The sequence below is a fragment of the Corvus cornix genome, chromosome 1, assembly GCF_000738735.6.
Source record: "Corvus cornix cornix isolate S_Up_H32 chromosome 1, ASM73873v5, whole genome shotgun sequence".
Lineage (NCBI taxonomy): Eukaryota > Metazoa > Chordata > Aves > Passeriformes > Corvidae > Corvus > Corvus cornix.
The window spans coordinates 94,704,344-94,848,522 of NC_046332.1; the positions used below are offsets into that span (position 1 = coordinate 94,704,344).

General features: G+C 38.3%; 1 protein-coding gene and 1 long non-coding RNA gene across 6 annotated transcripts; one reads left to right on the plus strand and one right to left on the minus strand.

The window, feature by feature from the left end:
* Positions 1-6,891: 6,891 nt before the first annotated feature.
* Positions 6,892-26,000, minus strand: MXRA5 (matrix remodeling associated 5). The gene is made up of 7 exons (XM_039550113.1): positions 25,791-26,000; positions 23,356-23,571; positions 20,941-21,070; positions 20,231-20,621; positions 12,670-17,640; positions 11,131-12,031; positions 6,892-9,595 (listed from the first exon to the last, which is right to left on the minus strand). Exons 1-7 carry the CDS (start codon positions 25,973-25,975, stop codon positions 7,684-7,686), a joined length of 8,706 nt encoding a protein of 2,901 aa, XP_039406047.1. The 5' UTR covers positions 25,976-26,000; the 3' UTR covers positions 6,892-7,683.
* Positions 26,001-34,607: 8,607 nt separating this feature from the next.
* LOC104686129 lies at positions 34,608-114,667 on the plus strand. Of its 5 annotated transcripts, none has more exons than XR_002044444.3 (5): positions 34,608-35,759; positions 107,121-107,178; positions 109,860-109,990; positions 113,669-113,719; positions 114,190-114,667. It is a non-coding gene; the product is annotated as an uncharacterized LOC104686129 (long non-coding RNA). The 5 variants fall into 5 exon arrangements; XR_002044447.3 differs by lacking the exon at positions 34,608-35,759 and adding an exon at positions 65,180-65,348; XR_002044445.3 differs by lacking the exon at positions 34,608-35,759 and adding an exon at positions 97,532-106,167.
* The last annotated feature ends 29,512 nt before the right edge of the window (positions 114,668-144,179 follow it).

The following is a 144,179-nucleotide window of genomic DNA, read 5'->3' on the forward strand; positions in this document are numbered from 1 at the left end:
GATGTGGGTCACTGCCTCTCCAGCTACAGTGGTCCGCCGGCCAGCATCATTACATGCAGTTATGAAGGTACACTTACATATGCTTCAGGAAAACATTCACAAGGCTATACAAAATCATGCATATTGAAAAGTTTAGGTATAAGACAAACATCCTTTTATATTCTAAGAGGGTTTTTTTCCCCAGTTACTCACAGGTCAAAGACAGATGAAATGTCAGGGTAAGCTTAACAGTTAACTGCGGTTGGAAAAGGTGATCCTGCTGCTCCTTGCTTCATTCCAGATTGCTGCATATTCATTTTCTTGCTCATGGACCTTTCACTAGTAACTTGGATGAACTAGTTCAGCTTACTAACCAGGGAGGAAACTATACACTCCATGTGTCTCCCACCCCTCCTGATTAGTTTTTTCAGCAAATTAATAAATTGAACTGGCTGAAGAGAGAGTACACATTAATAAAAGAGCTGGCATAAATAGATCATGGGGAAATTTACTGCTGAAACAGGGAAAAGACAGTGTGGGTTTGGGGTTGGGGTTTTTTTGGCAGCACGCTAGTAGATCAGCTAACCCCACCTTGACTAGCTGCATTGTAAGCTATCTTCCTATCCACACACACCACCTCCCCCCATATTGTGTTACAGATGTGAGATGAATAAATTTTAATTATATCAGTGTTGCAGCTTACAATATGAAGAATGTAGTATAAGATGCCTATTATAGTTTTTTTTATAACTACGTATATTTGTTTATGTACACTTGCTGTAATAACAGCACAGTAATATTGTCATTAGGACTGCCTAGTAACACTTTTTATTCAGATTTTAAGCAAGATATTAGTAGAATTTTTAAAAACAACTGAACAGGATAGTAATACCTTTTCTGCACACTGTAAAAAAAACTTTGACAGAATGTTAGTTTTCTAAAAGTACACAATTAGATGTTAACCTCTGTTTTTATACAAGAAAAGCCCTTTGTATCACTTATTCAAGTCCCAATTGCCATACTTTTCCTTTGCTTTTTCAAAATACTCAGATTTTTAATTTCCTTATCAGTTCCCAGGCTCACTTTACTTAAAATGATGATTCAGTTAAGAAACTGTTAAGAATTTCTTTGTATAGATGATTCAGAATCCAATAAGTTTCCTATTGATTTCAGCAAGATGTTTGGTCTGCTAGCTTTACAGGAGTAGCATGCATTTGTCATCCCTGATTACCACTTATTTTTTTCCCAGGTTAGTATACAGGGTTTTATTAAAATGTTGCTCATTTTCCTTGTTATTGTATTATTCCAGAGAAGCTCATAAAAACCCAGAGCAGTTCTTACTAGGCAAATACAGCAGCTTAATCCATTGACCCTTTGTGGTAGAAGCAAGGAAAAAAAATCTAGTTTTGAGTCAGAGCCTGAATTATATTTTAACTAACACTGGGAATGAAGGTAACAGTGAAACCCATACATGGGTTGTTAATTCAGGGGTTATGGAACATACATGTGATATCAGGTGTGCTTTGAATGATACAGAGCACCACAGGAGGTACTTGGGTGTGACAGCACCACTTATTATTTTAGTTTTATAATCTGGTTATCCATCTCATGACATTCTACCCCTCACTTGTCAAGTCACACTGCTTGGCTGCCACCTCCAATCCCTGGAAGCTGTGAGACATCATATATTTATGCCTCTCAACCACTCAGTGATCTGGCACATCAGATGTGGCCAGTCTGTGAATTCTTTGATATAATGGCCAGCTGTGCTTGATGAATGGCGTCATGGAGAAGGGAAGAAGCAGCAGTACTGCTGCCAACATGCATTTCCCTTTGTGGAGGTCCCACATTCAAAGAAGTGCTTAGTAGGTGGTACACAGCTGCAGTTCAGTGTCTTAACATCCACAGTCCAACGCGATAGCATCTTTCCTGTTGCATGACCCCAGGTGTCAGAGGCATCACTCTCACCATATATGAAGAGTAGCAGTGGGTCTTGCATGTGGGAGAGAAAGAAACATGAGAGGTCTACCTCCCAGGCAAAGAAAACATTGCTTATTCAAAAGAGTAAGCAGAGGCTCAGAACTTCCCATGCACTAAAGACTCCTGAAAAATAGGAGTGTCCTCAATTACCACTACACTGTCTCTTTATTGCTTGTACTCTCTTTCTCTCACTATTACATCACCTATGAAACTCAAATTTCCTTCCAAAGAAAAAGGTGGGATTGATCACAGAATGGGTGAACATCTTGGGTGGCTCTTGAGCCAGGCTCAACTGATTTATGGCAGGTAAGATTCTAACTCAGATAATTATGAAAGTTACTAGCATTTCTGCTAACTGTTCCATGCTGGTGTTACTGGACTGAAACAGCAAGAAAAGGTTTTCAGGAAAAAGCAGTATCTTTTTTAGGCCAACAGAAATAGCTGCAAAAAGTATACACACCTTTGGGGCAAACAAACCAATTTCTAACTTTATACATCAATAAATTGCAACAGATCTAAGAAGCCGCTCATTTCTCCTGCAGGATGATAATCCTCCACAATCTACTTCATGTGCTTCCCCACTGTGTGCAGTGGCTTCTGTCTTATCATCTTTTTGAGGACACATGACTGAGGGGTGATTAATGGAGTGTTAAATATTCTCTGTGAGGATTTACGCTGCATTTTATCATTCAAAACCTGCTGTGGTCAATTTGCAAACGATAAAAGAGAGGAAATGATTTTAAAAGCTATACATATGCTTGTACAGCTTTTAGGATGTTTTTGTGGTAGATGGCTGCATTGAAAGATTGCAAACTCTTTTTTGAAAACATACAGATAAATAAAACCCAGGCTGGGTAGAAGAAATACATAAAGTCATTGCAGTTCTTTGCTTCTGCTCTGGGCAACTCTGTGAATGATGTGGTGTGAGATGCCTTTGTAAACCAAACTCCCTGAATGAGAAAAAGATTCTATGACATAGCTGCTTCTAGAAATCTCTTCACAAGATTTCCACTATAAAGATGTGGACCTGTTCATCATGTTCCCATACCTGTTATGTACTAAATGGTTAATGACTCCATAGATAATCATGAGGATTATGTAGATAAAAATCATAAGCCCAGACTAAAGTCAGCAAACAAATCTTTCTGTTACAAGTGCATCTAATTATTACGAAAATCTAGGAAAGATAGGAGTGTAATGAAACCCTAAATAAATGTAATAAAACCCCAAGTAAATGTAAAGAAACTCCAAGATTTCTCAGTTTCTTGGACAAGGATGTTGATTACCTGTTACAGTTATCAGACTAAACTTTTTTTAACTGTCTCCAAAGATGGGAATTTCAAAATGTTCTCAAGAAAAATAATACATTGTTCAACAGTTCTTGCAGTTACAGTGTTTTCTTAGTATCTAGCCTAGAGCTTGCTTGGAGTAAGTTTCTCGTACTAACCTCAGTGAGCCTGAAAAACATCTCTATTTCTATAAGGACTACACATTTTCTTAATTGTTGTATTTAGTATTTGGCCTTTTTTTCTAAGGCAGAACAAGCTCATCTTATTTCAACTAGAATTATAGGTTATCTTTCCTAACTTACTTCCTTGGACTCTTTCCAATTTGTATTTGAGCCGGACTGCAAAAAGAGTATGTTCATTATGTTCATTCACACGGCCCTCTTGAACAGACCACAAAGTGATAAGGTTTTGTTTGGAATGTCATGTAGTTAACTTGTGCAACCCCTACACCTTCTTCACTGTTTACTGTATGTGTATTCATTGTCCTTTTGAATACAATTCTCACATTTGTATTTATTGATGTGGGGGTGTTATTATTTTTTATTTCCAATCATTTCACCCATCTAGAAAGATAACTCAGAATTGCAGTTTGGTCCTATGTACTTTAATATTTTTCAATTGCATAATATTCACATATTTTTGAAGTGTCTTCTCGATACCTGATAGCCATTAATGAATGTGGGAAGGCACCAGACCTAAGCTGGATTCAGCTGACATGTTCTCCTAACAGAAGCAGTTACTCATGACTTCTCTGTAACATTTATCTTCCCAATTTATAACAGATAAATCACACTTCTTTAGTTTGGTCATGAGGACATCCCATATGGCCATGTAAAAAGAAAAATCTGCAAAAGTAGGATATACTATACCAATTCTCTCTTCCCATACTCTGGACTAACTACTTGTGTGAGAAGGTTACTAGACTGTTGTTATATTATTTGTTACAGAAACATGCAGAGCAGCTGCTTCCTATCACTGTGTTATTTTGCAGATGCTCTTATATTGATTGTTTAGCAATGAGTTAAACAAAGTACCTCTCTTAATACCAGTTTTGCTGATCCATGTTTTCTCAACTACAGCTTTGGTATTTTTTCCAGTCTTCTTGTACCACAATTGGACTTCATGAGCTTTTGAAGATAATCACTAAAACATGCAAGTGAACTCAATAGTGTTTAGGAATTTTATCAGATCTAGACATGAATACCCTGTTAAATCCCCTGTTTATTGCTTTTCTGGTCTATATTCCTACATCCGTTTTTGTTACAAGTTCCTAACTGTGTTCTGAATATGGTCACAGTGAACCTCTTTTTGTGAAGGCCCTTGCAAAAAATACATATACAACTGCAGTAATTTTCAATCTGCATGGACATCTTGTTATTCTGCTTCTCCAAAAAGGACATAAACAAATCTTTCTTCTCAACTTACAAAACAACAGCAAGGAATGGCATGTTTTCCTTTCCATGGAAACTATCCAGAACCTGCTTTGATTGATCAAGTAAAAATTTTGAAACCTTCTCAAACCATGAGCAAGCACTTCATTTCCTAGCATTTCCCCAAATCAGAAAAGAACAAACTCCATTGCCTTTGAATGCATGGCTCCTCTTGGTCTGAAAAATGAATGAAGACTTCTAAAGAAGAAAAATGAGTGAAGTGTTGCATCATTCAAGTAATGTGAATTTTTCATTGATTTATTTAACACAACTTGCAGATAATTACCTGCAAATAATGGGAGAAATTATGATTTAAGTTCAGTGTCCTACAACTGTCTTCACTTGATGGATGATTCAGCACATGGAGTGACATGTAGATTCAGTCTCAAGAATGTAAGTCCTGGAACAGACTTAGTTTCCCTGTGAACTTCCTCATTTCTACAAAAGGAACTCAAGATAGATATCCTGGACAACTGCTATATCAGCAGAGAGAGAATGACAGACATGACATATGGCCAAACACTGCTTGAATGTAAAAAGCGTTCATTTGATACTTTTTAACTTGTAGTTACATTTATTTTGGAAGAAAAATATATTTTATAGGTCTCTCATTGGAAGTATATTTTCATAAAAGGGGAAAAGGCAAACATAATGGAAATTATAACACAATAAAAAAAATTTAAGTCCGCTTTTAAAGAAATTTTGCAAGCATGCAAGTTTTGACTTAAGAAAATGTCTAGAGCCAAATCTTTCATTTCTTAGCCTCCTAAACTTCCATTGGCAGCTGTGAAAATTCTGGACTGAGGAATAAAACATGATCAGATGGTTTCTTTGATCCTAAAAGATCAAATGTTTTAATTTGGGTTTGGATTCTGTTTTCTTCCCTTAACATAAAAGAAATCTACTTAATGGAAATATACAGAAGTAATTAATCACTCAAGAATATCTCTGAATTCACATAACTGTTAAGTGAAGGCTGGACAAATGATTAAAAGTGCTTGACTCCTACTACACTGCCAAATGCTGACTTCAGACTCTTTTACAAGATGTATTATTATTAAATTTTGTATGACTATTTTCCAAATTGGAAAACTACTATAAAATTAAAAGTAAAGGATCTAAAGACATATCTGATATGTTCAAGGAAAATAGCCAGAATAGAAAATACCTCATGGGCAAGCTAGCTAAAAATCTTAAATGCCTCTTTTCTTTCTTCATTAACTACTCTAACAAGCAGCTACATCCCTGCCAGGTATTTAGGTACATGCTTCCCCATGAGCACTGATTTGGTGGTTTAGGGCCCAAGGGTTTAAACCATAAAAAAGAAACTAAGACATAATTAAGTGCTATTTAATTAGGCAACATATCCACAACTTTAATAAAGTTGTGTACAAACCACAGATTTTTAGACTGCACTGATGTTTTAAAAAATAAGTTTTTTAAAATATTCTATCACATAAATTGTACCCCTTGTATGTTCAGCAATGCCCTTCTCATTTAATTTTATATTCTTGTTGTAATCAAATACCTTTTACTTTAAGTAGCTCAGTTCTGTTTACCACTAGGATAAGTATACATTTTGCAATAGCTTTCTATTTTCCAAACAGGATAAACTTGTGGGGTGAGGAAATCTTTGCTTCCAGCTTTTGCAAAATGTAAATACTAGCAAAACACTTTACTTTCTGACATGTTTTGATCAACAGAGAAAACAAAAATAAAGCTTCTATTCTAACCATATTCTAAAACATGAGTGTAAGTTTTATGAACAAGCAGAACTTTAAGAATTCAGGAATATGTAAGAATCCATATGTCTAAAGCTAAGTTAACATTTGAAAAATTCTGATTGGTATAGTTTGTTGAAAAATGGGCATATACATATACATATACACCTTGTAGCAAATATTTCTATAGCACAAGAGATAAATCTTCATAAAATTATGCACATTGTCTGATAATCCTTGACTCCAGAAAAAGTACTGACATTGTAAATATATGCTGAAATATACATAAGTTTCTATTAATAAATCACTTTTGAAAAGATAAACAATTATACTGATTTGTCTTCCCTAAAACATCTATAAATGAATCAAATAGAAGTTGATTCAAATACAAGTACGTATAACACTACATTACTCTGATTTTTTTACCTAACTCCATACTTCCACTGTTTAGAGTTCCTTATTTTCTAAAAAAAAAGAAAGAAAACCAGTGAATACATTCTTTGGAAAATATTTTTTATTATAAAATGTACAGTATATTGACCTTAATATTATAAAACACTGTAATGTATCAGAGTCTTGTAAAGACCAATAATTTATAAGATGAGACCAAATTCATTGTTAATTTTTCTAGTCTCATAGTCAGAATAAAAAATATATATAAAATATAGAATGAATTAATTGATCATAGCGTCCTTAGTAGCTGGCAAATGTATGTTCATATGTTAAGGCAGCTAATCTCTGCATGTATTTTTATTAAAATAGATCACTCTTATTTGCTAATTTAGTCTTTGATTTTGAAGAGCTGATAGAAGCATGAACAGAAAGGTTAGTAATCATATTCTATAAGCCTAGATTATGTAAAGGCGCTGCAGGGTATAATGAAAATTATGTTTTACTAAAGTACTTCTATCACTGCAGCTCACTTATTAACAGTTAATACTTCTTTGGTACTTTTAAGGTGCTTGTTAGAACAAGAAATAGCTTTGAACTATTGACAAGAATAGAGTACTTTAGGTCTCAGATGCTATTGGATAGCATGAAAAACCACCTTACACTGTCTTAACAATTTGAAGACCTTTTTCAACACGTTGGTCTTCTCACTTCCAGTATGTCTAATGCCTCCTTCTATTGCAGGGACTTACTACCATTTTGAGTACAAAAGAAATGCAGATTACTTTCTTTTTTTCCTCTCCTTAGCCATTGTTGCAAGCAGTACTTCCCTCATTGCACTCATTTGGCAGTGACTTGAACACCAGTATCCAGCCAAAGGCACTTGTTTTAATGTTAGAATATGTGTATGTAGGTTGTTTTCGAATCACTGCCTAGAATATTTTTAGCAGTGCATTTATAGAAGCCTGCATCCCTTTGAGTGGACTGCTGGATGACTAATGACCCCTGAGGATGGAGGAATTTGTTTCCATACAGACGAGATTGAGCTCCTGTTGTCAGATGTGATTTATCTGGAAGCTCCCATGTTATTTCTGCTTTAGGAATCCCAATGGCCATGCAGTTCAGTTTAACTGAATTTCCAGGTCTGGCATAAATAACGGGTGCTGGCTCACTGGTGATCCTGGGAGGATAGGCGATCACAATGACAGGCACAGTCATAACAGAAGTGCCATACTCTGTTGACACTTTGCACAGGTAAGTGCCCCTGTCAAACACAGAAGCCTCACGCACCGTCAATGAGCCATTCTCCATCAGGGAAAAGCGACCCACAGCCTGGGGGGCATCCATAACCATCCCATTGGGCAGTGTCCAGGAGATCTGTGCCCGCTGGTTTGCCTGGGTGATGCAATGAAGCTGCAGAGTTTCTCCATTGATGATGCTCACCAGGTTGTTGTACTGGTTGCTAATTTCTGGCCTGAGTCCCACCTTCAGAAAGACTACTCGTTCCACATAGCCTCCCAGGTTTCTGGCTGTACAGCGGTAAGTCCCAGCATCCCCAGCAGACAGGCCGCTGATGTGTAAGATCCCATCCCTCTTATGGTAAAATCTGTGCAGGTGACTGCCACTCAGCACTTCAGAGCCGTTGGGAAGGATCCAGCTTGTGCTGGGTTTGGGGTTCCCCTGGACTGAGCAGTTCAGATTGATGCTGTGCCCAGCAATGGCAGTGATCCTTTCACTGACAGGGTCTCTGAAGGAGGGTTTCTCCACATGGTCTGTGATGAGGAGCTGCACAAGCAGTCTGGCTTCCCCTCCTTCATTCCGTCCGATGCACACGAGCTGCACGGCATCTGTTTGCCTCACCCCTCTGATGTCCAGCGTACCATTGCGATGCACAGTGATCCTGTTCCCATAGTAGGGAGCCGGTAAGATTACTCCTTCTGGAAAAGCCCATAAGACACGTGGAGCAGGGATCCCCTCAGCTTTGCAGTCAATAAGTTTCCGGCTGTCTCTGATGGCTGTCTCCCTCACAGATGTTATTGCACTGAGATGACCATTGATTCTGGGAGGCTGAACATCAACATGGATCCAAACGATCTTCCGATCTTCTCCAGCACTGTTCCGTGCTACACAAGTATAGTTACCACTGTCAGACCTTTGGGCCTTTTGGATGAGGAGGGTGCCATCCCTGTATATCTGGTATTTATCAGATAGAGCAGGAATAGGCCTGTTGGTCGGGGAAAGCCAGGTCACTTTGGGAGTGGGTTCTCCTTTGGCTTCACATGCTGCTGTGACAACATCGCCATAAGGTACATTAATAGTGATGTATGTTTTGTTCCTGATGGTTGCAGGCTCTGCCACCACTTTGACCCGCACTTTCATTTCATCCTTCCCAATCTGATTTTCAGCATAGCAGGTGTAGTCCCCTTCCTCTCTCAGTCCAACATCATTGAAATACAGGGTTCCATTGTCAAAGACCACATATCGCTTCGTCCGGCTACCGCTGTCATCCGACTGCATGAAGGTATTGATCATGCTGCCATCGGGGAGACCCCATGAGATCTCCGGATTTGGCAGACCTGTGGCTACACAGTCGACTTTCAGGTCCCCTCCATACTTGACCTTGTGGTTATTCTCATTCTTATGTTCTATTTTTGCTGGTTTCATCATCACATTCACTTTGAGGACCACGTAATCATCACCTATCTTATTGCGGGCCACACACAAATAGTCTCCTGCATCTTTGTCTGTAACTGAATTAACAACCAAAGTCCCATTGCTGAATACTTTGATTCTAGTCTCCAAAGTACTGAAAGGAAAGAAAAAAGAACCTAACATGAGCTACAAAATCACATTTTGGTTATTAATTATTGAGCAAAATCTGGAGGATGGGCGGGAATAACAACTCATCAATGTTAAAAAAAAAGGAGAGGAACACTGCTATTGTTAGATAATTAAATGGTCAGAAATGTTCAGGATATTCACCACCAAACAGCAAATGGAAAAAAATAGTTCTACTCACTTGTAACCAAGCAATTCTGTTGTGGTTAATGACTTTAATGCTGTTTTTGACACTAAACATTCACTAAATACCAAATTATGGTGGTTTTGACTCTCTTCTGACTACATGTACAGTATCCTATAACATTCAAAGATGATCTCTGAATGATATAATCCATATGGCTATTTGGACCATAATGGGGTCTGGTACCTGGGTCTTCAGTTAAAAACAAGTAACGATGAAGAACTTCCTCTGGCCTCGGGTATAACATATTAAGCCTTTACAAAAGTCACAAAGAAGCAAAATGTTGCTATGCTTTGAAACAAAAAAAAAAATTCCAATGTGCTTAAAAACCTATTACTCCTTTCCACTTCACTATGGAATTGGTGTATTGTGGTCAAAACCAACTTCCTCAGTAGCCACAGGTTTCTCCCCAAAGGAGATCTCCAGTATTTGAAAAGCAGCCCACATAAAGATCATGAAGGAAAATTAAAAAGAAACACAGATTTTTTTTCCTACTGCTATGAGGCATAAAATGAATTCTGGATTTTGTGCTATCTACAGGTTACCTAAATACACTTTTTGTCAATAAAAAAAAAATATTACTATGTTCAGCTGTGAAGAAAGTTGTTCCAAATTATGCATTTTAATTACAGTGCATTTCTCATCTGTTTATAGTGCTCAAAGGTGAGCTATGAATAATTTATAGCACAGAAATTTGTTTTCAGCCAAGTCTTAGGACAGTTATTGTAGGTTTGTAGAAGTGATATTTTACTTGATATTGCAAACATTGGAGAATGCATTGTTTCAGGCATTTATATGCAACCAGGTGTGCAGACCTTACTGTGTGGTAACATTTGTTTACACATGATGTTAAAATGATAGTGCTTATTTAAGTAATTATAACTTGATTTATTTGCTCAGTATTTACTGCGTGTAATGATTTACCTAAGAGATAAAATTCAATGATCCTTTTCCTTCTGGGGAAAAGCAGGCACCTGTGCAATATTATTCAGACTAAGCACATTGGAACAAGCAGTACACAAGCTGTATATCTGAACTTTTGCCACTGGACTTTACTACATTTACGAGTGGCTGTAAAAGACAAACAGTGGCAGCTTATCCTAGAAACTTGAAGCTAACTTCAATACAGCTTTCAGTAAAATTATGCTAAGATATGACTTGACTATCTTTCTGATATAATTTCAAATTCCTTCTTAAGGATTGGGTGGCTTAGTCAAAACCTGCAGAAGTCAGGAATGAAACTTGTACATATATGAGTGGGTGTTTCTCTAAGTTAATCTAAATGCAATTTAGCTGCATCAACCCAAACAGAAATTTACCTGTGTAGGGAATCAATCATCCTTTTGGAAGGCAACCTCCATAATATCCGAGGCCAAGGGTCACCAGAAGCACTACAGTCCAAATGCAGGATTCCGCCATATGTTACATCTGTTCTCTGAGGAGAGCTCCCAGTGATCTTAGCATTAGATGCATGCTTCTTCACATGGAGTTGTACTGTTCTCCTGGCAGCCCCCACCATGTTAGCAGCAATGCACTCGTAGGTCCCACTGTCCTTGGGGGAGACGTTGCGAATGTAAAGAGTCCCATTGGGAAAAACAAATAAATTCCCATTGACAAACTGAGAAGGTCGGATCTGCGTGCCATCAAAGACCACCCAGCGGATGTTGGGAGAAGGTGCTGCTTTAGCAGTGCAGTGGATGTTAATACTGCTACCAAGGGGCAAGGAAATATTCTCTTGCTTGTCCTGCTGGATGATGGGCGGTAAGGCTGCAATGTGCAGCCTCACGGCAATGCTGTCAGCTCCTGCAGCGTTGCTTGCTACACATTTGTAAACTCCTCGGTCTGAAAAAGTTGCTTGCTTGATAGACAAGGTTCGATTTTCATGAAGCATTATCCTGCTTTCTGTGGTGGTGACTGTCTGCAAAATCTTCCTATCTGGGAAAATCCATGAAATTAGTGGGCTTGGAGTCCCACTAGCCTGACATTCCATTGCTATGGTCTCTCCAAAGTAGACCGTGACATCTCGATAACGGGAAAGTAAAATTTTGGGCTGGTGGGCTACAACTGTGAGCACAACAATCATTTTATCTATGCCATGCAGGTTCTGAGCTGTGCATAAATACTGTCCACGATCCTGAAGCTGAGCACTTCGGATAAGGAGAGTACCATTTTTCCAGACTTCAAACCTTTGTAACTTGCTGCTGGTTGTCATTAGCGCTCCTGTGAAGGTGAGAGGAAAGAAAGAAAGAGAAAGTCAAAGGGTTAAAAATGTACATTATTGCAATAAAGAAGTCTTAAGTGAGATTTTAAATTTACTCAACACCAATTACAACTTCAGCGGGCCCACATGAAATCTTCTGACACTCTCCATAGCTCAAATTAGTCTTTGTTTCTATTGCAGAACTAACCAATAGTTTGCAAACATAGTGTGGAAATTTTTAAACGCCTTATGTTTTAGGATTTCTCTTAAATCTTTATGTAACTTTTCTGTTCCTTTTGTACATGGACATGATACACACACCAGTATTTAAGACTGCAATGTTAACAAACCCATAGTCACAAGTATTGCCATAATAAATCCTAACTGCTGTGAATAAGCAGAGTTGGCTGCTTTTCACAGCCAAAAATTACTCTTCAAAAATGAACTCATTAAATGGTAGAGTTTTTCTTTTACTACAAGAAACACTGCAAATGTATTATTACTTCTAATGATTAGTTGCAATTAATCATTTTATCTACAATGATTGTAAGTGACAGAAAGTATTTTCCAGTATTTTGAACTACTCCTGTGATCATGTTGCATTTCTGTGCAATACCCCTACAAACCATGTGGAAGAACACGTTTTCCTTTATCTTACCTGTAGAGATTTTTGTCCAAGTAATAAAAGGCTTGGGTTCCCCAACTGCATCACAAGGGATAAAAGCATCCATTTCCGCAAGGACGGATATGCTCTGAGATGCTTTTGTGATAATTTTAGGTCTTTCTCCCTGTACCCTGAAATTAGTGGAAGACTGAATTACAGTCAAATTGTGTGGCATGCTTCCCACGTAAGGCACAGATGGAAATTTTTGATGACGATGATGGACATTTTTAAAAGGATGAACTGTAGTGGTTATTTGTGGTCTTGTGCGCTGAGAAAGAAAGGCTGGGGGGCTGATCTTTAAAAACACTGGTGGTAATGTGGTAGTTGTGGCATGTGGCATTGGAGGCACCGGAATAGCTGTAGCTTTTTGCACTGTAATCCCAGTAGGTAAGACCTGAGCAACCTTCTTCTCCTTTGTGTCTTTTGGGACTAGTTGACTAGGGACGTCTGGTTTAGGATGCATATTTAAGTGAGGGAATATCCTTGTTCTGTTGAAAAGGAAGGGTATTCTGGAACTGGGGTAGTAGGGGATCCCTTGACTTGGTAGTCTTCCTGCTGTGCCTCTGTTATCTGGAACATAGTTATTTCCAAAAAATCTTGAATTAATATTGTATCTGTTCTGACCCTGATTACTGAACTTGCTTTCAGTCAATGGATTTATTTTGTGAAATGGAGAGGCTTGTGTTGGGGTAGTTGTTTCTCTCTGGGAGGCAAAAGTTTTTCTGTCCTGGATAGTATGTGCTGCATACGCTGTTATCTCTGGTTTGTTTGTGTAGTGAAGAGGCTGATGTGTTATAAAATAGCGAAGTGGGCCCTGTGTTACAGGAAGCTTCACTGTGCCTCTTACTGGAACATGCCTTGGAGGCACAACAGGTAGTCTTTGGTTTATGCTTGGTATCATTCCAGCAGGTGGATGGGGAAGATTTGGATTTAGAAGTAAACTGTTGTTTGACTTGCTACTGTACAACTCATTGAATTGCTGCTCTTTTGACTGTATGCTGATCCTGTTTTGGTCAGAGGAAGGAGTAGGGTGAACATTCTGTCTTGAGCTTATCACTATTTTCTCACCATCAGCTCCAACTTGTTTTGCTTCTGGGAACCTTTCTTGATTGAAGACATTACTTTCCTCGGTGGTATAATGAAGAGAAGAATGTGAAGTGCTTGACATGGAAGTGGGAAGAGTGACAAGTTTTATAAATGGAATAAAAGCAGTGGATGTAATAGGAGGCTTTTTAGTTGTCTGCAGATGATGAAACACATGTGGCATAGATTCCTTTCTATCCAAGGAAGATGGCTCTGTCCCAGCCTGAGAAGTAACAGATTTCTTTGTCTGTCTAACTGGAAAAGCCTGAGCTTCTGCAGTGCTGGAAGATGAGGATAAAGTAATTATTTCATGTTGCTGAGGTGGCTCAGTTTTTGCTGGTGTTTCTATAGATACTGTGGGCTTCCATGGTTCCTTTGAAGCTGAGAGGTCCTTAAAAACTTCAACTGTGACAACAGGAACACTTAAGTCAGGCACAGTGGGATATACCAGCTGGAATGTTCCAGCAGTTGTTTCATTAACCACAACTTCTAAGTCAAATAGGTTAGGCTCCTCCTGAGATTTTGGTTTTGCTGATAGTATTGAGCTGTTCCTATATGCAGGAGAAGTTGTTGTGCTGGATTGTTCCACTTTATGATCCACAGTTTTAGGGTCTGCTTTCACGTCCTTCTCTGCAGATGCACTGTCTAATGAGTGGTATGCTGGCACTTCACTTTGCTCTGGTTTCAGAGGTACACTTGACTCTTTTGTGGGAAGTGCATCTTGTACAGCATATGATGATAAAATCATGATAGGTGCAGTCACTGGAAGTGCCAAGGTTTCAGGGCTAGTAGGGTGCGTCACATGTTTAGCTTTAGGTAGAGCAGTGGTAGGCCTAAAAGAAGGAGTTGTGACCACATCTCTGATTTTTGTAATTTTCTCTACGACACCTGAATCAGGAATTAATGAAGGAGTGGATTCCATACGCTCCTCTTTCCTAGCCTGTATTTTGATGGTTTTAAGATCAGGACTTTCACGAGTTGCAGAAGTAGTTTTGGTAACAGCTTCAAATTCAGGTGTCCTTGGAATAATAGACATTGCCTCTGTGGTTAAAGCAACACGGGGAAAAGGCTTTGGTCTTTGTCGGATTCTGTTTGGCCTTCTCCTTCTGCCATAAGGTCTTTTTCTACCATGCTGAGTAATAAGTGAAGGCATGGTCTTTCTATATGGAGATGTTTTGGTGGCCGCAGTGGTCAATCTACTGATGGAAGAAGCCATTTCTAACCCCTCTGCTTTATGAAGAGCATTAGTGCCATGCAAAATGAATATGGGACCCGGTTTTGGAATGGCCAAGTTTCTATGTGCCTCTGTCTGAGAATTGTCTGCATAACTGCTGGACACACTTTCTGGAGTCACTGTTTTCCTGTGGATCTCAAGTTCTTCATTGCTCTGAACCGTGATGGGTGTGACAGCTGGAAAGCCGCTACTTAAGTCTGGTGTTTTTGCATGACTTGTGGATATTTTTTTGTGCTGGTATCTCGTATCATTGCTCTTTTCTCTAACAAATGAAGAAGTGGATGAAGAAACAGTAGTAGTGCCTACAAAATCTGTTGGGATGATCTCATCATGACAAGGTGCTGTAGTTACGGTGTTAACACTCATTGGGCCCACTTCATTTAACTTCAAGCTTGTCTGCAAGGTGCTATGAAGATCCACAGTCTGAGATTCAGCAAGGAGAGTAGCATCAAGTGGTAGCTCAGCAAAAGCAGAACTTTCTTCAGATATAGCAGATACAGTTTTATCTACATTTTCCACTGTGAATGAACTGCTCTGAACATTAGGAAACTTTGTCACAACTTCTTTGGCTAGAGGTTCTTCAGTGAAGGCAACTGAATCATCCGTCCTGACATCAAGATGCTGCTCCCCTTGGGGATGCAGAGTTGCAGAGACAGGAGTCAAATATGGACCTGATAAAGCTATTTCTACAGTGTCTGTACTTGCAGGTGTTTCTAAAGCCCTGTGGTTGGAAAATGGTTCAGTTTCTGACCCTATTAATACAGACTGCACTGAAAACACTTCCGTGTTCTGTGAAACAGTGACCAAGAATTGCTCATCTTCACCCACAGGTGATGCATCAGCAGAGGAGTCCAGCACATCAGCTCCTGTCTCTGAAGGCGGAGGGCTGGCTAAGGGATAAGGGGCGGGAGTAGTTTCCTGCATGACTGATGGCAGTGAAGTTGTTACAGAGGCGGTTGTAGCTGTTGTTGTTCTAGGAAGATTCTTCCCCCGGACCTTTGCCAAAATGTCAGCCCAATGCTGTGGATTAATCTGTTTGCTTGCCACGTTAATTCTCCTTCGAGATTCAAATACTCTCCGGCCTTCTGCAACATTGCTGTCTTGGGTTCTATCGGTACTTTTCCAGATTTTCATTTTCCTTCTGCCCTTCTTTCCCTTTTTAATTTGAGCCTCTGGCACCCGGTCACTTTTTTGTTTAAAAGGTATTTCCCAGTCTTTTAGGTGATTCTTTCTTCGTGGGAACTCCTCCACCCCTCCTGCCCCTGATCCCTCTTCATCATCTATGACCCGCCCTCTTGTTTTTGACAAACCTTTTGAGCCTGGGCGCTTCTTTAGTTTTATTCGTTTAAATGATCTGTCAGACACCATTTTATTTACTGTGACTCTTACAGCAAACTGATCTGATCCTTGCTGATTGACAGCCACACATCTGTAATGGCCACTATCAGTGACATGGCTCCTTGGAATAAGCAAAGTACCATTGGGCAGCATATAGCCTTTTGAAGAGTTTGATAAATCATTGAGTACCTGACTGTTTGGAAGAATCCAGCTCAACTGTGCATCTGGAATGGCAACTGCATTGCACGGCAAAGCTATTGGATCTCCAACATTTTTTTCAACTCTTGCTACATCTGAATCAGCTACCTGAATAGCTGCAGGCTGCACGACGAGTCTGTAAGACATTATGTCCACATCATCTCTCACTTGGGCAACACAGTGGTACACACCTCCATCAGTGTAACTCACTGCTTTGATTATTAGTTGGCCACTACTGAGAATGGAAAACCTACTGTCTTTCTGATTAAAAGGTGCCTGCAGTTTAGTTCCATCTGGAAAAAGCCACTGAATGGAGGGGCTCTCAGAAGCTTTCACACTGCAGCTCAGCTGACACTCTGACCCTTCCACCACACTCTGTGCTGTCCTTGTGCTCTGATTTTGCTCTATCATTACCCAGTTTCTCTGCTGCCTGGTGGTTTTGGTATGAATTGTCTGAGAAAACACAGTAAAAAAAGATAGCACCACTTTTTTCCCTGTACTCTGGCGCCTGTTTAATTGGATATTTATAAGAGGTTGCATTACCCAGGAAGGCTCAGCCAATATTTGAGCTTTTACACCTGTGTAGTAAAGAGCATCATAATCTGAGCCTTGCCTGTACTGATAGATTATTTTAGGCTCTTTTTTGAGCATAAGTTCCCTCTCTAATTTGACAGGTACTTCACTGTAGTAAGCTATAAGCTTCCACAGTTTTTCGTAGCTTTCTCGATTCATTGGACATTCAAAATCCAGTGCAATTGTAGCATTTATATCTATCTCCTGAGTCTGGATTTGATTCCACTGAATTTTGGTAGAACCTGTTGGTTTTTTGATTTCACAGTTCAGGTGGACTATGTTGCCATGCTCATCAGTCATATTTAGAGCAATGTTCCATGGCGAGGACTGAAGTTCTTCCAGAGGGAGTTCATAACTGTCACCATCATCCTCCTCTTGAGTGCTGCTATTTTGCCTCAGTGAGGACTGAATGACAGGTTTCCTACAGGAAATATCTTTCAAGTTTTGAATATCTTCTTTCTGCAGTTGTTTTGGGCTGCTGCACTTAGCACACAGCTGTCCCCCTTCATAGGCTTTGTCCTTTTTGCATTTTAAAACACCTGCAAAAAAAAACAAAAAGAAGGAAGAAAGAAAATGAAAAAAAAGGATAAGCTGAAAAACTCTGTTCTAAAGTTAGACAATTCTCAGAATTGTGAAATAAACTTCATGAGGATTGCCATTATGTCACATGACATATAAGTCAAGACTTTTAGAATGGCACCTCTTTGTTTTACAGATGAATGGACACCTGATTCTCAATCTGACCATGATTTCTTCTGACTTTAATGAGAGGATTGAATACTCCATCCTTCTGAAACTTAGATTCACTGCCTCTAAACAAAATGCCTAGAAACTGAAGTGTGCAAAGCAACATTTAAATCAGCAACAAACTATTCTGTGTCAAAAAGTCTGCATTTGTACAGTGACAGCCTAACTTGTGGATCTAATGTGAAGAGAAGTGGGACCTTTCAGCTTTCAAAAATATAGCATTTACCTGAGAACTGCTGGACTTCCTCATTAAATAATCCAGGAAGCTTTCTATTTTTCTCTATTAATTAAGAACAGTATTGGCAGTACACAAAAACTTTTACTGTAGCTACCAAAATGGGCTGACTAGTTCTTGCACTTACAAGCCATTTATCAGCAGGAAAAATTCCAAAAAAGAAAAGTGCCACTTCTTCCCTGACCTCTGAAACAACTGTAAACTTTGTAATGAAACAACAAAAGCTAGAAGAGGAGGGCTAGACTAGAAAACTATAGCCTTGACTCCTCTCTCCTTCAATGCCAGAAAGACTGTTGTCTGCAAAGTAATAGCCATACTTTTATTACATTTTTCTCCTCACTAGAATGTCAAATGTCACCTTAGGTATTTAGTTTGGAGACATAGAGCAAATAAATTTTTACAGTTATTCTAGCCATAAGTATCATCCTGAAGAATAAGGGATCTTTGAATGAATGAACAGTATACCGGTGGGTTATAAGGCAAAATGTCAGGAGAAAGGGAAATGAATGGCAAATTTTCATACCATTATTTTAATTGAAAATATATGCTTTGCTAGTCTGACAAATCAATTTTCTTGAAAATTTGTTACAAATGGAATATTTATATATATCTATATCTCTATATCTATCTGTATATCTATATCTATATATGCAGTTTATTACTTGCAGATTCAAACAGGACATTTCAAAGATAAGGAAAAACTGGCCCACAATCAACTTGGCAGTGGCTACACTGATCTGAAGAAATTTAGTAACTCTTTCTGGACAGAATTCCCAAAGAAGTTAATGTTATATACAGATACAAAATCTGCCATATTCGAAAATGGCATGGATAAATTCTTCCTCCTTCCAAAAATCACTACTGTTTTAGTGTAAAGAGGTAACCTAACTGAATAAAAACGCTAGCAAAGCCAACACTGCACAAAGGAATGTTCAGCTAATATCTCATTATTATAACTTACAGTAAAACTTAAGTACACCCATTACACATACACACACAATTTGGATCAAGAACAGAATGTAAGAATATTAAAATGTAAGCTAGTGGAATACAGTATTTGAGTTAGATGCCTCAAGTATCTGTTCAGTCAGGAAGATTTGTATTACTCACACAAGCATCGCACATTCTTAAAAAGTACTGCCCTATAGTGAAGTGCAAAACTGCAATGAGTTACGTGTTCTAAGACGACAAGATCCACCATTGTTCACCATATGTGCTCGAAAATCATGATATAAACCTTGTGACACCATCACTCATTTGAAACATCTTCAGTTACAATTAAATGCCAATTTCCTCTTAATATTTTAGCAATAGCTCTGGTGTGACACCAGTTCCTCTGCTGAACTGAGATGCCCAAACTGAAAACTGAAACTCAAACCCTTCTTCATTTAGTGTATTCCTGAGACAGAGGCATTATAAAACTCTATTTTTTGCTTCTGCACACGATCAGAAACATTCCAGCCTAAGCAATGTGATACTTTTCTCACCTCTAAGCCTGAATGAAGATAGACTAGCTATTTTATGAAAAAGTTACACGTTTCGAAAAGAAATACGTTGCAAGTACTGGAAAATACTTAAAACAGATTTGCTCCATCATCAAAGGAAGTTGTTGTCAATGAAGAAATGTGGCTAGACATGAAGGATGCATACTACAGCCTTAATGTTAATAGAATCAAAGTTAGAGGACTTAACCAGGAATTTGGTAACCTGATTTCCTTCCTTCCTTAGACAAACATGTTCAAATCCAATCTTACCACCTTCCATGAGAGCATATAGTCAGTAGCTTTGTTGGTTGAGGACAATTGGCAGCCCTTAGTCAAAGGTGTACTGCTGTGCAAGCAAATGGAATAAAAGGTTATAACCTATCTCTTTCCAATTACAAACATCACTACCACTTCTGTCATCCCAAATGTAATGGCTAATTTCTTTGCTGTTAAATACATATTTTTATCTAATGAAACAAAACTGCTTTCTTTTTACACTGCTTTTTAAATACACACATTTATTGAACAGTAACAGAACTTAATACTGCACATAGAGATCATGTTGGCAATAATACTCAGGAAATAACAAAACCAACAACATGCAGAACAGGAAAAAAATTCAACATTATGAGTTCAATAAACACTGGTAGCTTATGCTCCTACCTCCAGAAGCTTCATTCCATTCAAGAAGCCACTTCAAACTACAGTCACAGGCCCATGGATTTCCATGAAGGTAAAGATTTTCCAGCAGTGGCATGCCTTGAAACATCTCTGCAGGCAAGGTCCTAAGAACATTTTCAGATAGGTAGAGATGCCTTACTGTTGACAGTTTGAAATAATCAAGGACCATAAATGTTGAAAAGGTGTTGGGGTGAAGCTGCTGGAGCAAATTTCCTTCTAAGTGGACCAGTCTTAGAGAAGTTAAACCATTAAAAGCATTTGGATGAATAAACTCAATTCTGTTGTGATCCATGTGCAGTCTCATTAAGCTTGAAAGTCCTTGGAGAGTTTGGCCAGTTATGGCTTTCAATTTATTGTAACTAATTTTGAAAACCTAAAAAAAATTTAAAAAAAAGAACCAGAGATTAATTTTTTTATCTAAATCCAAGCAGAATAGCAATCAAGCAAATGTTTTCCTCCCACTTTCAAATCTTTTGCACCACTGAAAAACCATACGTTGGTCAAAGAGGTAGAATAAAACTGAGTGTTAGTTGGGATTATCAAGTTAGACAGAGGCATAGTTAATAGATATCCAATGTATTTTGGGGGAAAATGGTATCTTAATCCTAAAAAGCCACTAGAAAGAACACTTAATTTTGTTTTCCGTTATTCATGGAAGCTAGTTTTGAAATTTAGGAAAACCTAAGCTGTACCTGTAGAGACACAAGATCTTTCAAAGCACCATTAGGAATATTCTGAATGTCATTTCCATGTATCATAAGCAATTCCAATTTTGTAAGTCCCGCAAAGGAGTTTTCGTATATAGACTGTATACTGTTAAACCTGGGGAAAAAAAAATCACACATGCAGTTACATTTTATACACTGACTGTCACAGACTGCAAATGTAAAAATAGTATAACCCAACTTCCAGGAAAAATTGGAGGGACCTTAATGCATTGTCAAAAGGCCAGAAGTTACTGAAAGATTTTTACAAGGCCCAAGCATACTTAGCTCATGTTTACATTAATATTTCTTTTAACTCACTTTGTGGCACTTTAGCCATAAATTAGGAGTAACAGTAATAAATAGGCGTTTAAGTTCTAATAGTTGTCAGTGTATTTTTCCATCCAGCTCAGTTTATGAAATGGAAGTAAGTTAATGGCCTCTGGCCAAACCATGATTCTATGGAGCCTGGCAAACTAGAGAGGCTGCAGTGTTGCCAAAGCAGCATCTAACAATAAATAAATAGAGATTGGGAAAGTAAACATTAAAAATGGTATCTCCCAAAGAGCACAAGAAGCAGTAAGTCACATCCTGCTTCACTTACTGTTACAACATGTATTGGCTACATTAACTAAATACATAAGGCCTAGGAATTGACCTTCCAATTACATAATTTGAGCCTTGAAACTCCTCTTAGATAAGGAATACAGAAAATCTACTCTTTGAAAATATTCAGTTTTGCTTTGGACAAGCGAATCAGACTTTATTTGCCAACCTGGAAGAGTTGCAGCTGGCGGCCTAGCTCTACATTTGTGTTTTTCATATGTATACAGAAAATTAAATGTATTATCTAATCTGGGCACAAAGTCTTACAACTAAGCATAGAATTTCAAAGGTTTTTCCAATTTCTTAGTATTTTCTAGAAAGCAGGGGAAGACACAGCATGAAATTAAAATACTTTGAATACGAAGAAAATACTTTTGGATCCTCACAATGTTATCTATCTAAAGATTCTTAATTTGCTAAAAATTTAGACTATTGTATTAACATTTTTAGTTCTTCTGCAGATCCACTATGCTTATAGCAGACATCTTATTAAAATTCCTTATTTCAAAATCAGTCCTTCAAAAAAAATATGAACTTGTCTAAATAAAAATTTTTCCTAAGTTACTTCCAGTTAGAAAAATAATCTTCACCTCCTAAATGCACAGCACTTAAAATAGCAATATAAAAGAATAAAAGTGCTCTTTCAAAGTGAAAGAAGCACAACAACAGACAGTTAAGACTGCTTCTCCCTGGGAAAGGACCCAAGTCAGAAAATGTCATTTGTAGTGATGAAATACAGAGAGGAAAGGGCTTTTATGCTAACAGTATATCAAACAATGCACTTTACTAAAAAAAAAACCCCAAACACCTTAATAACTTAGATGTCTACATACCATTTACAAAAACAATTTAGGGATTGGAGTATATATTTCGTTAATATACCTTTACTGAGCACAAGAGCATTTTGAGACTAAATTTAGGCTTTAGGCAGATAATATGCTGGTGGACAGAAATTTTAATTATGGAGAAGCAAAAAAACCCCAAAAACCAAGGGCCCTACTGCCAGTCATTGCACGATCAGTTGCAGCTTACAGGCCTTGAAGTTGTGAGGATAATTTCATCACAGGTAGTGGGGCAGCCCTGACACCAAGCAGAAGAGGACTGAGACTCTTGCACCATTCTATATCACACAATGACCCAACATGGTGCTTTTTCAATATGAAGCCTACCAACAGTCCCTGCCTTCTTGTCTCAAAATCTGACAGAAGTGAGTTGGCAATTCCCTGGACAGCAAAGTGAGTTGGAGCCTGAGCAATCCCTTCCCAAAACATGCTTATATTGCACTTAGTTGCTTGAAAAAAACTGCAACAAAACTACAACTCCACAGGCAATGGATCAGATTTCTTTCTACTGTATTCATTTAAGATATGCTATATCACATTGTTCTCCAAAATACTACTGGATTACCTCATAGAATTTTACTCCTGCTGTATTTTTTTTTAACATCAGGTATAGAATTCCATATTCTGTAGAAATCCCATAAAAGGTTAAATTCAAGATCTTTTTTTATACACTGTAAAAGACTAAATGTTCTATTTGCCAAAAAAGAACTCACACCATGGTATAAATGTTTATTTGAAAAGAGTACTAACTTTTGTTTGAAACATAAAGGCCAACCTAATTTCTCCATGCCAGCAACTGTAGTGTTTGAAACACAGCACCGACAAGTAAGTACCCATCTCTGCAATTCTACTTAAGAACTACACCCAGAGATCCCGCTTTGCCACATGTGTGTGAAGCACTCCAGGCTTCGGCACTAAGAACATAAAACTGTTTGCTCCAGGCTGCCATACAAACCCGAAGTTGATTCTTTCCACATGCTTAGCGATCCGTGCCGGCACAGCTGCCAGGGAGCGGAAGGTGCAGTGGACCTCGGTGGGAAGGTAGCAGGCGCAGGGCTGGGGGCAGCCCAGGGCGCCCAGCGGCAGCCCCAATCCCAGCATCAGGACCACGGACAGCGCTCCAGCCACCACCCGCTCCCCCATCTTGTCGCCTCCCCTTGCCTGGCTCCTCCTGCATTGTTCCGGGGCGGGGAGGAAGAAAAGAGAGAAGAAATGATGATTTTTAAAAACTTTTATATACCCTTTATACATTTTAAACCCTTTATATACCTAGTAATGACCTGCATTGTCCAGAAAGTCTATAGACAATCAAAACCAAATTCAGTTGGAAAGCCATTTTCCTTATTCCATGTTATTTTCTAATTCAGTGTTAATTTTTCCCCTATTACTCACTTCTACTTAATACCTAATCTAAAAAAGTTATGCTGTCTCCTTATGCTAAAAAATTTTATAGGCTTATTCTGTACACCAAGAATAGTACTCATCTCAATGAAAAACTAGAAAACTTTTCGGGACATATCTAGCTCAAGCAAACTGCCATGGCTCCCTCTACAGTCAATGAAAGAAAAAAAAAACCCAAGCCATAATGACTTGAAGATTAATAATATCAGTTATCTACCTCATCAGATAACTAGAAATAGTACAACTGAGCTTCATTAGGTCCCTAGTTAGCAAACCTACTACCTCGCCTACTTGCCTAATTTTCAGACAGGCTACTAACTTTCATTAGGGTAAAATGTGGCTCAATGAATCTCATTCATAATAGAAACGGGAAATAATTGAGATAGAAAGTAGTAGAAAGAATTGGTTCACCACAGATCTAGACTCTGTCACCCTTTGCCATGGGTCGCTCTGTGATGTTGGATATACTCTTACATTGCAATCTTAACCAAAAAGGTATGGCTGATCAGAACTGATAAAACTGGACAATTTGTTTAAAAGCATAAGCACAGACCTCACAGGAAAAGTTTATAATATATCTACCAATACTCAAGTTCAGATTTTTGGAACTGTGTGTCAAATTCTGCATGGCTAGAACCATGGAGAGTCATTTAAAGAAACACAGTGTGCTAAGAACAGACAAGAAAGCACAACTGTTATTGACCTTGAGCACTAGTAATTTCTGAAAATAAAATCATTTATGTAATGTCTTATTACAGATTAAGCACCCTAACTTTAGACAAATGAGTTTAAAACATTCCTATTCTTATTCTACCACCAGAAGAATTTGAAAGCTTTTCAAATTAAAGCCATACAAGAATATGGGCTGCTATTAGTAACAGAAATTTAATATTCCTGCTTTTGTACAACACTGCGACAATGACAGAAAGTTATTCACTTCTACCAGCTATTATTACGTCCATTAGTAATTTCCTTTTAGTATAAAAGTCAGATTTTATACTGTGCAACAAGATGCACATTTTTTCCCTAAGATTATCATGTGCAAACCATTACAGTTCAAAGGAGAGGCTCATTGGGATGAAGAGTTTTCCCAAATACCCGTGGTCAAGTTAATGAGATGCTTAGCATTCTTTATGAGACATATAGCTTGTAATTTGTTTAAGAATTTTCAGGTGCTGTTTTCCTTATGTTCTCCTCAACGAAAATTCTTTCTAAAAAACAGCCTACCCATTTCAATGTGTTTTGTGACAGGTCCCTTTCAGGACGTGCTCATTGAGGCAAAGAGGAGACTGCAACGACTTGTGAGGGGCTGGGGAAGGGCCGGCCAGAGGGACTTACCGTGCTCTGCCCGGGTAGGACGGAGCGGCAGCCGAGCCGAGCCCTTCCCACGGCCCAGCCGCAGCCGCTCCTGCGGGAGCCGCCGGGAGGCGCCGGAGCAGCTCCCGCCGCCCCGCCCCGCCGCACGGGGGCGCTCTCGGCGGCTCCCCCGCCATTGGCTGCTCCCCCCGCCCCCGCGCAGCGTGCCGGCCAATGGGCTGCGGCCCCGCCCCGCGAGGCGGGGCGTGAGCGGGGCCCCGCGTGGCGGCGCTGCCCGCACGGCGCCTGGCGGGGCCGGAGGTCGCCCCGCGGGGAGGTTGGCGGGAGGGGCGGTCGCTCCTGCGCGGCCCCGGCCCGGGCTGTGCGCCAGCCGCGGCTGTGGCGTAGGTGGCTGCGAGGGAGCCGTAGTCCCCCTCGGCTCCGTGCTTCTTTCTGCCGTACCGGAGGACAGATGCTTCCCATTAGGGAAGAATGTCCCCGCCGGGCCGGGCGACGGGAGCGCTCGGGCTGAGGGCGGGCGCCGGCCGCGGGACGCCCGACGGCCGCCAGCCAGGCAGCCGCGCAGCCCACCCACCTCCCCGCCCCCGCACAGTCCTGCGGGGGAACCCCAAAACCCGAGCCGCCCCGCACCCGACTGCGCTCTGGCAGCGGCGTTAGCGCGCTGCTCGTTACCTGCGGCCGGGCGCGGCGCTCTCAGCAGGCGCTGCCCGCCGCTCCCGATGCTCCGCGGGGCTGCGGGCGGCCGGCGGCGCGGGGCCGGCGGTCACCTGGACCCCGGCCTCCCCTCCGGCACCGGCTCGCCGATGCTCATCGCTGCCTGCAGTGGCCCGTCTCGACGCCGACTTAGGACTCCTCATCGCCCGTCATCCTGCGGGATCCGCCGCCGCGGCTGGGTCCCCCCGAACAAGCATAAGCGATGCGCGACAGCCGGGCAGGCACCGCCGGGTGCTGGTTTGTATTGACTGCTACTGCCTCCGAGCGCTCCCCTTCTCCGGGTGCCCCACGATCCCGCCGAACGTCGGGGCGCCGCAAGCCCTCAGTCCCGGCGGCAGTCCAGCGCGTCGCTCCGGGCGCTGCGGGACCTCCGTGGGCCAGCGGGCGGGCGGGCGATGCGGGCGGCTCCGCGCCGCCGGACGGGCTGCCTGGGCGTGCAGCTCCTCCCGCGGCGGCAGCGTCCCGCCGCCCGCCGCCGCATGGGGCCGAGGGATGCGGGTGCCGGGGCGCCGTGCTCCGCCCGCCTCCCCGCGCCGGGCGCTGTGCAGAGGGAGGGCGCGGCGCAGCGGCTCCTCTTGCGGGGTGGGCGGCCCCTCCGGGGAGGGGGCGGCTGCGGGCGGGCCCGCGCCAGGGGCGGGGGGTGGGTAAAATAGGCTCCGGAGCCGGCGGACAGGGGTCGCGGCAGTTGCGGTTTCGCATGGGTTCGGGACCTGAAGCTCACGGAAAGTTTGTCTCTGGGACCTAGGCACATCCAGCACTGTCGAAGCGCTCAGATGTGCGCTCACACGCACATACACACACACGCAGGAGTTCAGCGCATAATCCCTAAAGTGGACCGACCAGTTGGGGTTCCTTTCTCTTCCCATAGTGATATGGCGCTTAGAGACATGGTTTAGTGGTGGGCTTGGCAGTGCAGGGTTAATGGTTGGACTCGATGATCTTGAGATCTTTTCCAACGTTAAAGATTCTATAGTTCTTTGAAATAGGTGTCTCGTCACAGCACAAAGAACCAAAGTGACATCAATCCTTATACTTCATACTGGCACAATTCTGCTGCAGAGACCTGTATCCTGTCTGTATGTGAGAATTTGATTTTTGCCATCATACTCAAGGAGAGGCACTCCAATAAATGCATGTGAACAGAAAATCTCAAAGAGCTGGAATTGAGAGGAAATTACAACAGTAGAGGAAAAGACAGGAGCCAGTAATTAACCAGACTGAATGTAGAGTCGGTCATTAACTGCCTTTTACCTTTAAAATCTACCAGAGAAACAAGCTTTAGTTTAAAATCATTCAATCATTGACATCCCTTTTCTCAATTTCCCTCTGGTATTATCAGTTTTTTCAGTTCACAAAAGTTAAGCCTATCTCCACTCCAGCGAAAAATGCATCATTCAGAAGACCATGCACTACTGCCTAGTTAGTTCCACTGTATGGTTTTTGGATATGCACAATTTTCTGTTCTCTAGATGGCCATTGTGGCAGTTTCGCTCATCTGTTCTAAAAAAACCAAAGAAATCAGTCTTTCAAGACACAGAAGAATTGCAGAAATGAGCATAGATGCATCTTGAGTTGTAAGAATGCCTCTGAGTTTTGGTATGGAGATTTACCATCTCCAAGGTAAGTAAATGTAGTGAATGGCATTATGTTCAAGGCTGTAAAGATGTGGCAAGTGGATCATCACCAAATTAATAGGAATAATCAGAATCCTAATTAATGAACCATGTTTGACTTTGAAACCTGTGAGAGGTGTGATTATCAAAATGGTTGGTGGGGAAATGTCTTCAGCTGTTAGCAATAAGATGTTGTCAGAATCTGGACAAGTCATATGTTCCAAATGCATTAACAAAGTTTCACTTTCAAAAGAAAAGCTAATTATCCAGGCTTTTAGCTGCAGAACCTTTTTTGTGTTGTGGTGGGCAGCTTAGCTCCACACAGCCTCTCCCTCGCTTACCCAGTTTGATATGGGGGGAGGGAATCAGAAGGGGAAAAGTTTGAAAAATTGTGGGTTGAGATAAAGACAGTTTGATAGGTGAAGTGCAAGCAAAGCAAAACAAGGAATTCATTCACTACTTCCCATGGGCAGGCAGGTGTTCTGCCACCTTCAGGAAAGCCTAAAAGTGACTTTTAAGTCACTTAAAATGCTTAAAAGTGACTTGTGAAGGCAAGTGCTGTAACTCCAAACATCCCCCCCTTCCACCCTCCTACCACAGCTTTATATGCTGAGCATGACATCATATGGTGGATATCCCTTGGATCAGTTGGGGACTGATCCAAGGAGCAGTCCCAGCTGTGTCCCCTACCAGCTCCTTGTGCATTCCCAGCCTGCTCTCTTGATGGGACAGTGTGAGAAGCAGAAAACACCTAAACACCACACGAACCTTGATCAGCAGTAAGATAAAACATCCTTGTATTTTCCACACTTCTTTGGTCACAAAGCTAAAACACAGCACCATATAAGCTACACTTAAATAAATGCAAGTATAAGATATTGCAGACATTTAGAAATAACACTACTAACATGATGTTCACTATCTTCAGCATAATTTTTTTTTCAGCCAAGTAAATGCCAATACTGACCCATATTGTTGTATCAACTCTGTATTAACAGTAAATACATCAACAGTTCACAAGTTAAAACCACACTACTTTGACAACAAAGCACACCCAGATCTAATATATATGTTTACTTTATTGCAAAGTTTTACAATTTCTTTAATTGAAATTATGGGAAAGAAAACTATTAAGGACAGGATTTTTTAAACTGATGTGTAGTACTTACAGTTAGGGAGTTAGCAATAAAAGATTGTGATATGAAACTTGTAGATGCTACATGTGCTTGGACAGCCCCATGGTCCCATTATTTTTTCAGTTTTTTACTTTGAGGTTTCAGCTATATTTCAAGAAGAGGCACTTACTAGTGTCTAGATAAGACAGCTGCTGCATCAGCATAATTTCTCTGATGCTAGGTTGTCTGGCATCTGGTGCGGTAAATGGTTGGAAAACATCTTTACAAACTGTTTGAAGTTTTTACACAGTGGATAGGGACAGGCAGAGCAAAAAAAATGGTGAAGGAAATCATCCGTGTCACTGATATTTGCCATTTCAGCTGTGGTACCTGCTGTTTACACAGAATTTACAAAGTGGTAGGAAAATATTTCAAAGGAACAAGGGAAACCAAGTAGAAATACTTGAACTGTAGGGAGCAGCAAGTGAGTCTCTGATACAGCCATTTCTGAAAGTTAGTCTGAAGATAAAAGACTATTCACATGAACAAGAACCTGTTGTAGGTGGCAGCAAATGACAGGCTTTTTGACAGGACTGGGAGGCAGCTAAGGGTAAGTCAAGCATGACAGTTTCAGAAACTGTAATATTAGAGAGAACTGTCTTTCTTATTTTCACTGTATTTCACTAATTGTGGAATGCCTTCACTTTGTTCAGATTGGCAGTGTTTGAGGGAAAATTCCATCATTACCAGTGTCCTTATGGTTGGTTAGCTCACAGGCTGAGAAGTTACCTTCTACCTTCAGTAAGAGCCAACATCAAAGCAGGGTTTTGGCAAACTATCGCAGCATGACTGCTCTCTCAGAAATGCAGGTTTGGGTTTTCTAGGAGCCAGTTACCTGTTTCTCTCTTTGCAGCTGCACTGCCAGTATGTTGCTGCCCATTGCAAGGGCTCTTCTCTATACCCTTCTTCAGACAACTTATCTCCTCCTAGCCTTCAGATTTTCCTGTTTGGGGTTGTTTTTCCATGGTTTAGCTGCTCTTAATGGCTTTAAGCTGGAAGAGAGTAGATTTAGATTGGATATTAGGAAGAAATTCTTCACTGTGAGTGTGATGAGGCCCTGGAACAGGTTGCACAGAGGAGTTGTTGACACTCCATCCCTGGAAGTGTTCAAGGCACAACAACCCCATGCAGCACTACAGGCTGGGAGCAGAGTGGCTGGAAAGCTGCCCAATGAAAAAGGACCTGGGAGTGCTGGTCACCAGCCAGCTGAACATGAGCCAGCAAGTGCCCAGGCTGATGGCATCCCGGTCTGTATCAAAAATAATATGGCCAGCAGGAGTAGGGCAGTGATTGCCCCTCTGTACTCAGCACTGGTGAGGTCGCACTGCAGGTGCTGTGTCCAGTTCTGGCCCCTCACTTCAAGAAAGACATTGAGGTGCTGGTTGTTTAGAGAAGGGCAATAAAGCTGGTGAAGGGGCTGGAGGGTAAGTCATGTGATGGATGGAGTGTTTAGCCTGTAGAAAAGGAGGCTCAAGGGAAACTTTATTACTCTCTACAGTTACCTGGAAGGAGGTTACAGCAAGGTGACAGTTGCCCTCTTCTCCAAGGCAACCAGTGACAGGACAAGAGGAAATGGCCTCAAGCTGTGCTATGGTAGTGTCTTGGGGTGACTTTATGATGTGTATCCTATATCGCTACCCCATGCCCAGAAATTAATTTGTGTACCTTTCTATGCCTTTAAACTGAGCCTGAGAGGGGGAAGGAAAAACTGAGCAAAACTTTTTCAAAGCAGTTTGCAGCTTGTTCAAGGTCACACAGAGATAGAGACTTTTTTTCAGCTGTGGCAGGAGAGCAGGAGGGAAGGGAAGCGCCCTGCTTGCTTTTGTTTCCAGCCAGCTTTCGGCAGTTTTTTCCTCAGCTCTTTTTTCCTTCAGAGAGATGAACTTTTCGTTTTCCTAGGACTTTGTTTTTTTTCCCTTTTCTCTCTGCTGGACGGTTTCAACATCAGAATACATTGGGAGAACTTTCCACCGAGGCCTTGGCCCTGGAGGTGGGCCCACCACCCCGTCCCAGCTCCAAGGAGGGGGAGAGAGAGATCGACAGAAGGACTCTGAAATTTTCCCAGGTTTCTCTCAGCAGGGCAAGGGGTTTTATTATTTAGCATTATTATCCTTTTCCCGTGCATTTGTTAAATAAATAGTTTTTGTCTCTTTCACTTTCCTTCGAGGAAAATTTATTTTTCCCGAACCTAGTGGGGGAGGGGTGGTTGTGCCTTCTCTCAGAGGATATATTTTTAAATTTGACCAAACCAGCACAGGTAGGTTCAGATTGGACATCCTGAAGAGTTGATGAGGGTGGTTAAGTGTTGGAACAGGCTGCCCAGGGAGGTGATAGAGTCACAATCCCTGGAAGTCTTCAAGAAATGACTGGACATGGCACTTAGTGCTATGGTTTAGTTGGCATGGTGCTGTTTGGTCAAAGGTTGGACTTGATGATCTTTGAGGTCTTTCTCAGCTTTGATGATTCTATTGTATGATTTTAAGGCCAGGTCTTATGGGGCTCTGAGTAAAGTGGTCTGGTAGAAGGATGATCTTTAAGGTCCATTCCAACTCAACCTGTTGAGTTGTCTATGATTATTCTTCTTGCCCCAGCTTCTGCTTCCTGGCATATCAAAGTGTACTGCTTTATCCCATGGTTCTTGCTGAAAGAATACCTATATGTGGAATTAAGCTTCCTGGCTTCTTTCCTCCCCTATTATCTCTGTCCAGTGTCATCCTTCTCATAGTGATGAGTTGGGATTCTCTCTCAGTTTCTCTTGTCAAGCAGCCTCATACAGGAAGGAGGGAGAACCATGAGGTTCTGTTTGCGAAACAGGACAAACTTTTTTAAAGTTGAAACTGAATTATTCTATTTGCTATGGGTCAACAAAGAGAGGAATAGACTGTCACAGTCCTACTGATGAATAAACCTGATGGACAGGTTGACTTCCCTGACAGCTGTCTCCAAAAGAGCAGAAAGAGGAAGCCCAGAAGACTGAAAAATCCCATGAGTGACACACATGTGAAAAAGCAGCAGTTTTTAAATGCCTTCTGTTGGAGCTGGTAATAAATTAACTATTTACTTTTACCACTTGGCAGCAAATGTGGAATAAATTTTTGCAGATGATTTAGGACCTTGTTTAACTTCCAGCAGAAAAATGAAGAGTTCTAGAAAAGTTGATGGACTGCATTCAACTTTATGATGCAGAAAAACAAACTGTTAACTTACAGAAATAACAACCATGTGCTGTCATGACTTGCTCACTACTTGTCTTCAGGCACTGAGTATTTGTATTGGGAGAGCATGCTGGGTCTACTGCCAGTGTCAGTATTTCCTTTATTTACTTTTGATCTTTCATGTGTTTGAGCTATAATGCCTGACCAGTTATATCACAAAGTAATTGGAGTAAATGCTGATTAACAAGAAATGAAGAAAAAATGAGGGTCAGCAGTGTGGGAAGGAAAGCAGCGATAGGCCAAGACTCACTGAGGTATGCAGAAAATACAGGCAACAGGGAAGGCAGAGAGTCAGTAATAGATGGTGTTAGGGGTCTGCTACAGCCTTGGTGGGCCCTCAGCTGCCATCAGCAAAACAGAACTGTTTCTTGTGCCAGTGCAAACAAAAATGTCACACGGCTGTCCTTGCTTCCAGTGCCTTTGGGCATGTCTGGTGGGTGGCTGGAGCCCACTGTCTGTGTCTGCAGGGAAGCTCCAGACGGGGATTGTATAGCTGTGTTAGCTTGATCCCATGTCTGCCTTTCTGCAGAGTTTGTTTGCTTGAGCACAGCACTAGGCTAACACTTCTGCCCATCACATATCTCTGGATTGACTTGCATCCGGAGACGTTTGAGCACAGGACAGACAAGTGTTGTATACACTGCCACAGCTACACATGGCTCTTCAGTTTCCCCCAAACCAGTGTAGCCCATTTGTACCTGGCTTATCTGAGGGGTGACTTGGATGAAAACCCATGGGTCAAGTTCATTCCTCTTGTTACCTCAAGAGATGCAGTGCTGCTTTACCTTTGTGTTCTAAATGACAAAGGAAAAGGGCAGGAAATGGTGTAGCCTCTTAAAGTATTAACAAATGAAGGAATAAAGAGGTACTGTGAATAAAAGGATGAATGAAGGAATCTACTGCGATCTGTAGTAAGAGATACCACTAAAAGAAATAGGTTTAGTTTCCTCTGACTGTATGCCAGTATCTCATTATTCCTCTCATTTTATTTCTGTTTTCCCAGTGAAATGTTGTGAAGAGGAGCTTCTATCTTCTAGATATTTCTATCAGACTGTTAATAACCTGGGAGTAATAACATGGAAACTGTTGTTGGGCATTTTCTATGCCACTTTCACATCTTTGAAATGAAGCGTAACAGTGCCAAATTTTCTTCTTTATGTTGTCAGCTAAAGAATTGCCACGGAAAGAAAAATACTTCCCTCTTTTCAAAAAAAAAAAAAAAAAAGCTGAAATAAAAGAGGTGATGAGAACTTTATTTCATTTGCTTTCTTTCCTCAGCGAAGAATTCAACTTTAATAGAAGTATTAAAAAAAAGAAAAAGAATAATCTGTAGCAGTGGGCAGTAAACATTCTCCACATGAGTCTCCTTCACTTTACTGTGGTTTGCACTATATTATTTGGCATTGAAAATTATGAAAAGTTCCTCCACTTCCTCAGTTTTAACCTTCTCAGCCAGTGTTGTTCATTTTATATTGAAGAACAACATTTCAAGTTGAAGAACAAATTCTGTCCTTCTAAGAATGCTGCCAAACTGCTGCTCAGCTGTTCAAGTCCCTTCTGCCAATGAAACTTAAACCCAAATACTTGGCTCTTCCTTTTAAGCTCCAAGACTTGCTGACACTTTTCTTGGTGCACACTTGAAACACTGCAATGTGTAGTCATTTCTCATTGCCTCACTAGGAACCCTATGACTATTAGGCCAATGAACTTAGTCTCCTAATAACACAGGCTATCCTGATGTACACCTATTCCCAGAAGCTTAACAAGGTCCTCAGCAGCACTAATCAGGGATGATGTTTTCCCTCTTTGACCAGACAGCTATTCCAGCTCCACTTTTTATCCATCTCTGCTTTTGGAAACATTTTCTTGCCTGAAACAAGTGCTTCTCCTACCCTTTTTGGTATTCTCACACTGTATATCTGTATCAAAAACTGACAGAGAAACACTTCAGAGTCGTTGGATTTTACACGGCTGAAGGCAAACCTTGAATCCTGAAGTGGATGCCCAGGTGACTTGACACTGGAGTAGCCATAGTGAAACAGGCTTTGTACAGTTAGTACCAGGCAACTAACAGCACTCTAGGAGTGTTAGCATGCCACAAACCCTGGAGAAATCACGAGATACGTTCTGCTCCATCTTTTAAATATTCCTATAGGCCACAGATACCTTAATGCCCTCTATAAGAACTGAACTGCAGGCAGCAAAAATAATACATCATTTTAGAGGTTAGATGATTTTAGCAATGAACAGCTTTTTTTTATTTACTTATGTGTAGATTTGCAGAATGAACAGTTGTAATTGTTTTGTGTCTGAGTTGTGTAAAAAGCATAACAGCATGTGATCAAAGAGAAAATATGTTTCCCTAATGCTCAGCATGTCTGGACAGATAAGTGCAGATTTAGCTTATGTTTTGCTGTATGTTATTCAGTTTCATGATGTTTGTAGTAGTGCAGCATTAGACAGATCTGCCTGATATGAATGGTTAAATTATATCCAGTGACCAGAGTATTAGAAACCAGTATTTTTCGTGTGGCTGCTCTGATAAGTAGACATAGAAAAAATCTAGGCTTTCTGCTACAGTATAGCCCAAATGACACTTAGAGGCCATATCTAGGAGAGGAGTTAACACATTTGGAGAGTTGAGTTGAAAGTACTAGGCTAGTCTTTTCAGAAATATGTTCTGAAAAATGAAATATAAGTATGGTTTTTTCCTACTGAAAAGGTAGATACATTTAAAAATATTTCTTGCTTATTATTACCACTTTCTTTTTATTTCCTTAAAAAAAATTATGCCTTCACTGTATCTACAGTACAGAAGTTTTTAACATTTATTTACACAGAATTACGTTTGGAACTTCCAAGACCAATGGTGCTACCATTGAATCCAGATGCAGGGACTTGGCCTTGCTTTTGTAATTGTTTCTGTTATAAATCTAAACCCCTATTTCAAAGTTCGGAATCTTGTTATAAAAAATGCTTCCAGAATACAATTTGGCATCTAAGATATCAGTCAAGAAACACTTATTGCTAGTTTGGTTTCAGTGTGGCTTTTGGAACTCACAGATGTGTCTTGAGAGTTTTATCCATGCTTTCAGATATTGTAAAGGTTTTAAATACCTTTGACTAGCAAATGGAAATCATCACAGTGTTTTGGAATGATAGAATCATTTTTAGCTAAAAATGCCATTAAAACTCTAAGTGATCATGAGTTTTTTTCTAAATAGTAGTGTAGTTACTTCATAGCAGGCTTGAACTAAGGGTAAATTGCAGCCTCACAATGCTCCAGTGAACATGTTTTCACCTAAAGAAAGGGAGAATTATCCAGCTTCCTCAAGCATAGCAGCTACACTGTGAACAGTTAATGAGATAAGCTGCTGATTCCAGTTATAGAGTGGAAATTGGCTTCTGTCTTTTTCGGCTCATTACAGATAAACTGAGCCAACCGAAGCAGGCTTCTCTTGTGTCAGCTTGTTTGAAGACTGCATGAAGAATAACTTCTCTGCACTTGGGCAATGTGAAAATTTTGTCAAAAAATTGCCCAAGATCTTTTATGGATTGTAGAACCTAAACGACCCAGAGGCATGGAACTGGCTCTTTGCCAAGGGTATGGAATTAGCCCTACAGGCAGTGAGGCCTGTTTTAATCAGAATCCTGCCTCTTTACAGTGGTAGTTAAGTAAGGTGGTGAAGCCCACTTGGCCTGCTGAATTGCTTCCTCTTGGCACGCACTAAGTTGCACCTGGAGCAAAGAAGGAGCTTTCTGGTATCACTGCATTTTATAACCTCTAGCTACTGAAACAATAATATAAAAATGCTTTTAAGTCACCTTAAGAGTGTGGCTGACCAATAAACCCTTAAAATGAGAGAAGGCTCAGAGAAGATGGGCAAGGACAATGGGACTGTGAAGTTCAGTGAAGAATGCAAGGTAAGACTGACCTCAAATGTTGCGAAGAAGCTGACTTTATCTCGGCACAAAAGAGGACTGAAGAGTGACCTTTGGTTTAGATAACCAACTATCAGCAGTTGAGTGTATCGAGCTCTGAGTTCCTTAAAAGAACGTGAATGACTTCCTGAGTTAGGCAGGCCAGCATGGGGGGAGTGAATACATAGCTCAGCCCAACAGAAAGTATAAAAACTAGACAACTAATATAAGAATTTTGAAGAGGTGAATGGGCTTGACCTGTGGGCCCAATGAGTTTTAACTGTGAAGTAAAACTACTCCACATCTTGTGACTATCAAGTATAGAAGTCAGTTATTAAGAGCCCTCACTGCCAAACAGGCTGGTTGTATTTTAAGATTTTCATAAGAACTGCTTCTTTCTAATGAGTTTCTTCTTTAAGGAAGAACTAATAAAGAATTGATGGATTTTGACCTGATACCAGAGTTTCTTTCTTGGAGCAGGGGTGCCTAGCAGTAGTGCTCTCCAATTTGTTTGACTGAAAGAAGTTCCATGCTGCCTCCCAGGGATCAAATAGTTTCTGGCGTGTTAAAATATATGAAGAGAAGTTAGATGTGTTATGGTGTCTCCATAATGGAAAATAATATGGCCAAGGCTTTAAAGTCATATTTAGATATTCAGATAAAAGTTAAACCTATTTTTTTAAGGTTCATTTCTACTTTGAACTAAGGAAATCATTGGACCAGCCTTTTTTGAAAACCAGATACACAACATTCAGATTGGAAGCTTCACACCATCAATGTTTGGATTTTCTTTCATAAGTGGTATTTTAGGTGTTTGCTTGTCTTTGATTCTAACAGAAATGCAATTTCTATGATGTAGATATTAAACAATCTGCTCCAAGTTGGAAAAAAGCCTGAAGCTGTCTGAATGAGGTTGGTTTGTGAATTAATGAACACATTATTGTACTTTTTTCTGTTCAGAGTTTTTCACAGAATTACAGAACATTCTGGGTTGGAAGGGACCTGCAAGGATGATCAAATCTAACTCTCAAGTGAATGCCCCATGTGGGGATTGAACCCACAACCTCAGTGTGGCTAGCACCATGCTCTAAACAACTGAGTCAATTAACATTTTCCTATTCTGAAATCATGGCAATTTTCTCACGGAGGTTCTGAAAGCTGGGGAAGAATTCTGGACAACCAGCAATAGATTTATTGTTCACAAATAGCCTTCACAGAAGTAATTTAGATACCTCTGTAGTTTAATGAAGCACAGGATGAAAACTAATAATGTAATTGTTACGAACAATTGAAAAAACTTTTAAAAACTGTTGTCAAACATCTTTATAAAGCTTCTGGCATTTCCGTTTCACAGATGTCCAATGCCCAAGGTACATGCCAGTGGCAGTACAAAGAATTGGACATGGCCTCTTGCATGCTTAGTTGAACCTCCATTAGGCTATCTTGCAAGTCACCTTAATACAGCAGGTATTTTTAAAAAGTACAGTGAAGACAAGGAAATACTGTAAGAAGGTAGTGTAGTACAGGGTTCCTGAAACTAAGAATCTTACTAAAACATGACCAAAATTCCAAGTCTGTAGAATTTTTTCTGGCAAAACACTGGATTAAGCAGTTTCATGACAGAGACAGCAAAAAGTCAAAGAGAATAATATTTAAGGATAAACAGAGTATAAAACCTGAGTACATTCTATTATGATTTTAAACTCATCCGATTGGGAAGAGAGCAGAGAAATGGAGGAGAAAGGTGTGTACAAGGGCAGGACACCAATTGTCCATATGATTTTGCATTGTAGCATGAAAACATCGTTCCAACCGACTGGAAATTTTTTAAGGGAATATTGCTTCCATGGAACGTTTTGATTTGCTGAAACTGCAGGAATGAAGATATATTTGATGGATTAAAATTGCCCTTCCTGGCTCCTTAGCAGAGTCTCTCCTTCAAGCTACAGGGTCATCATCAGACTACCTGGAGGGATATTTATGAGCCAAGAAGATGGAAGCCTTGAGAGGCCTTATCTGCCCAACCTTCTTGTCTTTTTGCAGCTTACTTGATAATATGTCAGGGTTTTTGTTTCTGAGTCTTCTGAGTGCAATTAAGGCTCCAAAACTCGCCAGGCCTGTGGCAGTCCTATGGCATATATATGCAATATAAAGCCTTTAGTTACTATAAATTGATACTGGTAAAGTTATGAAAAATCTGTACTTTTTCTTGGACTTGTAAATCCGTTTCCTTGCCATGTCAAGTACCATTTTTTCATTCAAGAGATATGGTTCAGAACTGAAAAGTCAGACTGTAATGTTTAGAACACTTAAACTATTGTTGTGATATAGAAAAGATCAATCATTCCCTACTTCCAGGTCCTCATCCTATGAGGAAACTATCTGCACCCACTACTGCAGCTGACAGTCCTGAGAACAAAAGCTGAAATCAAAACCAAACCCAAAGTAATTAAGAGCACCATAAAATATTTTAGTTTGAATAGTCCTCATTGTGGATTCTTTAATCTTAAAACTTCTTTCCACCAACACTGCATTTTAGAAGTCAAACCTGATTAGCATCATGGTTTGCTCTTATTTATTACTCAGAGTATAAGAAGCTTGAGTGTTTTCACAACTTTTTTTTTTTTTTTAACTCTTACAGATCTCTGAATGTTTGCTGGTGAAATCTTGTCCCCATTAATGTCAACAAAAATTCAATTATGGCTTCAATACATCCAGGATCACCTCACTTTAATAGGGATTTGTGTTGCTATGGCAGAATAGACCCCAATTTCTGGTTTTGTCATGTTTTTCATCTTAAAAAAAAAAAAAAAGGAGTATGGTTCAGGTATAATTGGCATGATTAAGCTTGTCAGAAAACCCATGTTTGTGGACTATCTGTTCAAGGATCTTCTTCTTATGGATCTCTTCTATTGCTTAATGCAGTGTTCTCATATGTGTAATGTACTCAGTGATTAAATTCAGCATTTAATACAGGTATGTATAATGTGAGTGATCAGATGTATCCAGTCCAGCCTGCCCCTTTTCTCTTTTTCTCTCTAGTTAGGTACAGATTCCTGTTATCTGAGAGGAAACTGGGCAATGGGGAAGTGTAGGGGGTGGAAGGAAGCTGCATTCAAACACATGCAGATTAAAAAGACTGATGACGGGTGCAGCTGTGATTTTTTAACACTTAATGCTCTTTTTCAAGGGGATGGCAGCATAGGAAAGGTGAACAGTCCATGCATTTAATGGAAACCAAATATAAACCGAGTATCATGAATTGTGAACTTTAAAGATGTCGCTGGGTATTTATTGAACATTGCTGAAACATGAGGAATAACTGAATCAAATTTTGACATACATCAGGTAGTTACTTTCTCACGGTTTTCTGTTGGATGATATCACACTGGTATTTTGCATTCTCTCTTCCATGGTACCCACTTCTGACAGCACTTGGAGTATGATGCAGAACCTGTACATTTCTTTTCCAATCTAGACTCACCTTCCCTGTGATATATACATGCAAGCACCCAGCTTTGACTGCTCTGCAGTGTACTGCTGACAACAGTACAAGAGGTGACAACAACCACTTCTGTTTCCTCTGCATACTCAGCACCATAAGGTGGTCAATCAAAGTCTTGTTCCTGTGTTGCAAGTACATTGGATCTGGGAACAGTGGGCCATGCAACAGTGCGTTACACTGATAGATCACCCTTCCTGTGCTCTGAGCCCTCGCTCCATTGAAGCATCACCTGGGCATGTGTTTTGAAGTGGATGGGTCCCAAGTCTTGGCATAGTTACCCTTAATCTTAAAACTTCTTTGTGTTTAACCCTATAGACAAAGTTCTGGGATTCCATTGCAATTGGATACTAGTTGTGGCAAGAAGACATATTATAAGCATTAGATACTCCATTTTGAGTTAAAAAAACGAGGCAGCTCTCTGCCATGTTTTAGATCATAGCTGGCCTTAAAAATTACACAGAACTGCAAGGAAAATAAAGCAAAACCCAATTATCTCAGGATAAGGGAAAGGAAGAAAGGAATGTAATGGAATAGCTGGGGGAACAGCTTAAAATCCAATTTCAGTAAGAAATATTTTTCATCCAAGTATCTAGAGGGAATACACCAGAAATAAACTACTTTATAAAGCAACCAGCCATCTTAGTGATTTATCGTGTCATTCCTTGATCATCAGACAGAGAATTAAATTATCTAGATGGGATGCAGAGGGTTGTGGAATTACACATTGCTTTCTTCCAAGGTATATGAACTCCATGTGTTATGACTTTCTTGAGAACTGCATTGTGGTTAGTCCACTTTCTGGACTTCTTTAGTTTTCTTATGAGGAAAAACTAATCTTACAAAGAGAAAGCAGTTCCCTAGTATATGGTCTGGATTTTATTAGGTACACATTACACAGTTTCCTGATATTGCTCTTCTGTATAACTTTTGCACCAATTGATAAGCAATAGTGTGACACAGCATCACAAAATGCCCTCAGAACAACTTTATAGATGGCACTTACAGACACTTATAATTTAAATGCAGTGAGTAAATAAGAAAGCACATGTTAATAAGGATCTGGTCCTGTATCCACTCAAATTAGTGGCATAATTATCAGACGCTTAGGTAAGTCAGATTCATAACTATGAACCCGCCAATTTTTTTTTCAATAGAAATGCATTTCATATGAAGGAAATTAACTAAGCAATTTAGTTTTTACTGCAAATGGAAGGTAGAACATATATCACAATAATGTTGGAAATAGACATCTAATATAAGTAACATTAAAGGACGGAGTAAGACTTGCCTTGCCTTCACTACCTTATCCTGTTCTGTCCTGTCCTATCCTACAGGAACCTTTCCTTCTTCATGTACAGACTTTGAAGCGTACTCTGCTTTTCAGTTTGACCAATGCTGCCAGTTACATGTCTTTTCTATTTGATAGAGAACACCACAGGGATTATCTGCATAACTAGATGTCAAAAGCAAAATGTGAAAATAAAAGGAAAATAAGAAAGAATCAATTTTTTTTAATTTGCTGTCTTTTTGAGCACACAGTCATGACTTTTCTGCCAAATGTCCTCCTTCTATGAGAATTAGACTGAAAGTCCAGAATGGGTGCACCTGTATCAAACACTAAACCTTGTTTATTCCAGGATATAGTTTTTCAGAAGACTGGAAAATGGGAATGTTTGAAATATATTAATCTGTTTGCCTAAGAATGTTAGAAACAGGCAGCATACAATGCTGTGTGGTTTTTAATGAGAAGCAGATGCTGGTGGCATCACCTCTCTGGGACCTGGGTCTGTGGCAACGGGGGCTCCCCTGAGGCTTGTGGTCTTAGCCTGGTGTGCAAATTTTTATTGCCCAAACACAAACCTGGCTAGGTAGCTATTTTGAATAGGGGATCTGACAATCAAAGCAAGTTGGTTACAGCCAAGTTTTGCTGTGAAGGGTGTGTTCTCCTTTTTCCCCCTCCTTCATTGAAATGCACATACAGGATATGTTCATGAGCAGCTGGAGGCAGTTATGTATCGGTTTCGCCCATGGCCTGGGACAGCCAGATAGAGCAACCTGGAATTAAAAGCCTGTGCACGTTAGCTCATGCCCAGCACTATGCTAACACAGTTGTTTTCCAAATTTATACAACCACGTTAAAGACTGCACCATCTGGGCACACGTCTCCCAGGGAGGCAGGCTTGTGTCTTCATGACATAAATCATCTTGATGCTGTGAGGGTCACCTCTAGCAAGATTACTTCGCTAGACTGAGACACTCAACTTTGCTCTGTTTTATGGGCATTAGAGGCAGATTTATAAGTGCTGTTTTCCCCATTGCTTTTTCAATTTTTACTTATGGTTCTTTCTAAGCTGTGACAACAATTGCTTTGGGACAGTTTTTATCAAACAGAAGGATATGTTTCAAAGATAGTCTATAGCTTTTCAACCCAGCTAGAATGAAAGGGGCCATGGGCCCCACACAATAGAGCAGTTTGAGGTACTTTGGCATGCTGATTGTACAAATATTATCATTTAATTAAATGAAGTTAATGTTCATGTCCTGTGGAAGATATTGTACCATTTAAAATGATTCAAATATATACAAACTTGGAATTTTTCCACTCTTTATTTGCAGTATCTTAGAGTAATCCTGTCACTTGCCCTGAAGATTATTATATTTATAAAAACAAATGACTGCAGTGTAATTTGCAAACAGAATGATAACTTTATTATAATTTTGTTATAAACTTCTGAAATTAATAGATTTTCTATAATAGAAACTATGACACAAAATTTTCCATCTTTTCACAACTCAGTAAATCTCTTTTTGGACTAGCCAGGACCAGCTAGTACAAATAAGCCTACTGAAAATGCTGTTAGGTTTATTTGCATCATATGCTGTTCACTTACAAATTTATTAATTTTGTGATTCTATTACAAATACTGAACTGAAGGGTTCTTTTTTTTCTTATACAACTGCTGAAATGGATGACTCAATATAAAATTTGTAAAGTGTCATCTCCAGATAGTGATTGAAAAGGGACAGGATAAAGGCTAAATATCAGTATAAATAAATTTTCTGTCTGAGACATCACAGCAATATTGTGTGTCACTCACAGTTCTGTCCCATTTTTTATATGTGGACTGTTTCTGCAGTTTCTGAAACTGTTTCAGCACCTGAAACCTGAAATGGCTCTCATGGAAGACAGGGCAAAGGGACGGGCAGTAAATAAAATATAAACATTTGATAAGAAACAAAATCATTACCAAAAGGATGCTGTAAGAATTATGATACAGTAGTCAAGTTGAATCTTCTGCCCATGTATAATCTCAAATATTTTTACACATGAAAGTTTATAATAGCTGTTAAATTTTTTATGGTTCTGCCTGGTTTACACATTCATTCTGAATTTGTAGAAAACAGTTAGCTGAGACATTAATAACTGGGGGAAGATTTTTTTCAGACCTCAGGATAAAATTGTTTCTGCTGTTTCCATTCCATAAGCCAGGGAAGCTGATTATCTTTGCTTTCATAACACACTTTCTCTTTTTTTCTTCTTTATCCCTCTGTGTAAAGATATCTACATATATATGTATATGTTTTGAGCAAAAGTGTATCTATTCTACATATTTTGTAAAATACATGATTTTCAACAAAACACACTAAAAATATATCATGTGAACCAAGACTGAAAAACATGGAATATAAATATTTTCACAAAGGGTAGACTGAGTAGGAGTATGAAGACAATATCACTCATATATTTTTTCCCTAGGGCAACTGTAACTACCAACTCTGCATTTTCTTTAAAATTACTTTCGCAACCCAGCAATATTTACTTAAATTATATAACTTGTCAAATGAATCATCCCAGCATGATCTCTATCTCAAGTTGTTTCCCAGCATTCATAGTTGGAACTTGATTTTCATTTTGCACTCTTGATCTAATTAAGATTATAATTTTCTTATGTGTTTGTGAAACACACAGGCAGTTGTAGACACACAATTTAGGCAAAAAAAATGCCCACAATGGCAGCACTGCTTAGAATTTAAAGGACTTGACAGCTATATTCCCAAAAGTTATTTCCAGCAGATGGTAGTTTAATTTATGTCCTTGTCCTCTTTTCTTTTATCTGTTGTTTTGTACTTTTATCTGAATTAGAACATTTGCCATTTATTTGTCTGTTTATCTCTCTGTCTGTCTTCTGTTTTTATTTGTTGTTGTAGAAGGATAGAAGGTGTTAGATATCCCACATTAGAGTTGGCCTGAACCCAAAATTCAGAAGTTTTTATTTCTAAACCATCTCAAGGCATTGAAGAAGAGACAGTTCTTTTCTCCTGAATAAAGTAATATATATAGTAGGAAAGATTGTTCCAGAATGTGGAATGGGATATCTGTCATCCAAGGCTTTTGAGACTAAATCAACAAAGCTATTTTTCTAAATAATGGTTTAAGTGTATTTGGCTCATATTTGTACTGTGGATTGGATGAAATTCTCTTCCAAGTACTTCTCTAGCTTTATTTTCTCCATTCTTTACTTCTGGAAGAGTGTCCCTTCTATTCTGTCTGAGAAAGTTTGAAGAGGATCAGAGGCCCTGGAGCACCTCTCCTATCAAGACAGGATGAGAGATTTGGGTTGTTCAGCCTGGAGAAGAGAAGGCTCCAGGGTGACCTTATAGCAACCTTCCAGGACCTAAAGGAGGCTCATAAGAAAGCTGGAGAGGGACTTTTCACAAGGCTTTAAAACAAAAGAGTAGAATTGGCTTAGATATTAGAGAGAAATTCTTTTCTGTGAGGATAGTGAGATCCTGGAACAGGTTGCCTAGAACAGCTGTAGATTTCCCGTCTCTGGAAATGCTCAAGGGCAGGTTGGATGGGGCTCTGAGCAACCTGATGTAGTGGAAGGTGCCCTTTCCTATAGCAGGGGGAGTTGGAAATAATGATCTTTAAGGCCACTTCCAACCAAAGCCACTGTATGCTTCTATGATTCCTGTATCTGGTTATCTCTATTCAGAAAGAAGAGGGAAAATGGTGTTTCTTCCTCTTATATGAATTAGTTGTTCCTTATAACATACCTTACCCACTAGTCTAAGGCACAATCCAAACAGGCTAATCTGGAAATAAAACAGAAAATGAAATATTCCTAATCATTAATTCAGTCTTGAAAATAAGTATGATCCAATCAGGCTAAATAAAACAAAATAAAACAGCAAACAACTGAAATTATTCTCCAATGACTCACTGAGAAGCAGAACTAAGCAAACCAGCCTCCTCTTACCAGCCGCTCTCCCTACCTCTCCTGTTGCTTAAAACACAATGCTTCACTTCCTCATGTGAATCCAGCAGACACCCCCACAATACTTTCAACTTAGTACCATAACCCCTAAGCACATTTTATTGCTCTCTAGCTGAGCAAGAGGTAGTGTGCCAAGTCAGTAGTTTAGGGATGTATGTTCCTGACTGGCCTACCAGCCACTACCTCTTTACTGTTCCTTCCCTTTTCTCTGAAGGGGAACACAGATGGGGAACACAGACAGGGAACACTAATCTTACTGTCTTATTTTCATAGCAAATATAAGAACATACTATAGCTTGGATGATTCACCTCCCTCTAACATATTCTTTAATAGCCTAGAATTCAATAGGTTACTGGATAAGGGGACAGGGGAAATAAAGGGAAAGACAGGGCACATTCAAATGGACATGCAGATAGGAATTATTTAGATCTTAATTTCTCAGAGAACCAGCTGGAAATCAGTTAAGGTCATTTCCATTTAGCTGGATAAGAAAAGCTGCTAAAAATCATTTAGCATTTTTCAAGAGAAAAAGAAAGTATTTTCTTTTTTAATTTTTTCATTTGGAAAGATCATTCTTCTCATTTTACGATTGAAAAAGCAAACATTCAGAATAAGTCCAGTCTCTTAATTTATTGTTACTGTTCAAAAGTTTCCTTGGTGTACATAAAATTTGTGATCCTTTGTAACATGGCCAAGTATGAAAACAAAGGGAGAGAAAGTCCATGGGTAACCAAGCTTAAGCATAGTAGGAAAAATCTCTTTAAGGGCTTTAGTATTATATAGAACATTTGCTCAGTAAAAATAACCCAAACCAGAAATGTTTCTGGATGTATTTCTTTCATGCAAAGTAACAGTCTATAAACACCAAACAAATAAGATTTGAAAAAAAAAAACAAACAACCCCAAATGAAACAACATCCAGTGTAGCTCTCCCTCCAGCTACAGCAGTTTTTTTAGTGCTCAAGCTTTACTAGGTTCAGTTGAACCTGATGGCAACAGTATCTGGTGATGCAGCTCTAGTTATGGTCTCTAAGAACCCTCTAGCATTAGCATTGAAAAGCCATGTCAACCTCTTGGTTCAAAAGTTTCTCAGTGTGTGCCATTGCTAAAGCAGAACTTATTTTTAGAGGATCTCAGCCATGGGGAACTGTAGGATCTGTGCACAACATCATCCTACATTAAATATTACTGAAGTCCAGCATCCTATTCAGTGGCTAAACTGGAAATATGGGGAATATTCAAAGTCTCAGGGTAAGAATTATCTCTCCTTTTTCCATTCTCTGGAAACTGTAGTTTTAAATAGCTTTATTTATTGGTTAATGTTAGGAAATCATTACAACTAAGTTCATGCCCACTTACTTTTACTAGCAACCTTTTGGGAATATTTGTGTGTAGGAGCATTTAAGATCAAAATTGTCATTTCATGTATTGAAAAATGTGGGGCTTTTTGGTAGAATCCAATGATTGCATGATTTGCTCTAACTTTGCCAAACAGTACAAAGTAGCACATGAGAGTCCTCATATGGACAATTATTTGTCTGTCTTATGAGAAATTCAGTGCTTTCTTGTCTATGGTGCTCCTTTTAGCCATATTTTCTTTTTGGACCGTTTTTGTTACGGCTGCTTTTTTCTTCAGCTGGAATTAGAGTCAAATTGAATTTACATATTTCCAGGGCATTTCATAGGTTGCTATAGAATTTTAAAAACCATAGACATTAAATATAGCTTTGCTCCCCTCAAGGAAAGATGTTGCCAATCAATTCACATCTGACATTCTTGAAAACAGCACAACAGATGACAGCAAGAATGTAGAGAACAAAGAGCCATATTTTCTCTGTGATTAGCTGTGCAGTATTTTATGTCTTTTCCAGCAGTGCTGGTTTATTGTTGATTCCACTATCCATGCTTTTATGCACAATTTTAATGAACTGTAGGACAGATAGAAACCACCTCACATTACTGAGTAATGTCATGCCTTTAACTGGAACAGAGATCATGACCTCCTGATCAAAACAGAAGAAAGAAAAGTATTCATCATTCAGATGTCTATTAGGGGTTTGCCTCTGCCTCCTCAGACTAGCTGAACACCACAGTAATTTTAAGACCAGTAGAGGGTACTAGTGTATGTACACAGAACTCAGTAAGTAACAGCAAAGATGGCTGCATGAGAAATTTGGACTAAACCTGTAGAGAGTGCACTAATGTTAAAGCAATAAGACTTAGTAAGGTATCTTTAGCCAGGCTGCTTTATTTTCTTAGCTACTGAAACGTCCTTTCAGCATCCACAGAATATATTCTGATTTAAAGTTATGTTGTCGTAACCATTTCTTTAGAACACCAACACTGATATCAAATAAAAGGTCTTAATTCCACTGCATCTGTGTTTTTGAAATGGATTTTCAGAAAAAAAGTAAGTTTTGGAAACACATATATCTTTAATATCTGTACAGTACTTTGCGGTTTCTTTCCTTTCTAAAATAAAGGGTGTATCTACAAAAGCAGTGTCATGCAATCAGAAATATTGTCTTCAGGAATCAATAACCTAGGTAAGAAGTCAGATGAACATAGTTATATTACTTTTTTCAGCTACATAGTATAGTTTATATCTGGACTGTGCACAGTCTCTCATATTCATATCAGACACCTAAATAAAGCTTTGCTGATTTTTAGAATTGCTGAGCCATCATCCCTTACTGACAACAATTGGAGCTGTTATATAAATATTTATTTATATCTCCCCTTTGACCTTGTCCCCGGATCCTTGCCCAATAATCCCAGGCACTGGAGCTTATTCAGCAGTCTACCTTCTGAGCACATTTGAACAGCTGCTATTCATTAGAAATACAAGAAAACCTAAAAAAATCAGAACCTCAAACTTCAATCTGAGACGGATATCATTCCTTCTTTTCTCTCCAAATGAATGGTTTCCTTAAAATATACGTCTGGACCAGACCCAGGACTTGTAATAAGTTTCCTATGCACAGAGATATTATGGCCTTAAGATCCAATATCCTTTGCCCTAAAGGGTGAGAAAAGGGAGCTTTATCCTGTTTGTACAAGGGTATATGCAGAATTCAATCCATTTGCTGTAAGGGCTGGAATGAACTTAAAGTGTTTCCGCGGAATAATGTACTTATTAAAAAGTTCCTGTACATAATTTTGTGAAGTCTTTTGCATATAGTAACTTTGCTTTTCATCTTTGGAGCTCTGCATCGTTGGATGCTAGGTGATTGGCCCAGACACTATTTATGCATAGGTTTAACCAATTTGTTTCTCTTTAAAACAAGAGAATGTATTCTTTAAGAGTTCAGAAAACTATCAGTTGATAGAAGGATAAAGAAGGGGGAAAGGATGCATATTAGAATTTTAAAACAATCTCAAACATCCAACTAATAATTGTAATATTAATATGAATTAGAACCATTTCTGTGGAAGACATGATTTTATTCTTACTGTGTATAGTCATGGTAGCTTTGCAACTGGAAGGTGAAAATCACTGATTCCTGATCAGCTTAGAAAATCTCAATGGAGCTATGATCAGGGCACAGTTCATTCATCAAACCATAAATGTCTTGTGCCACCTCAGGTTCCTTAGGGTACCTCAGATACTCAGAAGGGCCCAGCATATATGACATAGGAGACATGAGAAACCTGTATCCTTTTGGAAATGCGCCTGGAGCCAGGGTGAAGGATACTTTATGGATACTTTAAGGATACTTGGATGCCTCTAGACCTCCCTGTTTAGGCACCTTAATAGGTTAAGTAATTTATAAATTAGTTAATATTTTTAATGCTTTCATTAATTAGTTAATAATTAGTTAGTAGTAGTTAATATTTAAGTAATTTATAAATTAGTTAATATTCATCAAGGCCCTCCATGTTTGCTATGTCTAAACTTTGAATGACAAAACCAAATATAATTTGAAGACTAATGCCAGAGAACTGGTTTCCAATAATCTAAGTCATAGTATCTTTAAAGTGACACTTTAAAGTCACTTTAAAGTGACTGACAATTCAGAGCAGTAAGACAAATAAATCAAACTCAGTCCTGTTTTTGTCAGCATGTGTTGCAAAGCTGTGAGAGACCCCTACACTATGTCCAATATTATAATATTCCAATGACATACTAAAACCTGGAAAATCTTTCTGCAATAACAGTTCCTGAGAAGAAGTAGAGATTTTTTATGGAAGATAAGAAGGAAAGAGGGATAGGAAAAGTGTATGAAAAAAGGTAATGAGAAGACATATTTGAAATGGGTTATGACAAATGGCAAGCAGCCATCTATTGGCTTCTTTTTACATCTTGGAAAAAGTATAGCAAATGCAAGCCAGTTCCTATAATTTTTTAGCTCTGCCAGAGAGCATTTTTTCCATGCTTTGCAAGCTTTCCCTTTTCTATTTGCAACTGCTTACCATCTGGGAATTTGTGGTTGTGAACAGTTAATATTTAAAAACACACTTGTATTTCACTTGAAATTAAGATTTTCGGTAAAGTGACTGGATTCCACTTTTGGGTGGAATGTGGTGAGATAAATATGTGCAATGCTTGGGGATGGAATGCTGGCTCTGCACTTGGAGAGAAAGTTGGGAGTTTTGTCCAACTCCAGAGTTTTGATTTTATAGCCAGTGATTAAGTTATAAATAATATAATTTTAAAAAATCTTTTAACACCGCTGTAACTTCTTTCTTTTTTAATTAATTTTAATTTCATGCTTTTACAGTGTGTCTTATGGGATTAGTGACAGGATACTGACTATATTTCCTCTAAAGCTATTGGTTAGCACATTGCTATGATACTTGTAATGTAGAGGCACTGTTGAGTTGCTCTAAAGAGTTGGCATGGGTAGAGGCAGCACAGGCAAATTTCTATGATACTTAGCCTTATACTGAGGTTTTATGGTAACACAGAGTTCTGGGGTCAGAACTAGACTTGCAGTTCCAAAGCTAGATAATTGATATATATCTTGGGGACATTTACTGAATGCTCTAGTTGCAGCAGTGTCTTATCTTTATACATGTTGTAAGTCACTATTTCAAATCCTAGACCTCTTTCATCACTTTAGATGAGAGAAACAGGTAGTTTTAGAGGACTATCTGCTGTCTTTGTACCACTTCATTTTCATCCCAGTACCTCAATTAGAATAAAGTGGATCTCTGTTCTGGCAGATTTAGCAAAACAGTTAAAGACTGACAGAGCAGGGGAATGAACCCACCTTCAGGTCATTGGTCTGGAATAATATTCAGGCAGTGTCTGAGAACTCTCCAGGATTTAAATGCCTCTGTTTGTCTTCTGCTCCTTGTTCTTTCTCCTATTGATCTTGTTGTCAAGACGGTTTTGGGCCTTTTTTTATCTGTACTTTTGGCATGTCTTCAGGTCTGCCTGCCCATCTCTTCTTTTCCACTGTCTGTTTCACTAATCTCCATTGCTGGCTCATCTTCAAACATTTTGTGTTTGCTTCTGTTTTTGTGTTGCTGTACACCTTTGTAAAAAAATCTCATTACCATGTAGAATTACAGAACTCTAATTTACTCTGCCATTCTTCAGTCAAGCATTTCTTCTTGGCAAGATGATATCTGAGGTCCTTCATGCCTCACTGCCTTTAGACTCCATTATAGAAAGTATCTTGTCCTCTCCTCTGTTTCTACAAAGAACACTAATTTATCATTTAAAGAATCTGTCCAGATCTGGGGAGATCTCCCCACTTTTTTTTATTTTCTTACCATCACTCTGTGTTACATTTCCTGCTAATGACACTGAAGCTTTAGTCTTCTTTTAATCTCACTTTTTCTTCTGTTTTAGCAACAACTTTTTGCCTCTTTCCCTCCAGCTTTCTCTCTTCGTTATTCTTTCTCATCTGTTACAACCCCTTCCACTTTATAATCTTCACCATCCTTACAAATACAAATACAAAAATTACATCTTCCTCTTTCAATTCCATTCTTTCCACTGCTGATTTATCTATCAGCAATCTTTAAGGTTTTTCATCCTCAATTGTTCACTGACTAGAAACTTTGGGATATTTTCATACTCCTTAAATTATGCTTATATTGGAGTTTAGTCATGAAAGTGTCAGGCAGGGACTAATACTGCTCACTTTGAAGAGTAGTCCAAGCTGCAATGGGACATGGTATCATCTGCCTTAAATTCCTCTTCCAGATTCTGTTTGCTTTTCATCCCATGATTCTAGAAAGTGGAAACTCAGGACAGGGGTTTGACTTTGGTGTCTTCTTGCTCTGTCACTGTCTTTCTTTTTCCCTCTCTTCCTTTCTCTGTGTTTCCTGAATGTTGACCAAGATCCAATGGGATGTTTGGAGAGCAGCTAACAGCACTTGCTTAAAAACAAGTCAGGAGTTACTTTTTCAAGTACCCTGAGGCCAGCAAAGACCTAAAGTTCAGGTCATCTGCATCACAGGCAAATAAACTCACAGGATCATGGCATCAGAGACACAAGGGTTGCAAGGGACCTCCATAGGACATCAAGTGTAATCTCTCATGTGGAGCACGACAAATGGCAGCAACAGATAAAGTCAGCCATGCTATTGTCTGGTGGAGTCTCCAAGATCTCCGAGGATGAATTTTTCTTTATATATGTGTGAATGATCTTGACAGATCTTTTCTGGACCCTGCTCTGTTTCTTTACACCCCTCCTGAACTGGGGAGAGCCCAAACTTTGGCAGATTGTGCCAAACATAGCCCCACTGGCACTGTATAAAGGACAATTATAAGTTCCCATGATATTCTGGCCTTGACTTCCTGATGTTTCAGTTTTCCTTATTTGTGGTGAGAGTTCACTGTTGTCCCATTTTCAACCTTGCGTTCATTAAAACCCCCCCGTATTTTCCAGCTGGATCTGGACTCACACGTGATCTTTCTGCCCCAGGTACAAAACTTGCTGCTTCCTATGTTGAACTTCATGGGGTTTCAATTGGCCCAGGCCTCAAGTTTGTCAATATCCTTGGACTGAAGCTCTGTGTTTGGCACGTCAGCTACACCTCATTGTTAAGCACCACACACAGGTTTCCTGAAGGTGCACGGAGCCAGTGTACCAACAGTCTTCCTTTCCAGCCCCCTTCCTTGGCCCTCATGCTGTCAGACACCTCACCTCAAAAGACAAATTCACTATCTGAAGTCACAGCAGCTGGGGGTCCATCTGATCCTTACTTCAACTGTTTTTTCCTGTTGAGTAGCTCTAGATGTATCCCCATGGATCATTGAGATTGTGCTTTGAAGAAGAGGTATATTAGAGCCTCAGTCACATTTTGAAGTAAAATTTAAATTTCACCTAGATTTAGACATTTCAAATTGTATGCCTGGGCTGGTGTCTGTAGGAAATCCTTACAGCCCAGAGTGACAGGCTTCTATAAGGCAAAATAATCCTAGATGGTATCACTTATCTGCTGTTTTGTGTCTTGTTTCTATGCTTTTTTTCTTGTACTTGTGGGATGCATTTAGCTTATGTACTAATAATGGAGATTGAGGTAGAATTACAGCAAGAATTTTCAGTAAGAACTCTACCACACAGCAGATAACTATATACAGATCTTTTTCCCCTCCCTTTTAATTTCTCATCTTATTTTTAGATTTTCCTAATTGGTCTGCTGGCAAGTCAGCTGTTAGACTGGGGAGGCACAGGGCTAGTAAAACTGAGCTAAACATAGTTGTTACTGCATCATAGTACTTTGAACTAATATGCAAAATAGAAAATGGGAAACCAAATAAGAATCCATTAACCGTAAGAAAATATTCAGCTGTTAGCTATTGCCCTTGTCATTGAACATATGAACTTAAACCAAAAATAAAAGTATTGAAAAATTGCATGGATATTCTTTACAAACCTAACAATCAACATGATGAAGAAAGGACATAAAACCTTGAGACAGAAGAGAAAAACAAGATAAGGTCATCATATGTTCCATGCAGTGTTTTCTACAGAAACCACCACTTTGTAATTCCCATCTTTTATTGGTGTTTTAAGTTCAGTTATGTCCACAAAAGCCTGGAACAGTGCCTAAAAATGAACCATGACCTGAAAGTAGTTGAGGCAATAGCGAATTTTGTAGCAGCCCTGAGACTCAGATTAATAGTGGAGAAATATCTGTCTTCCTAAGTTTTCTGGGAGACAGATGCCTGTCAGCAGTGATTGCACACAGAGAAGGAAAACTTGTCTGACCTAATTTTCCACCCCACACACCTGTTGCGATAGAAATCCTATTTTGCATGTCAGGATTTCTAAAGGAGTTGTCTGCCAGCATCCTGCTTTCTCTATCCCACAACAAATTATCCCCTGGCTGAATTTTCACTTTACTCATTTTGCCAAAATATACCAAAAGCTAGTTTTGTAATGTTTCAGTAAAGTCCCTTTGGAATCATATGAAATTGTTGAGGGTTTCTGAATACAAGGTTATGATTTAGCCAATTAAAAGGATGGAAGCTATTTAGGAAGCCTGGATCAAGGTCTGGGTTTAAATCCTGGACACCCTTAAAACTGAAATTGCACTGGCAGGACAGAGACTTCCTTTCAGTCGGCTCTGAATTAACTTCAGAGCAGGGAGCAGGGCTGCAAAGAATGGAAATGTCCTCTTTGGATCTTTAGCCAGTCTTTAGCCAGCAGCTGAAAGCACCCAGGCTCAACCCACAGGCAGATGTAAATTAGTGTAAGTACTTATGGAAATATAAATTAAGAAAGAAACATAACATTCAGTCTGTATTTCTTGGGTGAGGAAATCCTACAGCTCAGTAACTTTTGCCAGGGAGAAACCAAATTTATGAATGTGGCTTCTTCAAAATTCACCGAAGATCCATGTGTGTTACTGTGACATTGGAAAGAGGCATGCGAGTAACTTTGTGTGGGTGCAGAAAGCTCTTCCAAAAGGAGGAGATGCTCAAATGGCAGAGCTGTCCTTACCTTCCGTCCTGCATGGGGAGTGTGTTGAGGCTGATAAAGGCAAAACACATGTTAATGAGAGACAGAAGAATGGGAGTGGGGTGTGTGGGATGTGTTTTCTTGCCCCTAAGCCAGAACACATTCTCCAGGCTGCCTCTGCCTTGTGAGTAGATTGGTTTCGCTGCTATAAAGGTTATGTGAAGAAAGGAGGTTGTCTTCTGCACTGTGCCAGCTACCAGATCAGCCCTGGTCAGGAGCCAGCTCCATACATCCCAGCATGCCCAGAGGAAGATATTGCAGCTTTCCACTCTTTTCTCACTTCTTTTGCCCACTTCACCTTTGAAATGGGGAAATTTCAAGCTTACTTACCCTCATCAAGAAATTTCTTACCCAGAAGATTGTTAGCTCTAATGACTGTTTTCTTTGTATTTGCAGTCACCAGATGTGAAACATGTTTTGATCTGTTTTCTCATTATGAAAATGCTTTCATTTATGATGCCCAGCAGGGCGACAACTGATTAACTTCAAGTTTGTAGGTGGAATTAGTTTTTTTTCTTTTTGAAAATGATTACCAAGACCAGCAAAACAGGAAAGAGGTTCTTTTGAGTCTGTTCCCAAATATTGCAGGTCACATTTGAAAAATGCCTAGAACCTTTTCCTGCCTTTTCATATACTTGACACTTGAAAAACTATTTTTCCAGAATTATTACAAGTTACAATGTGGAAGCCTTTTTTCCCCTTTGTTATTTACCATTAGATTGCTCCTTAAAAAAATGCATTACTCTTTCTCAAGTTCATATTTAAGGATCAGAATGCACAGCTGTGTTTGTCATTAATTCTAACCAGACAAGAATTTATTGAAACTCTATCAGAATAAATTACCAAAAAATAATTTCATTGGGTTAGGCAGCACAAAAAAGACATTTTTCTTTGTCTTATGATCGAGTGCAATGGGTGGGGAACTGGCTGATGGACAGCACATAGAGGGTGGCGGTAAATTGTTCCATTTCAAACTGTCAATGTGTCACAAGTGATCAATATTGGGTCCAATGCCTTCCTAAGTGATCTGAAAGATTGGATCAAATGTACCCTGAGAAAGTTTGCCAATGATACCAAACTGAATGGGGAAGTTGACTTTTTGGAAGGGAGAGCCTCCCTGCAGAAAGACCTGGATAGGCTGGAGGAATGGGCTAACAAGAACCTTATGAAGTTCAGCAAGGACAAGTTCAATGTTTTGCACCTGGGAAAACATAATCCATAAGTACAGCACAGGATGGGATCTACCAAGCTGGGAAGAAGATCTGTGGAAAGGCTCTTAGTGGAAAAGAACCTCGATATGAGTGAAGAACATGCTGCTGTGGCAAAGCAAGCCAACAGGACGCTGGGTTGCATCAAGGGCTTCACCAGCAGAGATACAGGAGCCATTATCCCACTGTACTCAGCACTTGTTGGGCCACGCTTGGAATACTGAGTTCAGTTTTGGCCCCTCCTATACAAAAGCGATGTATGGACAGGTTGGAGAGTGTCCAGAGAAGGGCCACAAAGATGATCAAAGGATTGAAAAGCCTGCCATGTGAGCAAAGGCTGAGAGAACTAGGTTTGTTCGGCCCTGAGAAAAGAAGGCTTAGGGGAGACCTTATCACCATTAGTATTTAACACGTAGCTGTGAAGATAGAGGCTTTCTTTTATATGGAAAAGATCAAAGATAATGGTAAGTTACTCCTGGGGAGATTCTGATTAGACTGAAAAAGAACATTTTTCACAAAGAGAGCAATCAGCCACTGGAATAATCTCCCCAAGGAAGCAGTAGACTCTCCAGCACTGCGCATTTTTAAGATTCAGGTGGACAGGGTGCTGAGCCTTCTTGTCAGGATTGTACTTTTGCCAACAAAGTTTGCATCAGATGATCCTTGAGGTCCCCTCCAACCTGGTATTCTGTGATTCACGGTTCTATGATTCTTCTGTAAACTGTCAAGCATTTGGAGTTTGAACCTGGGCAGAGTTTGGTTCAAATGTCAAACCCATTATTTCTGAAACTTCTATGTCAGGTATTGTCCATAACAATAACCACAAAATGTCTTTTAATTAAAAGACTGGAGAACTCAAAAAGACTCTCCAACCCTTTGAAGTAACACAGAAAAATAAATGATAGTTTAACTTTTGTATTCAAACAAATCCCCAGCCTCTAGCAAGACAAATTAATTTTATAATTCTGCTGCAATAATTACCATTCTTTTCTTTTATTGCTTCCTTTGGATTGACAATTCAATACCAAAACATGGGGTGGTTTTGTACTTGCAAAACCAAAACATAATGCCTGAGGTTTTGCAAAACAAAATATTTCCTGGTTCATTCCATCTCGTCCGAATTTGATGAAACACAGTCATTTAGGTGCATCAAAAGAAAAACTCTCTGTGTAAACATGCAACAATTATTTACAGTATGAGAAGATCTTCCTGGAGTCCTTCTAACCTGCATAATTCTGTGAATCTATAGAGGAGCTAAATTTTACTCAGTATCATAAAGTCAGAATATCAATAATATTGCAAGAAAAGAGAGGCATAGAAACATAGCCTTCTACTGTGTAGCAGCTTTCTATTACATTTGAACTGGTTGGGTATAAGAAAAAACTAAGGATAACAGAAAAGGAAATAAAAAAGATGAGTAAATTCCCAAATCACCACAGAGATGTATCAGATAACTCATACATTGGCAATACATTGCCCTCTATAAATTTAGTCTTTTAAATATATTTTAGAGACATGAAGACTTTTAGTAAGATGCTTACATTAATAGTTCACTATCAGCTACCTCTTGTCATGCTTTTTGTACCCTGACAGCACTTCTACAGTTTTTGCACTTAGCACACAGTCGAGCTGAAGTTTATATCATTATGACAGATATGAACTGAGCCATCTACCAATAAAAATTATAACATAAAACTTTCATAATCACCAGTCAACATCTTCTATTTACTTCTAATGTGACCAAGAAAGTAAGAACTCAAAAGTAATTTAGGAGTTTAATTCTGCTTTCAAAAAATCATCTTAGTCCTACTGAACACTCTTTTTAAAATTCTTTATGTTTACTAAATATTCTGCATTTTTATTCAGGTGTTATTATGAATGCTTTCTTTCCATAGTATGGAGAAACCTGGAATATTCTGGTTAATACTGAGTGTCAAAAAAGTAGCACCTTCATATTAGTATAAACCATAAATATTCCCTTTTGATTCAAAGAATTGCTGACATTCAATGCAAGTAGAAGAAAACAAAGCAGAATTGAAGTTTTTATATCCTAGATCACTTTAACATACCCAGATAATAGCTAAAAAAATAAAAAAAATCTTTAATTTATTACTTGGATTTCTTGATCATTTTCATCCGTCTGGCTACTTAGATGTGATTTTAAAGAATTCCATAAAAGAATCTGTTTATCCTTCAACTCCCACTGTCCTGACAGTGACATTATTCCATTACTGCTCTCTTGTTCCAGAGTAGTTTGCTTTTGTTTAATGAAAACATAAATGTAATAATGTCATTAGTGGATAATGTAAATTGCCTGCCAATTAATTACATTTTCCTAGGGTTTGAGAGGAAGAAATACAAAAGCTTTGCACTCTTAAGGGCCAACCACTACATGGGATTAGCCTTTATAGGATGTGCAGTCCATAGCTGGAGGGAGAATACCATCCGTATGACGAAAGATGAGTGGGTTTGAATTGAAGAGCTGATCTAAGAATCAAGTTTCATTTTTGCAATCCTAGTTCTGAAAAGACATTAAACATCTATTTAGTGTTGAGGAAAGTGATTTGTTCCCATTAGTTCAATGTACAGCCTTATGTATAGACTATCTGAATTGATAATGCTATCCTTGGAATTCACTGGTGATGTGTATCACACTTGTTAAGAAGAGAAAAGAATAGAACAAGTCTTTTCATTAAATTAGTTCTTTGCTGCTAAGAATTTAAGAGTCTAGTTTTGGATAAGATTTGTTGGTACAGATAGACTGGGATAAGAAGATCCTCTGCAAATGGAAAAGTGGTGCTTAGTATTTTTGTGTGCACAGTTCTATTAAGAAAATATGCTGGTTACAGCTGTACTTAGGGATGATTATTAAACACATACAGTCACTGCTAATAGCTTCATATTTATTTGGTGTTCTCTCAGTGCTGTTCTATCTCCTTTCATCTAGTATTTAATAGAGTGTCATGTAACTGTAAAAATAAAAACTAAAAATGTACATGGAAAACAGTTTGAAATTAGTTGGGTAGGAAAGACATTGGCAGCCACTACAAATTGAATTCTATGGATTTTTTTAACAGAAGTGAGCCAGAAATTCCAAAGACTATTTGCTATAATCTTTGGGATTAAAAATAACTTTTCTGAACACAGTTTATGTACAGGGGATTTACTTAGTTTTAAAAATCCTTCTTTTATTTCCAATATAATTCACCATTTAGTGCATTCCCGGTGAGTACAAGTGCCTTGCTTTGTTTTCAGACACAATCTCTGTGGTTCAGTTGTAACACTAGGCCAGGTTATGTCCTCGGGTTTGTTGGTAAAATTGATTAAACACTCTCTCATTAATGTCATCATTTTGCTGCATATAAAGAAAATAGAATTTGGTAACTAGTTGTAGGGGGAAATCCTAATTAATTAAATTAAAACTTGTAGTTTAAGAGTGCATCAGTCACTCTGGTGGGCTTCCAAACTACTGAAGTGCATCAATGGTTTTACAGCATCTCTAGAATTCACACTCTCATGCTGTTGCCACACATTCATTTTTATGAAGCATGTCAGAAAAACCCCAAAGGAGCTGAGCTAGCTGTTGATAGCTCTATAAGGCAATCAGAGATACTATGTCAGTAGAATTCCAAGAGAGCCATATCTCATATTTTTACCTGTACTGTAAAGACAACAGGAAGGACAAAAAATCACTTTTGTTTTAAATCAACGCCTTTGTTCCTGCTCTCAGATGTAGTTTGATATTACTGTTTGTTTGTTCTACTTCAAAGAGCTGTATTTTGGATATGTTTTTGGTTCCCTATTGCTTTCAGGGTTGAAATGTTAGGATGTATTTCCTGTGAATCACAAAACTCTTGGGCTAAGTATGAGCTGGGTGCAGTATTGAAGCTACATCTGTGGACAGCATTTCAGGCAGTATGAACAATGCCTCACATGCTGAGATACAAGTGGAAAACATGAGCATGATTATGAATAGTTTAATAAGAATCTGAACAACATTTGTTAGAGTTCTTGCCCGATCAGAGAAGTGTTGAACATAACATCTACCCAAAGTAATTTGTGTGATTTAGCTTCAGGCTTTCTTACAAAAAACCCAACTACTTTTGTAGACCAACTAGGAGAACATTGGTTTGAGGAGAATTAAAACCAAATTGGATGATAGAAAGAAAAATTTCCACATCTCAAAAATATGTTAAAAAATCTTCCATGTAAGGGAACCTTCATTCTGCCTGCAAATAATCAAAAATTTCCAAGCAAATATTTCAAAAACAAAATCAACAAAACAAGTGCCTTCTTCTTCACTGTGAATTTTACCAGGGTGACAATTCCCTGCATTCCATTCCCATATGAGTACAGGAAAAAAATGGCACAAGGAGATGATTGTTCTGGCTTCCCCTGAAATTTCTAACAGTAGTGTGTTCTTGAAACTTTATTTATAAAATCCAGATTTCATTTTTATCTCCATTAAACTTGGAGGTTCAATCAGAAGATTGGAATAAGCTTCATTTCAAATTAAATCCTCTGCCATAATTGTAATGTAATAATAACTGTAATAATTGTAGTGTAGAAAGTAATACCCTTTGCTATAGGGTAAACCTTTTTTCACTGAGCAAAGTAAGTACTGTCTTTGATACCAACAGTCTTTTTTTTTTCTACACTATGCAAGTCCTTTGTCTTTTCCTATGAGAAAATATCACAGAATCATTTAGGAAAGATCCAATGCAATCTCTGCATAATGCTACTGGCCACTTGAAATTCAACTTGCAGGAGGGGTGTGGGGAAAACTAGAAAGAACCATACTTCCTTTATGCACTTCACTGTTTCTTTTCTTCTGTCTGAAAAAAAAAAATAGCTTAATTATAAGTAGTTTAATTCATCCACTTGTGTTATTCCAAATCAGGTCTGCATTAATTTAGCTGGTGTTAAAAAACAGAAGGGAAATACTTGTAGAGGGAAGTACAGGTCCTGTTTGAATGATCTGTGCTGGTGGGTATCACTGTGTGCTGCTGTGTTAGAACCAGTTGCTTCCTTTGGCTTCTTCATATGCCATTTATATTGGCTTCTCCTACATGATAGGTTTGCCTTGCCTTTGAAATTGCCTCTACATGAAGGGAGATTCTGGTCTAGATATACTTGTATGCTTTGACTGGTTTTGATGATTTCACATGCATAAAATGGTCACAGGCAAGTCTTAACTACCTGGTTAAATGAGTAGCTTTATGGCAGCTTTACTGATGTAGTTCAAACTGTGTGGAAGAGTGAATTTAGTCCAGTGAGTCCTAAACAGAACATACAATCACATACAGCTAACACGGACAAAACGCAGAACCTTACAAAGTAGACTGAAGAATAATTCATGCAGTACTGTGCAGTTCAGTCCTCATTTCTTGGCAGCAGCAATTCTGATGGTCTCTTTACTGGAAATAGATGTTGCGTCAAGACAAATTGGACTCCTAGTGAGTAAGAATTAAGTCAGTGCTAGCCAGTTAAGTAAAATGAAATTTTTCCAGTCTGGTACTTTTCACTGATTCAGAAAATGGTTTTCAGGCATAACCTGGATATGACATGCTCCAGGAAGTATTCATCAACAACCAAAACTGCAAGCCTGGGGCATAATTTTTTCTTAGAGGAACAATAATGATCTTTTATAATATACTGCTGTTCATACAGATAGGTGGCAGAGTACTTCATAGGCAAGCTTTGTTATTCACTAGCAGAAGAAGAAGTTTTGTGAAGTACATCTCAAAGAGTATAAAAACTGATCTTGACTAATGGGATTTTCTTTTTTATACATACAGATTATAAGATTCTGTCTCTTCCCTGATTCCTCCATCGTGCAGTCTCTACAGAAGTTGAGTCTTTTCAATCACCAGTACCCATCATTAGCTGGTCCTGCATGAAAGAAACATCACAAATCATAGGGAACTATTCACTTGTATAAAATTTTGATGCAGTTTTAGAAAAGGGGCAAAGAATAAGGAAAATCTGTCATCCTAATTCCTTTGTCTGTCCACAACTTCATTTATGATGTTTTTCCATTAGTGTTATGATTTGTGATTTACCACAATAGGTCTTTTGATACTGAGCTGAAGTAGTGCTTCCAAGCTGTCATCTGATTATGTTTTAGAAGAAACATATTTTGGAACCGATGGGGTATTTGCCATTTCTACTTTGTAGAAAGTGCCTTGCTCAGATTTAGTTCTTTTACAAGCAATGCATTGACAGAAGATTTACATGAAGGTCATTTACCTCCCATTGACAACCAAGAGCTATTTTGTTAAAAATGTGCTGTGAATTTATCAAAGAGCACTTGCCTGTTAAAATTTATTAAGCATGACTTATTCAGCTTCACCAATTACATATCTCTTTGCTGTAAATATATCAGATTAGTGTGAAAAGACACAGTCAAGTGACTTATTTGTAATTGTTTAATCTTCCCATATTAAAAAATAACAATAAGAACAACTAGAACACTGTGACAATTTTAAAACCTGAAATTTCAGTGTAGTAGTTACCAACAGCAACCAGTTATCAGGTATCTGGAAATGTACAGCATGCAAACATTTCCAGAGAAAGCAAGCTGCAATAAAACCAAAATAAAATCAGCAACAGGATGTGAAAACTTTCATTGGATGGAAGATACTGGCATTGGAAACACACTTTTAAATACGTCAAAACATCTTCCTAATAGCACACACCAGTTTATGGTTTTCAAAGACTTCTTTTTCTTTATGACAATAGTGACATGAAGTAATAAAAAATATGAAATATGTGGGAAAAGAAACAGATAAATATTTTGTTCTAGAATTATTTTCCACCTGAAACTATATTCAACACTTGTAACTTTGTCCCTGGAAGCTGTTTTGAGTGTTATGGTTTAAGATGGTGTTGTACACACAGAAAAAGTCTAAATGTGTACATTTTAGGCCACAAACTATCACAGCCAGATGTCACAGGGAATCTGCAGCTGGAAAGAAGGTGAATCCCTAAGGAAAGGGGTTAAAATGTTGAGTTACTCAAGCAGGACATGCACTGTGACAGGACTGACATCGAACCTGTGTTGATACAAGAGTATTGTTAAGCTTGATCTATACCCAGTTTAAGCCTAGAAAAGACCCTGAAGTTTCCGGCTGTGAACTGAGCCAGAAGAAGCACAGGAGGATGTACTGAAAGGTCATTTAAAGATCATGCCTATTATCATGATGTGCTGCAACAGAAAGAAATGAGCAAACAACACCTCGAATTGCAGGACAGTGGCAGGTAGTTGTCAGCTCTTCTTCTGTGAATAGGACCATTGTTTTTCTATAGATTCATATGTCTGGATAAGTCTAAGCTGACAGCAGAAGAGAGGATGATGCTTTAAAGAGATGTATTTCTAGCTCCTGTGCAAGTAGAATTACAGTGTTTTTGACAATAAATTGTGGGAGATGAAATTATAATTTGCTCGTTACTCACAAAAGGCTGTATGTGTATCTCCTACCTAACTATACATACAAAAATTGCAGACACTGGCTCTTGTTCTCATGTCACTTCTTGCTCCCTCTGAGTGGGCAAGGGGGTAAATATCTATTCTCTATGCAGTTTGGGCAAAGCTGTGCAGAAATTGCAACGCCTGCAGCTGGGGCTCATCTGTTAATGCCCCTCAGCTAAAGTGGTGGTGAGAGCTTGTCTTTGTTCTGTTCCATTGCAGCAGAAAACAAGCTCATTTAAACCACAGGTGGCTGAAAGAAAAAAAAAATTGCCTATAGCCCAAAAGGTAGCAGAAGAAAAGTACTAGCAGTGGTTTTGGAGGCAAGGTTGTAGCACATACCCACATATGATTGAATTTTCCATGTTTTCTTTGGCACTGGAAAAAAGGAGTGCTTCATTCCTGACTACACCTTACTTTGGCCACATCAGTGGGGAGTGCAGTGGACCCTATACTGCAAAATATGCTTAGATCTTTGTGGCTGAATCACAGGATCTGCAATAAACAGAAGAAACAATAAAAACAAATAACATAGACAAACATAAACATTTCTAAACAAAAGGCCAGTCTCCTTTCATTGAGTTAATTTACTTTGACAATTCAAATCTCAGTGGATCTGAGCCAGTTCATGCCAGCAGGTAATTTGTCCCAGGAGAAATGAGGTGCCAAGTTCAGATGTGACAGAGATTATGTTGCTTTCATAGCCTTAGGCTTTTAAATGTTTTTATTATAGAATCTTAGAATCACAGAATATGCTGAGTTGAAAGGGACCCATCAAGAACATTGAGTCCAACTCCTGGCCCTGCACAGGACACTCCAAGAATCACACCATGTGCCTGAGACCATGGTCCAAAAGCATTTTGAAGTCACACAAGCTTGGTGCTGTGACTACTATTTGCTAATTTTTCCTAATAGCAGTAGAGAAAATTCTACTACTCATTTATTTTCTCACTATGGACTTCAATTATACAACCAAAATTTTCTGTCATACTATGGGTACTTTCTGCAACTATTTTTGGCATTTCTGGATTTTCCCCAAAATATACTATTTTGTTTTCAAATGCAAGTGTTTTTGAAAGAAACAGAACAGAATTCTTTAAGGGTGTAATTTTGTCACATTTAGGTTTTTTCCATCTTAAACAAATATTAGCAAGTGCGTATAGGAAAACTACATCTATGGTTACCAACATATGGAAGCTTAGAGTTCTGGAAAGATTACAGACTGTTAGAGAAATAAAAAACCCCCAGATTTATAAAGTGCAGATTTGTAGAGGCAACAAAGAGCACAAAAGTGCATAACAGCCATTTTGACTTGATATTAAAATCCTGTATGTGGTTGCTATTTATGAAAAAATCTACTGAGCCAATAAAAGCAACTGTATGTCAATGACATAGGTAAATTGCCAGAGAAATTCAGGGCTCATCAGAAAAATATGTGCTACAAAATATTTTATGAGAAATGTGAAGCCTATCCTGTTTATGGTTCTTTTCACAGTGCAGAAAAGTAGTATTAAATAAAAGTGGACTTCAGGAGAGATCTTTTTGACATTGTAATGTAACAGTGGAGTGAAAAATCTGACTTTGAAAATCTTTTAAAGGCTCCACCTTCCAAAAATCCCTGTAGCTAATAAACCATTTATGTCTTTATTCTCCTTTATCCTAAAGGAACAAGCTGTAAACATGTATACTACTTCATTACGTACTTCAGAAGGCTAAGAAAGTAAATTTCTTCAATTACTGGCATCCATCAGTTGGAAAGAAGGAGACTATCAAAATTATTGCTTGCCAGAAGAGTTATTCCCACTCCTTTCTGTACTCAATATACCTTTTCAATAATTTGCAGGCCTTTCTCTCCTTAAAACTAAAACATGACAAACAATGTTCTAGATGAAACTGATAGAAAGGGCTCTGCTGCTTTCATTGTCCATCTCTTTGTGCAATTAGTTAAAAAATAATGCACTGTTTTTCAGTAGTCCATCCTGGAAGTCACTTTTATTTTTCCTGGCTTTACCTTTCCCTAAATGTCTTCCTCCCACTGAGAATATATATGTATTTTGGATTACAGCCTTCTTCTTCTTATCCCAGAATTACATCTTTACAGATTGTATCCCATGTAATTATCTTCTGCCTGTGTTTCTGCTCTGTTTGTACACCTGTGTATCGTTCCTCTGCATATGCCAGTTAGGGTAAATTGCTATCATCTGCATGCTGATTTCTTCCTTTCGGGGATCATGAATGAAGGAGATAAACAGGAGCAGATGTATCATCATTAGACACCTCTCTGTTTCAGTGTGCTGCTGTTAATCATTGGTCAATGTTTATAATCATTTAGCCAGATTTCAAAATGCATTATTGTGTTTGCAGCCAAGCCAATTTAAACTGAATGGGTATTTCTAGTAGGTTTGCATGAGAAGAAGTATTATGTAATGCAAGTCTCTGAAAGGTCTATAAGCAACAATTCAAGAACCCTTTTGTTCTTCAGGTGGTCTTTGGACAAAAGGAAATCTAAGTATTGTGCTTATCAACTTTATCAAATTTTTCGCTATCAGACATCTAAGAGAGAACATTTTGGAGGGTCATTTCTGTTTTTCACAGTTTTTCAAGAGAATTAAAATGACACAAGTATGGAGATCAGAAGAATAAAGAAAAGGATTCTAGATGAATGGCCATTTTTAAATATACAGCTTTGAGATAGTCTGTTCATTACTAAAAATAAGCAAAAAATTCCGACTGTTGATACTGCACAAGCAAACAGAAAAAATTACATGATAATCTGTGGCAACTGGAAATATGCCAAAGCACAGTGGCTGAGTGGTGCTGCTGAGCTGCTTACTTTTCTCTGGATGAAAGTGTGAGGAAAAGAAATATTTTCTGTAATTGGAAGTGAGAGAAGCTAAGCAGTTGGGTCATTTGAATAATAGGGAGGAAAAAAAAGAGACAAAATAGAGAAGAAATGAGGCTACCAGCTGGGTGTGGTTTTTGGGGTTGAATCAGAAAACTGTTATATGTCTATTTCTTCTAGGAAGGGAAATAGAAGAAAATATATCTCTCCTTTCACCAGATGGAAGAGAGAATGAAGAATTACTCAGGAAATGAGAAGCTGAAAATTTCTGAGTAGTCTAGGATGCAGAAGAGAAAAACAGAAAAATATCTTTTCAGAAAGGCTTACAACAAAGTCAGAGAGGAGGATTCCCCCAAGTATCATAGGTCAGTGTTTTTCCACTACTTTCCTCACTATACTGCTTGTTTAGTCCATGTCTGTCAATTAGTTTAATTTAAATAATTCTTTAAATCTGATTAGGCAATTGTCAGGTACAGTTCAGCTGAGATATATAGCTTATATATATATATTTGGTAGAATAAACTAATTACAAATAAAAAGAAGACTTAGTATACAGAGACTTTTAATATATTGACTTAAAAGAAATAGTTTAAATTGTCATATTGTGATTTTCCAAGTGTAAAAATAAAGGTCTTCATTCATCCCAGTGTGTATACATGGAATAAAAGAAGTTTCATTAAAAGGGCTTGACCTAGGACATTAATCCTCATAATTTCAACATTGTAGACCACATAAAAAACAGAAAAAAAATAGCAGGAAACATTTATAAAGCTTCATTAATGAACTGAGACTCATTGTTTTCCCCAGACAGTGATCTGATAGTGAAAAGACTTCTGTGGGATTTGAAAACAAAATGAAAACTGGCAAGGACACCAATCTGAATAACTTTTAGGCAACTTACCTCTTCTGGTAGGCTCATAAAAGTTAGAGCACAAGGAGAAACTTGCTATTTGTGGTAAACAAAAGAGAGATGGCAAACCTGATGCTGTAGGATTGACTTCCCTTTTCAGAGTCTACGCCTCATTATGTTAGGATGACTTCAGGCACAAGTTGTATTACTCCAGCTGCTGCATTTTACTCCATCCACTCCTGCTGGTTAACAAAAGTTCTATAGAAGTTTATTTAAATGTAGAGTTTGAAATTACACTGTAGATTGATATGCTAAACAGAAGCAGTTAGAGAACCAATTTTATCTGGCAATTTTTCTGCCAACACCCTTGTAGTTTGAACATTTGGGAAAAGTTTTTGCTCTTTGATGAAAGGAAAATGATGCATTTGTTTTGGGATGACAGGTCAAGGCTCAGTTATTACATATAAATCTTATCCCAGCAATATTTTGGCTTCTGGTATTTTAAGCAAAATTGTCTTGGCTTGAAGTGAATGTTGACCTTATGAGGGATCAAGTCAGCCTTCCTGTTGTTACTTGCAATGAGCACATATTTTCTCTGTCTCTTCATACTCAGGATTTATCTGAGTACCACTGTAATGAGAGGGGGGTGTTGGGGGTCAGAGTTGTGATGCTAGGCCTACAAAAGGTAAAATTTACATGGAGACCCTTGACCATGTTATTAATTTTTCTTTCTGTGTCTAGGAAAGAGTAATCTTACGGGAATTGGTTATTAGAAAAGTGATAAACTTGTTGGCAGTATTCAAACTACATAGTTTCATTGGTTAGTGAGAGTTATAGACACAGTTATAATTTACTTCTGCTTACTATGTCAATTAAGAGAAGTTATGTTGAAATAACAGATGGGGAAAGGTGTATAGGAGCAGTCTGATCTCTAATGCAAGGCCTGCAGGTCATTTGGACTCTTGAGGGAGAGATGGTGGGAAGGCTGCAGCCCTGGTGGAAATTCCTCATTGCAAAATGTTGTAACACACCACAGTACATGTAAAACTACTGGGGCTAAAGTGAATCATAACTTTCTAAACCTGAATGTTCCAGGGAGCAGTGCTAACAGTATGGTGTGTGCCAATAGCAAGGGATTGGAAAAAAACCCTTCATTTCTTCTTCAGGGGGGTAGAATATTTTCCACAGTCTCCTAGATGGCCCTAGTTTAGCTTAGAAGTGTGGTCAAAAAGAAGTAGCATCTTTCAGTTCTAATAAAAAGCAGCTGGTTTTTTCTGCCATTAAGTAGTGATACTAACTTGTAAACATCCACTTGCAGAGACTGCAGAATATAGACTAGTAGACAGAATTTGGACTTCTGATTAATGAGACATATTCTTTATATCTTTGTGATGGCCATAATTATACTTTGCGGAACACAGGCTACCTCCATTTTTCCTGGAGTAGAAATCCAGAACAGAAGCCTATTAAAGCATGCCACAGCTCCACGTCGTACAAAATTACCATTTCCTGTCCATGGAAACCAAGAAAGACTACCTTGAATGGCTGAATACCAAACTTGTATGAAATTTTCCCTGGTTCTTAAACCTAAATGTACCTATATGGAATTGATGGATGACTGAATTCAGCAGCACTATTCTCATTACAAGCATTTCTCACTAGAGAAGCTGTGAAAGAAATCCATATTCAAGACACAAAATGCCAGAAGTTTCTACAACACTGAGTTTTTCCCAGGGACTGTGAACTGGCTCAGGTGCAATAATCCTCCTGAAATCCATAAATCCCAGGTCATTTGTTAAAGAATTGTGTCTCCTAGTCTTGCTAGAGAAAGGGAAAAAGCCCTGTGTGGTTAAAATACCCTGTGTGAGTGAAAGTACAGAAAGCCAGATAGCACTTACTCCTAATAAAGAAAATCAGTCAGTGATGCAAAAGAATCTTTTAATTTTCTGTGGAATGACTTTTTGTGACCTTTAAACAATTTTTGAAGCAAAATTTTTACTGACCATGTCATTGCCATAACTGATAAGCAATGTAAAACCTTGGCTTAAAACAAAGATTTTTTGGGAAACATTAGAAAAAGCAATAAAATATAATGTAAAAAATATTTGAAAAACACAGCATTTCAAAAGCACCCATTAATTAATCCCTGCAGCTTTCTGTGTTTGCTTTTAGAACCAGCAGTTTCCAGTAAGCAATCTATTTTGGGGAAGAGAAAGCCCTCTCACGAAGTTTGTGGGCAGAGGCAGCTGTTTGCCTCATTGTCACAACTCAGAAATGAAGTGCGTGGTGGAGCCCTGCCATCTCTTTCAAGCTGCATGAATGAGCAAATACTAGCATGGCTTTGGCACCTGTACAGGATGTATCCCTTCTTGTTCTCGCTTTCAAAATATAGCCATCTGCAAAAATTCAGTTTCTGAGAGGTACAGGGAATTTAGTGAAAAGTACACCGAATCATGCCGTCAGAAGAGAGAATAAAGAACAAAACTGGACTACATGAAGAAAGTTGAAACATTTCCCAGCCGCTCTCCCCCAGTTACCTCAGTGGGTAGAAGAAAGATATTTTTTTTTCTGTTTTTTTGCTTGTTTGTTCGGGGTTTTTTCTATCTTTCTGTGGATGTTTGCCAGCATGCCATTTTTCTTTTGACATCTGCATCAGTCAAGTGTCTCTTTCCAGTCTCTTCAAGATTTAAAATGTCTTTTTTATCCTCTGTGCTGAGTAATCCACTCAATTATGTAGCAAGTCAGACCGGGTGGTTTGCTCTCTGTTACTAGTTCAGCTTTTGCATTTCTAACTCCCTTGAAGTTTTTTACAGCAGGTGTTTTACCTTTGCCATTTTCCTTATTTTTTCTGCTTAGTTTCTTTAAAGGGTTCTTTTCACTTCATCCTATCTCAAGAAGTCAATCATAATCAAGCTACTGTGAACTGCAGTCTACTTCATCATGAAGTCTCTTTAAGAAGCACCCTTTTCTCCTGTTCTTCAGTCCCAAGAGGCTGTGTCATTGCGGGCCTCATAAGGGTGGTGTTACAGTGCTGGTCAGGCCTTCATCACATAACAAACATTACTCATGGTTAGCTCTTGTGCCTAACTTTTAATATGTGAAGCACTACAGAATTCGGTGTGAAAATTTCACAGGTAAACTATGCCTACACCACAGAGGTACTGAGCACATTATAAAAACAACCGCACCATCATGAGTTTTCCACAGGAAAGTTTGTTTTACTTCAGTTTCTCCTGAGACCCATTTTCTTCTGCTTTTGCTGATACCTGTCACAAGACTGACTTCACTTTGCTTTTTTTTTCTAACATACCTCCCGTTAAGCCTTCAGCTTTACTGGTTCTTAACTTTCCTGCTGACAGCCATCACTCCTGCTATTTTCAGGGTTATACTCATTACCTGCCTGTCAACATGTGAAAATGCTTGAGTCTTAGCAAGTTATGAGGCTCTCCATCACATATCAATCAAGAAAGTTATGTTTACAGGAAAGTGTCAATGGAAAGAGTACTGAGCTAAAGACAGGGGGGTCTGTGAATGACTTAAATTTAAGAACTGTTTTTCTAAAAAATATCTTTTTTCAACCACTTCTCCCCATGGGGAAAAAAGAAATCCACACTTTGCTGTTTGCTTTGCTTTACAAAGTAGAAGTACCGTGTATATATATATTTTTGGTATCTTACAACACACAATTCAGAATTTGAGGGTGGACAGGGACTGGCAAGGGATGAACTGAGACTCTTGCCTTGTATCACTAGCATTGACAAAGGGAAGAGTTCACATTACATTACACAAATGCACTGCAAGTGTGTGCTTCTTGCTAGTCTGACACTCACCAGGAAAACAATCAGGGAAGCAAATGTAGATTGAAAAGAAGGAAGCATAGAGGTAATGCCAAATGAATAGGGAACAAACTGGGACAGTGTTGTGAATACAGATTATTTCACTGATACTTGTTGGATTTGCTCCCTCAATTTTTCTAAGGCATTAAAGGAGTGCATTCAACGTGTATCTCCGGACAATTGGTTCAGCAGGCTTAGATCTTCAGGGTTTTTTTGTGTGGAAACTGCAGTATCAGTTGTTGACAAATCTGTGCTGTTTCTTCTTCTTCTAAAAATTAAGAACAGTTGGACACTGATGTCAGCTCTTGCGCCTTCCTTTTGGCACATGAAACACTACAAAATTTGGTGTGAAATTTTCACAGTTAAACTATGCTTATGCCACAGTATGAGTTCAACTTCCAGCAGGGCTTTACAGTTTCAATTTGATTTCTCTTTGGTTGATCTTCTAGCAAACTTCACTGTTCTCTCAGTGAACCTGTATCTGCATCATTCACTGCCATTAATCCTAGGACTGCCTATACAGTGAATTTAAATTACTAACTCCTATATGACTGTAGAAGCTATTTACTTTGACCTATATGTTGCATTACAGTTCATTTTAGCTCCTGTGTTACAAAGGCAATCCCTCAGGAAGATTTGGGACTAGATGAGATGTGGAATTTAACCATGCATTTTAAAATGATGAGTTCTAATTGTTGTCTGTGTGAAGGAAAAAAATGATCCTTCGTCAACAATACTTGTATATTTCTGAAAAAAAATTGAGGGTTTTTATCTGTGGAGTGCCAAGTCAGTCTGACATGAAGTCGAATACTTGTCTTGGGTTAAGAAAATTTAAGAGGTGGAGGCTCTAAAATGAGTTACCTCCCCTCAGTTTCAACCAATCCCTTTCCACCAATAAGGAGAAAAGCAACATGAGCAGAAATAAGCGAAAAAATAACTTTTTACCAACAAGCAAAACAGTGACAAGAAATAACAGTGAATAATCACTAGATGCAAAATTGCTGAATTTCACCAGCTCCCTGAGAACAAAGAGAAACCCAGAATGGTGGGGTAACCTTTTCAATAGGGTGGCTGCCATGGGCAACCTCATGTAGGGGGATAACGGGGAGATGGCATCAGCATCTTTCCCTGTTCCCTGCTTCTCTCCCTGGCAGCAGCATTGAGAAAAGCAGCTGACACACTCTGGCAGCAGCTGGAACTCAGTCAGGGGCTAGAACTCGTGGAGGGACTTTGCCTTCCTCATGGCAGGAGATGGCAAGGCAGCCAGGGCAAGGCACAGCAGCTGGGCTGGGGCAACTCGTGGCGTTCTCTCCTTGGCCAGGCACTGCTGGAGAGCAGGAGTGGTTTGGTCTGCAGTAGGGCTGCTCTGATCCTTCCTGGCACTGTGCTGTGACTGTGGGCAATCACCCCCAGAATTTGACCCAAGGCAGTCCAAGACCACAGGGCTCATCTTCTCCAAAGCAGGAAAAAAAAGGAGAAAGAGAGAGAGAACCCATAAGGGAATTACCTGCACATGCTGTCTCAGCTCTACGGAAAAAACCCCAAGAGATAAGCGAGGCATGAGACACAAGAGCAAACCAAAGGCAAGAGAGAGACTCTGCCCACATCAGAGACCATGAGGCCAGAGCATGTTCTACTTCTGTGGGCCAGCTTTAAAACCCCTGGCAGCCCCCAGCCTGTTTCAGGATACACCTATGGGTCTTCAAGAGACAGTAACAATTTGGGCACAGACAGATATGGAATACAACAACACTTTGGGTTACCTAGGACAATCCTACAGCATCCTTTGTTTTAGGGAAGAACATAAATGTCTCACAGGAGAGAAGAATCGTGTGTATCTTTCTAGAGCTGCCTATAATTATATATCATACATGTACCCAGGCACACATTAGTACAAAAGCAAAGGAAAAAAGAATGCAGTTATTCGGGTTAATGATTTAGGGGTCAAATCCAAACTAGATGGATAATTTTTTTTGTGAATAATTTATATGTTCTTTTTAAAGATAGAGTGTTGAACTACTTCACAAAACAGTAGCTGCCTTGCAGTTCCTATTCAGTTGTAAATTTAAATGTAAAATGTAAATGTAAATGTAAAATGCTGTTGTTTCTCAGGTGTATGCACTATTTAATGTTATGGTCTTTCCGTGAATTAGATTTCACAGTTTGAAACACAGCTATTTCAGAATAATAAAATAAAGAACTAACAGAATCAAGACTTGGGGATTTCTAGATGTAGTGGTTTGGTCCAAAATACTCATTACTGTTTATCTTCTGTGAGATAAGAATTAGGAGAAATGCAAAGCAGGCACCAATCTTGAAAGAATATAAAGAAGTGTATTAACAGACCTAAAAGAAGAAAAAAAGAATCATACCACACCTTCAGAACTCTCCTCCTCCCCCCACCTTCCTCCCTTTTCCCACTGACAATGTAAAAAGACAACCCTTGAGATGCTCAGTGTGTTTATCACTTCCATAATAACCTTGTTCAGTCCATTTAGGAAGAGGAGTCTCTCTTGCCCATGCTATGAACACATTATCACAACGAGACAGCCGCCCACTTCCAAATAACTTTGTTCAGTCCATTTAGGAAGAGGAGTCTCTCTGCTCGCATGTGAGTCCCTTCCCCCGACTTGCAGCTTTCCCACAACTGCTTTCGAGGGTCCACTCTTGAAGTTTTTAAGGTTGAGCCATTCAGAAACAAAAGTTCTCTTCACCCATCTCTGGGAGCATTTCATCTCTAAGAACAGAGGCCCTTCTCCTTCCCTGGGAGCAAAGGGTCCTCATCATCTTCATCTTTAGGACTATCTCTGGGAGCATCTCTAGGAACTGAGGTTTTCTCCTTTCCCATTTGGGCAAAAGTCCTCATCGCTTCCATCTCTCCCTGTTCAAACTTCTCATGAAATTACAGCTGCGTCAGCATCTGCCTATCTCAGCGCAGGTGCTTTTGCTCACGAGTTGAACACTCCACCCCCCATATCTTCATGAAATTACAACGGGATACTCTGATATATCATAGCTTCACAACAGAATTTCAGCTTTAAGCATCTCCTCTCTCTCTTCCCTCAGGTTTTCAGCTCTTCACAGCACTAAAAGGGTTAATCTCACCTAGGCCTTGCAGCTGGAAACGTCGCTTATCGCTGTTGGTCACATGATCTGTGCCGGACAGCGGACAGCGATGCAGCTTTAGCTGAAATCTTGGCCTTGGCCACAGTGGAGAGTGGGGGAAGCTGAGCCACTCCGGCTGCCCATAGCCCTGCTCTGGGGGGATTCCAGGGGTGGAACGGGGCCCATCGGCTCCAGGATGGCCGTGGCCCGGCCCAGCCTGGCCCGAGCAGGGCCTGGGCTGGGCCAGCCAGCCCCCGTGCGGGGCCCACAGCCACCTGTCCCAGCACCGGAAATGAGACAGAGAGGCTCTGCCTCAGAGTTTCCTATTCTTAAGTGTGGATCACAGAGGCGGTCACAGCTTTAAGTGGCTCAAAGAATTGTCCATATTCAAACTGGCCAGCTGATAGGTTCTGTCAGGTCACAGAGGAGCTGTAAGCACCCCTTTGCAAGAACATCACTTCCGGGACTATGCTTGCTAGCCCATGACACTAGATTATGTTTTGGGCACATTTTGCTTTGTAGTTATTTTCATTTAATGGTTATTTTCATCTGGTTTAAACTGTAACCTTTGACCAGTCTCAAATATTTGATAGGAGAAAACAAGCTAGCAAAGAAAAATAATCCCCAAAACTATTTTAAGAAGAGCATTGTCAAATTGAAAGGAAAAATTCTTCATGGTGCTTGTAAGAATTAATCTGATGTTTAAGTTACCAATATTGCTCAAAAGCAGAGAGGGAAACGATGTAAAAATGTCCATAACATTACAGAGATGTATGTTTTTCTTAGAGGAAGACCATGAGGATCATTAAAACTGATTAATATGTCTTTATTAGGACATTGCTTAGGTCCAAGGTGGGGTCTCAGGCACAAGGGTGTGAGTGGCCACACCATATATCAATACCTGTTATCAATCACTTCTGTATAGCCTTGGACAACTGGTTCTCTGCTGAACAGTGATAAGGGACCTGTAAGCAAAGGCACCATTCCTGCTGTGCTGTCTCAATGCTCCTGCAGGCTTCAAAACTGCAATGCAACTTTTACACCTGCACTACCCAGCTAGCTGGTATCCCAAATTCGAGCACTATTTGACTGGCTTCAGTTTAAAGCTATTGAATGTACTGTCTTTCTCAAGAAATCTGGATGTCTCCACAGGATCAATATTTTTCATATACAGACACTAAAGTGGACTCCAAAATGTCTCTTTTTCTGGTTTTAACATTTAAACTGCAGTTAAAACTGCATTCCTAATAATCTTTTAATGGGGTGAATTTGTTTTTTTCTGTTGTATCACTACTGTGTAAGTATGACACTTGCATTTATTAGCTGAGCATACTGAGTTTAGAAAATGTGCACAATATTTGCCAGATTAAGACTAGTAACCATGAAAAAGTTAATTCTGAGCTGGTTCTGAGTCAAAAATATGTTTTAAAAATTATTTACAGAGAAAATTGCAATTCCTTTCATGAAAAATAATGGGACCTTTTGAGAAAAAGATTAACGAATAGTTGGAGTCTTATCTCTTAACATTTATCCTCTAACAAGCGTATCAGAATAGGTTACTTTCCTTCCAAATCCTTGCCTAAATCTTTCTGCAAATGGGTTAGAGCAACACCTCAAATTTCTTCTCTTAGTATTATATTTTCTTTATTAAATATTTCCAGTTTCAAAAATTTTGCCTAATTTTCTTTGATGCAGGCAGTTTCTATAATGTATGTGAGTTGCCTTCCTTCTCTAAGACAGATTTAAATAACCTTGTTAATATTCTGGGTTTGAAACCCATCAACAATTTCTCATTTTTAGGAGATAGTCTCTTAATAATTTTCCTTTGTTTTTTAAAGAAAACTGACCTAATTTTTTAAATCATTTGGGGGAAAAAAAAAAAAGCTAAAATTCTTCATTCCTTTTCTCCTGTTTAATGTTATCTGTTTCAGTTTTCTTTTTGGCTCCACGCTTTATCCCTGTCATTTTACAGGGAAAGTAAAAATTGTAGAAACTTTGATTAAAATAAACTGGGGGAATTTCTCTTTTCCCTAGACCTTTTCTGTGGAATTTATAGTAGGGAAGAATGATCCAGCCTTTTCACCAGCTGCCTTTGTTGGGTGTGGGGAAGGGAAGGTCACATCTGGAGGAGCACAGTAATTTTAAATCTCTAAAGCTCAAACACCATGGAAAGATTTTCACTCTATGAGGTTAAATATGCTTAAAGGGCAAAACTCTCAGCTGCTGGCAGAAATCCCTGCTCTGCAGAGATGTGTGGTGAAACAACTATTATCTGCTTTCTATGCATCCAACTGCTCACATTTTCTGCATGTGGCTCATAATCATTTTATCATGAGTTTCTTGAGTGATAGGTCAAGAAAGGCTGACCAGGTTCTGATTTTTGGCTTTGGGGCTATTCCAGTAGCTTTCATCTTGCAGTCCTTTTTTTGAAACTAATTTTCCAGTAGCTTTCACAAAGATGTATCACTGGCATTTTTCTTGGCTGTACCGAGATAATATCAAAATGCAAAACAATAAGCCTGGGTTTTATGCTGTCTAGATACATTATGTTTATAATTATTATGACTTATTCATGGTCAATTAGAATTTTAATATGAACACGTAGCATCTCCCCAGATTGGGTTTGGAATAGAACGCCAAGTACTGGTCTAGACTAAAATTTTACTGGCTCACTTCAAGTCTGTTAGTTAAGTGATATATTTTGCTGATGGAGCTATGCTGGAAGGAGGCCTAGGAGTTCTACTAGGAAAAGGTCCTTTTGCCAGTATAGCTTTTATCCTTTTTTTAAAGCAAAAGCAAAACCTAAGGCAAAAAAAAAAAAAAGAAAAAAGAAAAAATCCTTTTCTTACACTTTATTTTAGGTTTTGGCTCCTGTATCTACACTAATAGGGTTTGTGTCCACTCCCTGGGGCATCACAGTCCTGTGTGCTGGTGGAGGCAGACAGTAGACTTGTCTGTAATCTTGTCTGACCTTATTCCCAAAAATTACAGCGTGCGTTGTCACACCTGTTTTAAAAGCCATCTGGGGATGACTCTCCAATAACCTTGTAATTGTATATGGAATGGTTTTACTACAAGGAAAAAGAAGTTTACAATTTTCATCCAAGCCCACAAGAAGTGTCTTATTTAGTTGCAGCTGAGTAGACTGTCCCTTGCTTTTTGCTAAGATGTTACACAGGTGCAGCCCAGCAATTGAGTCTCACTAAACCTCACCTCTATTTTGCTGCTAAGCCCTTTCAACCCCTCCCACCCACTCATTTCAATTTTAATTTGATGCAATTAGAGCTGATTTTACCATTGCTTTAAAGTGTCTAGACAATCCCATGCTCATATAAACGCTCCAACACTTCACACCACTGCCTGTATTGTCTTACCTTTGTTCAAGTTTTGGCAAACAAATGCTACCCCAGAGTTTTGCTGGGTCAGATTTCATCATTTTGTCTGGTTAGGGCCTAAGCCAAGCAATCTGTACCCACGACAGCAGCTGTTATCCTGCTCGGGTCAAGTAAGGTATGATTTCCTATTTTCCTTAAGCTAAAAAATGTGTATTGAATCAAGACTGGTGAGACAGGTGAGCGCAGGGGTCTGCACAAGGGTCTGTAAGACACCTAGAGCTGTAATCTTAGATCAGTATTGGCTTAATTGTGTGATAAAGACCATACATTTTATTACTTTTTGCATGCATCAGACTAGCATTTTATGCATAAGGTACCTAATAAATAAGTGCTCCTTTAAAAAGATAAATTGGTATTTCCTATTTTAATTCAATTTCAATTTTGAACGGAATTCATCCCTTATTTCTTATTCTTGTCAATGTTTGTTTTCTTTGCGGGGAGGGAAGGGGAGATTTAGATAGTTGAATGTAGTGATGCCATTTCTGAAAATAAGGATAGATGACTTTGCTTTCTGAAAGATTGCCAACAATAACTAGATCAGAGACAGTTCACCCTCTTCTTGAAAGTGATTTATGAGACAGTATTTAATGAGGTCAGATGGCCCTGAAGAAGAGCAAACCCACAGTGAAGCAAAATAAGCAGAAGCAATTGGGAAATCTTAGGAAACAATTTAAGATAGAGAAACTAAAAGCCATGGTGAAAGAAAGGAGCCTTCAGAATAATATTATTGCCTAATTCAGCTCTATTATTTCTTGTATACCACTTCATAATTTCAGTTTCATTTGCCCAGTATCAAATGGGTACCAAATACTGTGTACCAAAAATGCTGTACCAAATACTGCATTTGTAACTGTACTAGCATAGTTTTCCCATATTTGAGCCCCAAACAGTACATAAATTTGTTGCACTATTTATGATTGTAGTAAAAAAAATCTATTATTTTTATGTTATAAAAATAGATCTCTTATTTCTGTTTTGATTTCATATATCTAATTTCCAAGGTTAGTTGGAAATTTTTAGTTTCCCCAGTTTGTATTTGGAATTTTCATGATGAAATAATGATTTTTGTTCTCCTTTAAATAATTGTTTGCTACTTCTAATTCTAAAAAGTAAAATCATACAAGACAAAGGCCAAAATTATAATTTTCCTTCAAATATTTCTAAAATGGAAAGCTTATTCTTCAATCCACCTTTGAACTGGTACTTTTCTTTGAAGACTCTCTCTCAAGCATCTACCACAATAAAAAATGGATACCCTCCACAAATACATCAATAATGAAAAAAAAGTATTGCTCTATTATGTCATCTGTAAGTTCTGAGTCAGCTCAAATTACATTCTACCAGTTCGTAAAGGGAGTGAATGTGTAGACCCTTTTTGCCAGTTGCCACTGACTCAGCTGCTAGATTTCTGAAGCACAAAGCTAACTTGAAGTAAGATGTAGGTAGAAAAATGCTTTCTAAAGCTATTGTGAGAGAAAAAAGTTCTTTTTTAGAAAAGCCAAGTCTTCATTTCTTTTTGTGTCAGATTAATTTTTTTCCTTTCTTTCATGATATGCTTTAGTGGATCTAATTGTTTCTACTTTTACCTTATGGACTAATTAAGAAAAATAACCAACCTTCCCAGAGAAACGCCAATCCCTTTCCTAATTTTCAATGTATTTTATTATGAAAACTTTCCAAGTCTATAGCTGTCTCCTTCCTTTCATTAGCATTTTTCAAGACACTGAGGAGTTTCAAAGTTGCCATCCTGACTGTATTTACAATTTGACTCATATTCTGCTGTCTTGTTTCTTCTTCCTTGAATACGTATTGAAATTTTTGTCTTCCTAGTGATTATAGGATTTGATTTTTTACAACTTAGAGTTCACTGCTAATTTACACAGACACCATTTTCTAGGGAGATCTTCTTTGAAACTCATATATATATATATATTTTTTTTAAATAAGGTTTACTAAATCAAAGCAAAGACAATTCTGATGTAAATTGTCTGGGACAATTTACATATAGTCTTTTGGTAATTCGTTTTCTATTCATACTACGGACATGTATCAGCTTTAGTCCCACTGGTGTCCTACAGATCAGACCACTGGGATAATCATTCCAATTTACTCCCAACATCTGCTAGCAGCAGAGGCAGCTAGATACCATATTAAAGGGATGTCTGTGCTGCTCAGCAAAATAGTGTATAGCTGTAATGGAACTTACTCCTTGATCAGAGGCCATGTGGCCGTGTCATCCTGGCAGCGTGCCTGAGTTACAGAGTCGTGCTGGGAGGCAGAGACCACAGATGACACAGGCAGAAGTTGGTGCAGTCCCAGCCTCTGAGATGTGGAGGGGGAAGGCTGCACAGCATCATGATAACCTGTCCCACACAGAAAAGGGCATAAAAAGGGGTGTGTACCTGATTTGTAGTGGCAGAAATGCAGTGATGGGTTGAGACAGTTTTATTCTTCATAGGGTTTGCAGAGGAAGATGCATGGACTGACTCCACAGCCTATGTATAGCAAAGTCAGTGGTGAGAGCCCTAGATTCTGACAGTGACCAGGAATTTGGACTGCTGCTGTGGCTGGTTAGTAGATGTTTGGCTGTCCTGTCTCAGCATATGGTGCACCACACTGCTGATGAAAGGGCTGAATGGCTTTTAGTGTCCTCAACCTGCATGGCCTGGTCATAAGACTAAAGCTACCTCATTATTAGTGTGTCCACTGTGTAGATCTGCCATCAGTATGCTCTTAGTCTTCTTGCAAACCACCATCATTTTCTCCTTCCCACCCCAGCAAAGCTTTTTATAAACAGTGAATGAACACCAATATAAAATCAGAGGGAAAACTATAGAGCCTATTAAGAGAAATGGCGAAATACATCACTGAGAGTTCTAACTCTGAAAACACAGTTGCTGCCTTCTCTAATGCTGACCGCAGCAACACTGCTAAGGCTCAAAACAGTCTTGACAAGAAACACACCGTGAATTTTGTTTGCACACATCAGTTGTCTATATTGGGGTCATTCTCTGACCACAGTGGTAGTGTGGTGTCACACAACAATATTGTGGGTGTCAGATGAGCATTGTCACCTTAGTGAGGTCCTGCAAATCAGGCCACCAAAGTAATTTCCCAGAATTACTAACTACAGCTGGACAGAAGATGCATATATAATGATACTTTGAATTTTTACAGCATTTTTTTCTTTCTGCCTTCAGTTAATATAGTTAATATATTCTAATCCTCTTATTGACCAATGTTTTTCTCGTGCTGTTGATATTTCTCTTCTCTTAATTATTAGTGTTGTCTTTGCAATGCTGAATTATCTTGGCTCATAGACCTTTAGTCTCCAATATACCAGTTTCCTAGGACTTTTTTTTTCTTTTTTATATAAGGTTTGGTAAAGTTTGTCTGAGGCTAATTAAATTTTTCAAAGGCTAGCATACTAAATCAAATGCTACTGTTGTCATTATTCTTGATATTTATACATAAATCACTTCTAAGTATTTCATATATTTATGGACAATATTGAGATAATTTTTACTCTAGGAGATGATCCTTCCATTTGACAGTAAGTAGATGAAACAATTTCAGATGGAAATTAATTTTAGCTGTGGTGATTACGGATTTACATCTGTAATGACTATCTGATAAAACACATGAAAAGAGGATTTTTCTCATGGAAAAAGGAAATTTCTCTCAGAATTTGCTTCTAAAGACTCTCCTCAGTACATAGACTGGCAAGTGGTGGGTCAATACATCTGCATAGTAGAAACCAACCTGAAAAAGGTAAAACAAGTGCCAATGACCCAAGATTTGCCTAAAGGCTAGAGTTTAGACATACCGCTTTTTATAGTTGACAGGATGCTACACAGAACATTATGGTTGTTTGGAATAGCTTGCTTCCTTTTTACTGTGCTCACCTCCATGTTGCATCACACATGAAGCAGTTGCAAATGTCTTCTAGATCCTTTAAAATGTTATTCAAGAGAGAATTACAGCATTATGGGTTGCACATTCTGTAAAAGCCACAGTAGTTAGTCAACACCAGAGGATGTGCTGACCAGTCTGGCCCTGCCCAATCACAACTTCTACATACTGCAGAAGGGATGAAGTTCCTGTGGTGTGCATAAAAAATATGCTGGGGAAAACAGTCTGGGTTATTCCTGTCTCAGGCAAAGGCAAACTGATTAGAGAGATTGCTTTTGCTCAAGAACCTGGGTGCACTTGGTAGATAATGTGAGAGGATTGGGAGGTCAAGCACATGCCTCAAAGGGATTTAATCTTGGATGAAAATAGCCAATTAATTAAATCAAGTGAACTCAATGGACCTTTTTGGGAATGGCCCACAGGCTAAGGGAATCATATCTGTGCATATATATATATATATATATATATATAAAGACAAGAAAGGAGATGAGTTTAACTGGGATATATTGGAAAATATAGGACCTATACATGAATGGTACTCGCCAACTGGGGTTAAACCATGACACATGATGTGGTTTGGTCTTTCTTTTTTTTTCTTTTCTTTTGCAGCGCACATTCAATAAACGGAGAAAGAACTGGCTCTCCAGCCCATATTTCTTTTAGGCAAATCCTAAGAGACAAAAGGAGAAATCAACAGGAAATCAGGCCTCATTAATTCTGCTCTTCATGGAATTGCTGGGTTTTTAATCACATTTGTTTGGGGAGAAGAAATGGAAATAATAGGAGGAGGTCCTCAACCTTCATCTATTTCCAAGAAAACCATATTGAGACAGAACCATAGTATTGAAGTTTTGGGTTGCATTGTAAGTATTTCAGGGAGTTCTGACTATGTGAAAACAGGATGTTATGAACTTTCCTGATTCGAATACTTCACTGGAACATCTATAATAGTAATAAGCATAATAATTCTGCTTAGCTTAAAAACTTTGAAGCTGAGTAAACCGCTGAATGTTCATTTTGAAGTGCACAGCTGATTGTATTTAAAAAATATTATAACATAATAGGTAAAATTATATGAAATAGGACTGAAATTATTATCAAGGCATTTTACTACAGTTAAATAACATGAAAAATGAATAGCATTTTACTACAGAGAAAGTTCTTCTAGAGCTGGTCTCTAGAGAATAATCACATCAGGATAGAAATTACATTCAAGAAGAAAGACACATGCATGTGTGAGGCTCTGTAGGTGTGTATGTGAGTGAGATTCAGAATGGAAGTTAGCATACTGAGAATTTCTTCCCACTATTTTACATCAATGTTAGAAGTATATTTCTTGCCTGTAATGCAGGAATTATGGGATTAACTCACTGCTTTTCTGCTCCTACATTCCCAAAGAAAAATTCAACAGGTTTGGGGTTTTTTGTTGGTTTGTTTCGGGGGTTTTTAATAATAAAAGGAATATGGGATTTAATCTGAATATTAAATTATCAAAACTCCCAATAAGAAATTGAAATTAATGACTAGAAAACAGCTGAAATATGAAAATATTAACTACTCTGAACCAGCTGAGATGAAACTGAGAAAATTTCATGATTTATTATCTCTGTAAAATACATAAGTAGGCCTTAAGAATCTGGGCATGGATGTAGTGTTTTTGAAAGCACAGACAGTTATTAGTACTGGCTTAAGCCCAGAAAAATGGAACTTCACACTGTGCAAAAACTTCACACAGGTGTGCGTGTATTTTGGTCCATACCACCTCAGCAAGCATCGCTTTCTCATAAGCTGAAACTGCCAATCAAGCCCAGGTGGATGTTCACTGAGATGTGAACAGTTCTGGTCAAAATGACCATATTCATTTTCAGTTGTGATCCAAGCAAATATCTGGTGAACAGAAACTTTTCAGCACCGCTTTAACTAACAATAGATCACAAGAAAGACCTTAAGGTTATATGAGAGGAACCATTCAACATTAATTTTCTAGAAGTACAATTTAAAAAAGGGAAAAAATAGTTGTGGTGTAGGTCTCAGGCCTTCAAAACAAAACAAAAAAAATCAGTGTCAATACTAATTTGCTTTTGCTGGAGCCTACCCACAGTCTTTGAAAAGTCTCAGCACTGTGCTGCGTTTTGGGGCTCTCATAGGTGAAAATGATATTGTACAATATTTCAGAAAAGGACTGCATATAGTGGAATGTTGCTTCAGAGAAATCCATATTAGTGAAGTTGTGAAACTTTTCTTCTGTGTAATTGCATTTCAAATCACAGATGGCTGTATTCAGAATGTAATGGTCATATCCTGGACTCCTACATGTCTGCTCCTCATTATTCACTGCAATTTGAGTTTAAAGTATAAATTCAAACAGATAATTGCACATGTTTTTGCCAATCATTCACTGTGCTTCACTGAAGCAATAGGTTTTCTATTTGACTAATTAAAAAAAAATAAAATCATTAATATCCTTGGTTTTCATCCAAGTCTAGGGAATGGAAAAGGGACCCTCAAGGTCAGTTCCATCATAACTAATTCTCATCTATATTGAAGAGGACTAAATCTGAGACAGTCACCTAGAAGTGAACATTTATAGGGGGATTCATCTGCCATATTTTTTACATCATCTTTAAGATGGGATAAATTAAGCTCTTACTCTTCAATCAGATGAATTCCATTCCCAAGCTGGACACTGGCTGCCTGTGTACAGGGTTTGGATCGCATGGTATTTAGGAAAAGGGTACGTACCATAGAACTGCTTAGGGAAGCACCTAGTTGACCCTGAATACACCCTGGAGTTGATGTATCTTAATTTTCTGAGTTCTCCTGGACTTACGAAGCAGGGTACCTGTGTCTGTAAGCTTCAGCACCTAATCCCTTCCTCCCTGTCTCTCCTCCCCTAAATGTAAACACCCACATTCTTTCGGCTCACTCCTGTTTGCTGAAAACATGGCTTGTGAGCAGGATCCTAGAGTCATAAAAACAGTCGCTGTGGTTGCCAAGGGAGATGAAGATTGAAGCAAAATTTTGTCCTAAGTCAAATCTGGGCCCAAGCTTGCATCTCCCATGAGACTGGAGGTTATGATAGGAGTCCCTTGGCAAAGCTGAGCTACTGGTTCAGACAAAAATGTGAGATTAATAAGTGCAGAGGGAGTCTCTAAAAGGGAGTTGTCAAAGCCCACTGAAGAGGGCAGCTCAGCTGCCATCTTGGAGGAGCAGCTGCGAGACCAGCACTGGGAAAAGCCCCAGCCACTTTACACTTTTTCTGCATAGTGTCTGTCTAGTATTTCGTCTCTATTTTGTTGTGTTTAGGTTTACTTTTTCCCTGCTACAATTGCTGATAATAGGTGAAAATCGATTTTTTTTTTCCAAATATGGGAAACACTATCAGTGCTGCTGGGTTTTGAAAATTAAATGTCAAACCCAAAATATGTAGTGAGCTAGAATACTGGCTTCTCTTGTACCAGTGGCTTTTTATGCAAAGACATGGACACCAGTTGGTAGAACGATTTACTGTTTCACAAAAAGTTGGAACAGTCTGTTTCATATTTAATGAAAAATTGCACCCATGTACTGAAATGAAAATGAACTCTGAAAGCTTTCCAGTGGACATGCAATCAAACAGCAGGTAGCAGAGAACAAGTGTTCTTGCAAAGTAAATTCAATTCAGATGAAATTAATGTTTCCTCTGGAATTCAAAATATTTAAACGTGTAAAAGTTTCTTTGCAGGTTTGAAACCTGGTACTTGCCATTACTGACATTCACAGAATTATATTAAAATAATGGGGTTTTTTTCCGGATGGATGGTTAGCCTTTTATCTAAAAGCAGAATAAATATATATATGTATTCTTCTGAATTGTGGTCCAGGAGAATTTATGCTTCAAACAAAGGATCTACTGCAACTGAAACAGGAAATCCCATTCTATTATCTTCAGTCTCCTGCAGATTTTTGAAATATTAGAAACCTGACCCCAACATGGAACAGATCCTCATAGGCTCTGCATGGGGAATGAAGCTGGAAGGAAGTTCCCATGAGTGTTAAACTTCCTTCAGTGTCCAGCTGAACAAAGAACAGAAGAAACTACACACACAATTGTTTCCTAACTGATGTTGATATTGTTAACTGTACACATACTGGCAGAGGAATAACAGCTGTATTACAACATAGAAGATTTGCTTTAATTTATAGTGACAGTACACTGGAGACCATGCTAGCATGTTGTATATCTCAGCATTGACTAGGCATACCTGCAATAGTACATATTCAGCTAGTTAGATTGAAGCCTGAAAGGAGGTTTTAAAATTAGTTTTGCTACAGCAAACAAGGTGGTATAAAATATAAACTTACATGTGCAACACTGCTGTGCTTCCCACGTCACACTTTGAAAACGAAATCTGGATATTGCTGACAAGACATATCTGTCAAATAGAGAAGCTCCAACTAGATGAGCTTTGTTTGTCCTTCCCACTTGGAATGAGGTAGTGATGTGAGCAGACAGAGGGGTGACCTGGTTAGAAGGGGAAAATTACCAAACAGAAGACACCTGCCAACAGAGAAAATGCCTGCCAGTCTGGGAGCTGAGATCCTAGGAATTAGACCTATGAACCAGAAGCATCCTTGAGTATGTGAAGTGCATCTGGGTATCTAGAAACTGATGACATCCTGAGATATCATCAATAAGTGAGAAAACAACAAACTTTCGTTGCAATTTATCATCCAAAAAGGTGAAAAATAGTCTGGAAAAAAAGGAAAACATCCTAAGAATGTAAGATTTCATAAGTGCATTGGTCTGTTCTAACCGCAAGAAAAGAGAAAAAGCCTGGAAAAGTAAAAATTGTTCTGAAGGAATAGAAAACTTCATTCTCTATTGGCTGACTCTAGTGAAGAATAAAAATCAACAGCCCTGATTGGCTGATCAAAATGGTGGTGTCCTACGTTCTCTTACACCTCTATTGTATATAAATGACTTAATTTTTATTTAAAATGGAGCTTCTCTCATTGAGAACTTCCTGTGCTGCATGTACTTTTCCAAACTCTCCACACAAACTTGAGATCTGGTGTCACACCAGACACAGTTCTGGCTGACCCTAGACTTCATGTCATGGATCATCTTTGAAGTGAGGCTTTGTCTGTAACTGTGTTGGACCCCCTGGACCCAATTCTGAGATCATTTCAGTCTGTCCTCCCATTTCCAGGATGGTTAGGCCATCACCTCTGGGGTCAGTTCGATCACCCCTCTAGGAATCTTTGGCCCCTTTTGGGGACTGTCTAATGCAATTGAAACCAATATTATTATGAACTTGCATATGTATGCATACACATAATTTATCATAAATATATCTGTGGTTATCAATGTTTGCTTCACTCATCATAAGATGCCTCTTAGGCTATGACATGAACTTTATTTCACAGACAGTGAAATGTTAATTCCATTCTATTCTGTTCTATAGTATATATAAATAATAGTATCCCTATTACAACAAAAAATAGAAAAATAATTATGAAATACTCAACCTTATACTACACCTACTATATTTAATGCAAGTTTAATAGAAGAACTGAAAATGAAATGGTGGTATTTTCCTACTACTAATTCAAGTCCCTTTTCTAATATTTAGTCAAGACTATTGACTATGTCAATTCAGTGAATCTTAAAGCCAGCAGAGAGAATATTATCTGCATCATGTAAGTATTGGCTAATCCCTCTGAAAAAAATGCCATTGTATAATACATAATGTTTAATTGCTTCTATCTGTGAGACCACGTACTCTAATTTTTTATTAACTCCTAGCAGACCAGATGCAAAAAAGCATGCGATCAGTAGAGATTTCTGGTAAGGGAATTTTAAATTATTTTATTTTATTTTATTCAGAATATTGAAACCATTTCTTTCCCAAAAGGTGAGAATTTTTAGGCTATTTACGTATCTGAACTACCAAATTAAACAGGGCTTAGACAGCTAAGTATTTTCTGCAATCTGATTACTCCCTTCAATTTTAATGTTAGTTAATTTTTTTCATTTCTCTTTCTTACAAAAACTAGTTAATTATTAGTTTGGAGCAAGAGGAAGTCAAGATCAAGCAAATTATGGCTAAACAATATGAAACAAATTATTCTGGTCACTTAATAGCAATTCTAATGTAATGGAATGTTTACTCTCTCACTCAGAGCAGATTACACAACATCATGTGTAATGAATAGTTATAAATTGCCTTTGAGTCTAAGAAAAACTGGAGAGTGTCATTGCTTTGAGTTTGTAATAAAATATTAATTTTGGTTCATGTACAGCTGTTTTGGGGAAGAAAAATTACAACAGTCTTAAGGCCACATTCCTCACTTTCCCCACACTTGGCACAAATGTTGCTGACATTTTAGCAATAATGAGTGTTTGGCAGCATATCTTCAGAAGGATCAAACAATATCTTAAAACGAGAGAAGTTCTCATGACAGATGTCGAACTGAAAGATTTGTCCTGGCTGACAACATATGCATTTATTGTCTTGTTAAATCTAGGCTAATCTACTTAAATCTAAATATTTAAAATGAGAATTTTTGGAGGTCAATCAGGATTTTAAATGATGAATGCTTCTCTGCAATGCTATGTTTTGCAAGAAATCTCTCCCCAGGTCTTCATATCATTTCTACTGCTAGAAGGAAATATTTCTTTTGGAAATGGAAGGTAATTTCCTAAGTCTTCATGTCACTTTTGGCTCCTCAGCTGAATGAACAGATAGATATTGCTGTACAACTTACTTTATCATCAATGATACAAATCACATTGTTGTAAATATTCATAGAATATTTACCACATAGATTAAGAGTGCAACATAACTTTTCCCCAAATAGTGTTCTAGTAGCATTTATACTGGGAAAAAAAATGCTTTAATGAGGGGTTTCCTGCAGTTCTGACATATAAAAATAATTTAAAACCCCCACAAACCTCTACTTTCTGAATTGGAATGGAGCTGTTTATTTTAAAATTCTGAAGAGAAGAATATAGGGAGACTTGATAGGAATCTGTCTGAAGACATCTGGTGTCCCAGGAGCCATGTTGCAGGAACTAAATTCTATGTTAGAGACACTGAAAGCCCTGAGATATCCTTTTGTGGCCTTTTAATGCTATGCATGAGATCCAGTGGTCCCAGCAGGTCCCAGTAACTAACCAGAGGACTTGGAAGGAATTCAGGCAGAGAACAGATGCAGATGAGGTAATTAGATATTTACATAGAAACTAATCACCGTTATCCTTGTCATAGTGAATATTTAAACATTTTCTGTGAGTAGAACATGATCAGCAAGCAAAGCAGGACTTATCCCAGAATACTTCCATTTTATTGAATCGTGTAGTCCTTGTATGTTTTCAACTGCATACAATATTCTAGATCTGAATACTAATAGCCTAATTCTAGATAGCACTTATCAGATTGATCCCTATCAACAGAGTTGTGGAAAGAAAGAAAAGAAAAGGCAGAGGGGTACATCCCCTGCTCTATGACTTTAGGCCCTTTTTGCAAAGCATTGTTTGGGTGAATGTATTCAGAAAACTTCATTCAAATTTATGGATATTTTTGAGGTGCCTAAATCCACATCTTTTAGTGAATAAAATAGAATGTAAGTAAGTTCCAGCTCAGTATTTATCCTGTCCCCCCAAATATCTGACTCTTCAATATTTCCCTAAATAGATACAAGGACTATCCATCAGGGAGGAGAGAAACAAAGCAGGGAATTGGTGGGAAATCAGAAAGATCAAAGTTGGTTTTATATCTTTTTTTTTGTACAAAAGGTGTCCCATGAATAGGAAATTGAAACCAAGTGATTCAATAGCACTCATTTCAGAGTTGGTTGTGTACACTTATCTAAAAACTTAAGCATTGTGGAGTCATTCTGGGCAACACCACTTCCACTGTCTTCAGGGATTTCATTATAACTGTAGGCATTTGTATAGTGGATTAGAGGATAATACACTAGGAGATCAAGGAGAAAGATAAAAAAATACGCTTTTGAGGCATTTGTAATACACAAAGGGATTAGGTGTCTTAGTGTTGGTCAAAGTCTGGATAGCATTTTCTCATAACCTGGTGGAAGCTCTGTTTTGTTGTTTTGCTGGAGTCACAGACTTACCACATCACTCAGTATTTCTGTTTATATCAAAGAATCTTTGTAGATCACAAACTCAGACTAGGTGGCACCCAGTGGTTAAAAAAAGCAGGAGTATATATCTTATGGAAGCAGGTGCTGGTATTTAAAGTGTATGATATGGTCTGAGTAGAGCTCCTTGAGAGGAGGAATGCCACATCTGAACCACATCTGCCATACTTGTTTAACCAAGTTTCATGTCCGGAAAGAAATTAAGAAAATGTCAGGTTCAGTTTCTCTTGATCAGGGCTCTTTAATAGTCAACAAATTTCAAACATCAAGGAAAAATGTTTTTCATATATACACTTTGCTCTTGCATCTCTATATAATATTCCTAGATTTTTCTGTTAAAAAAATGAAAGGAGTCAGTAACAACAAAATTAATTTACTGATTATGTAGTTTAAACTGGGTATATTTCTGGAAAGAAATAAAGATTACAAGCTAGGTAAAATATTGGTTTTTACTAATCAAGAAGAAAAAAATGAATGGGCAAAAACCAGAGCATATAATGTGAGCACCAGAAGCCCATGATGTGAGAACGATTGGAAGGTGGTTGAGCACCATATACTGCTGAGTCAGGGTGAATATCTAAATCAATTTCAAACTTATGCAAAAGATGCCACAAAGGTTCATTTACTACAGAGAGGTTACAAGCACATCTGTGCTACCAGTGAGTCAGAAGCATGGAGAGAAATACAGCAGCAGCCAAAGGAGAAAGACTGTTCTTCAGTGGAAAGAAGAGAAAATAATAGGGGGAAAACTAGGAAAAGAAAAGGAAGAGAACCAGGAGGTAGAAATTATTAGCAGCTCAACAGCTATGGCAACTCTCAACTTGAACTCCCTTATACAAAGAATGGCACAAGTGCTTATGTCTCGAAGAAGGCTACACTGTCATTTTACTTTCTTTCATGCCATTTAATCTGTCTGCAGACATTTTTACATTCAAATCACTTCATTCATACTGCTACAAATAGTGCTTGTTTGGGAGTTTATTTATTCTACAGCATTACCTCAAAAAAAAAGGGTTTTAAGACATGGTCTCTTAGGTAAACCTCCCTTTAAGGGAGGATTACAGACAATTCCAGATTGTAATGAATTACATGCTTGTGCAAAGGGCAGCTGTTTCTAGGAGTATCCAGTAGACTTTCTAAATGTTTTGTCCCTCATGTGTTCCAAGGGACAGAAAACAGTTTGCCATCTTGCTCTACCAAAATTCAAAATTGTGATATATTGTAGCTTAACCTGAATAAGATCATCCTGGTTTGTTCGTAAGTAGAAGAGAGCAAAATCAGCAGTTGCAGGGTTGTTCAGCTATGGTAAGGGACAAAGCTAATTTTGACAACAGGCAGAACATAGAAAGTAAGTTTTAGAGAGGAGAGGCTGGGTTGTCTAACTGTTTGGATATGAGTATGATCTAAGTATCTGATCTTTGGTACTGTCAGTGGTGATCTAGGGATCAATACAGTTGCCCCTTAGTTTCAACTTCATAAAGAAATATCAAGGGTTTTTCAGAAACCAGGGACATTTTAAGCTACCAACTCACCTCATGACAATATGAACTTGCCCAAGAATCAGGCTGCCTGGATGTTCTCAATGAGTTTATGTACTCTACAATGGGCTCCTCAGAGTAGAGAAAACTTTATTAAGGACAGAAAAATCTCAAAATTTAATGAATAGCTTTGGAGTCTGATGAATAGATATGTGTCGGAGTAATATGTAACTGAATTGCAGACTTATGCTCTGATTTCTCTTTCACATACAATATTGCTTTAAGTGAATAAATTGGTCATTTGTGTAAAACAGAGAAGTAAAAACTTATGGACATTGGCAAACATGAAAGTAGTATTTCTTTATTATGCTATTACTTTCCAAGGAAGACACTTCCACATAATTCTAAGGTGTTAAGAAAGAGCTGCAAGGGAGACTACAAGACAGTCATTTTACATAGCATATATCTTAGCCAAACCAGAGCAATTCTTGTTGCTTAATAACTCACTGTGAGCTATATTTAGTTGAAAACAAACATTAAAAAGACAGAGGAGAGAGTTATGCCAGCCTGGAGATATTATCAAGACCTAATAATGAACTAATTTGCTATTAAAAACAGATGTGGTTACAGACTTCACCTGCATTAATAAATGTAACTCCATTTTTTTGGTATAAAATAAGAAGCATGCAATCTTAATATAGTCTGTGGATTCAGTTAGAAACAGTGGGCTGTCTCAGAGACACAATTCTCATACAACAAGTTTGTATTTTGCTTAAATATTTTGACAGATGTTTGTAATTTCTAAGATACATGCCTTGGATACCTGTCCAAATCATTGTATTTTTCATGGTTCTTTGCTGAGAGCCTAAAACAACAGTCTACATCTTTCCATCCACTACTGTGGAACTGGCAGTGTGCTTGTCTGTCATTCCCTGATGGAGAAGAATGGAGAAAAGCAACAGAGTAAGTTCTGTGTCAGTCTGTATCAAGACAATATCTGCACTTCCCCATGAGCATACAGCCCTAGATAGAGGTGCTTGAAAACAGCAGGTTTTTGGGTTTTGTCTTGGTTTGAAAGACAGGTGTCTGCTAAGGAAGGCAGAAGCCTCCCTTGGAATGGCAGATGCAACCCCCTTCCCTCCGAATTATTGTAATTTTGAAATCAAGGGGGCTTTTAGGCAAAGATGTGGGAAATAGGAATAACAGTTCTTTAGTGTTATATATGTGTATAACCAGTCAAACAAACAGCAATAACTATGGCAATAACAGCGAACAATCACAAACCCAGTCCCAGCCTTCTCGGCTGTCGGGCCCTTTCCCCTCGGGTGCAGTTCCGCTCGCAGCCGGCAGGGGCGCTGGCGGCTCCCGGTGAGCAGGGCAGGTGCGATGGTTCCCCCGCGGCTGCAGGGGGCGCTCCGGAGCGAGCTCGGGGAGCACGCGGCACCGGTGCCCTGGGATCCCGGGAAGGGATGGAACAAAGGCTTCACAAACCCCTGGGCAGCTGATCCCGGTGTCCGGCTGGACCCTTGGGAACAGCAGGCTGGAGCAGCAGGCTGGAACGGCAGGGACGAGCACAAATCCTGGGTGGCCGACGAGGTATATGGAAACGGAGAACCCCCCCACAGAGGTCTGGGCAGGCAGGGTGAGCAGGGCTACAGCATAGGGAAGGCTCGAAGCAGCGGCGGGGCAGGGCAGCCACGGCCTGGCTCCGAGTGGGGCAGGGAAGGCGGGCTTGGGATCTCCGAGCTTCTCCAGTAGTGAGGAAAAGCAGCCGAGGAAGCAGACTCCTTCCCTCTCTCGAACAAAGGCAGAGAGCGACTGACTCCACACCCAAGTGAAACAAAAGAATAGCCAGGCGCACCCCACCCTCAATGGGTAGCTCTTTGTTTTCCCTTAAATACAGAGCAATTTGTTGTCTTAGTAACAGTATGGGGAAAATTCCTTTAACAGAAAAAAAAAACTAGAACTCTTAAAACCCCAACAGGTTTGTAGCCCTGAGCTGGGATGACATCTCTCTCCAGCTTTCAAGGACATAGGACAAAAGGACTGCCATCCAAAGGGCACTCTTGTATCCATAGCCAGACTATTCCTAGCTGGACAGAACACATGTGGTAATGGATGAATCTTTTCAAAGAATATGTGGGAATCATGGCACCCTGCTTCCATGCTCTCAGGCTCTGAGTGCAGCCCACGGCCCTATCATTCCCAGCTCCTTGGGCACAGGCTGCTCCTGCTCCAGCCAGCGCTGCTGCAGCCTGGCTGGGGAACCTGGGCTTACACCACTGGGAAAGACCTGGGACAGAAAGAGAGGGGTGTTTCACTCGGGTAACTTCACAGCTCTCATTTTCTTGGGAACTGCATCTGTGACCAGATCCTCAGTCTTGGTCCTTGCCTGAGCTATGCCACAGTCTGTGTCCAACCTTGTACCTGCTGTCCATCACCTACTGCCCCCACTGGGCTTTGCACCTGACTGATTCATCACTGTGGTCTTGCCAGGTGTTTGCAGGGCTCTGGGCTGGGCATGGTCACAACCCCTGTCTCTTCCCTGCCCCCTTGCTGCGTGCCCCTGGATGGACCATGGGAGAGCACAATGTCAATCTTTTGGCCACCCTGAGCTCCCAGCTCCCTCTCATGGGAGCCATCCACTGCAGCATCCTGACATGTTCAGAGGTGAATGCTCAGATCACAGAGAGATACCAGTGCTAATTTCTCCCTTATGCCCTTGGAGCACATCATTCCACACTTGCCAAATCAGAAAGAAATGTGAGCTTGGTACGGCTAGATAGAGAATTCCAGAAGGAATAAATCTTTAAATAAAGTATTTGGGCATTCACTGCGGAGAAGAAGATTGAGTTTATTCCCTTGTTCTGAAGATCACTTGAGCTCTTGGTGTTAAGCAGTTAATGGACAAGGAGATAGACCTGGGTACCTCCCAAGAAGGGTCTCCTGCCTAGTGTGTGGTTTCCCAGGCCCCCCTGAGGACTGTTCAGAGTGTGGCAGTGGGGAGTTGTAAAAGTCTGTATCTCCTCAGGTCAAGGAAGACCTTATATCTGTTCTGTTATACTTAAGAAACCTCTAGAATTAGTTGATTATGATAAAGAAAGAGAGGAAAAGACCCATAAACCCCAGAGAAGACCAGAGATGAAAGAATCCCCTTTGCCTAAGGATTTCCTCTTCACCACAGGCAGGTGGGAGTGCTGCTTTTGGGTAAATCTCCCTACAGCGTTGAAATTGATTCAAAACCCACCATGAGACTAAACTCTTTCTACATGTTCTTGTCCTGTACAGGGCCTGTGTATCTGGTGATGCAATTTTCTCATCCTATTTAGGATCTAGGTATTGCAATACTTACTGCTGCTGTCAGTATCTAAGCCTCATTTTGGTTTCATACCCTTATTTCTGTGTTAATAACATAGTGTTTGAATGAGAACATGGCTACAAATCCTATACATGGTATCTTTATCCTTTGTTACTCACATAGATGAGAATTCTAAGATGAGCATTTGGAGTTCTTACTTCAATAATGAATAGAGCGAGGCTATTTCCCTGCTCAGGGAGGTGCCCGATGCCTGGAGCTGGGGCTCCCTGGTGCCCCAGGCTGCAGTTCCCAGCTGAGGGTGGGATGGCCCTGAGTGCCAGGCCCTGCCCTGCTGTACTGGGGGTTCCCACAGCCCTCAGGGAGATCTTGGCCCCCATGGGGCCCTGGCAGGCATACACTGAATGTGATGTCAAACGTCTGTGACAGTTTCTCACCCCCAAAATATATTTTTTAAAAAAATTATACAAGGGCCAAGGTTATAATTAATTCTGTTCAAACCTGATACAGACAGACCCCTTATACTCTTATACAGAAACCATACCCTGTATATAGAGACAGTTGAGAAATTTCTTGGTTGTCTGAAATTTCCCTCCACTAGATTGCTGCTCTTTTTAGAATTGCAGATGGTTATTGGAGTGGATTGCGCTTTACAGCTCAAAATTAAGGAGAACCAAGATAAATGTGTGCATTAGGCCACTACATCCCTCCCTTTTCAGTTCTCCGGCTGTGATGGCCCCCATAAAGGAAAGTAATCAAATTTTCAATACTGCAGAGAATGTCAGTGCAAAGCATAAGCGGGGAAATGACCTGCGAGATTACCCAGTCTGCCTCCCTGTCACTGCAACATCATTTCTGTGAACATGTTTTATTCATACTGTCTCCAGACTCAGACAATATCCTATATCCTGATTTCCTAGTATTTTAAGCAATGGGAGTTTTGCCCCTCTGGGGAATAATTGAGCTTAAGTGGCCTTCATTATAAGTTTTTAACTATTAAACTAAATTTTATTTTACCCACACTACTATTAAATTGAAAAAGGCCATTTTTGCATGAGAAATAATACCTTAAATGAGCAGTAAATGTGCTTGGGTTCTATTTCTACAAATTTGGGAAAAAGTCTGAAGAGAAAAAAACTAAAGAATTCAACATGAATAAGAGCTTAATCTGGATTTTATAATCCATCTGGTTCATCAGAAATTCAGCATGTGACCACAGTGTACCATTTTTCAGATATGTTTTTTGAAAACTTTTAATTCAATGTTCAGAAACTGCAGCACGTTCTGGTGCTCTAAGAAGTAAAATCTGTACGTTTGCAGAAGTATCCATGAGATAAAGCTGAGTCTGGATAACCTTTACTCTTGAAATGCCTTAGAAGAAAAGAAAATTGAATTTAAATGTTTACATGGAGTTTGCTAACATGTCTATTAGAAAAAAAAATTTTCTACTTGTAAGCTGAACAAATGTAATATGGTATCACTGAAATGCAATAAAAAACCACAATGCATTTTATAGTCACTTTTTAGAGCAGAACCACATGTTAAGTATTTACATGAGAGTCTGCAACAGTTCCTGGGCTGAAAGTGTTTATTAGGTACCACTGGCTTGATTCTGCTTTCCTTGCATCTTGTGTAGTCATTTACACCTGTGCAATGATGCATTCCACTTCACATTATGGGATTTTTTATGAGATTTTGTCAGCACAAAGGGGTCATAAAGTCAGTCAATATAATCATTGAAGAATACTTTTAGACTCTGTATGGTGTGCAATCAACTTAAAAGTCTTTTATCACTCCTCTTCATAAGCCTGTAAATACAAACCATAAATCTATAATTACAGAAAAGGGCGGTTGACTACAATATTGAAATATGTGAGACAAGTGAAAACTAGGCCCACTGAATGGTACAAAAGGTCTACTACAGATCTTCTGATAGCATTTTCCTGCTGTTTCAATGTCCTGAAAGATGCCAAGATTCTGTCTGGTTTGGGAAAGATAAAATGGTAGGAGAGGCTGCAGATAGTCTTTACTCCTAAAGACTAGCTGAGCCAGATCATTCCCAAATCGAAGAACTTAATACATAACCTCCATATTAATCCAGTAACCTCTTATCCCTTTAAAGACTCTGGCTCAGTTTTCCTTCAAACTCATTCCAGAGTTTTTATCTGTTTGCCTCTCTTGCCATCTTTAGAAATTCTATGCATTTTTTTTTAATGGTGTCTTAGGGTAATTTGCAATCCCAGAGGTATAAAAAAGAAACACTTTTGATGCCTTAACTTCAAAACTTTTTTATGTCATCAAAATTTCCTGAGAAAAATTTTGTTTTAATTTTCATATTTATATAGAAGAGACCATCAAAAGTACCTGGTAGCCAATGACAGGGACAACAGAGACAAAAAGGGTGAACTTGTCTGCAAGGAACAGATGATGGGTCTGGCTTTCACAACTGCACCTTGCTTCTGAACTGCCTAATGCTTTACTAATGACTGATTTAAATTCAAAAATTTCTGTTATAGCTGGACTGAGCATCCCATTTGACTTTGCTAAATGAAACTTTAACATTAAAACATACCAAGGGAGTATACTTGGACTCAAGTGAGCAAGACAGACTTTTTAGGCCCCTATTCCTTCTGTAAGTCAGCTGTTGCTGGAAAATCTTCACACAGCTGCTGCTGAATTTTTTTGCTTTTGCATATAGACCAGAAGACTCATACTTAACAGTGGAAAGAAGGAACAAACCCAAGATCTTTGCAACAGTAAGTTCTGCAAGCAGGAGTAACTAATTTGAACTAGATGGTAAAACATTTTCTTTTGTGGTGAAAGCTTTGAGGAGTTGAAAATATCCTCATTGTTGACATTTCAGTGAGCCCAAGGATCTGTAAGATTTGAGCTTGAAAACCTTTTGAAGTCCTTCTCAGAATAGCAAATAGCTCAGGGAAAAAGACAAGCATCTGAGATGCAGGAGGTCCACTTTGGCCTTCTTGAATTCAAAGCAGAGACAGAAGCATCAGTTGTATATATGTCACAGAGTATCTTGACCACCACATTTTAGTTATTTGGGTTCATTACCTCCTCAACAGAGGCCAGAATATCATCCTACCAGCCAGAAGATTGAGCATTATAATAAATATTGAGAAGCATTATAAGAAAGAAAAAGAATGTGGCAATTATGTCAAATAAAAAAACATATGGGAGGTCCATACTGATCTAATTTCTGCTTTATAACCAAAGCAAATGGAAAAGGAATATTGATATTACAAATGAGTGAAAGCTGTTGGTATAATGTCAGATTTCTAAGAAATGTAAACAAGAGTTAGCCTGTGGTCACAGAAGAGTGTCGAACAGCAATACATCATAGAACTCCACCATGATAGCTCTCAGCCCTGCCTGTGCAGCATTCCCATCAACACTGTAAAAAACTGAGACAAATCAGCCTCCTATTTAAGGGCTTATAGAAAAGGAAATGGAGCTCCAGCTTTAGAAGAACACAAAGGAGCAGATCCTCCTTCACCAATGCAGATATCAAATATGCAATCTGCCCTAGAGACTCACATGATGGCCAGTGCTGGTTCTGGCAAGATTTTGGCAAATCTGCCCTCAGATTTGTACACATACAAATGACACCAATGACTTCAATAGAGAGCGATGAAAAGCAGTGAAATCAGAAAGCAGTATGGAAACCCACATGGACTGGGAAAATACTACATGTGTCTGCAGTATAAAGAACAAACTCCTGGATATCATCAGTGACCATTTAAAACTCTAATTGGCCTATATCCCATTGCAAAAGATGCAAATGTTTGACTGGTTTCCAGGAGCACCTGGGACTCTACATCTTCAAGGGAGATTGTACAACTGAAGAGGTTGCAGTTACGTTGATTCAACAATCTCACAGACTCCAAAAGGCCAAAAAATTTAATGAAATTTAAGCAGTAAGAAAGTGATTGACACAAGAAAACAGTTAAAATTTTGTTAAAAATAAAGCAGCTGAGAGAACTTAGTTTTTGCAAAGGTATACCAACACAACCCAGGCCAGAAGTTTCCTCAAAATCTCAGTAACTTTATGAAACAGATCTAAAGGAGCAGACTCTGAAAGATGCACTCCTTGATCTACTGCTTGTCAACAGAGTGGATCTCGTGAGAGAAGTGGAGATTGACCACCCTTGTGTTACTATACCTTTGCAAAAACTAAGTTCTCTCAGCTGCTTTATTTTTAACAAAATTTTAACTGTTTTCTTGTGTCAATCACTTTCTTACTGCTTAAATTTCATTAAATTTTTTGGCCTTTTGGAGTCTGTGAGATTGTTGAATCAACGTAACTGCAACCTCTTCAGTTGTACAATCTCCCTTGAAGATGTAGAGTCCCAGGTGCTCCTGGAAACCAGTCAAACATTTGCATCTTTTGCAATGGGATATAGGCCAATTAGAGTTTTAAATGGTCACTGATGATATCCAGGAGTTTGTTCTTTATACTGCAGACACATGTAGTATTTTCCCAGTCCATGTGGGTTTCCATACTGCTTTCTGATTTCACTGCTTTTCATCGCTCTCTATTGAAGTCATTGGTGTCATTTGTATGTGTAGCTGATAAACAGAAACTGAAGTTGTACTTTTCCTATCGTGTTAACTATTGAGATGTTAGGGTTTCTTTTAATTTGATTTCATTCTAGCTGCTTTGTAACAGAGAAATAATCTAACATCAGCATGGCCTGTGTTTTCTTTCCTTTTTATCTAGATGAAACAGCATGGTTTACCAATCATGAAATTTCCAAACCATGTGCTTTTCTGCATCTGCCTTTTTACTTCTCCTTCTCACTTTAAAACACACTGACGACCCCCTTGGTTTTAAGTGCTCATGGTGCAGTTCACATACAGTGTGTTCTTTCTGTGCAGACAGAAGTTTAATCCAGAAATTTTCTTAACACCTTAAATGTTTATTTAATGTAGCTGAACTGGACCGACTAATGGACCGACAAATTCAAAGAATAAATAACAAGGAAAAAGAACTATGCATTGATACATCCAGATACTGATCGTACAAGATTTACTGCCATACAGAAAATGACTCAAATAAAAAAATTTAAATTCAGACTCTCATAGAGAGTTCAGATAGTGAAGTGTGCCTGTTTTTGATGTCTTTTCCCAGGAAGAAAGACTCATTATTTTTAAAATATATTTCCAGGCTGGCTTGCCAAATACTATGCTTTCTTAACACAAAAAAAGATGGAACAATGTATAAAAAACTATAAAAAAGCCTGGTTCTGTTTGATTTTCAATTTTCTTATTGTTTCCCACAGTCATTTTGGGAGGGTTAGTATCGTGCTATGACACAATATTCTGTATGAAATATTCCTGTTCCAAGTAGAAAGCAAAACTTTGGCTGACTGATCACAGCCACCTGCCTACATACTCATACCACTCATACACACTGGGTTCCACAGTTTCTAAATGTTGTAGTGTGTCTTTCTTGAAGAATTTGATTCAAAACTTTTGAATTTTTTCTGAATCCTGAAAATCAAAGTAATACTTTGCGAATAATGAGGATGAGCAATTATTAGAAAAGAACGTATATTTTATGTTAGGAAAAGATTTGTCAAATTATTTGTGACTAATCATTGAAAATCATCTCAGGTAAAAGGTGAGACTTCAATATAACTATTGTTATCCTGTAAGATTTATCCACTTGAAACTGGACCACATTTATGGAAATGATTGTTGCTTCATAGAGAACTAGCAAGAAGCTTAGTCATTTAGAAAAGGATGACCACAACAAATGGAACTCTTTCATGATGCATGGACCATTGAAATATCCTGTCTGTGTTAACTTAAGGAAAAATAAAAAATAAGCCTGCACTCTACATTATTTTTCTACTGTTTTCTGATGAAGCTGATTTATATCATTATCAGCTCTCCAAAGTGACATTATGCCTGAGTATTTTCTGTTGGCTTGTGCTATGGAAAATAAACATTAGAAATTAAAAGAGACTTTGAAGCTACTAATAGCATTTCATTTTACAGTTGCGGAACACGTGGTTTTTGTTCGTATTGAACGTGCTCAATGACTGCTGACAGGTTATTCACTTCTTGACATTCTACTGCATTTTGATGATGTGAAAGGTCTTTCAGTCTTTGAAACTTAAAGGCATATTATCAGCCACACTCTTAATATACTCAGAATAGATGGAAATCCCCTATTTTTATAGAAATGAGACAGGACATTTTAGGCATCCCGGCTGGCATGAAAAATCAAGATGCTGAAAAGGAAATAGCCTTACTAACTCTGCATGGATCGCAACTTCTCTGACTGGAATTATTTTCACTAATCAAATAAAGATCCCTCTAAATACTTTCTGAAACTAATGAAATTTACTTGAAAAAGGGAAAAAATGTTGAATTTTACCTCTGAGAATTGTTTCTGAAATAAAGAAAAATATTTGCCACACTTTAAGTAAGTTCACATAAACTGACCATGAACTGTCATCTTAGACACAAAAGATTTCATTCTTCTGTGTGTGTAGTCTCATAGCAACAGATTTGCTTAAAAAATGTATTCAGAACTTAGTACAATAGAGATTTGAATAGAAAGAATATGAATGGTTTAAAATACGTACCTAGAGTCTACTGAGAGGCATCATGGGTGGCAACACTTCCAATTTTTGTCTGCAGACATCATAGGGACCAGTTTGTGAAGGCATGGCAGCAAAAAACAGTGAAATATGTAAAATGTTTCTTCTCCTTGAGCATGCATCATGTTCTGACAGTCCCTACTCCTCCCATAATATTGAGCTTTGAAGGAAAATTCAAGATGTCCAGAGAAGGCAAAGAGAAAGGTCTTTATATGCTTTCTAATTGCTGAGACAGTCCTCCTGGTACGCAGTACTTTTAAAATCTGTCCACACACCAACAGTCTTGTGAATCGAGGAAGAAAACTTCACTTGAATCTGATATGTCTTACAAAGATACTTCTAAAGGAAGCATGAAAAAATGAGGCAATGTTTTTTTGCATTCAGAAAAAACTCCTTATGGGACATGGGACATATATGTTGTCACCAGATTTCTTTTGCTTCTGTGCTATTGTAACTTTTGATGAGCTTGCTATGGTTCTGGAAATGAGAATTCCAAGCAGATTTTTATTGCTATGTTATGTATGCAGATCACAGTCATATGAGTGACTGTAGTTTTCTAATGATGCTATCTTGTGCACTGTTAACCAGAGGTTAGGAACAGTAGTGAACTCTGGAACTCATCTACCAGGGCTTTGACTTCAAAGTTCCCAAATAGGAGATCATCAACACTGCTGGAAATTGAGCTAGTGGCTCAATTATCTGAGTATCTTGATGGAACCTGAGTATCTGAGTATCTTGATGGAACCTCCCCCAGAAATGGGGTCAATAAGTGGTGACTGGGATTTTGAGGCTGTTCACCAATCATGTAATACATGTCATACGGCAAGGAATAAACATTTTCCGTCCTTTCCGTCCGTCATATTTGTGTCTGTAATTCACTGAAGTTGTAGCCTTTGAGCAGGAATCAGAAGTTCAAGAATGGCTTTCACATGTATGTGTAAATCAGCACTAAATAAAAGGAAAAAGAAAAATTAAAACATTTCTGAAAGAGTAGCTATGAGGCAAATACTGAAAGTGAAGATGGAGAAAATGCAGAAAATGCATTTTTTTAATATAGATCAGGTAGAGGAATAAAATCACACTTTGATGAAATCTAATCATTAAGACAAGAGCTGTGGTAGGAGGCAATTTAGCACAAAAAGACATACTAGGAAAGTCATATACTTTTCCACAAATAGATAATAAGCACAATTAATTTATTTGATGTCTCTGCTGATAAAAGTACATGCATCAGTTTAATAATGAGGTGGCAACTTGGTGCAATCCCATTTTGGAATGTCATAAAAGTTTTCAAAGACGTTGACATTTAGTTATTTGCTCTGATTTTCAAATTTTAAAAAAAAGCAAACCATCACAACAGCAACAACAACAACAACCTACTGTTATAAAACTGAGCTTATTAGACTTCATGAATTATTTTGGCAAATAATGGCGAGTAATTATAAAGTAGTAAAAGCTGTGGTTTTATTGAAGTTATTCTGTGCACAAGTCTTGCAGTGATCGCAACCTAACAGCCAGGTGAGTTCCACAAAGGTAACTTGCAACCGGCACAGACAAAGTGGAGTCATCTCATGATGCTTTCAGTACTGTGTTTATGCTGGTGCACAATTTAGTGCTAACCTCACCCAAATCACAGGCTGACTGCTGGAGTAGGAGCTCATGGAATCTCCTGGAATGCCAACAATGCTCACACCAGCTACTTGACAGACACCTTATGGGACAATAATACTCTATTTGTGTGCTTAAGTCTGACCCACAGACAAAATGCTCAAATAATCTATCAGTTTGTCTTGCTTTCTCTCAGATCTGGCTAATGCCCAGCAGAATAATCATTATTCATAGAATTCTGTTAGCAAAATTTTAAAATCTTAAAAAAATTACATGTGTGCAACACATCAGTGATTGTCAGCCTTGGTGTGCTCATAAAGATTCACATAACCATAACAAGGCTGATCTCAAAGATATGTCTACAACTGCAGAAATTAGAGCAATGCTTCAGCTGTGTTTTTATGGTATGTGTGTACTGCCCCAATTTTTTTCTTTTTTGAAGCCTGATTTCACTTTCTTGGAAACACACCCATATTTGCAGAAATTCAGTTCTAATATTTTGGAATTATGTGGATTATACATACCCATTATATGAAGGATGCTGCAAGTATATAAGATCAGATGAGTGAAGTTTGCTACAAACTTTTCTGATTTTCATCTCCCTAAACCAGATGTTCACTATTTTAACATTTGGAGAAAAATTAATATCTTTATGTTCCAATGTTTTGGATTCTTTCTTTCCAAAGTTCATGTTGTATGTGTTTAGGAAAGAAGCCACCTTTTATATGATTTATCTAAATTTCTCTGCAGACGAAATAAAATTTTTAAAAAAGGTGCATTTTGAAATATACAAACACATTTTGAAAAAAAAGTGCTTAGAATATACCCTTATTTTGTAAATTCAACATAGTGTTTTCAATAATTCAGTCAGAACAGAATTCTGAACACCATAGTTTGGCAACTAAAAAGCATGTAATTGAGATTTAAAACATGGTGTCCCCAGACTGAGTTTGTAATTGTTAAAAAATTTTAGTTTTGTTGGAATAACATTCTCAAGCAAAAAGTTATTTAGAGAAAAATTGTCCTGAAAAGTTGAATGATGTCTATATATGCTTTAGGGAAACCAATACTTATAACAATATATTTGGTTTTAGGGAGAAGTGTGAAAATTGCTGTGTGAAAATTAAGTGGTGTTCATTTTAAAGATTAATGTAAAAAAAGGCATTCGAACAAAAATACTCCTTCATAGATGAAAAGCAAAATAAAACTACATCTCAGGTGCATTGTTTTGCTGCTCCCTGAGGCCTGATATTTCTGGTGTGAAATACATACAGACATACTGTACTGTAATGCTGCAGCTGAGACCTATCAAGAAGCTCTGAGATGATTGTGCCTAGAATCTCCTGCTTTATTCTCCTATTACATGTCTAGTAAACTCTCACTGAGTTCTTTTGAAATCCACACTCTTTCAAATGCATTCACCATAAAAATGGAGTTACCTTATATAATTCTTGGCCTCTTATGTACTGAAAAAAAAAACTTCATCTTTTCTTGGCAGAATTAGTGATTAACTAGGCACAGACCCAAGACTGCTCTTTGTTAGAGTTGGTTTTTCCTGTTTCCATTTTTAAATAATGTAAATTCAGTAGCTAGAATTTTTGGGAATACTTACAGATGAACACAGAAATAATTTTTCTAATTATAGTAATAATAATAACAACAACAATTAATCTTATGTTAGAAAACTTAGAGTAGCATGAGGATTTCTATGAAAGAAAGATTAAAGTAATGGTGAACCTGTAGGTCTGGACACAAAAGACAGCACATTTCAGTGTTAAACTAACCAGCCCCAGTGGGGTGCACAGAAACTGGAAATATCAATTCAGATGTTAATGAGTGCTGAGACCTACAGACAAGATGTAACTAGGCCACTATTAGCAAACTGCAACTTCAGGTCTTGGACAATCCTCCAAATCTTTTGGAGTAATCCAGATGGAATAATTGCTTGGATGACATCCTAACAAAGGATATGGTAGAACAAACTAGTTTTCTGAAGTGGCCCGTACTCCATCTGTAACTCATTCTGCTCATACCAGGGACCTCCTAGGGTCTCACAGTCCTATTTGTATTTCCATTAGAGATTCCCACCTGTTGTGGGAATTTTTTATTCTTATTATTTTCTTATTTTTATTCTTATTATTATCTTATTTTGAATGAGAGTTCTTTTAGGGTGCTTTTCATTGAGAAATTAATAGAGATTTCAAGAGGAAAACAAGCTAATGTGTGATAGAGAAAGGATCTGTAAGGGATGAAGAGAAGTGTAATGCTGTTACCTTTTAACAGTGACCATTCTGTACCAAAATATTTAGAAGGACAGAACACAGAATAAAGCTTTAAGGCCCTGAAGGGATCTGAAAGAAAGCCTCAGACACAACAATCAGAAACCTTGATATCCTTGGCAAGTTGTGGCTCATCTCTTCCAGCCAAATTAGAAGCGACAAGTGTAATTGCTGAACACATCTCCTCTACACAATGGCTGATGTTCTCTGGAGAAATCCTTTTGCTCATGTAAAAAAACCTCATCAACACTGAGATAAGAAGAGGAATCTGAACAAGCTCCAGAAGTGGGCTCATGAGGTTCAACAAGATCAAGTGCATGTGCACTCACAGCCCAGAAAGCCACGTCTGTCCTGGACTGTCTCAGAAGAAATGTGACCAGAAGGAGGTTGAACGAGGTGAATCTTTCCTGCTACTCCACTTTCCTGAGGTCACTCTTGGAGCAGTACAACCAGCTCTGGGGTCCATCCAGCATAGGAAAGAAATGGACCTGTTGGAGGAGTTCCAGAGGAGGCCCACCAATAGGATCAAATGGGCTGGAGAATCTCTCCTGTAAGAGAGGGGGAGTTTTTGAGGCTAGAGAAGAGAAGGCTCTGGGGAGACCTTATCCCAGCTTTCAGTACCTAAAGGGAGCTTGTAAGAAAGATAGGAACAAACTTTTTTAGTACAACCTCTGGCAACAGGGGACAAGGGGTCGTGGTTTTAAACTGAAAGAAGATAGATGTAGACTAAGAGAAGATTTTTTACAAGGAGGGTGGTGAAACACTGATATAGGTTGCCTAGGAGGTGGATGTTCCATTCCTGGAAGCATTCAAGGTCAAGTTGGATTGGTGCTCTGAGAAACCTGATCTAGTTGAAGATGTCCCTGGTCATTGCAGAGGGCTTAGATAAGAAGACCTTTAATGTTCTCGACCAATCCATACTATTCAATGATTCTAAGTCTAGAAAACCAACTAATTGGTAAATCAACAGCAGTACATTAATTCACTCAAACCTGAAGTAAATGTTATCTATTTCATATATTGCACACTGAAAGAAAAAGAAAAATTTCAGATATTCAGAGCAATATGTAATGAAATATGATTTTTAACCAAATAGAGTTATTATTGTTTATCACCCTGTCATGCCAGCTTGCTTTTGACTAGCTAATACACTCAATAACATTACAGAAGTTAGAAAGAATTGTCTTTGAATTATATTTGGTGAATAATTACAAATCATGAATAATGAATATCAAAATGAAGGAAACTGTCTGCACACATTTCATCAACAGAAAGAACTAAATACATTTAATATATATTTTTAAGGTATTCTTTACCTTCTAGTTACCATCAGATATATATGGAGAGCTGAGTAGAAATATCTAAATGAAAATGTATAAGCTGTTAACTTCAATGCCCTCTGTCATAAAATCAAGCCATTGACAGCAGTCATAAATGCAGTGTTTAATATCTTAAACCAGGCAGAAACAGAATTCATGTGGCAACATTAAAAAATAAATAAATAATTCAAATATTCATCAAGGAAAAAAACCCACTTAAAAATTACAACAAAGGAATAGGTCAAATCTAAAAAATCTGAGTAATGGTCCTACACACCATTGTACCTAGTAAAAGCATGGAAATCAGAAAATTCAGTAAGCTTTTAAATTGTAGATGAATCCGCAAATTAGAAACAAATCACTGCTGCAGTATGTGCCCCAAGGCTGTTAGTCTCTTCACACACATCTGAAAGATTCTGCTGATGAATGTGTTCAACACAAGAAGATAAATTAAATTTCAAATTATGTATTTTTCTGGAAAAGTGAAATTATATTATTTAATATTGAAATTATATATTTTCCTGCAAATAGGACTCCAAGATCTCTGTGTCACAAAGTGCTAGCAGTGGGAGACATTCATATATCAAAAGTGCATGTCTCATTTCAGAAAGACGTAGTATTCATGTCTTAAGCCTTTTTTGAGGATACCACCATGATTCTATTCCACAATCTCCATTTTTTGGTTTTGCTTAAAATAGCTGCCAAATGAAAAAGTCCATCTTTCCCTATCCATTCTTACCCTCTTCATTTCTCCTCTCTCAATCAAAAGAAGCAAGGAGCAGAAGGATGTAGTCTGTCAATATATCCCAATTTAATACAAACCCCTTGGTCATACCAAGTTCAATGTCTGGAGAACTTCCACATTGCCACAGAAAATTAAACTAATCTGGATAGATTCACAGGAAGCTGTATTTTCTGCTGAATGAAAGCTTTGGTGGCTTTTACCATTTTCCATTTCAGACTGAAACCATTAAGGAAACACATGAACACCTGAAAAACAAAGTGATTCTAAGACTTCCAGCTGTGAGTTGCATTAGGGCTTTTTACAATTACCCATTTTCTAGCTGCCAATTTAAAATGATCTGGTTATTACATTTTTTCTCAAAATAAGGATCAAGTTCCTTTAAGATTTAGAAAATGTTGTGGTGATGGAGAGACCACCCTGTTGGGGCTGTTCCTGTTGCACTGTGCTTTCTGCACTGAAATTTTCATCCATTTTCATCCACACTGGAAATTTCTGTGTTGAGTCTTCACTGAGTAACTACTCAGCCTTCATGAGAAGTCCGTGTGCCTTCATGGGGGTACGCGGGAAGAGGTAAGCTGAACTGGGGAGGCTGTGACTGTTGGAGGGAAAAAGATAGAATAGAGGGATAAGAGGGTAGAAGAGTTCCAGGATGACTTGGCTTGAGGAAAATAAACCTGGTATCAGGATTCAAAACTGGAAAGGTGTGGAGAATATGCTAGGCAGAAAGGGAATTAAGGTTTCAAAACAACGTTTTTCTATTTGATCACCAGTTATGATTAGGTATTCAAATTAATAATCCTAAACTGAGCGTAAGTAATTTTAAATGTAACACTAGAAAATGTTCCATTTTGCCCTTTAATTTGGAATGCTTATAAGAGACATTATTTCTTTTTAATCTTGTAAAAGAAACGAAGGTTGAAAACAGGGACTAAAATAACACTCCTCATATTTTCCTACCTGACATGAAGATAAAATATATCTTAGGAACAGGAGATAATACTGTCCAATGTCTGCAAGTTTTCTGCAGTATGATTTTATTCTGTTATTAACTCACTGAATGTAACCAGTGTCAGAATACTGAAAACTGATGTGAGATTTCTATTAATAACACTGAACACAAACTTTACCAGAAGATATATTTGGTACTTATGTCAAGAACAAGTCTTCCAGATGAATATAAACAGAGTATTTCTAAAAAAATAAAATTATACAGTGTATGGTATCTTTATACTGCATTTTTAATAATATCCATAATTAGACTTCCTTCCTTCCTTCCTTCCTTCCTTCCTTCCTTCCTTCCTTCCTTCCTTCCTTCCTTCCTTCCTTCCTTCCTTCCTTCCTTCCTTCCTTCCTTCCTTCCTTCCTTCCTTCCTTCCTTCCTTCCTTCCTTCCTTCCTTCCTTCCTTCCTTCCTTCCTTCCTTCTCCTACATAGATATCTACCTCTCTCTCTCTGTTTACCTATTTACCTTCTTATATTCAAGAAGTCAGGCTGTAAAATTCAGTTTCTCCTTTTTCTTTACAGATTATGAAAGGATTTATTCATCTCGTGATACAAGGGGAGCACAAGTCAAAGAAAGAAGGTAACAGCAAAAACAAGTTTGAAAAACAAACTGGAAATTAAACTGAAAAAAATAAAGGAGTTTCTTAGAGTTTATTAATTTTTGAGGTACTGATAAAGGCAGACCTAAGAAAAGAAAATATGCTGGATCTGAGTGTGTTCTGTGGAGAAGGATGGGAGTATACACTTCAAAACTGTGATCTGGGAAAGTCATTTAGCATCACGTCAGCTCAGTTTTCCTAAATATAAACTGGTGAAGCTGGTGGAAAACAGTTTTGAAAGTCCTCTCTTGCTCAGACACAATGTGCTTACAGATGTTCTCATGCCAAAGGGATAAGGAAGTTACAGAGTCCCACAGTCTACTGTGTGGGATCTTTGTGTTTGTAAGGTTCATTCTTCATGTAGAAGATTCTCTCTGTCTTAGTCTAACACACTGGATTTAGTAACCTCGTTGCCTCTGCTGCTCTGCAGAGGTTTGGATGGGATTTTGTATACTAAAGAGGAGTATATGGAAGAGTCTGTGTCAGAGATGAAGTAATTTCAATGGGTAAATTAACTTTGTTGCTGCTTGCTGCTCTCTCAGAATGTTTTAAGGTGCTTATATCAATAAGATCAAAGATCATGGGAGAAAGTATGTCTAACAACTTGTGAAAGAAAAGAAAATAGAAAGATCTGAGGAAGCTTTTCTTTTCCACCCAAACACAGATCCAAAGACGGAAGGAAACACTGAAACATTCATAAAAGCATCTCTTCTGTCCTACAATCCAAACATCTGGAGCAGCTGCCTTTGGCACTTCTTGATGCTGACGTAGTTTCTTTGTTAGATGTTACTCAAGATTCTCATGTTTGTCTTGCAATACTTGAAATCATAAGGCACTGTAGATTTTAGAAGTTCATAGTATGACTATATGGCTAGGCAAGCACTTAGGAGTTATTTGGTTCATAGATTTCGATTGCTTCTTATTTTTTATGTTTAATTATTGTAACATTCATTTCATGTTTAATCATCACTATTCCACTTTCTGTCAGAATGAAAGAAATTTGACTCTTGCTAAGATCTTGTCCTAAAGGATTGATTTCGCTAAGAATGCTGGAGCCTAAAACAGGACTTCAGGTACCTTAGTTAGTTTTTCTTCTGATCAATGTACAAATGATCTAAGCATTTTAGCACCCATATTCAAATTAAAACTTGACAGAACCCAGAAAATTAGTTGCTACAGTGCAATAGAATTTGAGGCCTGAGTCTTTACCTATGTTTTGTCTAGGGGGATTTTTTCTGGGAGATGGCAAATTGAGTCTGGAATGGATGAATCAAAACCAGGAAATGATGATAACAAAGTTTCTTGCAGACTTATTTAGCACATCCATTTTCTACTGCAACAGTTGCATGTAGTAAGGATATCAGCCTTATTTAATAATTCAAGCATAACAGATGAAAGTGTCCACTCTCAATAGACTTTTCCAACCTGCACCACATCAGAAGAGTTGCCTGCAATAACAGAATATCAGGATTATTCAGCATTCAACAGCCTCTCCAACCAGCCCTGAGCAGGAACAGAGCTCTTCAGCTTGCCCTAAGCACATCTTAAGTTTAATTAATGGAATGTAAATACTTAACTAATTTTCAGGTACAATTCCAGGACCAAGCAGTTAAAACATTAGTCACAAAACTGCATAACTCTTAGGACCTAAAATTGGTTTTTCTTTGGTGTTAGTCCTTCTCTACTGCAAGACAGGAAGATTGGGTTTTCTGCATTAGATTAAACTTTGAGAAGATGCCTACTGTGCTGAAAAGGCACAGTCGGAAGTGGAAGCATCTGCAATGATGTGATAGTGTACACATGGTGGATAGGAGATGTAGCTTCTGCTGATTATAAACATCAATTCCTCAGCGGGAAGTCCCACTGACAATATTAGTAGTTTTTACTTAGGAACAAGTACATCCTCCAAGTTCTGTCTAATGTGAAAAGATTTATTTAAGAGAAGGTGAAAAGCTAGCTTTGTTATTGCTTTTGTATGGCTCTTGCCTATATCACAGGGCTGTAGGCAAAAATATAGCAGGAACTATGGAACACCAACATGAAATTTGTGTTAAAAAATAGATCAAGATCACATAGATGCTTGTGTCAGAAGTAGTTTATGTCCCACTTAAATAACACTTTGTTTTTACACACCTATTCAGATTTTATCATGTTGAAAATGCTGTTCTTTTAAGTTACATTAACAGAAAGACCATTCCTGAATCACCTTCAAAATAAAGGCAAGGAAAAGGTAGAAGTAAGCAAACAGAAGCAAAATGAAATAGAAAGTAAGCCAGCATTGTAGCTGACGAACTAATTAGTTTTAGCACATGACCAAGCTGGAAAGCTCTGATGAAATAACTATATCATAATTCTGTCATTTGCTAGATATAAACCCAAAGTAGATTATACATTTTAATTACATTCTGATGAGGACTAGACTCCTTCAGTGTACACATTACTTCATTTTCCCTTTAAATCAGTGTCTTTTTGTTCTCCTTTCTATTTATTCCTTTGGAGTTCTGAAGCATCAAATCATCTATCTGAGCAGTTTCCAACATGAATCCCAAAGCTGACGAATGATTTATACCAGAACCTCATGTATCAGCAGTGCTGTACTTTTTCTCCAGAATTTTGTCATATCCTGTTTTGCATATCTTGAGTATAAATGTATTTTCCACAGGGGCAGGATACGGTTTGTTTTGATCCCCATCTGAAAGAGACTCAAAAGCCAAATGATGAAAAACAGACTCAAACTTCTTTCTCCACTGAGTTTGACAAATTATTCTAATATGCAGCAATCATAAGGAAAAGGTAAGAAGGTTCCGAACTCAAGCACTACCACCTCCCTCTATGTGGGAAAAATAGATTTTAACTTATAGAGTGCTTCTTTTTCTGCTTAAAAGCATGATTTGAAAATGCCTATTTGCATGTGATAGATAGATAGATAGATAGATAGATAGATAGATAGACAGATAGATAGATAGATAGATGGATGGGATTTCTTCTTACTGCTTTGGAAGGAATTACTCATAACATCTTTCATGGAAAAAAAAGAAATTCGGTACTTCCCCTCACCTATAGGATAGACTATAACTACAATTTTAAATTCTAAATATCTAAATATTCTTTAAATTATAAATATTCTTTAAATTCTAAATAATTTTAAATTAAATTTCATCTCAGTAGTTCAGACATGTGTCAAATTGCAGACTGTGCAGAACCAAGCTTCCCATTCCCAGATCCCAAAGGGTTTGCCTGCATAGCCCTGTCTTCTGCATCCTTGGGCACTTAGAGCAGGGCTTTCAGGAACACAGTGTCTTTCTGCAGAATTAGAGTCTGTATCAATGAACCCGGAGAACACAGAGGCAGTGCACACCACTATCACCTCCTGACACATCAGTGCCAGCACATGGTCAGACTCCAGACAGAGGAGTTGGGAACACAGCTCCTCACTGTACCAGCACAAGTTTAGGTCTCTGCCTCCTGTTAACCACTCTTCCTAAACCGAGGTGAAGTGGGACAGTCTAATTAACACCATGGATCTGACCTTGGTCCACCAGAACTAATCGCAGCTCTTTTTGTACCATAACCACACCGCAGTGCTGGTTTTACAAGGGCTGACAGAGGCTCAGCAAATTTGTTTCAGTGCTGCTCTGCTTTTGGTATCTGATGGCAATAAAGGCATATGAAAAAGACATTAGGCCTGATAGATCAGTCTTGATAGACTGTGGCTAGGCAACATGGACATAAAGCAGAGATTATCTGGAGCCAAAATACATTGCCCACAGATAGTGGAGGTATTCAGGCTCCATGATCTTTCATTCACTTCAGATGACTGCATAAATCCCAATTAGATTTCAAGTCACTTCTGTGAATAAGGCCATAAGTACTTTTCTCTCTCTCTCTCTCTCTCCTTCTATTCTGGCCATTTACTTGTCCATGAATGTCAGTGTCCCAGGGTGCAGAATAGGAAAGGCTGTTCTGTATCCTGGGACACCGGAAAATTCAGGTACAGACTTAGAAGATCAGCATTTATTTAGGAGCAATCGCACAGTGTAAGGGTATATAAAGATCTCAAAACCCCTTTCTGATCTTAATCTGTATAAAAAGGCAAAAAATTTGCACAACTTTAAAAAAAAATTATCTGCATATTGATATGCAGCCTTTAAAGAAACCTGGAAAGGGAGAAAAGTGAAATTTCAGTAATTTATTAAATGTTGATTTATTTTCCTCCCCATCTGTGTCAACTGTCCACAACTAAACTGTTACTGGCACAATAACCTGTTGTGACTATTTCCTCCGCAGGCTTTCATAACACACTGTGAAAGTTGCATGTCAGGTCCCAGTGTCCTACTTTAAATTTGAGGTCCTCCTCTTAGACAGGTCAGCTGCCAGGATTAAATAAACTCTGTCAGTCTTGGCCTGGAACTGAAGATTTTGCTCTCCTGATTACAGTTGGCATACAGCATCTTCTGGATTATCACTGGAACAGGTTTTCCAGAAAAGCTACGGTTTCCCCTTCCCTGGAAGTGTTCAGGGCCAGATTGGATGGGACTCTGAGCAACCTGGTCTGGTGGAAGGTAACCCTGCCCATGGCAGGGGAGTTGGATTTATAATGTCTTTAAAGTCCCTTCCAACCCAAACTATTTTATAATTATATGTTGTTATGATTTTATGATCCAGCGTACTTTCAACAAAGATAATTTTGTTCTTTCTTTCATATTTTTATCACCACTAGTGGAAGATGAGAGAATTGTGAGGGAAGATGAGGGGAAAATGAGGGAAGAATGAAGAAAGAATGATTTTTTTTTTCATTACTCCATGTCCTCAGCAAAGTATGGCAAGATTTACTGTTTAGTGGTTCACAGGCAGTATTATTTGGCCATATAAGGTTCTAAGGAATTGAAACATGAGTCAGTCCACAGTAACCAAGTCAACATTGAAACACAGTGCCTGCAAATTGACAAACAGTGGTGGGGTTGCTTTGACAAAAATCTATGTCATGATATACACGTACCAAGCTGTGTCTCAGCTGGCCGTGCAGATTTTATAGTGATGATTTTCAGACAAAACTCTTAAAGAGGATGTCTAAGAAACTAAATACCTAGATTATCTAATAACTTGTTATAAAGCCTGAAGCAGTGAATGGCAAAATTATTACACTGAATATCAGTTGCCTATGAATATGTACATAAATAAAATCAGACAAATTATGGATATATATAAAAAGTAACCATATTTCTTGCTTTTCTTGTTTTACCCTCCAATAAACAATTTAAATAAAACTATCTATTTTAATACCTTATTTTTCTGTGAAATACTTGATATTTTCATCATTAAACACAATTCTATCTGTGGTATTCATTGATTCCAAAGGATGCTCTTAATTTTATTTTCAATAATGCAGGCATCATGTTTAATGAACACAAACAGTTCTTTTTAGCTCTGAACCAGTGGGAACCACAGAACCCTGAATTTATTCCATGAATCCTCAGTAGATGGCATGGGTTTTTGCTCTTTACTTGCTGAACATTTCACAAGATAAAAAGTTTTGCTGTAGGATTTAATCTAAAATGTCTTGCCATTAGTGGAAAACTATATCTTGAAAATATTTTCCCTTTTTGTGACATTTCTTGTTACACTGTGAAGGTAAAAGAATAAAAATAGAACACAAATAAAAATGACTGGTTTAAGTCAAAATTATCTTTGACCATATTGCAATTTATGACTTTATCTTAGAATTTTTAAAGTTCGATTTCACTTTTCTTAGCTGGAGTAATGATTCATTAGATATAACAATGCAAAAATTCAAAATGTTATGTAAAGAATTAATTTTGCAGAACAGTAAATATAGTTTTACTTGATCTGTGTAAAAAATAAGTCATATTTCAATATTCCTTATGAAATGAATGAGGTAATTTCTTCATCACTTAGCAGTGATTTAAAAGTAAGTAGAAAGTAACATGAGAAGAAAAAAAGAAACACAGCCTGGGTCTTTGGCTATACTTCTCAGCAATGCTAATTAAGATAAGGTCCTCAGCAATATCACGTGATGTCTGTGATGCTCCTTTTACTGTGGAATGTGGAATATCTGAGTGACTGCTTGGGGAAGGACTAAGAGGCCAACTTGTTGTTGGGCAGAGAGCTGCTAGAAAAGCATTAACTGCCCATAAAGAGTAAATAAAAAACAAATTTATGGTATTAATTTAATGAAAAAAAAATTAGTAAACACAGATAAATTCAGTGTCTTTTCATAACTGTTGAAAGCTTGTTTTCATGGAGTTTGCTTAGCAGTCTGCCTTTTTCCTTTATTTTTATTTGAAAAGATATGTCTCAAAGCATCTTATTTTTTTACTTTGCCTTATTTTACACATTCTTATGTGTTTTATTATGCAGTTTATATATTTTTCTTATGCAGTTTATATATATACAGCTTATACTTCATGTCTAGGATTGATTTTTACTTGATGTATATGGTCAACTTCACAGGAAGAAAAAATTCCAAGCACTCAGTGTGCACTGATTGGGCCTCAGCTGCAGGTAAGCTGGATTTTAACAAGGTTTGTTACAAGTTCAGCTCAGAGAATGTTAAGAGAAAAATCAGCACTAGTGATTTTCAGTCTGAAGTTGATAAACATCATATGAAGGTTCCACTATTGATTCAGTCTGGTACATGGGCAGACTGGGTCTGGTCAAATCCAAAGACAAATCTATACCAGCCACCAATCTGAAAAACATAAGGTAGTGTTAGGCCTAAAATATTTTAATATCTCTTCAGAAAAAACATCATTGTTAACCTTTAGCCTTCTTGGGAAGTCTGGTCATTTCTGAGCCTCCAGACACAGATGGGATTGATGAAAACCAAGAAGCTCATGTGGCCTGAGCATCAATGAGCTTACTACATACCTGTGAAAGATGCCTGGCCTGGGAATATGGCAGATATGCCAATTTCTTAGCAATCTGCAAAAAAAATGTCAGAATCTGACTGAGACTGTATTTCTTTCCTGCAGGACTCTGGTTAACAAGATTGTCTCAGAAAATAAATGGTGCAGCTGTTATTAAAATCTGCGTGGAGAAAAGATAAAAGTCTGACTGCCAATTGCTTGTCAACATCCTTTGGGTGCATGACAAATCTACTTTATCAAGAGCAAAGCATTGGTTTCTGTGTAGCTTTCACTGATTTAATAAAACCCAAGTGTGCAAGCTTAGCCTGATATGTGTGAGCCCTTTCCCATGTGGTTTCTGATGTTTCTGAGATAGCTGGGAGCTCTGATACCAGAATAGTTTGGGAGAACCCTGGAGAACCCTCTTCCACTTCATTTTAAGGCTGCTGTACCTATCCCATTTCCAATGTATCGTCTGGTAACCCCATAACTGATATTAGAAGTCAATTTCAAGCCACAGATGACTTGATTAAACTCTTCAGACTCCTATTTCATTGGATTGAGACTGCCAAAAAGAAAAAATAAATTCATCTACACAAACAGACACATTGAATTGGAACAATTTGCTAGTTTTATGATAGGCTTTGGACTACATTGTTGCTTTGAGGAAAAGCAATAATATGCATAAAATCGCATCTGGAAGGGAGAGGTGAGTGGGAATCACCTCCAAGTCTCCTTTGAAGAAACTGCGGATGGCGAAGCCATCTCTCATTTCTATGAAGGCAAGCAAGCAAAATGCGTGCGGTCTTTAGAGGAGCTCATTCTCCCCCACATTAAAGCTTTTACACCAGTGTTGTAGACTGGAACATTGTGAAACATCATTATTTCACAGACATTTTTCCGCGAGGAAGTGACTACTCCTCAGCAGATTGCAAGACACTTCTATGCCACTCTATGGCCAAGTGGCCTGAAAAGTTTCAATAACTAATGTTGTTAATGGTTCAGAGGGATGAATTCTGAGTCTCCAGAAGCACACATGTGGCATAACTTGAATATATAGCCATGCCACAGTTAGTTCAACTATCCTGATGCACTGACAATTTCTTTAATCATAAGGATGACAAACACTAAGTGTTGAAGATAAATACGCAGAAGAGTGAAGAAAATCACTCATAACTCATACATATAGATAGTATTGCTGCCAATAACTTAAACAAGGATAATTAGATAAAGTACTTGAATTGGATTCAAGTATCACTAATCACATTTAGCAAGAAAGACCAGAGGTTTGCTGAAAGAAATTACTGCAAACAGATCTCTATTTATAATGCAATCTTTTCCCAGCAAGTTCTACAAAGTTTCAGTTGGTTTATTCCAGTTTCTAAGGAAAAAAGGTCACTTGTCTTCAGTTGGTTTTGTACACTTTTTTCCTCTCATTAGTGTTTCCCCTATTCAACCAAAATAAAGGTGGTCATTTTAAAGTTACTGACATTTTCTGACAAAAGAGCTATTGCCGTTAAATGTAACAACACTTTGTAATGCCACACCTCTTCAAAAAGTACCTTGAAGTCCTGTAGATCCAACATATCATTTACTTTATTTTTCTTAGTTCCAGGACACATTTTGTGACCTGGTTACTCTCCTTGGGTATCTTCTGAAAAAGGCTATGTTTTCTGTCTGTGTATTACCCTGGAAAAGAAACACAGCAGTTACAAAACTGTGTAATTACTTAATCATTACTTTTCTATCACAGTACTATGATCATAAAACTGTACAAAAGTTGTCCAAGTGGATGAATATTTTCCGTTTCAGGCTCTAGTGTAATACCACAAATGCACAACACATTTTAGAGGCCCTGTCCCAACAAGAAAAAAAAGCCCTTGTTTTTCCATCACAGCTGAGTGGAAGCTTTAATAATCAAGATGAGTATGACATTCATTAATATTTAACACATGGTTGCCACTTGAATTTGTTGTCAAACATTGGATATCCAGTGAAATTAGGTATTAATGCTGTCATAGAACAGATAATTAAACACTGGTTTTGTTGATCAGTGTTGTGATCTTGATCTTCAGTGGTAGCCAAGACTGATAAAATAGTAACATAGTGCTAAACTAAAGTCAGTAAACAGTACATTTTACTACTTTATATGATTTTTGATTTAGCTTGTGATTGCTTTCCAGAATATTAAGCTGATCTGGATATGTAGTAATAATAAAAACCATGAGTGCTCCATATATTCCCGTTGGATAACGGTTTTCAGAGCAAAAATAAAATAGACTTTGGCTGTGTGACCTGTGTCATTTCACAAAACCTGACCATGCCACTGATTCTCCCATATGCTTATACAGGGATTTATGTCAGAGAGCTGTGACACCCTTGAGCAAACGACATTTTCTCATAATCACAGGACATTTTAGGGAATAATTAACTTGGATCCATTTTTCACTCTTCATTTACTGCTAAATTTTATACAATTTAACATTTTAACATATTTTCTGTCACTCTATCCAGCAGACTCCACAGTATCTCTTACTGAAAAAATATTTTAAAAACACACAAAGTTAACTACCTTTCATTTTCCAATACTGGAGTGTCTTGACTGTGTTTTGGCTGTTAAACCTCCAAATACATAACAGGAACCTTTTTAGACAGAACAGCATTAATAATTGCACTGATCACCCAGTGGTGACTCAACAGCTCAGTATTAAAAGTTGAAGTCCAGACCATTTGTATGGCATAAAACCTATATATATGAACTGCAATTGCTTCAAAATCTTACATGTTTCCACGTATGATTCAAAAATTATTAGTGCCTTCATCTCTGTGAAAACACTCTGTGAACTCTACTGGCTCCATCCTGAGCAATGGAAAGATCTCTGAGTTTTCTCTGCTTCAGCCTGCCTATACTTCCTCCAGTAAGACATGGCAAGTAATAGATTTCCAACTACTTCAAAGTGAATTGCATTTTATTAACCTAGTAGAATATTCCACTGATTTTCTTGTATTTATTTTGATTCATTTGGTGTTTTAGAAAGGAAATCACCAGAATAATATGTTGGAAGTGAACAAATATTTCCTTCTTTTAAAAATAAGCAGCCTAACTTCACCTACACAGAGGCAAATCCCTCCATGTATGAAAAAGAAATGAGGTATATTGGTATTAAGTGGAAAGGTAGCTCAAGCAATGAAATTTGATAATTTCTGTAATATCAGTAACAGACTGGTGAACCTAGAACTTTACCGCCTGTTAGTTGGTACTCCGGACTGATTTTATACTAAAACAGACATTACACTTATCTCAGGCATAAGGAGCTGATGGAGTAGAACTACTAGACTGAGTAGTTCTAGCTAAATTGAGGTGTCTGTCAACAGAACACTGATGGACGTGCCAAAATAAAGAGTATCATTCATTTATGTGAATGGCCAATATCTCACTTGAGATACTAAAATAAGGCAAGTTTAAGCAAGGCTTCAAGTAGGAACAGCATTTTACAGCCTTCACCTCTTGGACTGATAGTTGCTCTGTATCCAATCACCTCAGTTTATCTACTCCCTGCCTGTGGGAGCATTAAAGGTTACATATATCCTATAAATTCCTTCATAACTGAAAAATATGCAACTAAAAATAGCAACTGGAATAAGCTCCTGGGGACCTGCCCACTCCTACTAATATCCCAAAGCACTTGTAAGTTTATTTCATTTACTATTGTTCTCGATAGTCCACAGACACCAGCACAACCTCAGTGGATTTGAACAGAGCTCCATCTTATACTGTAGGACATTTACAGCTGGGATAAATCCTGAATACTTCAAGAAGCATGAACAAGTGTGCTGTGATATTTACTGTGTGAATCTTGTCCTTCTGGCTTGCAGTTACCTCTTTCTTTGGGCTGTAGGCACGATTAGACAGCTCTGACCATCATTTGCACCTTCCCTCTAGATAATGTACAGCATATTTATGAATTTTTTTCTACTTCTGCTGCTCCTCAATTTAAATGTTGAAAACAGCAATATTTCTCATCTCTCTCTGCACTGGTTTCCAAATTCTGACATTGACAACTGCTAAAAAGTATTTCTCTTTATTCACCTTCTCTAATTTATATATGATTTTACTAGGGTTCCACAGAGCCCTGTCCCCCACTTATTGATATCCCAGGTTATTTTAACCTCATTTTTATGTAGACATATTTCTTATCACTGATTACAGAGAGATCCTAGACACCTAGATTAGAAAATACAATTAATTTTTTCGACTACTGAAGAAAGATAAGATGAAAGCCACTTGGGCTTTCTATGCAGTTTTAATTCATTGTGCTCTTCATTCTCATGTTCCATCCATCTCTTTACTCTGTGTTTTGCTGCTTCTGCTCCTCTTGCTCTGGGTTGAGAATTTTTCTGAAGTTGTTAGATATCTCACTGTTCTTGCAGCATTTCTAAATCTCAGATATCATTTGACTTGCATATTCCCATCTCTTGTGCACTTTGCTTTTGGTACTTCTTCCTGTTTGATCTGAGCATTTCTACTTTATAGAACCTGTTTTCCAGCTGCCTGTCCTCCTTGATCTGCCAAGTGCACACACATCTCACTTTCCTTCTTGTTCTTTCAGCCTCTCTTAGGTGATTTCTTCATATTAATGCAGACTGACATAAGCTTTGCATATGCTTAAGTCTCCATCTTCCAGAAGTCCTATCTGTAGTTTTGGATCTTAAATTTAAATTACTATCTGATCTGTGGTAATTAAATCTGGAAAAATTCCACAGTTAACATGGTTCCCATTAATTTAAGGTTAGACAGGAATTCCTCACAGAATTCTCCCTTGCTTCTGCAATTTCAAATGAAGTCTGATCTTCCAGAGGTTTCGTTTTTTTCTTGGGCATGTAGTATATCTTAAGGCACCTCACTTTTGGAGTTAAAGCTATCATTCTAGTTTGTAGTTTTAATATAATAAACGTCAGTAACTTCAAGTCCAGTAAAATAGGTTAAATATAATTAAATATATAATTAATTATAATTTAATTAATATAATTAATTAAATATAATGTTTTGCTTCTGGATCTAGTCCTCTATTTCTTTGGATATTTAGATGATAGAAGGGAAAGACTTGTAAAATTTACAGACTTATACTCAAAGACAGTGTAGAATGACAAAATAACCAGATGACAAGATTAGGAATTTTTTTGACAGACTGGAAAAAGAGTCTGAAAAAATGGGGCAAAATAAGAACAAAGACAAGACTTTACACTCATGAAGGAATAATCAACAGCAGAGACACAGCTGTAAAACAAACTTAGTCTTTCTTTGTGAAAGAATCACGACAAATATGAAGCTAACAAGAGTCAACTGTACCACGCAGTTGTAGGAGAGGCATAGAGCATAATGAGATATACAAACAAAAACAAATTACAAGTAGTTCTTCAGTCAGTTCATCATTATTACAGCCTTAGCTAGAATAATGTGTCCCATTTTAGACAGAGCACATGAAAAAAAAAAATTTACTAATCTGGGAGGTAAAAAATCTGTTTTAGAGCAAGTCTTGTTTTGACTAAAGAACAGAAAATTGAGGGAAGATGTCATACTAGTCCCCAAGAAAGTAAAAACTGTTTCACATTACTCTGTCAAGAAGCAAGGAAAAAATCTGTGTTTTGGATTCATGGAGAAAAGCAAGATGACATGAATTTCAGCTACCAAGAGATTTGGGTTAGCTGCTAGGAAAAAATTCCTAGAAATAAGAAAAGATAAAAATAATAAAGTCTGAAAGGAAGTTATATTGCTTCAATTAATTGCTATCTTTATAAGCAGATTAGACAAGCATATTTACAGGTTCTTCTGAGGGATAAGGGGGAAGTATTAGAATTACCATCCAAACGGTGCATATGTTTTGAAACCCTATTTTTCTACAATGGTGGGGTAAAAGTTAAACTCAAACAGCCACTTTTTATCCCTCCCTTCCATGAAACTAAATCTAACTCTTCATGTGCATATTTTCTTTCTTCCCAGTATCTTTTTGCAAGGGTCTGAAGCAATGTTGGAGAGCTTCAATTCTCTGTACTCCTATTTACCTGAAAGTCACTCTGTCCCTCTGCCTAAACAGATCAGGCTGACTAACTTCTTCCTACATAATTCAGAGATAAGGGCAGACTGCTAACCTTTTTCCTAGGTAGTTTGGACTTAAGGTCTTACCAATTACTACCAGCCTGACAACTGCCTTTTAGTTGGTTTGTTACCATTTTGAACTGACAACCCAGAATTAAACCCTGAGGATTTATAAGGGATGAGATTCACAGAACCAAATCCACAAAAGAGAAGTGGGAAGAGGACTACTTGCATCTCTTGAGAAATGCTGTGCTGATGATGGGACTAAAATCATATCCTTTTTCAGTGTTTGTGTGTGTAACTTGGGGGCTGGGAGAGGCTATACTGCCTAGTCAGGATACAAATATTTTATAGGTGTAGACACCTATAAAACATTATTTGAAAAAGTCAGTGATATCTTTTCTAAGATACTGATGTTAAAGCAATAGGAAATTATGCCCTTTACCCTCAAAAGCCCTTGGTGAGAGCACTGTTTTAGAAAGTGCCAAGCCAGAATTCAATGCCCTCTTTATCTAAATTAGTCAAAAGTGCACTTTTTGTCCTTCCAGGACAGAAGTCCTAACTTCTGGGATCTAAGTCTGGACATCAGAAAATGGAAAAAATTCTTTGTTTTATTCCGATGTCTATTCAATAAAAAAAATTGTGTGAATAGCTCTAGGAACAGGGACAGAATACAGACAGGAATTGGAAACAGAAGAAAAGCAAATGAAATAGTACTGGAGTCAGGGATTGGGTCCCAAGGCTTCCCTTTCTTCTCTGTGTGCTTTAACTGCCAGGCACTGCACAAGCACTGATCCCAGTATGGAATGGAGGGAAAGTAGGAATCTATGTACTCAGACGGTTCTGAGTAACTACAGCAGAAATACAGCCATAGGGGGATTTTTAGGCCAAGAAGAAAGATGCTTAATGATTTCATGTGACTTCTGTGCTAGGTGGCTGGGGATCATGTTTTTTCTTTCATTACTGTCTCAGCCTTACTGCCTAAAATTTAATTGCCTGGGTCTAAAGAAAAGTCCTGTTAAGAATTTGAATCCTCAGATAAGGGCACAATTGCATTACGTGTTGATTAGAATCTTCATTTCATCTCATCAAATCAGTGGGGTTGCACAACTGCCGTGGAAACAATATTTTGCTTAGTTATGCAACTGATTTAGCATTCAGACTTTCTGTTTGTCCATTCATAAGTAAAACTGGAATGATGATTCTTTTCCTAAAGTAAAATTTAAGGTATGAGGACTTTGCTTTTTTATTGCTGTTATGCAAATAATTACAGAAGTCAAATAATAAATTAGTAAGAAGTAAATTGCATTGATATGGAGGAGTTCACCCTTAAAGACATTTATTCATCAAATCAAGTAAGAACAGTAACTCAGGCATCCAAACTGTAGCCTGAGAACAGGAGCTCATACAGCATTCCTTTGTTTTTATATCACTTTATATTCCCAATGCTCTTTCTGAGCAGTGACTTCTACTGTCCCAGAACTTTTGAAAGTCAGCAAAGTTATATCAGCAACTGAAAAAAGCAATAACCCTTGAAATTTTAAATGTGAAACAAGGCTCATGATATCTATTGAAGTGCTCCTTCTGTTGTGGTAAGCATTTCTATGCAGGCCAGGGGATCTTGTCCTGTATGTGCCACAAATCTGCTACATGTAAAAAAGCAATAGGTGATTTTGGATATGCAATAGTCTATGCAATGCTTTTTGCACATTTACTCCCAGCTTTCAATTCTATTAGTGGAAATTTTAACAGTTATGGGTTTGGGTTTTTTTCTTCCCCCTGTTTATCCCATAGCTACAATTAGATGTTTTCCAGTTGTGGAAAGTCCTCTAATGTCCTGGAAATAGATCAGGTTCTGGCAAACAAAAAGCAATCCCTAGAGACTGAACTTTCATACAATTCACAGTGGGCATAGTCCAATAAATTTGTTCATTGTCTGAGCAAAGAAGCTTGACAATGGCAGAATTGTTTTATGGAGAACATAACACATGGAGTGTCAGAACCAGGGCAACAAGTCTAAGATTACTGCCGTCCTTGCCAGTTATACACACGTACGATATTTTTATACATAGACTGACTGAAGAATCCCAGGGTCTAGTTCTTTCCCCAGGCACTACCTGCATTTTCTTGCTGCCTGACTGTTTGAGAGAGACCATGGTCCTCCTATTTGAGTAGTTTGCATTCATATATGCAGTCCTTAAGTCATGCAACTGCCCACTCCCTGCATAATGCTAATAACTGGTGCTGTTCAATACATTAACAGAAGATGTACCATAACCCAGGGAAAATAAGCACTGGCTGGGTACAACATATAGCATGTGAAATTTATTAGTGAAAAAATATCTCCTGATCAAAAATAACATTGGGAACACCTTTTTACTTAATCTCTAACTAGTTTAGCTCAACAACCAAACTGACTTAATTGAGGAGGAAAGTCTCATGTCATGGTGTAGTATTAAAACTAACCTGGTATAAACAGTCTGATATAAATATATGTAATCCTTCAGCACTGATGAGTGTACATAGCTTGACATAATTAATCCTGTCTGCCAGGATTAATTAAATGCATAGGAATTACAGTTCACTCCCCAGGTGATAACAAGATCATGCCACCTTAACAGCTTGTTATGAGCATGGTGGTCAACAGCAGAACTCCTGTCATGAGCTAACATATCAGCACAAAGCAGATGCTGTAAGCAATCATCATAGCCACAACAACCATAACCTCTGCTGGCCACATACATTTGAAGGTGACTTTTTCTAGAAAAGAGTTTGAAATCCAGAAAAAACCTGCAGATAGGGAAAAGGGGAAGGGAAAGGGGGAAGGGAAAGGGGGAAGGGAAAGGGAAAATAAGAAAAGGGAAGAAGAGAAGAGAAGAGAGAGAAGAGAAGAGAAGAGAAGAGAAGAGAAGAGAAGAGAAGAGAAATTTACTTTGTTATTTTCTCTCACTGTCTTACCTTCATGCTTTTTGCATTAGGATATTTAATCTTTTCTCTTTGTCTGTCTGATAGCTTCTTTCTAAGACACCTCAAGACATTTGAAAGAGTCCCACTTTTTTTTTTTTTTTTTCCTTTTTAATGCAGAAAGAACCAAAGCGACGTTGGCTTCCTGAATCAAGTAACACCACAGTACCTTTTCCCCCTGGGAGAGGTCCTGTTACCGGCTGCTCGGACATGGCAGTGGTACCTGATGGCTCCCAGCTGCCTACAGCAGCAGGGGCTGGGATGGTGCTCCGTTCACTGAGTGGGAGGTGAAGGTAACACATGCTGCTCTGACAGCAATTGAATAAACCTGGCCCAAAGGCTGGCTGCAATGGTAAGTAACTGATAAATCAAATTTTGATCTATGCAGGGATGAATGGAAAATGGGAGAAAAATGTTGAACTTTTTACCTTACCAGAGGGGAAGAAGGAGCTGATTAATCTGCTCCACAAAATGTGAAGCAAAACAGTTACTTTGCAGGGCCTCATCCCTATCTAAAATTGAGAAGTGATGCTAAGAGAATATGTGAATGCAGCAGAGATAAAACTGCATCTAACAGTAAAGTATCTTGTTAGCTCCCACCTGTATCACACACAGCATCACTCCACAACTTTCTCCTGCTGTGAGCACTGCTGGTGTCCACTCACATGGGCCTATAAACAACCTTAGCAGATGATTTTTGAGCCTCTGGGCTCATCCATGGAAAAATACAGAGATGCTGCAGACATGTCTGAGATGTGGCCACAAGTGAAGCAGGTGACTGAACTTCAAAAAGGTCAGTGTGTGCTTTTTTTCCAGTCTAAAGTACAAACTTAAATCCCTGAAAGAATGTGGATTTTGATAACCAGCTTCTGAGTCCAGAGGACTAATGAGACAGATCGTCTGCCATATCTGTAAATATGGAAATAAAAAATTGTATTGTTTACCCTCCTCCTGTTTTGACATCTCAGAATAGCACAGCATCCTTTCCTAATAATACAGTAACCCCCCTCCTTCCAACCAAAATATCCAGAGATGGAAACAACTGGCAGCTTCTCCCTTCCCTTCATTATTATAACTCATTCATTTCCTCTGGGAAACACAAAAGAGAAATGTTTTGCTGGGATTGTGTAAAAGGGAGTTTCAGCTTGCTGCATGTGGGTCAGAGGGTCACCTGACTCCTCAGGAGCAGCAGAGAGAGGATGGGGGAAGTTGGTGTGCAGTGAAACATCAAATAACCAAGGAGCTATTTAATGGGGGCAAAGATGCATAATTGTTCACTGATTCTTACATCAAACCTGTGCAAGTTGTTGGAATCAGCAAGGGAAAATCTGGTTGAACAGAGAGACCAAGAAATAACCAGTAGAAACACATAATGGTGGTCCAGATGAACTGAAGAAGGTAAAAGCAGACAGGTAAATTAAAGGGTCAGTCTGGAAAAAGGGAATGTAAGAGGGAAGTAAACAAGCTGAGCAGTTTCTGGTAAACAGGGGGTAGAAAAAGAAAAAAATGTTCTGCTAAATAGCAGAGGTTATATATTCATGTGAAGAAAAAATAAAAATTCACTGAAAAATGATATCTGGAGGAAAGGTCTCAAAAACAAAGGCTGCAGGGAGCTGAGACAAAACAAGAGACAGAAGGTGGCATTGGAAAAGTTAGTGAATAAACTCTCTGTTATTTGCTTTTCCCACAACTATTCCCTCACATATATACCCTTTCCAATATGGAAGCAACATTTGGTTCTTAGGGGAGTACAATCTTCAAATCCTGCTGAGCACTTTCAAGAACTTGATTCTTAATATCCAGAGGATCCTTTGAAAATCCGGGATGCCATTTCTGATAGAAGTACTATCCCACTGAAAAGCAGCATTTACTCTATAATAAATCACAAATGCTTTTGCATGATTCATGTCTTGAACAGTATCTTATGCCAGAATTCACCAGTCTGTAATTGTCCTGGGGTACTACACTTGGCAACAGTTTAATACTTCTTACTCTTAGGCTATCATCTTACACTGAGGTTCTGACTTTTGAGACAGTAAAGAACATGCAGAAGCAGTATTCAATCTCTATCACGCTCATGAATCACCCACTCTTCTTAGAGGCAGTCTGTTTTCATTATAGTTGATCCTTGAATTTTACCTGTGAGAGCACAGATCATGAATGTGAGGATGCTACATTGCAGAGATCATCAGTGACTTAACAAAGCCTTAGTGACTAAAAGCTTCAGTACAAGTGTAAAATTGTCATTCATTTAATGCATTAAATTTTTCTTTAATCAGGAGAAATACAATAAATATTAAGGAAAATCCACTACCCTTTTTGACCATCTCACACAGTCAAAGGAGTAGCAGTTGAAAACTGATATGCACTGCAAGTATGAATCATAGCATAACAGCACATATAAGCCCCTAATTAACCTCCTCTTTGTCTCCAGAATTCTCCAGAAAGGCAAAGGCACTGAAGGCTGTTCTGTTCTGCAAAGCAGTTGGTTGAACACAGAGATCAAGAAATAACCAAAAGAAAGGTAGTCTTCAGTTAAATAACTATTTTTTAATAGAAAAAAAAAAAAAGAATAAATTAAAAAAATACAAAATTCAACCTCATTTTAATAGAAGTCTCATTATGACTCCAGAGAATGACACATGAAATTACTTGAGAAATATTAATGGATATAAATTGGAAAATTTTGAGGCTAAGGTCTTGCCCTAAGTGTAAGAATTTTGAGAATGGAAAATCTGTGCAGGATGTCCCAAAGGAAAAGGAAAAAGAAAAAAGATTTTAGCTGGTGTCTGAATTCTAGTAGTTTATATTAGAAATTTCTAATGCACCTATAAAATTCTCACATGAAACCCAAAAAGAAATGTGGAAGTAATCAGAAATCTTAATGCATACAGATAGCTTTTCTGGGTCCAATGGAATAATAGTGTCAATAAATAAGGACTGAGTATCTGCCCAAATATGCAACTATGCTTATATATAGACATATGTAGATATAATAATTCTAAATGATCTACTGGTTAAAACAATTTTGAAATCTCAAGATTTCAGAGTTCTGCTGTTTCTAACACTAACAGATGACTCAATCTTACAGGATGCTCTGTATTGTCAATTACTGTTCAACTGGGATTAATGTGTGGGTAAAGAGAAGGGCTGGAGGTGGAAATTATGCATATACAGCCTCTGCCAAAGAAAAAAGATAACTTTTTAAATGTTATTTTTGCAGTGATTCCTATAGAAATTGTATCTATTATAAATAGTTAATAGAGTGACAGAACTGGACGTTTTACTTGAAAATTATGACAACCTCCAGTGAAGACCCAGCTCCAATGAAAGTATTTTCAATGCCTTGTAACTCCAATTAGAGCTTCAGCACAAATGATTCCTTGCTGAAATCATACGGCCTTCTCTCAAAATGCACCTATTTGAAAACACAAAGCAGGCGACTTTGCTATTTTCCTAACTTTAAAAGCTAATGCTGAACACAGCCCGTTTTATCCAGAAGTAATTCACAGAGAAAGCACCTTTCTGGAGCTAGTTCATCCCTTAGTGCTTCCCTATCTTCTGTCTTTTGTCATGCAGATGTGCACAACTATGCCAATGGGAATGAATGAGAGAGAAAGGAAACCTAATTACCTAATTAATTTTCTAAATGGCATTACTTTGAAAATTTTGCAAATTTTTCAAATAAATTTCATGAGAAATATGAAGTCAGTTATGTACAAGTGGAATGTGTGTTAAGATTTTCCCCTGGGAAAGAAATCCAATTTTTCTGAGGTGTATGGTGGCCCCTAGTGGCCCCTGTCTTCAACCAAAATGTGACAGCTGTCATATTTTAAAACATACTTGTTGGGATGGTTTATTTCAAACATATTATGTTAGTGCAAATGACATATTTATTAGCTTTGCTTATTTGCAGCTGCATGTAAGTGCCTGATGTTGTTTGTCTTCTGGAAGGAAACCTGCCATAAATATATATATATATATGTGTATATATATATATATATACATATATATATATATTAAGATACATACATATCAAAGATGGACTTGAATCCAATTCCTTAATTTAAACATCCTTGTAAAAAGATAAGAGTATTAGTTTTGGTTTCAAAAGGTTTTAGCACTAAACATTTTCACTGCAAATAGGTTTTTGATACTTCTTCATCTGAGCTTATTGCAATGTAGACAACAGTTGCATAGGAAAAAAAATTGCTGGTGCTTTAAAGTCCAAAGTATAAATCCTCAAAATTTTTGTTTTGCTCTCATTCTAGAGGTGCATAAATCTTGGGGGAGCCTTAAATCCTTTAATAATATGCATTTTAAGGATCTTTACAATTCCGGTGTGAGGCAGCCCCAGAGTCACCTGCGTCCTGTGGTGCTGAGAAGTAGAAGAGTATCACACACTGAGTCAGGACATACAAATGTGATATGATTTTGTCTTGCTTCCCTGAAGAGAGTTTTCTTCATAAACACACTTGCCAAAATGGCCTTCATGCAACAGGCAGTGGGAACTAGATCTTTGCTTACAATTTCTTCCTTTTACTGCTTGATGCAGTTGGACAGTCTTCCCAAAAGAAAAGCCCCTGGTGATTGTGGGAAGTCAAAGATGCAGGTAGGAGAACATGGGCCACCTTTCCTTTTGCCTGAAGGATTTAGACTTTCCTCTCAGCTCCCATGAGTGACTAAATACCCAGACTATTTTCTGTGGGAGGGTGGAGTATTCCTTGTATTTTCTGGTGAATCTGATAGTTACTGAAATTCACCTTGGATGACAGAAATGGTGTCAGAAAAAAACAAAACAAGGGTGACCTGCATAGCCCCTTCAGCCCACTGCAGAGTCAGGACACAAGAAGTCATGCATTTCTGGAGTCCTATCAGCTTAACACAGCTGGTTCAGAGTGCCTGAATCACAGCACCACTAGAATTTTTTGTGTTGTTGGAATATAAATACTTCCCTAAAATTGGGATAAAATCTCACTTTTCTAAGGAGCATTTATGATGGCCCATTTAAGGACAGTCTTTTATAATGGAGCCAGAATCTTGGGGAACCCATGGACATGAACAGAGGAGACTGGGTGCTTCTTGGGAAGGGTTCATCTGGCCACCTAGAGAGAACTTCTTATGGATAAGATGAACAGTACATCTGTGAGTGTTCAATTAATTTGATTATTATTCAGCAATTTTCATCATGTGTGACCAAACAGGATTTGAACACCACAGGAGAAGACTACTGAGGCAGCTAATCTATGAAAATATTAATAAATGCCCACAAACCTATTACTTGCATGGAGATGACACCTAGGTAGGATAAAAAGTAATTGATTATATATATAGCTAAAGAAAACCAAGTAATTAATATGAAATAAAGAAATAATGCTTACTTTTCTCCTTCTGAGTGTAGATTATTCTTTCTTTTTAAATTTGAGAAAGCTGAATCATACAATATTCTCCTTTACCTCTTATTCCAGTTTGTGTATTTTATGCTGTTCTGTCTGAAAAAGCACTGCTGGACATGTTACAGCACATCTCAGACAGATTTTTTGTCTCAACAGGAGAGGCAACAAAAGCTATCTTTCTCATCCCTTGCAATTCTCAGCACTATAAAGTGATGAATGCTGTCTTTCAATCATGCTACTACATTGGCTGTAGCACTCTGTCTTCAGCACAGGTCCTTCACAGTCTTTTTGCTCTCTGAACTAAAAAAAAAAAAATCATAGAATGCCTCTTAGAGCTGTAAGGCATCACACATATAAGAAGAGACTGGGCCCAAGTCACAGGCAGGCTGTGGACTCTCTGCTGCAGAAGCAGAGTGCTTCACAGTGCTCTCTGCACCATTATGGTGAGCAGTGAACTCTTGCTGGGGAGTAACCATGAGGATGAAAGTTGTGCTTTGGTCTAGAGTTAACGTTGCTCTGCAAAAAGCCACCTTCATTTCTTCTCATCCTCTAATGCTGAATCCTTCATGTGTCAGAGATCCTCATAAAAAAAACAGATTACAGATCTGTAACAACAGATTTTGCAGACTACATTACAGGATCCCTTCTGTTTTGTTTTGTTTGTTTTATCATGACTGACAAGTATTTTCTGGTTTAAAAGCTCTTGAGAGGACTCCAAGGATATAATAAACAACATAACTGAACTGTATGGTCATTATAATGCTGGGCACTAAAACAGTGGAAAAAAATTGAGTTGGCTGAACTATGGGAACATTTGTGTTCAAAAGGGATCCTTTTGTGAACAGCATTATTTTCAAATAACAATTTGAAAATGCTTCCTAGGCTTTAACAGACATTCTTTATTGTTTCCTGTAGCCTGATGAAGACCAATTAATGCATTGAAAATAATGTGATAGGTCCTGAACTGGCTGTTACAGTGCTTTATAATTAGGAATTTAATATATTCAGAAAATTTTTAATTTTTCTAAAATTCTGGTGGTTTTCTAATTGGTTGTATCTAAAATTGGTTTGTATATGCTGTGGTATTTCTCAAAAAAGCTTTCTTATGGAATATTTAGCAGGTAAAATCATCTTTGGTATTTTGCTAGTTACAATAACCATTACCTCAATTTCAGAGTTACAGCATGGAAATACCTAAAAAATTAATTTCATGGTGGAATAGTTTCCATGGAATTTAACATGTTATGAAAAATTGTGAAACAATAAACAGGGAAATGAGACATGTCTACAGGGAAACTCTCATCTGCAGAGAGACTGATGGAATGTCACTCTCGGTTCATGCTACATGGCAAATCATTTACTGTCTTTTTGCTGAACTCTGATCTACTGGGAATTGACTATCCCATATATTTCTGAAAGCTGGTGTTATCAGGAGAGAGCTGCTGATGACAGTGTCGTATAAATCCTAGAACACAAACAGAATAATCCCAGAAAGTTGCATGCTGACCCTCAGGAATATCCCCTTCCAGTTTTCATGTCATTGTGGTCTGCAGATATTCCAGATCTGCATTCTTACTCTAAACCTTCATACATACTGGGACAGGAAGAGCTTTCTCTCTTCCTTCTTTTCTTTACTCTCAATAATTTGATCTTCTATGTATGGAGTCCTCTCCTATTAATTTTGTGCCAAACACTCCTCCAAGCTTTTCTTTTTAAAAAGGGCCCTTCTGTCATGTACTGCTACCTTCCTTTTCCACATAGCTCTCCTACAGTATGTTTGACCTTGCTATATCCCTATATACAGAAAGACAGGAAATTTAAAAATTTTACAATGAAGGTCAACAATTCACATGTTTTCCCACTATAAATAAACCAGATGATCTGACTTTTTAATATAAAAAAACTCGTCTGTACAACCTCTAAAGCAAGAATTTAACTCATCAGAGCCCTTGTAGATTTGGATCCTCTTAAGGGATTGGAGAGCTTAATTAACTAAGATTCCTCAGCTGGGAACTCCAGTGCTGAGTAACTGAAATCTTACCTTTAGAAACAAAAGATAAAACAAGGGGCAACTTGTTTGTGGCACCTTGGAATTTTGCCAGCCCTTGCCACTGTGACAAAAATTAGCCCCGGGAGATGTGAGAGCTGCATCTTTCACAGTGGATTAATGTCTTTTGGAGCTTTTTACTTTGAGACATGAGTGCCCTGACTTTGTCTCTGGAAGCCCAGGGGTGGCCATGGTCATGTCCTGCCAGGCAGCTGCTGTGTTTGCTGCTGTTTGGAGGGTTTGATCACTGCAGAGCCCCATGCAGAGGATGTCATATGCTGCCATATCTCTCCTGACATCCCCCACTCTCCTTTTCCACCTCCCACTGGCAGAAATGGGTGAACATTTCTCGAATTTTTTTTTAAAGAACTTGAGAAGTCTGTTTATGTCTGCTCAGTTACATCACTTGCAAGATGAACACTCTTCCCACCTGAGATTTGTTTTGTGTATATATACAATCAATTACCTTTGTAAGTTAATACTCTCCTGCAATCAGCCCTAGCATATGTTCACACTGGCTATCAATTTCTCCATAAATACATCTTCCCAAGGAAACTCACTTTCAAAATCTGAAGCCCTGAACACTCTGCAGTGATCATCGACTGTCTGTTTCAACAGAGAAATTCTCTATGCCTTTTCTGGATATAAACATGTCTGAGATTAATGCATATACTCACTCACCCTTGTACCAAATGAGCATTTACATTGGGTCACCCTGTGCCACATTAGGAGGAAAGTCAGTAAATTATGTAAAAATTTCAAAAAAATATTGTTACCACAGCTCCTGGTGTAGCCATCCTGAATTATTTACAGAAACAGTCCCAGGGAGGGTATCCAAACTTTTTTAAGGAGCACAAGAAGGCAGATTTTGGACATACCTTGAATGAAATTGACACTGCTTATTGCATTACAAGTTTGTATCTTCCAAATAAAAGTCTGCAATCAACAGATTCAGAAACTTACTGGTAAAACAGGTTTCTAGTGCATGCTGACCCATATAACTCAAAACTGGTCTCTTATACTATTTAGGAAATGTGGAAAATGTTTCTGGTGTCCTTGAATGGAAATTCAATCATTTTTAGTAAGCTTGCTCAGAAAAAATATCTTGGTCTGAAGTGTCTGGGTGTGTCTGCTTATACATGAATTTTGTATTTGAAAATGTCCAAATTTAAGTGTCCAGTAACACAGGCACAGAAGTCCTAAAATACTGAAGACTTCTATGCAAACCTAGTTTCCACTCTTATTATGTTTAAAAATATAAAATTTAGAAAGTATTTATCAAAAAGCTTTGGATCTTGACCAATTTACCCAGTTTCTGAGGGCAAATGCATGACCTGGCTTTTTAACTTCCACAACCTGCCATTTCCTACTATTGCTTGTCCAACATCTTAAAAATACAAACTCAATTGTTTAAAAACCAGGTGGGGGGAAAGATAAATATGACTCCAACAAATAGGTACAGTAAAGTTGTGATGGCTTATATGTACTCTACAGGAGAAATTTTGGGTCGTGAAAATGCTATTAAGTTTTCTATAACACTATTTGTAAATCAAAGCACAAAGCCTGTTTTCTTCCCTGCTTTCCACCTCATGGTACTGTGAGTTAGATGAACAAGCAGAAGGTGTCAGACACCACTGAATCATGATGGGAGCACAGTGAACTTCCTGCTGAGTGGGGCAGTGACTATTCCAGGTGGGCATTTACATGGACTCAAACGAACATCAGTCAACATGCTTATTTGAAATATCTCTGAAGGGATTCTCTATTAGCTACTGCTTTGTCACTCCCCACAAGTTGGAATGCAAGGAAAATCCCATGTAGCCCATTCTCTGCTGGGCATATCACCTTCATAATTATTGGAGTAATAACTCACATGGACTACTGTTACACATCACCAGCTTCACCAGTTCTGAAAACCCTGTCCTGGCCAAGATCACGGTAGCTGCTGCCACAGACAAGCAGCTTCAATGGCGAACAATTCTTGTGCCTTGACATACTTCTCAGCTAAAGATCTCACTTCATAAACAGTCAGCCCTCAAAAACGACATTTTATGGAAAATGCTTTTGCAGAATTACTGGTGTTGGCTTGGGAGGATTGTGCTGATGAATATTCAGATTCAGAATTCTTAGAATGAAACTGGAATTTCAGAATTTACCATAAGCAGAAACTCTGATTCATCATTATTTCATTTAAGTTCAGTAAAATCCAATTTAGGCAGAAGGGACTTATGCTATGTTTTTAGACAGGTATATACATATGCATGTATATGTAGTTATGTATAATTTTTATATGTATATAAAAATTACAGTAAATCAACATCTTCTTCTGCTATAAAAAATGCACAGTTCAGGGTTCACATATGCTGAAAGAAAAAAACACATCTGTTTTACTACATGGCTTGACTGCTCAAAATATATCTATGTTTTAACCCTGTTAAAATGTGTTCATTATTATGCAACCAAAGCAACTGTGTGTTTCATTTACATATTATATTTTGAGTGTTATCATTGAGAAAACAGAAAAAATATGTTAATTTCTTATCAAAAAAAGTTTCTGGCCTTTAGAGGTCCTTTCTCATTCTCTTCCTCAGCTTTTAGAAATGTACCATTTCCTAAGAACCAAAAATTAAAACAAAACCTCTCATGATATATTAGAGTCTGAAAGCTGTAAATGATTTTATGAGCCTTGTACATTGATATTCCACAACTGCTGCTATAAAACACCTCCACAGAGTAATAATGATTTCTTTCTGTCACTCTGTGGGAGGATCAAAAAGGAGAGCAATGGAGATCAATTTTTCCTTCTCAAAAACACCAGAAAATATTTATTAAATATTTACTATCAAAAATGTATCCATTTAGCATTTACTTCTTTCAAAGGTAATTTCATAAATCCTGTTAAGTCAATTTTTTATTGCACAGTCTGATAAAGTGTATTGTGCCAAATATGTCAGATGGTCCTACAACAACACAGAAGATGTTTGAAAACAGGAGCCAGTTCTGAAGAAGTGACACCACTTTCTTAGCTTTCCTCTAGGTTAAATCTCACCCAAGCAGTTCCTAGGCCTAATCCTGAGCTTGTGCAATGTGTGACTCTGACTTCTCCTGACAGATACCCTATCTGTAGGGAACTGGAGTTCTGGGCTCTGCTTCCAGACTTTTTGTTAAATTTAACCCAGGTTCATCAAGATCACCACTGAATCAACAGACTGCCATAAAAGTGTGCTTTGTCCTTCTTGCAGAAGCCAGTCTCCAACAAATTTAGCATGCAGTCATGCAGCCAGATGTCTCAGGAAAGAATAAGGCAGCGTTGGAGAGAGGTCTGGGTGGTACTGAGATCAGTCTGCTTCCTCAGCTGTTTCTACTTTACCATTATCTTATATCTTAACTGCTTAGCATCTCTCAGGACCTACTCCAGTGCTCCAAAACCTCACTATGTTATTCATGTGATGTGCAGGGGCATGGGTGTGATCTGAAATAAACATTGGCAGACAAAAAAGTATCAGGGAAACTGAGATGCAGGTATGGCCAAGTGCTCGACAGTAGCACACACAAGGCTTGGAAACGGCTGTTCTGAGAGCCACTGCTTCCACTTCCCATATGGACACAGGCGAAAAAGCCAGCTGGAACAGCTTGAGATTTTATGCAAAAGATCATCTTACAAAATACTGAGCTGTCATACCTCTGCCAGCAGGGCAGACCTCTACTGGGTCCCCCTGTTCCAAAACATCATCGCGTAGCAGACTTTTGAGAAAATTGCGGTTTGTAAGAAGCAAATGCGCTTCACTTTGTTCTGGAAAGACACTGAATAAAAAAATAATAAAACAATTAATTATAATTCTCTTGCAGATTTTGAGGCAAAACTACCTTAAGGCTCCTGAAAGTAAAAACAACAACCAAAAAGTTCATAATAAAGGAAGACACGTGTGTGTGTGTGTGTGTGTGTGTGTGTTTTAATTGAGTCAAGTAATCTATTTGTCCCTTTGAAACAATTAGCCCTGCACTTAGAACTTCACCAGGGAGAGGAAGGGACAAGGGCTGATCACAAACAAAAGGGAGGAATGAGAAAGAAAACATAATGAACAACTGCTGCTCCTGCAACATTCCTGAGTCCAGACACTGAATCCAAACCTGAAACTGGATTGGAAAATAAATCAGTAAGCCAATACATCATTAAAACAGAAGGAAGAGACTGTAAATTCATGCTGCTCAGTAGAGATTTACTGTAATTGCCTCACTTTCACAGTGGATAAAGTCTGAGCAGTGAAGGTAATGCCATTGGGTGCAGATGGGGTTCTAGGACAATCAGCACTGCAAAGGGTGTTTACTGAACAATTCAGCAGGTTTAGGCGTGGTCCTGAGACTGACAGAGGACTGGAAAACAGTGTGACTCCTGGCTTCTCGTGTTCTCTTTTTCTTTTCTTCTATTTCATTATTTTGTAAGATATGGAAGAGTTTCTGAGTTTCTATATTTCTCCTGTTTATGCCTCTGCTGTTTCTATTCAGAAATGTAGAAAAGGGACAGCTTTTGCCTGAAAAAATGTTCTCTGCTCTATTTTAAAAACTTTTTCTTTTTTTTTTAATAAAGAAATAAAAAGGTTGTCTCTATAGTTTGTTGCAGGGAAAAAAATCACTTAAAACTCTCTCATCTTACCTCCTTTTTCCCTCCCAAAGTAAAATCTGAAACATAGTTACAGTCCTGAAAACAAATTATCTTCTATTTTTTTCTTTTAATTCGGTTCACGCCATCACCTTATCTTAGAAATGGGCCAGAGTTGCAAATGTAAGTACAGACGCCAGATTTCTGAAAGTAGGGGTTTTTTCCTGATTTTTTTTTTTTTTTGGTTTATCCTTTTTTTCATGTAGATGTCAAATCCATATGGAAGTCTCGCCAGACATTCCTCTTTAAATGCAAAGCTGTCTAAGTCATCCAGCTCCTTGCTGTGTTTTAGATGTTCGTGCTGCCTTTGTTTGCTACAGGAGAAACCAAGAATCTTAACCTCAAATCTTAGCCCAGTAAAAAGGCAACAATACTGCTTCAATAAAATGTCTTCCACTTTTAGATCACCTTTTCACATCTCTAGATTTAGTCACCTGAATATAGGCTTTAGAAACCTATTCCATTTCTATATTTTGCTTTTTAATAAAAATGAAAAGTCTCCTCACCACAAGTTACTACAAGAAGTAAGATTTTGTAGAGAAAAAAAAAGTAAAAAAAGTGGGAAAGCTGACTATAAAATTCTAAAAGAAACATGAAAGCTAGTAACTATCTTTATCATTTAGAATGTGTGGAGGAAAATTGCTGGAAATATGTGGTGCATCTAATAAGACTTTGGCCACAGCACTCGTGCTGCAATAGGGCAGTCAGTTTATGTCTTAGTATCCTTATCTTACTTCCCAGACAGTTCCCTGGAAGTGCAGACTCACACAAAGCACTGTTGAAACAGGCCAGAAAGCTGATCTATGAGAATTCTCCATATTTTCAAAAGAGAGTTTGATGTAAGCACATGATTTTCTTATATGAGCTGTGTATACAGATAGGGGTTCCCAGAGTTTTAAGGCTCAACCCACTTAGTAAAACTTACAGCAACTGCCTAAATGGATGTTGCCATTTCTCCTTATTTAGTGAACCATTTAACATTAAAACATTCAAAATGTAAAAAGAAAGACCACTGGCGATATCTTTTCCAGAGAGATAATACATCAGTGAGCCTAGGTCTTCCAGGAAAAATTATAGTGCCCAGTTTAAGATAAAACCAGCTGCCTTCAGTTTTTCCAGAAATTCCTGGGTGTTTTTAAACACTGTTTCAAGAGATAGTACACCCTCTACTTTCACTGCACTGACAGTATTTCTCAAGAAACAATGCACAATAGTCAGGCATTGACAGGATACAGGAAAAGAGACAAAAGACAGTCCACGTAACAGTCAGGAGAAGATGATGCCATATCAAAAGATGTTACGACTATTATTTGGCAATAAAATATTTATTTGTTCAAGCACTAACACAAACAAAACCCAGGTTGTTTGGAAACCAAAGTTTAGAAATATACAGATGTAGAAAGTTTGCTTCCACATTCTTAATAAAAGTTTTGTGTCCAAGTACCTTTTTAATCAAATATATTGTTAAAAGTTTTAAACCTGTCTTAAAGATTTTAGCTGTGTACATAACACTTCACACGGCTTGACCCAAAACAGATGAAAACAGACAAATTTTAGACTGTTAAAATGTAAAATAAAGGGTTCTAGTAAAAGAACAGGCTTTTTGTTTTTATATCCTAAATTTTTAGGAAAGGAAGACTAATGAAATCCAATTATATGCAGCTCAGTTCCTGGGATGAATGCCAACCAATTGCTCTGTCTCTTATCTTCTCCTTTGACTTCTAGGGCTTTGAAATTACGTCTGTGAAGAATTATCAAGAAATGTAGAGATATCACTTGTATACTTTAATTTAGCCTTCTATTTATTTTCTCTCCAAAGTGCTGCCTCCAAATCATACCTGTTTTCTCACACTGCTATGGTGGCCTTGAACCGGTAGAAAAAAATAATGGTAAGCTCTGTTCTCATTTTATTATTGTCTACTTCCCTAATCATAGGAATAAGTTACACAAAAACTCTAACATCCATACAATTTATCTTCTCTCCCACATACCTTCTGAGATATTGATCCTTTTAATAACAATGAGAGAAGAAAACCCTCAGTTTAAAATTCTCAGAATCAGACAACCACTTCTGTCTCCTGTAATAATAATCTGAATCCAAAAAGTTCTTTCTACTGAAGAAAGTCAGCACATAAACATCCTAAGAAATAGTTTGTAATACAAGGTATTGTGTTCATTGAACATCACTCTCAGTAAAAACAATTTTAAACAAAGGCAGTACCAAATGGCAAAACTATCATAAAACCTGTCTAGCCACACTTTCTTAACCTGGAATAAAAACCTTCTGTTTCCTCCGAAGAGTAAAAACATCAGTACAATTTTACTTAATCCAATATCAGTAGAAGTGCTGTTGGTCCCTAACCACACACATAGTAAGAATATCTGAAACTGCAAGACAGCTTTGCAGAGAAAAGCACTGGTGTTGCTGAGCCCTACCAAACCTAGTTTGAAAGAGTTTAACGGGGAGCACTTCAGCATCCTCGGTGAAGTTCAGCACATTTGCAAGAGCAGAGAAGTTGGTCATGGAATGCAGATCAACAGCTCTTGTGAAAATATTTTTAACAACTCACGAAGGATAATTTTTATATGACAACTAAGAAAATTAGAAAAGTAAGTGTCCCTTTCCATAAGTAAGAGAGAATTACTGCATAATGACAGTTCGGAGATCATGCATGGAAGCTGTTATAGAAACTACCCAGGAAACCCTCTCAGAAAATCAACAAAGGCACTGATCCTCAGAGGTAACTCCATGAAAATTGCTGGATTTTGAAGATGGTAAATGTTCTCATTCCTTGTGTTATTCTTTTGGAGGCCTTGTTTCCTCTCTTTCCAATTTCCCAAGTTTCAATGAAGGGACTTCAGAAGGTGAAGCAGTACATTCTACTAAAGTACTATTTTCTGGAAGGCTTCATATAAAACAGGCAAGAACTTATTGCTAGCAACAATATCCTAACAACAGACTCTGTTGTACTTTCATCCCCCTGCTTTCCCCTTTATGTAGCCATGTTCATCTGCCAACCGGCCATTCAAAGGGGAAAATCCACTAGAATATGATTTATAGTGCATCCACTGAGATCACATTCATTACTATTCTTGGGAGTTATTTCAGCAATATAAAGCAGGCATCATGCTGACTTACCCTACTCCATTATGCTTAGGGGTCTGTTGTATTATTAAAGCAGTGGAATGTAGTAAAACCACACCTATTTTAATGTTCATATAAAATATTCATCTCTTTTGGATAAAGGTTTTCATTTTTAATGCATTACATAACATTCCTAACTTTAGTAGCAGAGGCTACAACTCAGGTTGTTTGAATTTATTTATATTTTTTCAAATGAAAGGAGATTTTCTCTTTGGTTTCTGTAAAAACAAACAAAACTATTGAGACGTCTACAACTTCTGTGCTCAATAAAGAGTCAGAATGTTTGTTTAATAAAAAGGGCAGTTTTCATTTATTAACTGGTATATTGAAAGTACAGTTGTCAGTTCTCAGGTATAGGGAGGTACCTTACTTCTACTCTGGAGAAAGATACAGATATGCACAGTTTCCCAAGAGCCTGACTTCTGTAAGAATGTAAATCAACACCTCCAAGAGATCTCCAGAATCAGGGGACCAAGCCTATGCAGAATGCCAAGAGGTCATAGCCTCACTCCAGTAAAATTCTCATAAAATTTATATCCTGGGGTTGGGAGACTTCAGTCACTCTTTATGATACTTTTTCCTTCTCTGATTTTTCTGACTATTTTTGGTCTTTTGATTTAGATCTTGTACCTGATATATATTAAGGACAAATCTCTTTTAAAAAAAGCTAAAGGCTGGAGAAGGGAAGGGAAGGGAAGGGAAGGGAAGGGAAGGGAAGGGAAGGGAAGGGAAGGGAAGGGAAGGGAAGGGAAGGGAAGGGAAGGGAAGGGAAGGGAAGGGAAGGGAAGGGAAGGGGAGGTCACATGTTTGATGAAAATAGAAATTTGGCTCCCTATCAGGGACAGAGTCCAGCTTTTTTGAACAGTGTGCAAGTACCTAGGTAAGAAACCCCTCTCTGTGCTTGAAGCTGAGGGCACCTGGGCTGCTTCCTTCTCTCACACAGCTTAAGGACAGAATGACTTAAATAATCCCACTTGGCAACTGGACCACAGATGCAGAGGATCTAGAGAAGGCAATGATACAAATCCTCATATTGTGAAGTGTGTGCCCCTTTCAACCCATTCCTGAAATCCTGATCAAAATTTTGGAGCCTTTATGCATTACAGGCTCCCATTCAGCCAGCACAAGACAAACATCAGGAATCAAACTATAATGATGTCAAAATTAATTACTTTCTTTGTATCTGTAATTGAGTCTATCAATAATAGATAATGACAACTAAGGATTTAAAGCTAATGTTTATGGAGAACTGGCCTCCTCTGTGTATTCTGTTCATTTTCTCCACTGATTTTTCCAGATTCTTGCGCTCCCTTTATGTGGCTTTCTTATCTGTGCATGAGTGTAGGCTGTGGACTTTCTAGCGTAAGACTACCTTTATATGAAACTTAACAGCGTAGGGTCTAGCCAGAATTTATAGCTGTACTGCAAGGAAAATAAACATTATTAATAAAAGGATTTAATTTTATTGAACTTTCCAATTTAAGAACCAAGAAATTGATTTCATAGGCTATTCTGTTTACCAAATGTAGTATAAATACAGATAGATTTTTTTCACCTCTGACAAGTATACTCCTGTATATGCTGAGATTCCAGAAATATTATGATTTCTTTTGATTTCTTCAAGTTATTTAATGTGTTCAACCCAACGGGATAAAAAGAATTTTTAAATCCTGCTATGTTTGTCTGGTTCTTTACATAAAATTCAACATCATACAACTGCATCGAAGGAATTTATAAGGTAAGAGGGAGTTTCAGAAACTTGTTCTGAGATAAAGCTGTCATGTTAGAAGACAAAGATAGTTCAATACACACACGTGGTGGAAATGTGGCAGTATATCTGGAATATGTCCTCATAAATACCACTTCTGTATTGACTGGGTGAAAAACCCTATAACATCAAAGGATGCTTTGGGAGAACATGGTTTCTCGGAAAGAATAGCTTATTGAATATGGAGCTTAAGTCCCAGAAAAAAATGTCAAGATGAGAAGAGAAATTCTTGATACCTTGCAATGCACTCAGATCACCTAAACATTCCTGCTATTTAAAAACAATCCCTTTTGAATAGGTTTAAGTTGTCAATATTGACTTTTATACCTATCACTATATATTCATCATTGTGGTCATTTCTATTTAAAAAACAAATGACATGGAAGAGTCTGGTAACAATATGTCTAATTTTTATTTCATATTTTTTGCAGTACCCTCCTTGCAGAACATGATTTTGGAAAAGAGGTTGGTGGAGAGAAGGTCAAAAGCTCCGGGATAGGCCTGAGGAACTGTAGCACAAGGGGGTCTCCTTGGGGGCGATGGTAACATAAATAATAATAAAATTATAACAATTCTGCCTGCCAGGCTCCCTTCTTCAGGGTATTACTGCAGCTCATCTGAATGTGCTTTGACCTGCCCAATGCTTTTTGATTCCTTATTCTGGGAACTATTTGCTCCTTCATGCACATTTCTGACTTTCCTTTAGGAGAGACATTAAATGATTGAACAGATTTAACGTAATTTTTGGTCAGCAGCAGTCAACGAACAGTTGAATATTTCTTTTTACGTCTTGATTTCACAGAAGCTTCAAATCTGTCAAGATAAAATCCTTTGCAAAACTTTCCATCTGAAATCTTGGGAAAGCCCTACTTTTAATCACTTACCTAAGTACCATCCAGATGCAGTTGCTGTAATGCTTACAACCAGAACCTACCTTTAATTAAAACCTTACTGCAACAACAGAGAAACAGTGGGCTTTTCCACCCAGCCAAGCGGAATCTGCACATTCTGTTTTATAATTCAATTTTTACAGTGCCCTTTCCAGAGGAGACTCTTCTCTTTCCTGTCTGTCTTTGATTATTGCTGGGCTGGTGCCACTATCATGGTCTGTGCACCACAAGACCAAATCCTAGTTTATGCAACGCAAGAGACTGGGTCCAGCTCCTCAGTGACTCCAGATTTGTATCTGACAGCGCTCTGGAAGCACAGACCTTGCACCAACTGCCAATAAAAGCCAACCTCCCAACTGCATTCCTTTAAAAGCCACTATTGTTCTCATTCATGATTGAACAGCTCAGCTTTCATTTCAAATAAAAAAAAGAAGACCAGGCTGCATTGAACAACTTCCAGACATTTCCTCCACCCTCAGAGCATTTCAATCCTGTTGTAAGGCTTTTGAGTGTAGCACCCCTGAAATGGTGATGGTTATTATTTTTTCCAATAGGACAAAATCTCTCTGATTAATGCCAGCACAATATTTCTATATTCTTTAAAAAGAAAGTTTCCGTACGTATTAACTTGCAGAATTGGAAAGGCAGAGCAGGAAATTCATGCAAGGCACAATTTTACTGGCAGATAAGTAGATGATGGATTAAATCTGGTGTTACTTCAACTTCTTCAGTAATGAGCCGTTTTCATTGTGATCCCAAATTATTTTTCTAAGTCACATTCTGGGCTTCAAGACAATGCAAGCAGTTATAAATTATTTTCATTTTACTCAGTGTTATGCTAGAAAAACAATGAGCTCCGGGAAGATGTCATGAATGGAAATGTTTTTAACACAGACATCTTGGTAGCCCTTTTCACCTATTTCTTGATTATGTTTCTTAATTTATCCCTTCACTGGAATTACTACCTAAAAATAAACTACAAAATTCCAGTGAGCTAGAAACCAAAAAGAGGGCATAGTCCTTACCCAGGAGACATTATGATATAAAACACAAGCCAACTGGCCAGTTAAATAAAACAAACATCTGTATATTTTTAATATCTATATATTGTTAGAAAAGGTGTAATTTGCCCCAATTCCTTTCTTATTCTGACACATGTATTTCAGGAAAGGAAAAATAGGGATAGAGATTATTTATATTACACGCACAAGAATCATAGAAGGCTTAAGGTTGGAAGGGACCACAGTGTGTCATCTGGTCCAACCTCCTTGCTCAAGCAGGGTCATCCCAGAGCACACGGCTCAGAATTGTGTCCAGATGGTTTTTGAATATCTCCGGTGAGGGAGACTCCACAACCTCTCTGGGCAGCCTGTTCCAGTGCATGGTCACCCACTTCTTTCCAACATAGGAAAGAAGTCTTTCCTCATGTTCAGATGGAACTTCCTGTGCTTCACTTTCTGCCCATTGCCTCTTGTCCTTGGCACCACTGAGCAGAGCCTGGCTCTGTTCTCTGACACCCTTCCTTCAGATACTGATAGACACTGATCAGGTCCCCTTATAGTTTTCCCTTCTCAAGGCTGAACAACAGCTCCCTCAGCCTTTCCTCCTATGACATGCTCCTATGAGATTCTCCTCATCATCTTCGTTGCTCTCTGCCAGACCTGCTGCAGGATCTCCATGTCTCTCTGGTCCTGAGGAGCCCAGAACTGGACACAGCACTCCAGATGTAGCCTCACCAGGGCTGAGTAGAGAGGCAGGATCATCTCCCTTGACCTGCTGCAAATGCTCTTCCTGGCGGACTCCAGGATTCCCTTGGCCTTCCTGGCCACAAGGGCTCACTGTTAGTTCATGGACACCTTGTTGCCTGATAATTAATTTAGATTTTATTCATATCAAAAAACCCCAACACACTGGTTTCTCTATGGTGAACCAGCAGAGGTGGAAATGCCCAATATCTATGGGCAGGTCAGACAGATTTTGGTGCTTTGCTTCCTAGTGGAACAGGGAGCAAAAGTACTGATGCCTCCCTCCATTGTGCAAGGGAAAAAGGTAGATTCAAAAATGATTATTTTAAAAATACAACCCTGTGAGTAATAAAGTATTTACATGAAAATGTTAAGTAGGAAGGTATCTTCAGTCCTGCTTTCTGGTCTTTCAGTGCTCTTTTTGATAAAGAAAACCCCCTTAAAAACCAGAAACCTCTGTTAAACTTGACTCCAGGCAGAGTTTTTCATTAATAATGATACATGGAAGATATAAAGAAAGACCACTTCTCTTGGGCACACTCCAGTAGAGAGTTTCCCTTGGTGCTGGAGCACTGAAAGTCTCCTTCCACTTGGAGGGATTCAGACTCAAAGTTCCCACGAAGCCGGGGTGGGGACAAGCCTCAGATACCCCAGGGAAGCTGTGCATGGAAGTCACTTAACGCTCACTCTAAGAGGAAGCAGAGAGATACAGTGAAGGTGGGAATCTATAGCACAATGATTAGGACACTCAGCTGGGAGGCAGGAGAGTAGCAATTGATTTATTGTTTGCACCAGGTTGTAAAGCCCAAGCCATAGCCACAGCAAAAATCACTCCTATGAAAAGCACAGACACCTAAGCAGGAGATGCAAACAGCCCTCTAGTGAGCTAATTTAGCTACCCAGTAATCAAACCAACAGTAAGCAGGTGTCCCATGTCATTGGAAGCACCTGTCCCAGCTGTCTCTGGGATCCTCACCCTCTTTTTTTTTTTTTCTTTAATTAGCTGCTTGAAAGAACACCTTTTTACACAAAATGAAACAATTATCATCTCTGTTATCTAATGGTTTAGCTGTTCAGTATTTACATTGAAAGTCATAAGGAAGGATATCCTTGTGGACCAGCTTTCTTCCACAAAAGTAAATAAGCTCAGCTCCATTCCCCATTTCTATGAATATTAAAGAATTTTATACCAAGTGTAAATAGCATAAAGTTGTGAGCAGGAAAGGACTTTCCTCAGTGGTACATCCACTGGAGAGGATATAATGTTTGTTCACATTTGACAAGATGAGAAGAAACTGAATGGATCCTGCACAAACTGGATGAATTTTCTCTCTATAGAAATACCAGGAAAGCCAGGACCCACTATATTTGGCACAGTCTTATTTAGTTGAGATAGAGTAGAAC

What these genes read in the sequence shown, in the direction of transcription:
- MXRA5 (XM_039550113.1), bottom strand. Translation starts at nt 25,975, where the DNA reads ATGAGGAGTCCTAAGTCGGCGTCGAGACGGGCCACTGCAGGCAGCGAT. An exon ending in AGCGCCGCGCCCGGCCGCAG is followed by an intron (nt 23,572 to 25,790) that starts GTAACGAGCAGC and finishes GGAACAATGCAG; the next exon opens with GAGGAGCCAGGCAAGGGGAG. An exon ending in GTGGAAAGAATCAACTTCGG is followed by an intron (nt 21,071 to 23,355) that starts GTTTGTATGGCA and finishes TTTTTTCCCCAG; the next exon opens with GTTTAACAGTATACAGTCTA.